Below are 141,850 nucleotides of genomic sequence, written 5' to 3' on the forward strand. Positions count from 1 at the left end.
AGCTAAAGATCTCACGTGCCGCAATGAAGAATGAAGACCCTGTGTGCTGCAGCTAAGACCTGGCACAGCCAAATAAATACATTTTAAAAAAATTTCCATTTTTTTTGGCAGGGGGGTGGGGGCGTGAAGTTTACAGGATCTTAGTTCCCCAACTAAGGACGGAACTCATGTCCCGATCAGTTGAAGAGTGGAATTCTAACCACTGGACTGCCAGGGAAGTCCCAATTTTTTTTAAAAACAAACTTTAAGTCATTACTAAGAGATGCTACTGTTCAGATTATATAGTCAATACAATTTATTAAAGCTCTATATTTACAGACATGAAAAGCTGTCCATGACATAATGTTTAGAGAAGTGGGCAGTTTAACAGTGGGACTTCAGCAGTTATGTAAAATTCAGGCATTTCTTTATACATAGAGGGAAGTTCATCAAAAGGCTGTGTATCTTTCAGAGCCCCTGATTTATGGAGTGTATTAGTTTTCTGGGGCTGCTGAGAAAAGTACCACCAAGTGGGTGGTTTAAAAATAGAGATTTGCTTTTTCACAGTTCTAGAGGTTACAATCCAAAAATTAAGATTATGGTGGGGTACTTTGGCCAGCTGATGTGAAGAACTGACTCATTTGAAAAGACCCTGATGCGGGGAATGATTGAAGGCAGGAGAAGGGGATGACAGAGGATGAGATGGTTAGATGGCATCGCTGACTCAATAGACATGAGTTTGCGTAAGCTCCGGGAGTTGGTGATAGACAGGGAAGCCTGGCGTACTGCAGTCCATGGGGTTGCAAAGAGTCAGACACGACTGAGCAACTGAACTGAACTGAATGTTCTCTTTGGAGAATCTAGGAAAGAATCTTTCTGTGCCTTTTCTAGCTTTGGGTAGTTGCCAGCAGTCCTTGAGTGTGTGTCTGTGTGTGTGTCTAAATTTCTCTTTTCCTATGGGGATACCAGTGACTGGATTAGGGCCCACCCAGTACAAAGTCATTTAAATTTGATTACATCTTCAAAGACCTTATATCCAAATAAGGTCACATTCACAGGTACGGGGAATTAGAACTTGAACATACATTTGGGGAATACACAATTCTGCTCACTATGTATGCTTAGTCGCTTAGTCATGTCCGAGTCTTTGCCACCCCATGGTCTGTAGTCCACCAGGCTTCTCTGTCCTTGGGGATTTTCCAGGCAAGAATACTGGAGTGGGTTGCCATGCCCTCCTCCAGGGGGCCTTTCCAATTCAGGGATCAAACCCAGGTCTCCCTCATTGAAAGCAGATTCTTTACCCTCTGAGCCACCAGGGAAGCCCAAGAATACTGAAGTGGGTAGCCTATCCGTTCTCCAGGGGATCTTCCCCACCCAGGAATTGAACCAGAGTCTCTTGCATTCATTGCAGGCAGATTCTTTACCATCTGAGCTACCATGGAAGCCCCTCTGCTCACTATATGATGTTCATTAGTTTCTTTTCACTCTTTAAAATTTTTTTTTTATTTATTTTTGGCTGCGCTGGGTCTTCGTTGCTACTCGGGCTTTCTCTAGTTGTAGCAAGCTGGAGCTACTCTAGTTGTGGTGAGCGAGCTTCTCATGGTGGAGTTTTCTCTTGTTGCGGAGCACAGGTTCTAGAGTGGGCGGGCTTTAGTAGCTGCAATACTTGGTCTCATGGGCTCTAGAATGCGGGTCGGTAGTTGTGGTGCACAGGCTTCGTTGCTCTCTTCACTCCTTAATGAAAGCATGCAAGAATATACATTTATCTTTTGAGTATGTGTATCCCCAAAGTTCTGAAAAGGATGTTTTCCTTTTCCTGGGTTCTAAACAGTGTGTTGTATTTTGACTTCCTCTTTGACTCAGTAATTATTTAAGAGAATAAGTTAAAAGTACTAAGAAGCCTGAGAGCCAACCCATTACTGCTATTTTGTTTGCTTGTTTTCTTTTTCTTTATTCTTTTAGTCTAAAAGTTAAAAGCTCAACAATACAGAGTAAATTCAAATGCAGAAGTCACTCCCTAACCACCAGTTTCTAAGTCCCACTCCAGCAGCTAATTGTTAATAACTTAGAGGGGCTTCCCTAATGGAAAGTGGCTAAAACTCTGTGCTCCCAATGCAGGGGGCCCAGTTTGATCCCTGGTCAGGGAACTAGATCCCACATTCCACAAGTAAAAGTTTGCATGCCGCAACTAAGACCCAGTGCAGCCAAATAAATATTTGAGTCAGTCTTTGACGGAAAATAAACTCATTAAAAAAAAACAAAACTTGAAGTATATATTTCCAGACCTTCCTTTCATGTATACAGAACTACAGGGTTTAATTATCTGCTTTAAACACTCCTGGAACAGGAGAAATTGAGATTCCCAGGGATAAGAGCAGTAAAATCAGGAAAATTCAAGAGAAGAACACCAACATTTAGTTTTCCTAAATCAAATTCACTGCTGAGGTTAGTACAAACGCAGAAAGAGCAGGAGCTTTTCTCCTCAAAGCTCTTTAGAATCAAAGTCCATCAAACTTTTCTCCAGATGTAGACACAAAATAGCTTTAAAAAAAATCTGAATCTCAGCTGCTTGAGTTACTTATTTAACTAGAGGCAGGACCCACCCCTCACGCTCAGACTTGGATAAACAAATCTGTATGACGTTAGACCTGCTAAGGGCTATAGTTCAAAACATTTATTTTCACTCATAACAGCATCCCACTGATCTTACAACAATTTTGTACTACCTTTGAGATAGAACAGAAAGAAGAATTATTTAATTTCTGACATATCTCAAGATGAAATCTATAAGATTTCAGACAGGTATAATAAATGATTGAATATGAAAGTCACTCAGTCGTGTCCAACTCTTTGTAACCTCATGGACTATAGCATGCTTGACTCCTCTGTCCATGGAATTCTCCAGGCCAGAATACTGGAGTGGGTAGCTGTTCCCTTCTCCAGGGTATCTTCCCAACCCAGGGGTCAAACCCAGGTATCCCACATTGCAGGCATATTCTTTATCATCTGAGCCACCAGGGAAGCCCTAAATTGGTGAATCTGAATTATAATTGATTTTTTAAAAACTTTTATTTTTTGGCCACATCATGCGGCTTGCAGGATCTTAGTTCCCCAACCCAGGGCCATGGCAGTGAAAAGTGCCAAGTCCTAACCACTGGATCACCAGAGAAGTGCCTGAATTATCTATTCCATTTCCCAATTTCTGATTACTTTTGATTCAGTGATTTTATCTTTGTGTTAAAAGTGGAAGGGATAGGTATATATATACTATATATAAAGCTTTATATATAGTGTGTGTGTGTGTATATATATATATATATATATATATATATATATATATATATAGCTTTATATATATAAAGCTACCAGTATACTCCTAACTTTTCACTCTTAAAACTACTTATTTAGAAGGATGTATATATGCCTGAATGGTTTCAGTAGAATCAGTACTAATGAACACAGCTTGAGGTAGGTTGGATAAAAACAACTAGTCTGCTATTATTACACAAACAGAATAAAATATATTGGAATTTAAAAACAGTGCATTTTTATCCAGAAAGCATATTTCTTCAGAGTTTTTCTCAAAGAAAGAGGTTAACTTTGAGAAAAATTCATGTTGTGGCTGCAGACTTTAAAGAATGAAGAGATAGTTCAGGGGTGTTTCATTGGTGAACAGAGTATAGAAACTGAATTTATGTTTGTCTCCCTTTTCCTATTTTACAACCAGTTCTCATTATTATATCTACTAAATGAAATGTTTTTCTTTTTCTGAAAAGCTTACATCTAGTGCTTACCCTCAGATAGATTAGTTTTCACTGACTTGTGTGTCAAGATGTAATATATTCAGTTAACAAACACCTAGATTGAAGGAAAACTTGATTCAGTCAAAGACCTTGTTCAGTTCAGTCACTCAGTCATGTCCGACTCTTTGTGACCCCACGGACTGCAGCACACCAGGCTTCTCTGTCCATCACCAACTCCTGGAGCTTGCTCAAACTCATGTCCATCGAGTCGATGATACTGTCCTACCATCTCATCCTCTGTCGTCCCCTTCTCCTCCTGCCTTTAATCTTTCCCAGCATCAGGGTCTTTTCAAATGAGTCACTTCTTCACATCAGGTGGCCAAAGTATTGGAGCTTCAGCTTCAGCATCAGTGCTTCCAATGAACACCCAGGACTGATCTACTTTAGGATGGACTGGTTGGATCTCCTTGCTGTCCAAGGGACTCTCAAGAGTCTTCTCCAGCACCACAGTTCAAAAGCATCAATTCTTCGGCGCTCAGCTTTTTTTATAGCTCAACTCTCACATCCGTACATGACTACTGGAAAAACCAGTAGCTTTGACTAGACAGACCTTTGTTGGCAAAGTAATGTCTCTGCTTTTTAATATGCTGTTTAGGTTGACCATAGACCTTACTAAGGGAAGAAAATGTAGGCTAATATCTTTGTAGAAAATGTCAGAAAGTAGCTTTGTGGCTTGAAGGTGCAGAAACACTTCTTAAACAAAATCAATATGGAGAAAAACTGACAGATTTTATTACATTCAAATTAAATTTTTCCAGCCCATAAAGGGCAAGCTGGACCAAGTTAGCAGATAAATGACATATTGGGAGAAGATAATTGCAATACCTAAGACCAATTGGAAACTTACATCTTGAAGTATAAGAAACTCCTGCAAATCCTTAAAATAAGACAAAAATTCCCAATTTGAAAAATGGGCAAAGGGAATAAGCAGGGGATTCACTGAATGGGAAATCCTAAATGGCTAGTGAGTGTATATGAAGAGAAGCTCAAATGCATCAATAATGAGAGAAATGCAAATTAAAGCAAGAACGAGAAACCACTCCTCACCTATTACACTGGCAAAATAAAAAAGGCTATAAATGCCAGGTACTATATATAGGATGGAGAAGTTCAGGTACCCTTGGGCATTCCAGGTGGGAGTGTTGACCAGTATAGCGATTCTGAGAAGTAATCCAGCACTCTGATCATACGAGTTAGGCACACATAGTATAAACCCTACTCTTGGATATTACCCACCCCCCCAAAAAAAAATTCCCTCCCAGAGGCCATAGAACCATGGATGAGGATGTTTCAACCTGTGCTACTTGCATCAGTGGGGAACTGGAGTCCACCCCAGTGTCCCTGAGGGGCAGCTTGCGCAGCAAAACCTGGGGTCAGTGCACTAATGAACACGATAGAGCTGTTTCAAGCAACCAAGTGGATCAGGGGTTCCCACACACTTTACGCTTCATGGCATCCTTCAGAATCTTAGTTTTGTCATGTGCTCCTTGGCCAAAAGAACAGGTTAATGGTTCTGTTTATTAAGTATCAACAGTTAGACCCAAATGGCTTCATATACACTTGTGTCCTAACAATTTAAAAGCTCTTTGAAGAAATTAGTGCACATAAGTAGGGAGAGAAAATAATTTCATTTCCTTCTTAAACAAGCATAATTACTCACTAAGGGGATGTGTGTGCCTGATGGGTGTTGCACAACTCTTCAAAGATTAGGATCAGACTGAAAACCACTGCCCTTATTTTTTCACTTTAATTTTCCTGCAGTACTTGTTTATCACCATGACTGCTTAATCATCGCGATTTGCTGATCACTGTGACACAGTTGTGCAAAGATATGATGCTTTATCCTAGAAAAGAATCTAGCAAATCCAGTGTTAGAACAGTTGACTGCCTAGCAGTCGACAGTCAACGACTTACCAGTGCCCTTGGAGACTGACAAAGGTTGAGATGAGTATCCCTGTGTTTCCCTCCAAAAGTAAAAATATCCCGCTGCACCCCTGTGGGTTCCCTGCACCTTCCCAGAGCACCTGGGTGCATGGTTTGGGAACCAGAGAATACATATGAGTCAACTGTAAAAACAGTGCTGAATTTTTAAAAGTACTTCAAATCTAACGCCTACGGAATTTCCTGGTGGTCCAGGGATTGGGACTCTTCGCTTTCAGCACAGATTCAGTCCCTGGGTCCATCTCCTTGTGTCCCCTAACTCAGCACCATGAGCGGACAGCTGCTCCAGCACCCGAGAGACGAACTTGGAGGTCCCAGACTCCGGGCTCTCAGAGTGACAGGTAGGAATAAGCCGGCCTAAGGATGAATCCTTTGGTCCAGGCGTCCTCCAAGAGAAGGCAGGCCGCGACAAGGCCGGGTCCGCGCAGGGAGCACATTTGGATGCGAGGCGGGGCGACGTGGGGTTGGAGGGAGCGGGCTGCGGGTCGATCGCCCAGGTGCGAAAAGCAGGCGATGCCGAGCTGCGGCGCGTCCTCACCTCGTTCACCAGCAGGTGGCGCCAGAGCGCAAGGCGGCGGGGGCCCCGGGTCCGGGAGGTGGGCCGGGCGGGGCGAGGGGCGGGCCCGGCGTGTCTGCGCGTTGGAGCGCGGCGACAGTCCGGCGGCGGGAAGGACTGACGGAGCCGTGCGCCGCCGGCTCCTCCGCGGCCATGGCCGAGCGCGCCGCTCGCCGCTGCTGCCTGGGCTGGGACTTCAGCACGCAGCAGGTATCGGCGCGGGTCCGAGCGCGGGCCCGGGTGGGCCGCTTCCTCCGCGACGCCGGGCGGGCTGGCGGGGACCCCGGCACCCGGAACCCTGGGCCGTGCTGCGAGCGCTTCCTTCTCGGGCTTCCCCGGGGACCCAGCACCTCCACCAGGCCTGTACCCCGGCTCTCCCAGAAAGGGGGCCCTCCACCCCCACTCCTTCAAGGGATCCGTGGGCACGTGGCAGGGAAATGCCCGGGGAACCGCAAAGGCTCGCGCGCCTCCTTGAGCACAGGTTGCCAGGGACCCGAAGGAACTCAGCTCCTTTAAACAGAGGGCCAGACAGACGGGCAGACACGCAGGCGGAGCCAGTGACCGGGAACCAGATCACCGCTTGAAGCTTTTTTTTAAGTGAAATGGGCACGATGTACACCTGAACTTTGTCCCGCCCGTGACAGCCCTTGGATGGCACCAGCGTGCCCAGGTCAGCCTGCCCGACTGTGCTGCTCCCAGAGTCAAGCACCCAGGCAGGCAGAGTCAAGATTTGCTTTCCAGTTTGGGGTATCAAGGAGCTCGTTCTCCTTAACTTAGGACATGGTCGCAGTTAAAGACAAACCCCTCTCCACAGATGGGTTAGGGGAGCAAGGCTGTGGTCAATCCCCGACCAGAAACTCCTGGGAGGACCTTAGATAAGTCAGGTTGTCTTGCTAGGCCTGTTTCCCCATCTGTCCAGTAAAGGAGTTGTACCCTTGAGTTTGGAGGTCTGCTCCGTTGGGACATGTATCTCTGGTCCTTGATCATGGCCTTTGGGAACAAACCGGGGACCTTGCCTGGTCTTTTAGATCCCTGCAGGCGTGGACACCCCAGAGACGTCTCCAAACCCTGCCTCCCATTCCTTTCCTCTAGGACTTTCTCAGACCTTCTTGCCTGGCACAGGAACCAGCTCATCTATGAACATCTACTTCTAGAGGATTTTGGCTTTGGCTGTTTGGGAGGGCAGAAATTCCCTGAGTGTTTCGGGGTGTTTCTGTTTAGCTTCCACTTCTTCATTTTACTAAGTCTTTGGATATGTTGTCAGATGAGGCCTCTTACCCAGATAATTGCAATGATGCACCTCAGCCTCAAGGAGGTCTCCAGACTGAACCACTACTAGGGGGCCGGGATTCACTTGGTGATGTTCATATCCCTGGACCAATATAGAAGCTGAGGAAAAGTCTATCCATTATTTTTAATATTTTACCTTCCAGGTAAAAGTTGTTGCTGTTGATGCAGAGCTGAGTGTCTTCTATGAAGACAGTGTGCATTTTGACAGAGACCTTGTAGAATTTGGGTATGTACCTAGGGTGCCTGTGTGTGTGTAGGGGGTGGTTTGGGGGTTCACCCCAAACCCTTTTTTTTTTTTTTTGCCCCACTGCATGCCACTTGTGGGATGGTTGTTCCTTGACCAGGGATCGAACCTGTGCTCCTTGCAGTGCAAGCATGGAGTCCTAACCACTGGACTGCCATGAATTCCAACTTTTTATATTTATAAACCACACTATTCTGGTTTCCTCAAATTGCAAGAAGGGTGATCTTGACACATCACTCAGCTTCTTTATTTTGTGCCTGGAATGCATTCTCCTGCATTCTTTCCGAATTCTGCACATGGCTTCATATATGTAGTAGGCATCAGCTGACACTTTGTACCAAGCACTGTGCTGCATGCTGGGATTTGATGGTGAAGCAAAAAGAGTCATGGTTCTTGCTCTCCCAGTTCTTCACATTTAGTGGGGAAGATTAATATCAAGCAAAGACTGATTGAATAAAAAAAAAAAAAAAAAAAGAATGTTTTTTTTTTTAATAAACTCAAAGAAGACCATTGATGGACAGGAACTCACTTCTTTAAGTACTTACTGTAAAGAAATGTGATCTAGAGTTGGAAGAGTAGGTTAGAGAATGTTTCTAAGGAGGTAGTGCTTAAGCCAAGATCTGAATGAGTGGGGTTAGCCAGGTGATAGATGGTAGAGAGCTTTCCAGGCAGAAAGAATAGCACATGCAAAGGCCCTGTGGCAAGGAGCACTGCTCATTCATGGAGCTGAAGAAGGCTGAATGACTAGGGAGCAGAGAGGGTGGGTTGGGCCATAGAGGTGGAGGCTGGGTTGGACCATATAGGCCATGGAATGGAGTTTATCTTTATCCTAAAAGCTATGGTCACCCACTGTAGGGCTGTAGGGATTGGGGGAGGGTACAGTGTGAGACGGTTGTTTTTGTTTTTTAAAAAGATCTTTCTGGGTGCAGTGGCAACGCAGATAGGATGTGGCCAAAGTACATGTTGGGAAACCACCGAGGAGGTTTCCAAAGATCATCTGGATGAGAAATGATATTGATTGGGTGAGAGAGAGCTGGGTGGTAAAATTGACAGGTCTTGGTGCAGAATTTTTTATGAGATATGAGGGTGAGGCTTCTGGCTGGCCTTCAGGGTGGATAGTAGACTGTGAAAGAGAATTGGTTTCTGGGAAAAAGATCATGATTTTAGATTTTTGTATTAGTTTAGTAGGGCTTCCAGAACAAAATCCCACAGACTGGGTGGTTTAAACAACAGACTTTTAAATTAATTAATATTTTGGCTGCGTTGAGTCTCTGTGGCTGCGAGAAGGCTTTCTCTAGTTGCGGGGAGTGGGGGTTGCTCTCTGGTTTCCGTGTGCGGGCTTCTTATTGGGGTGACTTCTCTTGTGGAGCACAGGCTCTAGAGGCTCAGTAGTTGTGACACGGGCTTAGTTGCCCCGAGGCGTGTGGAATCTTCCTGCACCAAGGGTTGAACCTGTGTCCCCTGCATTGGCACTGGATTCTTAATGACTGGACCACCAGGGCAATCCAAACAACAGACATTTAGTTCTTACTGTTCTGGAGTCTGGAAGTCCAAGTTCTAAGTGCTGGCAGGGTTGGTTTCCTCTGAGATCTCTCTCATGACTTTCCAGATGCTGCCTTCTTTGCTTCCTCTCACATGGTCATCCTTCTATGTGAGTGCACCCCTGGCATCTCCTGGTTATTTATATCCTTATCTTTTATAAGGACATCAACCATACTGGATTAGGGCCCACCCTGATGACTTCATTGTAACTTACTTACTTCTTTAAAGGTACCATCTCCAAACACAGTCACATTATATGGTACTGGGGCTTGGGACACGGTGAACTTCGAAGGATACAATTCAGTTCATAGCAGTTGTGGATTCATTGATTTTGAGGTGGCTTGGAGTGGTCCTGGTGGAAGTGTCCGTCCATGTCTGTTTTACATAGCACTTCCTCTTTGAAACCTTCCCTTCTGGCCTCTCTGTCTCACTGCCCATCACCTCGTGTTGCCATCTACTTCTTCCCCAGCTCATATGTCTCCTTTGAGCTAAGGTTGGAGGCTCTCTTGCTTTCATATTTTATATTACTACAGGCCACCCCTCTGAGAGTTTTGGTAGTTTGTATCTTTCAAGGAATTGGTCTGTTTCATCTAGCCTATCAAATTTGTGGCCATAGAATTGTTCATGCTGCTGCTGCTAAGTCACTTCAGTCATGTCTGACTCTGTGCAACCCCATAGACAGCAGCCCACCAGGCTCCCCCATCCCTGGGATTCTCCAGGCAAGAACACTGGAGTGGGTTGCCATTTCCTTCTCCAATGCATGAAAGTGAAAAGTGAAAGTGAAGTCGCTCAGTCGTGTCCGACTCTTCACGACCCCATGGACTGCAACCTACTAGGCTCCTCCGTCTATGGGATTTTCCAGGCAAGAGTGCTGGAGTGGGCTGCCATTGCCTTCTCTGACTCGTGCTCTAATTTTTATTAAATTTATTATTTCTTCTCTTCTGCTTGGATTATTGTCCATATTTGAGCTTTTGTTTTTATGTCATTGAATATCTCAGTCTCTCTTTCTGTTGCTTCTTGATTTTGAGTCATCATTTAAAAGGCCTCCTCACTCCAAAATTAGGAAGTGGACTTGGAAGGGCTTCTCATCCAACGCCAAACTTTCCCAACCCCTTTATGCCCACTGCTCCGAGTGACAGCCTTGCAGGGTGAACACCTTATATTTAGAAGGCTTGTTTTTGCTGGTGCTTTCGGAGAATTGCCACCTCTGAGCCACACTGGGCAATTTCCGTTCCTTCTCTCTCCACCTTGCCTGTCATCTTCTCTGTTCAATCTAGAGTTCCCCCACAAGGCTAGGGGTGGTGTGCTTTTCCTTCTGTGGGAGGGATCCAGGATCTGCCACTGCTGGGCCCCCACCTGAGGCTCTGTCCCACATTATCTCTTCTGCTTGTAGGACTCAGGGTGGAGTTCATGTTCACAAGGATGGCCTGACAGTGACCTCTCCGGTCCTGATGTGGGTCCAGGTAAGACACGGATTCCTGTCCCTCTTGTCCCAGCCCGTCTCACCAGCAGACTTGGAAATTTGCTTAGAAGCCTGAAGGTGGCAGCTCATGAGAGTGCTTGTTGAGACCAGGTCCTCCTGGGCAAGTGGAATCTGCACGGTCCAGGGCCAGCCTCGGTCTTCGCTGGTGTCAGGACTCCTGAGCTGAGGAGACACAGAGGGCTTCCAGGTGCTGAAACCAGAGCAGCTGAGAAGTCCTGCCACCTTTAAAATGCCACAGAGCAGACCTCTCCCAGACATTCTGCTTTCAGGCCCTGTGTCCTCCCTTGTACCCTGAGATCCAGACATGGCTCTTCACTCTTCGCTTAGTGCTCAGTCCCCAGACCCTTCCACTCCAGGGGCAGGGGCCCTCAGCATGGTGACTTGTGACCTGCCCAGTCAGGCTTAGATCCGTCCCAAGCCAGGCCTGCCCGCTCAGGACCAGTGAGGAAGCAAGATGCCTGTTGCCAGATCTGGGTTACCTGTGAGGCCACAGGACTAGGGTGTGGACAGCACAGGCCAGTGTGATAGGAGCCGAGGGCTCTCTCATTGAGCACAGGGGACCTGAGACCCTGGAACTGGGGGTCAGACAAAGGTAGCAACTGAATGTCCTCTGCCCACAGGTTTTTCAGTTCTCGGATGCTTAGCTGTGCTGCATGCCATGGGGGATCTAGTTCCGTGACTGGGATTGAACCCAGGGCCCCCTGCACTGGGAGCTCAGAGTCTTAGCCACTGGACCACCAGGAAAGTCTCTGAAGCCTTGTTCTGATGGGAGCTTCAACTTTGCTCTTTGCTTCTCCATTGCAGTGAAGTCATGTCAGTAATATGGTGCACTGAAAATGCAAAGAAGAGAAACAAAAATTTGAGCCATCTGGTTTTGGCTCTTCCCGAATATTTGTGTGCATGCGCAGTCCTGTCCGACTCTTTGCGATCCCGTGGACAGTAGCCCACCAGGCTCCCCTGTTCATGGAATTTCCCAGGCAAGAATACTGGAGTGGGTTGCCATTTCCTCCTCCAGGGGATCTTCCCAACCCAAGGGATTGAACTGGCATCTCCTGCATTGACAGGCGGATTCTTTACCGCTGAGCCACCTGAGAAGCCCTCCGGAATGTTTGGAAGTCACCAATTGGAGAGGCAAAATTTGAGGATTGCTGGTTTCTGGTTCCATTTATTTAAAAAATTTTTAGCATAGCTCACCCTTTTATTTGGTTGATGCCTACTCATTTAATTGAAGTACTCTAGTGCTTCCAAACCCTGAGTCCTCAGTTCCTTCTTTATCTCCACTGACAGGGCAGGCACTTAAAATCCAGGCTTGTGCGTTACCTGGTTCCGTGGTTCAGGACAGTCATGGTGGATTCTGTGTTTCTTCTCAGGCTCTGGATGTCATCTTGGAGAAGATGAAGGCTTCGGGCTTTGACTTCTCTCAAGTCCTCGCCTTGTCTGGGGCAGGCCAGGTTTGTTTGCTCAGCCTCTGTCCGCAACATTAGGGGCGTCTGTCTTGGGCGGCGGCGGTGCAGATGCTGAGGTGATGGCTCCCCTCAAAGGAAGGTGCACGTCTTTGAGGGTCACTGCACATGTTTCGAGGCAGTGCAAATCCCTATAGCTGTTTGACCTTGGAGGATGAAACAGAGGATCTGAGACAGTGCATACAGTTAAATGTTGTACAGAAGAGGACACCGGGTGAGGAGGAACTGGATCCAGGTCCTCCAGGGGATGGAGGAAGCTTTTGACATGAATTTATTATGACTGTTTGAGGGCACACAATGGCTTTTCTCTTTTCTGGAAGTAAAAATAAAGTCAGAAATCATGCTGATAACGATAGCAGTGTAATAATGACAAAGAACATTGAGCGCCAAGTGTATGCCAGGTGCGGTGCTGACCATTTTACCTGCGCTAACTCAGTCTTCCTAACAGTTGTACCAGGAGGTATCGTGCAGTGGTTAGCACAGGGGCTCCAGGTTTGATCCCTAGCTCTGCCATTTGCAAGCAGTGACCTGGGGCACGTTGTCCAGCTTTCTGGTGCCTCCATAGTCTAGTCTGCCATGAGCTCAATGTGAGTGTTAAATAGGTAGGACAGTGTGAAAAAAAACCCCAAGTTTTAGCTACTGTTTTTATTATCATTGCCATTTACATGGGGAAACGGAGGCACTGAGAGGTGATGTCACTTGTCCAAGGTCACGTAGCTGCTAGGAGGGGGAGTGAGGATTCCAGTCCATTGTTATCCTCTGAGTCACTCTGCCCCATGCTGGTTTAGCCCTCATTAGAGAGCGCTCACCAACTCTTCTGAAGGTGCCTCTTCTTCCCCTGACCTGACAGAAGCGTATTGACTGTGTCCTTGTTCCACTAAGCAGAGGCCCTGGTGGTCTTGGCTGCATCCCTCAGCTGAACCCCCAGCCTGGACACCCTCTCCCTCCCACACGTCCCGTCTGCCCCCTTGGCCAGGTATCCCAGGAACACCCCAAGCTTACCATTTCTCTGCCTGAGCGCTCCATCTTGCCCCAGCTGTCCTCCTTCTGTGCCCTTTCTCAGGGAGTTGTGTCTCTCCACCTGGGACCACAACCCAAGGGTCACCCTTGATTCCTCCATCCTCCTGCCCCCACATTCCAAGGGGTCCCCGAATCCTGCTCGTTTGTACCTGACTCCTGAATTTCCCACCTCTTCTCCAACTCCACCTCTGTGGCCCCAGGCCTGGTACCCACTGTTTCTCTGGGCCTCTGTTCCACCTCCCTGCCTCCAGCCTACCGTCTCCAGGACTCTCACAAGCCCTTTCATCCATTCTCTCTGGCCATCCAGAGTCCTCACCAGCCCAAGATAAAACCCAGCCTCCCGAGCATGGATGTCAAGGGGTAGGCTGCCACCTCCCCATCCAGTCCCTTCTTCCCCCACCCGAACCTCAGGTTCCTTCCCTGCACATGCCAGCCACTCTCAACCACAGTTACTCTCTTCATGGAGCACCCCTGCACCCAACTCTGGGATTCTTTCCTAGTCATCATATCCACGTCTACGCACATACACCCCCAGCTGGCTAGACTCCCCTGTGTTCCCGCGGCCCTGCCACTGCCCTTCACAGGGTTTTTTCGGCTGCGTCCGAGTTGTAGCATGCGGGATCTTATGTTGCAATGCAAACTATCTAGTTGTGGCCCATGGGCTTAGTTGCTCCGTGGTAAGTGGGATCTCGGTTCCCTGACCAGGGATCGAACCCATGTCCCCTGCATTGCAAGGTGGATTCTTACCCACTGGACCACCGGGGAAATCCCTTAATAGAGTTTTGTAATTGTCCACTGTGTCTTTTTCCCTGACTGAACTCTAGTATCCTTTAGAATAGGGACGGTACTACCCAGCCATCTGTCCTATCCTGGAGTGATCTAGGTGATAAGTCAGCGTTTGTTGACTGAGTAGTGCTAAATGAGTAAATGAGTGCGTGTCAGATGATATTCTAAGCAATATATTTAAATACAGTTTTACAAAGGCATCAACATCTAGACCCATAATTCTTTGTTCCTCCATGTTTTGAGGTGGACAGGGCAGAGTTCCTCCTCATATTATAGAAATGAAAACCAAGTCTCATAAAGGTGATGAGCTCTGTGACTTAGAAGTACCGGGGCGGACTCGGAGTCCAGTTCTTTGGCGTGTAGTCTGGGGTCTTCCCGGTCTCCAGGAGGCTGACACGGGCTTGGGTTTTCCCTTGGCAGCAACATGGAAGCGTGTACTGGAAGACGGGGGCCGGCCAGGTGCTGACAAGCCTGTCACCGGACCTTCAGCTGCGTGAGCAGCTACAGGTGACTATGGCTGGCTTGTGGGAGGCTGAGAAACTTCTGAGGGAGGTGGTAGGGAAGAAGGGTCCCGAGCTCCGTAGGTCCTGAAGCCTCAGGCTTTGGGGCATCGTCAGGGGTGTGGGAAGATGGCTGAGCAGCAGTCCTGTGAGCGTGGCCTGCCATGCACACCCCTGTGGTCGGGACAAAGGCTCGGGTGCTCACCGCCCTCATCACATGGGGCCCTTGCAGTCCAGCACGACTCTGGCAAGCCCCCTGCTCAGAAAACTCCCCCAGGGACCTAGTGTTTCCCCTGGTGCTGTTCAGGCAGGCTCTGGCTTCTCCTCTTCTCCCAAGCTCCACGTGCCCCGGCCAGCCTGCCCTTGGCTGCAGCTTGGGCCCCCTGCCACCCCCTTGCCGTCTCTCGTGTTGCCTGTGGTGCTCAAGTGTGCTCACCAGAACCTTCTACCTAGAGCTTTCTGGGGAAAGACCTCCCCTCCACCCAGGCCAGACCAAGGTTTGGACGTGAATGGCTTACCCACGGGTCTTCCAAGGTCACGTCCGGGGAAGAGACGTCTGCTTCATACCTGCTGTGCTGGGCAGGGTGGCCCCCAGGGTCAGCAGGCGGAGCTCACGCCCATGCTCCTTCTTTCCAGGCCTGTTTCTCCGTCAGCGACTGCCCGGTGTGGATGGACTCCAGCACCGCGGCCCAGTGCCGCCAGCTGGAGGCCGCCGTGGGCGGGGCCCGGGCCCTCAGCCGCCTCACCGGCTCCCGCGCCTACGAGGTGATCTGGGGACAGGGGCTGGGCTAGGAGGAAGACCTGATTGCCGGCCCTGGTCCCTTCTCCCTGGGGGTCTGGGAGGACACGCTGGTGACCGGCCCCTGTGGGCATCGTGGGAGGCCGTGTGGCTGCTGCCCCAGGGAGCCAGGCCCGGGCACTCTGGCCTGCGGTTCTGAGCTAGACCCTCTGCACTGCCCATCCAGCGAGGGCAGGCCTGCTAATGCTGCTCCCAGGTCAGAGCTGAGCTGTGTCTTTGGGTGGTAATGGCGCCTCGATCTCGGCCTCTCTGACTTGGAGATACAAGGAGCACTTACGTTTTGGGTAGTTTTGAAGCTGAAAGGAGTCAGTGCTTACAGGCACTTGGTGCAGTTCCTGGGAAAGTAAAAAAAAAAAAAAATTGAGTACCTCTTTCCTGTTGGCTTCAGCCGCAGTCCCACCCCCTCCCACAGGGTGGCTGCTGTTGGCTTAGCCAGGATCATGCCACCCTCCCTGGAGTAGAGGTTCTGGGGATAAGACCGGCCCTATTTGGGCCACCTGAGGTAGGAAGGGTGTGGGTTAGGAAAATACATGAGTCCCCTGCATGGGCGCCTTCGGTCAGAGAAGACATCCTGCCACGTGAGAAGCGAGATTATTACTAAGGGTGTTCAACAGACATCACACATTTCCAGATTTCAGAAACCTTCTTAAGCTCTTATTCAGAGCCTGCTGTGCTAACTCTGTACTTTATGGAGTTGATCATTCTCCATAGGACATGGGTTTTTAAGCACTTGCACTCTTTCTCCAGCGATTTACAGGAAACCAGATTGCAAAGATTTACCAGCAGAACCCCGAGGCCTACTCATGCACAGAGGTTGGTTAAACGTTCCTCTTTGATTACAAGTCAGGGTCGAATTCTTTCTGTAATTTTGCATAAATATACATCTCATGTACATGGGCTAAAAACATTGATGAGCGGACATTAAAAATGATATATATTCAATTTGCTTTTATTCTCATTGTCAGGCTTTTTCCAAAGAGGAAGGAAAGAACGGAATTGTAGGAAAGGAAAGTCAGAGACTCTCCTGACAAGAGGGTAGAGGTCAGGGTCAGAGTGGGAGCAGGGGGCCTGGTGTGTTCCGGGGACCACCTGAGTGGATCTGGGTGCCCTTCATCTCTGTCTCCTCAATTTCCTGGGCTTCCCTGGTGCATCAGGCAGTAAAGAATCTGCCTGCAGTGCAGGAGACCTGGGTTTGATACCTGAATCAGGAAGCTCCCCTGGAGAAGGAAATGACAACATACTCCAGTATTCTTGCCTGGAGAATCCCATGGACAGAGGAGCCTGGTGGGCTATAGTCTGTGGGGCTGCATAGGGTTGGACCCGACTAAGCGACCAACACTTTTACTTTTGGGCTCACTATCCTGTCGTTGATGCAGGTTGCCTAACAGGCGCTTGATAGGCTTGGAGTCTCTGTTTTCTTAGGAAATTTGTAAACCCGGACCAGTGTGTCTCTAGCTGTGGCCCTTCAACACCAGAACCTGTATCCCAGGAACCCAGGTTCCATTCCTTGAGCCACAGTTGCTGAAAGCCGGAACTTAATGCCACCCGAGGGGCAGCTCAGTGGCCTGGCGTCTCTAAGTAACTAGAAAATGATGGGCTTGTGTTAAACCATACTGCTTTTTTAATCTTAACATGCAGTTTACTATTTAGTGAGTCAAAGTTCCAGATTATTCTGCAGTGTTAGCCATTGATGAAGTGGACGGGATGATAAAAATTCTCCAGAGTCTGTGTGTAGAAGAGGTGGCTCGATTGTGAACAGGAGGGGATGGCATTCTCTGCGCTGGTCCACGTGCCTGTGATTCCTATGTGGGACAGACCCTCCGGGTGACATTTGAAATCAATTATCAGTTCCTGCCTTTCATGTTTGGGGTCTCTGGCTTTCAAAGGGGACGGCTTTCACTTCTACTCATTCTGAACTCCTGAGACGGTCTTGCTTGGCTCTGAATTCTGTGGCCATACATCTACTTCCTCTGTGAATAAAGGCCATAGAAATGGAGGAAGGAAATCAGGGCACCACACTCCCCGGCATATGGATTCCGGTGAAAACTGCCTTCCCTCAGGCTGGCTTCTTCATAGGGTTTTGTTTTCGTTGTTTGGCTGCGCTGCGAGGCTTGTGGGCTTCTTAGTTCCCTGACCAGGGATTGAACCCAGGACCCCAGCAGGGAAAGCCCGGAATCCTTACCTCTAGGCCACCAGGGAACTCATTTTTTCCCTCTGTCGTTGTGAACCTGGCCGTTTTATGACTTGTCAGAAACCGCGGAGCGAGGGGCTTTCCTAAGGAGTCACCGCATGGTGTTCCAGCCACTCAAAGTGCCCTGCGAGACGAGGGATCCTCCGTCCTCTCACTGCTGGGGCATCTCGCTCCAAGTTTCTACTTCCCTCCCCAACTTCAGGCTCTCGTCCTGTTGTGTGTGTGTCACAGGTAGTCAGTTGTTCATGAAGGTGAGTCATAAATCTCCCTGTACCTTTCTCTTTCGCAGAGGATTTCCTTGGTCAGCAGTTTTGCGGCTTCTCTCTTCCTTGGGTCTTACTCCCCTGTGGACCACAGTGATGGTAGGTCTTCAGAGTCCAGGGATGGGCCTGTCCAGCGGGTGCGCGGCAGCGTGAGCCTTGTCCAGTCTTCCATCCCTACTGTCTGTTGCCAAGAAGGGAGTGTGTTAGTTAGCTTTTGCGGGTGACAAATGACCCCAGTGCTTTGCAGCTGAGGGCCATCAATGCTTATTATCTCACAGAGTTTCTGAAGGTCAGGAATCAGGGAGTGGCTTGACTGGATGCTTCTGGCTCTGGGTCTCTGAGGAAGTGGCAGTCAATCTGGCCTGCAGCATTGCGGTCATCTAAAGGCTCGACTGGGGTTGGAGGATCCACTTCCAGGCCACACACATGGCTGTTGGCCGGAGGTCTCAGTTCCTTGTCCTAACCCCCCCAACACCACCATTTGGGAACTAGATTTCACCCCAAGGGAAGGGTAAGAGAGACAGCAGCCAAGCAGAAGCTGCTGAGTCTTTTACACGCTAATCTTGGGAGTGACGTAGGTCACTCTCCTCCTGTCCCTGGTCACGCAGACCTCTGGGTACCAGAAGAAGGGACCACAAATGGTGTGAACACGAGGACTGGGGGATGAACAGGCACCGTCTTGGAGCCTGGCTCCCTCAGGAGTTATATTTTGAAGTTCTGGTTCACATTTGGAGAACTCAGGAGAGTGATGAGCTTCTGGAATCAAAGCCCTGACAAAAATAAATGCAGGTGATGCCAGTGAGGAAGGAGAGCTGGGAGGAGCTTGCTGAAGGAGCTCTGGGTTGAGGCTAGAGCGGAAGGAGGGCCCAAGGAGGCAGAGCAAGAGCCCAGGCCCGCGAGAGTGACCTCAGGAAACCCTTGGGACACTCCGAGTCTCTGGGAGTTCAGCTGAAGTGTCTGAGTGCGTCGTGTGCCAGACACTAGTTTAGTTTGCAAGGAGAGAGAGTGAAGTGACTAAGGAGTGGTCCCCAAGCTTTGCTCACAATCTGGAGAAGAAAAGCTTCCTCCCGCACAGGAGCCCAGCTCCTTGGAGCTCAGGCCGGCAGAGTGCTACACGTGGAGCAGCCTGTTCCCACCAGTGTTCTCCACACTCAGCGGGGCTGCTGATTGCTGCCAGAGAAAGTTCCATCGCTGCTCTGGACATTACTGAGCTCCACCTGTTCCCCTCACTCGCCTTGGAAGTCACCTACTAATTTACCAGTTGTCTAACCGTCTCACACCCAGCCCACTGGTCTGCCTCCTCCTGGACCCCAGGAAGAGGGCCGTCCACCTGTGCTCTGGATTCTCCCCACTTTTCATCCTCAGGAGAAGTAGATTATTTTAGGGAAGAGTCAGCTGATCACCAGGGCTTCCCTGTTGGCTCAAAGGTAAGGAATCTGCCTGCAGTGCAGGAGACCGACCTGGGTTTGATCCCTGGGTCAGGAAGTTCCCCTGGAGAATGGTATGGCTCCCCACTCCAGTATTCTTGCCTGGAGAATTCTATGGACAGAGGAGCCTGGCAGGCTACAGTCCCTGGGATCGCAAAGAGTCAGAACGACAGAGTGACTTTCACACGCACATAGCTGATCTTAGTGATGAATATGAGGAAGTTTAGAGGCACATGAGAGCATCCCCCGAAAGGTTAGATGTCATTGAGAAATCCCACATCAGTGCCAGGGCTGCCTCAGAGCCTTGAACCCCAGGGGATACTCAGAGCCATCCCAGATGCTGCTCCTGGGAGCTGCCCTCCCCCGGCCAGGTCTTAGAGAACCAGAGGCCCCCTGCAGAGTGACCCAGAGCCATTGTATACATTCCATCAGGGAAGAGCTCCAGGTACAGGTTTGCCGGGAGAATGATCCACTCTTGGCTAGATTTGTGCATTTTTACAAAAGTTTTTTTAAAGATTTCTCTCGGAACTTCCCTGGCAGTCCAGTGGTTAAGACTCCACACCGCCAATAGAGGGAGCTCGGGTTTGCTCTTTAGCTGAAGAACTAAGACCCCTCATGCCACAAGCTGTGGCCCAGAAATTGGGAAAAAAATGAAGAAAGGACACATTAAAAAAAAAATTTGTGTTTTCCTTCTTGTATCCTTCCTTCCTTAGGTTCTGGAATGAATTTGCTGCAGATTCAGGACAAAGTCTGGTCACAGGCTTGCCTTGGAGCCTGCGCACCTCGCTTAGAGGAGAAGCTTGGCCGGCCGGTGCCATCCTGCTCCGTTGTGGTAGGTCCCCTGCCCGGCGGCAAGGCTCACCGGGGAGCTGGTTTGCTGCTGGGGAAGTGGTATAGTACACACACGCACCCCCCATCCCCCCACACATCCATCCGTTTACACAAGGGCACGCACACATGGGCCTTTGTCTAGCACAAGATAAGTAGTTGACATGAGTCAGAGAAATGTCTGGATCCCTGCCTTGCACTCGGGTGCTGAGGGCCACTTGCAGATTCCTGCCTCGTGGCAGGGGTGAGGGGGTGAGGGGGTTGGGGAGTGGACTTTGGAAAATTGCGCCCTGGAGAATAATTAGAATGGGAAAAGGACTAAAGGCATATGTTCTGGGTGATTGCATTCCTTAGGAAAAAATGCACAAGATGGAAATTTAAGGGATAGGGACCGCCACTGAAGCTTGGGGCAGGCAGTCTGGAGAAAATAAAAAGAAGTGCCAATGATCTGGGGAGAGCACGGGCCCCGGAGCCACACTGTCTGGGGTGGAATTGGGCTCTGCTGCTAACCGCCTTTGTGACCTTGTGCCTCAGTTTCCTAGTTGCTTCCACTGTTTCTGGAGCAGCAGGAATACTGCTACTTTCTGTCAGGCTGTTGTGCAGAATGAATGAGGTGATACATTTAATGTACTTAAGATGGTGCTTGGTCCCAGGGCTAATAGGAAGAGCACTTGGGACAGCCACATGCAGAAGAATGAGACCGGACCACTGTCTTACTCCAGATACAGAAATTAATCTATAATGGATTAAAGACTTGAATCTAAAATTTGAAACTGTAAAACTCTGGGAAGAAAACCGGTGGTTAGCTCCTTGATACCCATCTTGGCAGAGGTTTTTTTTTGCATTTGAAACTAAAAGCAGGGGGCTTCCCATCGTGGCCCCGTGGCTAAGATGGCACACTCCCAATGAAGGGGGCCCAGCTTCAAACCTGGTCAGGGAACCACATCCCACCTGCCACAGCTAAGAGTTTGCATGCCACCAAAACGAAGATTGAAGATCCAGCGTGCTACAACTAACACTTGGCGTAGACTAATAAATATTAAGAAAAAAACCCTAAAAGCAGAGGCAACTAAAGCGAACTCAACAAGTATAACTACCGCAAAATGAAAAGCTTCTGCACAGCAAAGGAAACCATTAACAAAGTGAAAAGGCAACCTACCAACTGGGAGAAAATATCTGCAAAATCTATATCTGCTTCCCTAGTGGCTCAGATGATACAGAATCCATCTGCAGTGTGGGAGAGCTGGGTCCAGTCCCTGGGTGGGGAAGATCCCCAGGAGGAGGGCATAGCAACCCACTGTAGTATTCTTGCCTGGAGAATCCCATGGACAGAGGAGCCTGGCAGGCTATAGTCCACAGGGTCTCAAAGAGTCGGACAGGACTGAGCGACTAAGCACACATATCTGATAAAGGGAACAAATCAGTGAAAGAACTTTGACCATCAGCACCCATATTCAGAATAGCCACTGGCTGTCCATGCTCTGGTTTCTCCTAGTTGGCCAGCTGAGTTCTCGGCTACGCCCTGCACTCGGCCATTTGGTGGGAAGCACCTGCCCCACCCCAGAACAAGTGGGAGCGCTGGGTGGGGCAGAGTGTTAGCTGTGAGGGAGACCAGGGCACGAGGAGAACCAGGCTACCACGAGTGCCTCCTGTTGGCAGTTCCAGCCACGGAAACACTTTTCTATCAACAGTGAGCAGCTGAAAACAGCCTTTGCCACCATGAGCGAAATGTCAGAGCCAGATCATCATCATCCCAAGGGTGGGGTTCCCAGGTGGCTCAGTGGTAGAGAACCCGCCTGCCGATGCAGGAGACCTGGGTTTGATCCCTGGGTCAAGATGATCCCCTGGAGGAGGAAATGGCAACCCCCTCCAGTATTCTTGCCTGGGATAGAATGACCATGGGATCATAAAGAGTCAGACGCGACCGAGCCCACACGTATCTCGCAGAGGGTGCCGTGAAGCCAGCGCGCAGAGCTAAGGGTGTCCTGCCCCATAGAAGCAGGAAGGAAAGAAGGAAGGGCGAAGAGAAAACAGCCCAGCCTCTGGGGCTGGTATTGCACTCGGCTCTTCGTTTCCAGTCGATGGAGAGCGGTGTTTTGTCCACAGCAGCCAGCTTTGTTTGCCTTCCACCAAGAACACATGCCTCCGAGAGGGGCCTCGCGCAGACACGAGCAGCTTGAGGAGCAGAAAAGAACTGATTTGGAAAAGTGTGTTTTCGTTTGAAACATATGTACCCACGTGATGGGGGGAAACAAGCAAAATTCATGTTTTCTGTCATCTCTTTTTCTGAAGGTGGTGCCCAGATGGCTTCCTCTCCTTGTCTGCAGGAAAATTTGTGGAGATGTCATGCAGCGACGCCTCCGCCTCGCAACCTCCCAGCCCCCCTTTTCCGCCAGCAGTCATGGCCTCCCGTGTCCCTTGGCGGCCGCCTGCCTAAGCTGGAGCTCATTTCCCTCTTCTGCCCTGGGGCCTTCTGGAATTCTGCACCTGTGCCCTGCCAGCCTGGAGGATCGGGGAGTTAACCCCCCACACACACCTTTTCTCCTGCGGGGAGCTGTGGCGAGCTGCTCCCTGTCCCACCCCGAAGAGGACAGCCTGCCTCAAATGCTGCCCACAGCCAGCTCTGGCTCCCCAGAGTACCCTTGGCTGGGCTTTCACCCCTTCCATTTCATTCTTTCAACCCCCACCCTCATTTCCTGGGGTCATTTCCCCAAATAAGCCACCTGTACAAGCCCTGACTCAGACTGTTCTCTGAGACAACCCAGGCCAAGACATTTATCTCCCAGGCTTTATTCGCATGGAAATCCGAAATTTTGTTGGATGGAGGAAAATGGTCTTCCCAGACACTGGGAAATCCTTTTTTAAAAAATTTTTTTGGCTGTGCCACTGGGCATGTGGAACCTTAGTTCCTCAACCGGGGATTGAACTCACGCTCCCTGCAGTGGAAGGGTAGAGTCTTAACCACCGGACCACTAAGGAAGTCCCAGGAAGTCTCATCATTTATTTTAAATTTTTGGAACTAAGAGAAAGACAGGGAAAGCTGAAGGTGGCAGGGGGAGGGGGAGCTTTCTTTTCATAACTATGCTTTCTAATGACTGTAAGTCTGTCTGGAAGGTATCCCTGCCCTCTGATCCCACAGGAAGTCTCGAAGGGGCCCTGAGAGCTTCGGTTCCTGATGGAGGCTCCTCCCCCACACCGCCTTTCCGTGGTTTATTTTCTTTAGAACGTTGACCTCTGTGCATGCATGTCTGATTGCTCATGATCTGATTGCTAGACTGGTAGAGCATGTGTGTAAGGCATTATGTACTTCCACGAGTTTGTTTAATGATTTTCTCCTCTCATTTATTTATATTTAACGCAACATCCAGAATTTGGAGCTTACAAAGCAAGCCCACGTTGGCGACTGTTTTGTTCTAGCTGCCTTGACTCAAAATCAAGCAAGTGTGCCTTGAGGCAGTGGGACAACTTCATGTTCATGGTCCCAGCCCCGCGCTGGGCTCTGCTGGTGTTCTGTGAACAGGACGTCCCGGCTGTGATGAGCCTCTTGGCCTCGCCCAGGCCTGTTGCTTTCCCGTGGCCTGAAGGGTGGGCAGCTGTGCCAAGCAGGTGGGATTTGCTTCTACAGAACGCACTTGCTTTCTCTCCTCAGGGAGCCATCTCTTCCTACTTCGTCCAGCGCTATGGGTTTCCTCCAGGATGCAAAGTGGTGGCCTTCACTGGGGACAACCCAGGTGAGTACCTCTTGGGACTTCACCCCCCAGAAGCCTGCCTTGGTCCTTGCTGGACACTGGCAAATGCCAACCAACCTCCTGGGGAAGCTGGTCTGGCAGGCCCTTTCTCCGTGGCCACCTACCCCGTTGCTGGCCTGGACTCTGACTCCTTGTCCCTGCCCCACCTTGGCCCTGGCTGTACCCATAAGAGCCACCCAGGGCTGCCCAGCGAGGTGAGAACTGATCAGTGGAGGAAGACAGTCAAGCCCACCCTCCCTGACCTGCCTTTTCTGTTCCAAAGTAAGCATCTCAATTCCTCCACCTCTGCCTCCAGTACCCAGCATTAAGACTCTGACCCCTTTTTTGACCTATTGTTGCTTAGCCGCTCATTCATGTCTGACTCTGTGACGCCATGGACTGCAGCACGCCAGGCTTCCCTGTCCTTCACCATCTCCCAGAGCTTGCTCAAACTCATGTCCATTGAGTCAGTGATGTAGGTGTGGCTTACTCCTCATCGAAGCCTCTTGTCTCCTCTTCCTCCTTCTCGTCTCTGGGGTTTCCCGACAGGTCTCTCAAGGAAGGCCAAGTGGCCACAGACTGCAGCCCGTCACCAACCCCTGCAGCTCTTTTCCTAATGAGCCACCAAATCAGGGTTGATGGATAGAGTAAACACAAATAGAATAAATGCAAATACAATACCAACGTGAATTCAGAGAAAGGTCAAATGATGAGGTAGGATAAGTGTGTCCCAGGCATTATTTGAACTTCAGAAAACAAATGCTTTCTCAGTGTGTGTCCCACGTATTATTTCTCTGAAATTGAAATGTGACTGAGTGCCCTGTATTTTATCTGGCAACTCTATGCCAAATCTCCACCCTATGCAGCCATTCTTGCTCTAAGAAAGCGCGCCTGAGGTGCATATGAAAGGATTTGGGCTGCTTTGCGGGTGGAGGCTGGGGTGTGGCTTCAGCCTGTCCCCTGGCTTTCACACCCACAGCCTCCCTGCACTTAACCTCCTACTGGTTATGCAGATGAGGATGTGGACGGCAAAAATAAAATAAAAAGATTCACTTGTGCTTGGGACTGGAGCTGTGTCCCTAAGAATGGAGCTGAAGGTCTTGTTAAAATGCACTCATCCTTACAGTGTGTTGTGTGTTAAGTCGTTTCAGTCGTCTCTGACTCTTTGTGACGCTCTGGACTGTAGCCCGCCAGGCTCTTCTGTCCATGGAATTCTCCAGGCATGAATACTGGAGTGGGTTGCCATTTCCTCTTACAGGGGCTCTTCCCAACACAGGGGCTGAACCCGTGTCTCATGTCTCCTGCATTGGCAGGTGGATTCTTTACCGCTAGCGCCACCTGGGAAGCCCTTCATCATAATGATGATATTAAATTCCATATTTCCTGCAGTATCTATGTGTACTTTTGTGACCAGGAGAAAAGAACAATGAAGTTGCCATTACTACTGTTTCTGTCCCCAATATAAATAACACTTGTGCTCCAAGGTCTTCTCTGGGCCCGTCTGCTTTGGAGCTGGGGGCGTGTGAGCATGTCCCTGCTACCGTGAGGTTGCGTTAGTGTCCTGGCTGTGTCCCCCCCTTCTAGGGTGACCACCACTGGCATCTGCAGGGAGCCCCCAGGAGCCAGCCGAGGGCCACTCTGTCCCTGAGCAGATTCCGTAGCCCTTCGCACGGAGCCCTGTTGTCAAGGCACAAACCCAGACACAGAGCAGGTTTTGGGGAGGGGCCCCCCGTGTTCCTTAGGGGCCTAAGATGAGGTGAGACGGAGGCTGGTGGACATTGACCCAGTTCCTGCAGCACCAAGGTGTGAAGCCCATCCTCCTGGCGCCTGATTTGAGAGGCAGCTCTGGGCTGCGATGGGCGTGTTCTGGTGCCCAGGCTTCCCGGGGGATGCCAGGCCCCCAGTTCCTACCTACCCTAAAAGTTGAGGGGCCCAGGCTCCCTCAGAAAAGGGCAGTCCTACACTTTGTGGGCCGGGTTTGTTTTCTTTTCAAAATGAAAATAACTCCAAGTCTCATTAGAAGAAAATATATCTATATGTATTTTCATATTGGGATATAGTTTATTTACAACGTTGTGTTACTTTCAGATGTCCAGCAAAGTGATTTAGTTATACATAGACATATATCTTTTTCAGAGTCTTTTCCCATATAGGTTATTACAGAGTGTTAAGTAGAGTTCCCTGTGCTTCCTTGTTGGTTGTCTATTTTGTGTATATTAATGTGTATATGTTAATTCCGACCTCCTAATTTATCCCCTCTCCCCTTTCCCGTTTGGTAACCGTGAGTCTTTCTAGAGAAATGTATATTCTTATGCCTACTCTATCAACTAGAAGAATGTCAGGGAAAATAATGGGCCTGCTTTTTTACCACTGAAGCGTGAGCTTCTGGGCATGTTTGAGAGGGAATGACAAAGCAGCAGCTTTTTAAACCTTCCTTTGGGGCTTTGCTTTCAGGTTGAATTTTGGAAGTATCAGGCAGGTAGCCCTCAGCCAGTCCCTCCCTAAGTCTGACCTTCACTTTCCTGCCGCCTTAAATAATGTGTTAGTCTTACGCTTTTTTCTTATATACAAGGGATACCTCTTAGTTGCAGAAACAAATTTTAAGTACTGACAGACCAAAGGAAGAATGTAAAAAAATCATCCATGATCGCTTAATCCAGAGATAACCACAGTTAAAATTTTGAGAACTAGTCCTTCTAACTTTCTTTTTCTGTACCCATAAATACACATTTTAATCAACCAAGGCAGGATTTTTGTGAACTTCATTCGTGGTTGTCTCGGGTTCCACTGTTCTGGCATTTACTTTGCCAGTCTCCCTCGGATGGAAGTGGGAAGTGAGATAGGAGTGGCTTCTAGCATTTAAGACAGTGCAGACGTTGTCCTGTCCCCTTTCCCTGAGGGATAAGCTCTTAGAGGTGGGATTCCTGGGTCCAGAGCTCTGACACGCTGGTGTATCAGTGAGCAAGGCAGATAAACAAGCTGTCATTGGCCTCATGTCAAAGGGAACAGTCTATATAATCTTGCCCTTTCCTTCCCAACTGAGGTGGGGGAAAGCCCCATACTCTGACCTCACCTTTGTCTTTCTTGGCCTCGTGTATCCTAACAGTGGGTGGGGAGTGTGGATCCCACTAGATGCAGCTTCTGAGCCCAAATCAGAGACCTGGAGCACAGAAACCCCAGCCTCTGGCCTTTGTTGTTGTCTTCAGTCCCTCAGTCTGACTTTTTGTGAGCCCATGAACTGCGGCACACCAGGCCTCCCCGTCCCTCCCTATCTCTTGGAGTTTGCCCATGTTCATGTCTGTTGAATTGGTGATGCCATCCAACCATCTCATTCTCTGTCGCCCTCTTCTCCTTCTGCCTTTAGTCTTTCCCAGCATCAGGGTCTTTTTCAGTGAGTCAGTTTTTTGCATCAGGTGACCTAAGTATTGGAGCTTCATCTTCAGCATCAGCCCTTCTAATGAATATTCAGGGTTGATTTCTTTTAGAGTTGACTGGTTTGATCTCCTTGCTCTCTAAGGGACTCTCAAGAGTCTTCTTCAACACCACAGTGCAAAAGCATCAGTTATTCGGTGCTCAGCCTTCTATATGGTCCAGCTCTCACCTCCTGGCCTTTGGGGCGTCCTTGGCCCTCATCTCACCCTGTTCCTGCCTCTCTCTCAGCTTGTAGGCTGGGGATGGAGGTGGGGGCCTCACTCCTATCTGAGGGAGGTGACTGGTTTGCTAAGTGGCTCCCTTGTGACCTCCAGCTAACCACAGGCTCCCCTCCCGTTCTCAGCATCGCTGGCAGGCATGAGGCTGGAGGAAGGTGACATTGCGGTAAGGTGACCTCTGCTTCCCAGAGGCAGGGTCAGCTCCTTCTGCCCCAGGGGACGAGGGTACTGGGTGTCAGCAGCATCCTCTCAGTGGGGCATCCAGGGTCAAAAGGCAGCCGAGGGAGGGGAGAGGGAGACCCAGGCCCCAGGACCTGCCCACAGCTCCTCTCTTAGAAGGTCAGTTGCCTGTGCTGAGTAGACAGGTCCCCTGCCTGCCTTAACAGTGAGCACAGTGGCAGAAGGCTCAGACCTCGGGCCAGAGGGCTGTGAGCCCTCCAGGCGATAAAGACATAACCCAGACCCTTCTGCTTCTAGTGGGAAACCAGTCATCATCCGATCCTTGACTTAGAGGTAGTTGTAGTAAGTTCTAGAAAAACAGCCCACGGAATTCGTGCTAGCTCGAATTCGGGGAGCTGACTTTGGATTTTGGTGTGGGAGGGTCAGCAGAGGTTTCTCTGAATAAATGGCGTTTAATCCAAGGATCTGCAGCCTGGACAGTGAAGCGAGGAGGGGGTTAGGGCGTCTCTGCTGGAGTGGCAGAGACAGAGCCGCCTCACTTCTGCCTGTCTCTCTCCAGGTCAGCCTGGGCACCAGCGACACGCTGTTCCTCTGGCTGCAGGAGCCCACGCCCGCCCTGGAAGGCCACATCTTCTGCAACCCGGTTGACCCCCAGCACTACATGGCGCTCCTGTGGTAGGCGGGGGGTGGGGGAGGAGGTGTGGGCAGGGCCGGCACCACATGGAGCCCTCGGGGCATCCCACTGAGCAGGCTCCGGGGGCACCTGAGACCCCAGGGACTCACTGGGTCTTGCTGAGAGCAGAATGGGTGCGAGGCTGGGGTGGGGGGAAGCACCCAGGACCTGAAGTCTCTCCCAAGCCCAGGTACAAACTCCATCCCCAACACCTGTATTGTGTGTGGCCTGAGGCAGACCCCAGAGCATATCTTAGCCACACTTTGCCCATCAGATGGGAGGAACAAGAGGTTTACTTCATAGTGATGTTATGATGTATCTGGCACATGGTGAACCTTCAGCCAATGGTAGTAAGGACCTCCTGCCTCCTGACAGTTCTCATGAAACAGGTCTGTTCTGCACCTTCCAAACAGGCATTTGGAGACCTGCTGGAAGCTACCAAGGGAAGGGTAGCCTTTAAGCTCCAGGAACCCCTGGAGAATATGTAGGTCTAGTAAGTCTGGCCAGTTCTGCCCATTGTCCAGAGGGTACAATGTGCTGAAACCCCAACTCTGTCTCTTCCTGGGACTCTTTCGTGGCAACCTCCTCTGTAAACAGAGCCCCTAGGACAAGTGCATTTTCTGGTGACTCCGGGGGAGGTGCCCTGGGCTTGCTACAGGAGGCGGAACCTCAGATCCCTGCTGGGCACTGGCTGGGGTGGGGTCCAGCCTGACCTGCGGCCCCTCTACCTGGGACTCTTCCCCAGAACCCGTGGGTCCACTCAGATCGCGCCTAGCCCTCCCTCAGGGTTGTGTGTGTACTTCTGCAGCTTTAAAAATGGCTCCCTGATGAGAGAGAAGATCCGGGATGAGTCTGCTTCAGGTTCCTGGAGCGAGTTCTCCAAGGCGCTGCAGTCCACGGAGATGGGGAACGGCGGAAACCTGGGTAGGCTGCTGAAGGGGCCTGTGAGGGGAACGGTTGCCTGGGAAGGGGCAGGGCCGGGGAGGAGCCAAGGGGACCCCTGACTGTCTCCACTTCTGCTCCAAGGGCCCTAAAACTCCTGTAGGAGCCCCCCGATCTGAGTGAGGGGGGAGCGGCAGACCAGGCCTGAGCTGCATCTTCTGTGCCCTGGAAGCTCCCAGCGACAGCATCAGAGGTGGCAGCCATCGTGTCTGCTCTGCTCCGGTGCATCCCCGCATGCAGCTTTCCACCCCAGACATGAGGTCCTGTTAGGAAAAGTGCCCCGCATTGGGGCAGGCCATCTGAGCAGGGAGGGAATGGGCCTCCCTGGGTCAAACCCGTGCTGGCATTTTAGGGTTAGTTGGACAGCTAGCTGCCTCCTGGCTTGGGCTGCTAGGTGAGTGTAGGAAGAAGTGTCTCCATGAAGAGCTAGCCTAGGCCTTTCCAGTTGCCCTCTGTCTTGCTGGAGAGAAGGACCTTAGAATATTCACGGGTCTCCTCCAGGGAATGGGAGGCCCAGGGAACAGGGACATAGGGTCATTTCACCCTGCTTTTTTTCCAAAGCTGTTGAGAAGCTGATCTTTTATTTTTGACCACTGATAGCTAATCTTATCCTGGTCTTGTTTCAGGTTTTTATTTTGATGTCATGGAAATCACCCCAGAAATTATCGGACGCCATAGGTTTAGTGCAGAAAACCATGAGGTATGTATGTTATCGGTCAGTTGGAGCTACGTTGACTCCATTTATGACTATTAAATTTTAAAAAATACCTATGAAATTATGCTAGCTTTAGGGACCTCATTCATTTACTCAGCCAGTGATAAAACAAATACTTGAAAAAAATTTTTGATTTGAGGTATGGTTGATTTGTAATATTGTGTGAGTTTCAGATGTGCAGCACAGCGATTCAGTTTTTCTTCAAATTATATTCTGAAAAAATATGTAACCTGTATATATGTTATAGGTTCTTACGTGATATTGAATATGATTCACTGTGCTCTACAGTAAATCCTTGTTACTTATCTATTTTATGTACAGTAGTTTGTATCTGCTAATCCCATAAGCCGGAGATTAATCCCACACAGACTGAGCCTGAGCTCTCCTGTGCTCTGACTCCCCACGGTGACACACGAGTGAGGCCGTGAGCGTGTGTGTGTGTGTGTGTGTGTGTGTGTGTGTGAGACAGGCAAAGTCAGTGGTTCAAGAGCACCACTATGGGTGAGCTCCAGTGGAGGCCTGTCATGAGCGCCAGATCTAGGCTTTTGTTTAAAAACACACCACACACACATACACACACAGAGACACATAGACACACAGATGCATACCACACACACATACACACACAGACACATACGCAGTGAGTGGACAATGAGAGCTCTTCACTCTGTCCACTTTCTCCTGGAGACAGGTCTCGGCATTCCCCCGGGATGTGGAGATTCGAGCACTGATCGAGGGACAGTTCCTGGCCAAGAAGATTCATGCTGAGGCGCTGGGCTATCGAGTCAGTAAGTGAGCTGCTGGTGGGCTGTGTCCTGGAGCGGGGTCCAGGGGTCCTGCTCACATACCGAGGTGCTTGAGACCCTTTCTGCCTTCAGATCAGGCCTCGTGGACACTCTTAAGGCTCCATCACGGGGGCCTTGTTTTTGCAGGGGGAAATAGAGCCTGGGACGAGGTGGACGGGCCCTGTGGGCAGGCTTAGACCAGGAGGTGGGTTGTTCCTGCCTCTCTGCTCTGTCACCAGTAGCCTCATCTCCTGGCCAGGAACTGTAGGACTTGAGAGATCTTTCTGTAACCCTCAGCTCCATCCTGCAGACGAAATGTCCTAAGCTCGGGATCCTGAGGATGCAGGCAGTGCAGGTGGCAAAGGTCTGGGCTGGGGCCATCACTGAACCTTCACCTTCTGGGCATGCCCTGTCTGCCTGTGGGGCACAGCTCTGGGCATTTCAGCTTGAACAGGGAAGAGAAGGGATGTAGAACCGCTGTCAGAACTGAGAGACCTGCGGTGGAGAGGACAGAGCCAGGGCCGGGGGAGACCCATGGGGAGGAAGGGACTCCAGGAACTGAGCGATGGAGTGGGCAGCTTTAGGAGGTCAGTGGGTTACCCCTACTGATGTTGCCGGCATGGTCTGGGGGAGTCTGAAGGATTTTGGACCAGCCCACCACAGAGTCCAGGTTTCCGAGATGTATTTATCCCTCTGGGCAGCAGCTGTGGTCAAGAGAAGGTCAAAACCCCTGGAATCCTCTCAGCTTGAGGGTCTCCTCATGATACTTCTACCAACAATCCAAGTCCTATGTGGTGTGTATTTTATGTCTTTGAACCTGTCAGGTGAAAAGGACACTTTGAAAGTAGGCGCTAGGTAAACCTTTTTAAAAACCTGCTAGGCAGCATCTGCTAAAGCTGCGTACACACCCACCTGGCAACCTCACTTCCCGGCGGATGCAAGACAGAGATGCGGACACGTGTCCACTAGAGCCGTGCGGAAGGCCCCTCCCCGTGGCCCTGTGCGCGACACCCTGTGCCGGAAACAACCCAGGCTCTGTCGATGGTGGGATCAGCGCCTCGTGGGGTGTTCAGATGACATGATCCTACGCAGAAATGAGGGTAAATCAGCCTCAACCAAGCCCAGCAAAATGGACGCGTCTCACAAATGAAAATGCCAAGGAGGAGAAACCAGCTCCAAAGTATGTGTGACAGACTCTGCGTACAGCAGGTTCAAAAGCAGACAAAAGTATCTGCTGTCGTTGGAAGCCTGGTTGATTGGTAGTTACCTTTCCGGGGGCCGTGGTGCCTCTGGGGTGCTGGTGAGGCTCTGTTTCACAGGTTATACAGGTGTCTTCCGTCGAAAACATGTCAGGCTGTCAGCTCATAGTGCATCTGTGCATTTGTTAGGATGTATACAGTTCAACATTTTTTTTTTAATATATTTTTTATTTGGCTGCATCATGTCTTAGTTGCAGCATGCAGGATCTTCATTTCAGCATGTGGGATCCTAGTTCCCTGACCAGGGAAGGAACCTGAGTGCCCTACATTGGAAGCATGGAGTCTTAGCCATGGGACCACTAGGGAAGTCCCTCAACAGCGTTTTAAAATAGGATGAACTTACTTTTATGAACCCCAATTCATGGCAAATAGATGGGGAAACAGTGGAAACAGTGATAGACTTTATTTTCTTGGGCTCCAAAGTCACTGCAGATGGTGATTGCAGCCTTGAAATTAAAAGACGCTTGCTCCTTGGAAGAAAAGTTATGACCTAAACCTAGACAGCATATTAAAAAGTAGAGACATTACTTTGTCAACAAAGCTCCGTCTAGTCAAAGCTACTGGTTTTTCCAGTAGTCATGTGTGGACGTGAGAGTTGAACTATAAAGAAAGCTGAGCGCCAGAGAATCAATGCTTTTGAACTGTGGTGTTGGAGAAGACTCTTGAGAGTCCCCTTGGACTGCAAGGAGATGCAACCAGTCCATCCTAAAGGGGATCAGTCCTGAATAGTCACTGGAAGGACTGATGCTGAAGCTGAAACTCCAATACTTTGGCCACCTGACGCGAAGAACTGACTCATTTGAAAAGACCCTGATGCTGGGAAAGATTAAAGGCAGGAGGAGAAGGGGACAACAGAGGATGAGATGGTTGGATGGCATCACGACTCAATGGACGCGAGTTTGAGTAAACGCCAGGATTTGGTGATGGACAGGGAGGCCTGGCGTGCTGCAGTCCATGGTGTCGCAAAGAGTTGGACAAAACTGCGCGACGGATCTGAACTGAACTTTTATAAACAGTCCCACTCCTCTCCATTCTTCCATCAAAAGTGTAAAAAGAAATTCCCCAAGGGTCTCCACAGGCCTCTAAGCTCCCTGAGAAGTGAGCACAGGTGAGCAGGACAGGGCCGGTGCTGCGGTGAACATGAGTGGCTGGCCAGAAGGGTTCTCTGGTCATCAGCAGAGGGAATTTTGAGGGGCTGTCCCCACTGGCCCTGTATGCAGGGAGAGGAAGTGAAGGCAGAGAGGCCTTCCTGGGCTCCAGGGGACTAGTGTGATCATGTTAGCATTCCCAGCCTCTGAAGCAATTCCTGTGCAAACAACGTAAAGTTACTTATCCTCTTAGCAAGCTTAAGGGGGCGAATCAAACCTGTCTTTCCAGCTCTGCTGAGTTCCTCTCAAAACAAGATCACATGAATGAACACGCTGGAACCTAAAAGGGCACAAGGGCTGCACGGACTGCAGGCATCATGTTCCCGGCTGAGCAGCTTGCAGGATCATAGTTCCCGGACCAGGAATTGAACCCAGGCCCTGGCAGTGAAAGTGCTGGGTCCTAACCACTGGACCGCCAGGGAGGTCCCCCTCATTTCTTTATTGAACAGTCATCATCTCGTTTTAATAACATCTAAGAAGAATAGAAAGACGTCTGAAGTAAGACTGGTGATCATGCTGATAGCAGGTGTCAGTATTTACCAGGGTAGGGGGCATGAGTTTGAAACTTGGTTGGGGAGCTAAGACCCCACATCTTGTGTGGTGCAGCCAAAAAACTTTTTTTTTAAAAAGCAGCCTTATAGTAGCAAGTTTTGAAAATAAAGGAGAGAAAAGTACCTATAATCCCATCTCTTCTCCCTAACCACTCGTGCAGTCTGGGAGCACTTTCAGTCCCCTTTATGAGCTTATTTTTATAAAGCCGGAGTCCTGTTCCCGTTTTACCTACGAAGGGTACATACAAACCCAAACTCTATCTAAGCCTTTGTGGTGCTTTACATCACACCCAGCTGACTCCTCTTGCAGTCGTGAATGGAGTATGTTTTGCTTTTCCAACATGGAATCACACAGGAACATGCATCCTGAATTGTTTCCGTAGCTGTTTGTCATCCCTTCCCCTCTTCCCAGCCGAGGTACTCTCTTTGTGGCCGGAGGGTGAAGATGGGGGAGGCTGAGAGGGGCTTATAACATTTGTTTTTAAATACCTACATAATAGATACATGCCTTTTTATGGTAAAAGAGTCCTGTGACACAGGAGATTAGGGATATAAGCACTATGAGATTACAGAGCTCTCTCTCTGTTTTCCCGCCGTGCCCCTGGCTTCCACATCACCACTTAGAGGCCCCTGGGGGGGATGAGGAGGACTGGCTCTGCCTTTGGGACACCTTTTTGGTACCAACACCACCTATTGATTGACGGGTTCTCTCTTCTGGCAGTTTAGATGCCTCTGGAGGGTCACTACACCACCTATCTTGTACTATGGTATGGCAAGTCAGCATTTAAGGGCTCATCTCATTCCATAATTTAATTTATTTACATTTCTTTCCATTTACAACTTTTTTGTGGGGGAGGGAGGCATGCCGCATGGCTTGTGGGATCTTAGTTCCCGACCAGGGATTGAACCCAGGTCCTTACCAGTGAAAGTGCCAAGTCCTGACCACTGGTCCACTGGAGAATTCCCTGCGTTTACCACTTTTTGTTAGCATTAAATATTTTTTTTTTTTTTTTTGGTTCAGCAGTCTCTCATTGTTACAGTATGAGGGATGTTCTGTCTTGACCATCTCCATTTTAACCTGAAGTGGAACTATATGTCTTTTACTAGATGGCAGTTTATTATTTTTTTATTGTGGAAAATATCTTGCATGCAGCAGAATACATGCTTCATAGAGCTAACTGCAAAGACAGATTGAAAAATCAAACACAGTTCATTGAGCACTCTGGTTAAGAAATACAACACCGGGGCTTCCCTGGGGCTCAGCGGTGAATGATCCACCTGGCAATGCCGGAGACATGGGTTCGATTCTGGGTCGACTGTGAGCCCGTGCGCCGCACCCACTGGAGCCTGCATGCCCTACAGCCCACGCTGCACGGCAGCTGAAGCCACCGCAGTGAGAAGCCCTAGCCCCACAACTAGAGAGGAACCCGCGCAGTAGCAAAGATCTAGCATAGCCAAACGTAAAGAAATAAATAATTTTGAAAAGGTAAAAAAAACAAAACCTCTGTCCTTGTATTACTCTGAAAAAAATGACATTAAAAAAAAAAAAGAAATGCAACATGGCCAGAACCTTAGAACCATCCTGTGTATCCTCTTCTCCCAAGAGGTGGGTGAGGCAGTGGCCTCACAAGCAGATTTTATATGACAAGCCTACGTGGACAGAACCAGCTTCAGATCTCCCCCCAAGCCCCGTGTGACAAGCAAGAGGCATTGACCTGACGCTCGCCTTTTGTGGCAGAAGAACTCTGAAAAACAGCCTTTTCTGCCGTGGGGGAATTGTCACGGCCATTTTTTGGTTTTGTTTTTTGTTTTTCCTTACAGTGCCCAAGACAAAGATTTTGGCCACCGGAGGAGCATCTCACAACAGAGACATCCTACAGGTGAGTGCTGCTAGCAAGCTCCGCACTAGGGCCTCTTCCATGTCTAATACTTCTAAGAGCAAGAGACTCAGCAGTAATACTGCCCCTGTTCCCACTCCTGCAGAGATGAGGAGCTTACAGCTCATTCTCTCCCAGGAAGCCAGCTCTTTACAGCTCACAAGGAGAACAGGTTCAATCTTACACTCAAATGAAATCCATTGCCCTGTCCAGCTCCACTCTCTGATCCCAGCATCGGCCTCTGGAGTCACACAGAAAGTGCCTGTCTTTCACGGCAGCTCTTCTGACATCTAAGGCCACTGTTCTTGTCTTCCTCAAGGTTTCCCCCTTCCAATTTAAACGTCTCTGATTCTCCCACCCATTCCTCTTGTTATACAGTCGCCAGACTTTGTCACTGTCTTTCTGGTCCTTCATTGTGTTGGAAATATATGACCCAAAGTGGAGTCAACCTGCAGATATCTGACAGTCAGGCCGTCACATCATGGAGCTGTCAGTGTCTTCCTGGGACACTGAGCAGTTTTAGATACAGCCTGAGGCTGTGTTTGAGCAAGTGTATTGACTGTTGACGTGTAACATACTTGCCTTAGGTAAGGTTCTCTAGAAGCAGCGCCTGAAATGGGAATTCTTCTAGAAGTGATTTGTTGGGAGAGTGCTCCCAGGAGAAAGGGAGTGAGGGAAACAGGCAGGGCAGGGGAAGAAGGATAAGCAAGGATGTGGTTCTGGCTAGAGTCAGCTTCAGCTCCACCCCAGGTGGGGATGAGGCACGTGAACTGTGCTGCAGACTTGGCTCCACCTTGGAGTAAAGGGGGCAACTAGCTACCATGGGAAGAGGTGAGAATAACCTCCTGTGAGAGGGAGCCTCTGTTCAGCCAAGAGCAATTTATAAAATTTTTATTTATTTTTTTGACTGTGCCCTGCGGCATGTGGGATCCTTGTTCCCTGACCAGGGATTAAACCTGCACTCCCTGCATTGGAAGGCACAGAGTCTTAACCACTGGACTGCCAGGGGCGTTCCAAGAGCAATTCTTTTTTTTTTTTTTCACTTTTACTTGCATTTATTTTTTGCAGCGTTTATTCCAGGGCCATAAGTTTTTGTTTCTTCCATTTCTTCTGGAATATCTTTTTCTTTTGTGCAACCTCCTCTTCTGGTTTAGGAGCAATCTGTTCTTTTTCAGTAAGGATTGCCTCAATGTGGCAAGGAGAGCTCATGTACGGGTTGATCTGACTGTGAGATCTGTAAGTCTTGTGCCCCATTTTGGGGACTTTGTTCACTTGGATGTGTTCAATGACCAGGGAATCTGTATCTAAGCCCTTCTGTTCAGCCTCACTCTCTGCATTTTTGAGCATGTGCAGTCCGAAGAGCAATTCTTTTGAGAGGCAGTCATGAACTGTTAGCCAATACTCATGACATGTGGGTGAGGGTGCATGCCAGCCCAGTAAGGGGATCTGGATGGGACATCAACAGTTCTGTCATTTAGTCGCCAAGTCGTGTCCAACCCTTTTGTGACCCCATGGACTGTAGGCTGCCAGGCTCTTCTGTCCATAGAATTTCCTATGGCAAGAATATTGGAGTGGGTTGCCATTTCCTTCTCCAGGAGATCTTCCTGACCCAGGTATCAAACCCGTGTCTCCTCCATTGCAGGCGGATTTTTTTTTTTTTTTTTTTTTTTTTACTGCTGAGCCACTAGGGAAGCACATCCCTAATATCTCTCATGAACTAAGAACCTCGAGTCTTTTCCACATGAGCTCCTCTTAGTACAGTTCCTCTATTCTAAACTAATACAGTTCATCTGGGGGACTTACGTGGAAAGCTTTATGTTTATCCATATAAGACCTGTTCTTGTTAGTTTGGGTTTGTCTGATTTTGTTAGTAATTGTCAGAGACCTAGCCATCTCCACCTTGGCTGTTTGCTAAGCATCCAGTCTGAAACTTCCTCCTTGTCTTTGATAAAACAGTGCAGGGACAACCTGGAGATCCTAGGCCCTCCAATGGAGACTTCTCCCAGGTCACCCTGACCCTGGGATCACCAGGGTGGCAGGCATGGTCAAATGTACTTCCTTTAAGGCGGTAGAGGTGGAATCGAAGGTATCAGAAGGCATGAGAAAAGAGAGCCTGGAAAATTCAAGTCTGTGTCCACAGCCCCTCTGAGTAATGACTCGCCACAGTCAGAACCTCTGTCCTTTCCAGGTACTTGCAGATGTGTTTGGTGCACCCGTGTACATCATAGACACCGCCAACTCTGCCTGTGTGGGCTCCGCTTACCGAGCTTTCCACGGTAGGTGGATGGATGGGGGCAGACACCTCTGGAAGCGGTTGGGGCACTAGCTGGGCTGAGGACAGTGGAATGGGGAGATTGGGATGTTCCCAGTCTTCAGGAACATGGCGGGTTTCACTTTTCTCCCCTCCCAAACCCTCTATGCCTTTATTCTTTACTTAAACTGGAAAAGAGAGGCACAGTCCTAACTAAATGAAGCCTGCTCAGACATTGGCTGAGGACACTCGGTCTGAGTCTGGACAGTGGGTAGTTAGGAGGGGTGGATGATGCCCAGAGCCGTCTTTTCAACGAGAGCAGGAAATGGACACAAAAGTGAACGCTTCAGAGCCAAGCAGTCCAGGACCCTGGACAGCTCCACGGGGGGCCCATGGCTCTGACAGAAGCATCGCAGAAACTAGGGGAGCAGCAAAGGCCCACAGGGATGTTGTTTCACCCGTGTGGTCCATTTGCCATAGCCTCTGCCTGCTCAGGTTGCCCACCCACGTACCTCAAGGGCTGTGTCCTTTCCCTCTGGCGGTTCCATTCTTCACACATGTATCCTTAACTTCTTAACACACTTATTTAACCTTGTATTTTTTTCTTTGAACATTGAGAATTAATCAGGGAGCATAGCCTCCTCTTAATAAACTGTTACTCTTTCATTCCCTTGCCTCCCCCCGTCTTCCTCATCCCACGTGGTGCCACGTCCGTATAGAGATCATTGGGCAATTCATCTCTAGACTCTTGTTTTTAATCAAACTTTACATCCTGTTGACTTTATCTACACTTTGAGTTTGTCTTTGTTTCCTTTTTTTTTTTGGTGACTCCCTTCAGTCTTTTTCCTTTTTCATTTCTATGCTAGTTTTGTTAGAATATACAGCCTGAATACATTTTTAAGAAAAAATCCGGTAGGTGATAGTTTTCTGAGGGCTTACACGTCCACCCCCCCAAAGAATGCTACCTGGGCTGGACAAAGGGCTCTAAAATGTTTTTCTCAGAACTTTGAAAACTCCATTCCATAAGCTTCCAGCCTTCAGCGGGGTTCACTTTATACTCCTTCTGCCAAAAGAGGAAAGGAACTACTCTTTGGGGCCTCCACTGCTATTCTGCACTGTTTTTCTTTCTTATTTTTCCGTGCCATTGTTTTTTTTTCCCCCTGCACTGCTTGGCTTGTGGGATCTTAGTTCCCTGACCAGGGATTGAATCAAGCCCTGGCAATGAGAGTGCTGAGTGCTAACCACTGGACAGCCAGGGAATTCCCTTCTGTGCCTGTTTAGTTGCCAGAGATTACCTGTGGATACTGCCCTGTACTGCCATGCAAAACTAAAACCTGAGCTAAGTCCTAGAACACCAGTTCCCACTTTATGTCCACACCCATTCTCTCCAGCTATGTCTAGGGACAAAAGCCAGTCACACAAAGCCAGGCCATAAGTGGAGCAGGACCAGAGTCTTTGGAGAAGTCTCTCTGGGGGCCACCCTGCCATCCACTGGCCCCTCATCCACACAGCTCTGGACTGGGATATTCCAGCATTCTGCACGAGAACCAGGCCTCCCATCTTTAGTGGGCCCTCCTTCCCTCTTGGTCTTGAGTTTCCCTTCAGTCTGATACTGCTGCTTAATTTGCTTGGAAATTCCTCTTTTTTCCTTGCCCACCTCCGGCCGCCTTCCCTCTTTCCAGCCCCGTCTCTCCTTTGCTTGGTGAGCCCTTACTGAGTGCCTCCTGGACGCAGGCAGTGTGCTAGACACCGGGGCTCCCGTGGAGACCAAGGCCTGGCCTCTCGGAGCTTCCGTTTCAGGCAGGGAGAGCCCTTAAATCTGTGGCAGTGTGTGACATGCCCTGAGGAAAGCGGACGGTGCTGCGGGGCGGCAGGGATGTTCTTAGGGGCAGCTTCTTTGAAGAGAGAGGGGGGAGCATTCTGCACAGTGAAAAGGCTCTGGGCAAAGGAATTGAGAGAATTGGGGTGACTGCAGTGCAGCGGGCGATGGGGAGAGTGGAGTCATGTGAGGGAGGGGGGGCAGGCAGACCTCCCCGCTGTCAGAGCTCAGAGGTTAGCTGCCTCCTAACATGCACTTCCGACAAACTAGGCCCTGCTGAGGACGAGGGCTGCTCTTGAAACTTGTCTTCACTTTCTCCCCCTTTTTAAGATGGTTTTATGGAGGTACAATTTATATGATGTAAAAAAATCACCCATACTTGACTATACAATTCAGCGTTTTTTAGTAACTTTACTAAGTTGTGGGACTTCCCTGGTGGTCCAGTGGTTAAGAATCCACCATCCATGGGTGAGACATGGGTTAACTAAGATCCCGCAGGCCTCAGAGCAACTGAGCCTGAACTCCTCTGCAACAAGAGACACCCGTGTGCCGCAACAAAGACTCGGCACAGCCAATATAGAGGGGGAAAAAAAGAGCAAACATTTTATTAAGTCGTACAACTGTCACCATAATCCAGTTTTAGAACATATTCTCACTCCAGAGATAAAATGCTATTTCCGGGTAACGCCTTCATTTGCAATATGCACTGATACAAAACGAGCTGTCCCTTCTAGGCCTTGCAGCTGGAACAGACGTGCCCTTCGCAGAGATAGTGAAGTTAGCCCCGAATCCCAGATTAGTTGCAACCCCAACGTCAGGAGCGTCTCAGGTAAGAGACCATCCAAATGTATTTGTGGCACTTGCATTGTGAAAAACCAACTAGGTTCTTATTTCCAAAAGGTAAGTATTTTCTTTGTCACCTACGTTACAGTTGATGTGCTCAACTGAAGAGGAAATCTACTTTTTTTTTTTTTTCAATTGTCAAAAAAATAGAGCAAAGGAAGCAGGTTGTCTCTGAGATTCAGAGATACCTCTAATCTTGTAGCCCCAGGGATCAGATGGCCCACTGGGTGCATTGTCCTTGCTCTGATGCCTTGGAGTGGGTGCTTGCTTCTAATTCACAGGGTTACAGAAGCCGCTGAAAGACTCTGTCGCTTAAGCATAAGACATGCTGGGTTTCTACCGTTCAGATATGAAGTCTGGATCCAAGACAATGGTGTGGTTCCTCAGTCGGGGAACACAGACCCCGCTTGCTACAAGTTACTACCCTGGAAAGCAGACCCTGAGTTGTTGATGATGCAAGAGATTTATGGGCTTCCCTGGTTGGCGCAGATGGTAAACAATCTGCCTGCAATGCAGGAGACCCGAGTTCGATCCCTGGGTAGGGAAGATCCCCTGGAGAAGGGAATGGCTAACCAATCCAGTATTCTTGCCTGGAGAATCCCATGAAAGAGGAGCCTGGCGGGCTACAGATGGGGTCTCGAAGAGTCGGACATGAGTGAGCAACTAACACTTGCGCATATAGGAGGTTTATGAGGGGCACTCTTGGAATCTGCATCTGTGGAAGGGCAGTGGAAGAGGCAGGGCTGGGCCGAGGTGGGAGAGGAGCTGCTGCGGTGCCATCTCAGTGGAGCCCTCGGCCAGTCCTGCAGGAAGTTCTGAAGCTGGGATGACTCTTTCGAGTTTTACCCAGTTGTAGCAAGGGGCAGTCTGGACGGTTTGCACCACCTTTCCAGTTTGCAGAAGGTTCTTGCAGCCCAGGAGCAGGGGCGACCCAAACAGAGGGCTTTATTACTCACAGTACCGCAGGCCGTTTAGGCTCCATGTTTGTATCAGTGTTCCTTGGCCTTGGAGAGCCATGCGGCAGTGTGGAGTGGACCCACGTGATGGCGTGCCCTCACGGTGTCTGTGACCCAACTGAGGGGACCCCAAGCTTAGGAATCCCCCAGCATCATAAAGGAGCTGCCAACAAACCCGTCCAGCCTTGACCCTCAAAGGAGTCCTTATCTTTCTGATCCTGATCAGCACACCAGTTTCCCCTCTGTCCATCTTCCGAGGCTGTTTGCTATACAAACACCCCTGAAGAGATAGTCAGGAACAAAAGCTATCACAAGGTGTGTAGAAACACCCTGGAGAACTGTCTCCCCGCCTGTCTTGGAAGCAGAAGCTCCTCCTTTCCAGGTGATTAGATAACCCGCCCACATGGGTCTGCCCAGGCTGCCATTACTTTCTGTGGTGTGTGCTGTTTAAAAGGCAGCTCAATGCGGTGGAAAGAGCCTGCCTTGAGATAAAGGGCCTTTGGGTTCTGATTCTTATCATGCCTCTCCCTCTCCATGTGACCTTCCGCAGCTGCTTCTAACGTCCTGTCTGCCCACAGCTGCATTCACAGGCAGGAATCAGAGCATGGCATTGGGCAGAGAGTGTCTCCTCACACACTCTTGCTTGTCAGGGAGAAACATACTACTCTGTTCCCCTCAACTCCCCCAGCGGATGACCACTTGGTTATACAGTCAGCCTGGGGTAGAGTCTGGCTGCTCTTTTATCCTCTCTAGAAGGAGGCCAGAAAGGAAGAAGGGAGCTGGGGAAAGCTTTAGGGTAACAAACAGCTGCGCCTGCCTCATGACAGGTGGCAAACACTTAGACTGTGTCCTGCCACTCTCCCTGGCTTGCTTATGACCGGTCGCTAATAGCTCATGGAACTCTTTACTGTTAAACCCAAGTGTAACCTCAGAATCCTTCTCAGCACTAGCTGGCAAGCAGTGACAGCCTGTGATTGTTGGCACAAGTGACTTATTTGAGGACCGGATTGTAAACAGCCGGGCAGCATCCTCTATTTGCCTTCTATGGCGCACCTGTGCTCAAGTGGAAACTCAAGACAGGAACTGTATTTTCCCTATAGGCTCAGCTGAATGTTCCAATTTCCTCCTTGGGGAGGAGATCAAAGGCCCCCTTACTTCCCCAGTGAGTTCACGGGCAGAGGCCCTGTTGCATAATCAGTTGCTCAAGTCCTTGCTTTAGGGGCCGGTTAAGCCAAATTGAGATTGGCATGACCTCCTAGTGGTATATGTGAGTCCCACGGAAATATGGATCCCTGGTCTTCAGTGTTGCTGGTCTATGATGTCTTATCTGTAACACACACTGACCTGAACTGCAAGGCTTACACTTGTGCAAGCTACAGGCGAAAAGAGCTTTAAACGAAAGGCATGAGGAGGAAGAATGTGGGGTTGTGTTTCTTTCTGGCCCTTTTTCCCTTGTTGGCTTTTTGGTTTGGGTTTTATTTTATAGCACATTATATACATAATTTTGTAGTCCATTTTAGTTTTTTTTTTTCTTTTAGCTCCTTTAGCCACAGACTTTATTGTTTGAATATTTGCAACTATTACTCTATTGACAGATTTTAATTTTACAAATCTCTACATTCCATATTGCAAGCTCTCTTCACTCTCCATTTTATGCCTCATTTTCATCAAGAGATATTTCCCCAAATCACAGTTTGCCTGACTGTGTGTTAAAGCATTCTTTCAGATGTATCCCACTTTTAAAATTCTACATTACAACCAAATATTTATATTCTTAAAAATGTGCCTACATGTTATTTTTAATGACTGCATAATATTCTGACTGGCTGATGAATCACATTTCTCAAGCATTTTCCATGTCTTAAGAGCAGTTGCTTCTAGTTTTTTGATTATTATAATTAATCCTATGTGGGTAAAGGATTAACAAAACCTCTGCCTGTTCTGCATGAGAATTTGGCCTTTGGTTAATGTTCTAGCTCTGCTTCCTTCGAGACTTAATAAAAAATGGAATGTCAACAGTGTTACTAGGCAACATTGCTTATGGCCATATGGCCTTGAATGAGGAAACTGCATCTTAAGTGGGAAAAAGCAAATACCTAAGGGTAAGTCAGACTTAGGGCTCCCTGAGTGCTGTGACCTCTCACAGGCACATCTCTTGCCCACAGAGTTGTTGGGAGAGATACTTCTGTGGGAAATGAGGCTACTGCACCTGTAAGATGTGGATTTCATCTCCTTGCATCTGAGCTGTGACCTGGGGGGTAGGGAGGGAAGAAGGCAGGGAGGCAGAGAGACCCTTCCCTGGACACCTGTACAAACTGTTCATGGGCCCTTTCAGCCACTGTGCCAGCACTCTTGTTTCTCCAGTATATTCTGTTGAGGGTCAAGGTGTAACCCGTGGTAGTCTTATGAGTCTGAATGTTTAGTGGTGTCTGAGAAGACCTTTGGTATACCTAGCACTCTACGTTTAGGATTATTTCCTTAGGAGAGCTTTGCGGAGTAGAATAACCAGGTCGAAAGCTATGGGCATTTTCAAGCCCCTTTATCCAAATGTAAAGTTGAGGTGATTTCCAAAAGTGTTGCACCACCAACTTCTACCAACTGTGCAAAGAGACAGTCATTTCCAGGCACCTTCACCAGAATTTTTAAATGTTTTGTAGATTTAAGAACCAAAATTGGTTTCTTGTCTTAGTTCCCATTTTTTAAAGATCTGAAAACTACAGGTTGGGGAACTACTACCATTTCCTCTTTGTGAATTGATACTTCTCTTTTCTCTGCCCAGCAAAAAAATTAAATTGCAAGTGAGCGGGATGGAAAAGTTTTTAAACTGTAATTTGCAAAGAGATGTAAGAGGCACCTTCCCTTCCCCATCCTAAACTGCTCTTTCCACTCCTCCAGGTCTATGAGGCCCTCCTCCAGCGGTATGCTATGCTTGAGCAGAGAATCCTGAGCCAGACCCGGGGGCCTCCAGAGTGAATTCTGCAGGCCCAGGCCCCCTGACCCCACCTGGAGATGTGGCCTTGGACAGCTGGGATCCTCTTCCCTATTCTGGGCAGCTCTGCCCTCCTCACTTCCCCACCTGATTTCTTGCAGTGCTCCAGCCCTGCCTAGGACCACCTTAAAGCCCATCTTAGCACATCCTCCTGAGTCCAGATGGGCTGCTTGCGTCCCCATGCCGTTGTGCTCAGGGCAGGAAGGCATCTCTCTTTTCCTGTCTTTATCCCAGGAGGCAAGATAACACTGAGCTTGGGATATAGCCAAGAAAAGTTGTCTCCCCTTTCAGGACCTAAATCAGCAGATTGGGAAAGACAAAGCGAAATAAATAGATTCTTTCCTCTTTATTCACCAGTTTTCAGGATGATAAGTTGATCCCCAAACATGCTCTGAAAGCAGTTAGGTTTTTAGTATCAGTATGATACATTTAACATACTTTGTATGTCTTAATCCATTGCAGTGATGATTCTTCTTTTTGTCTTCTTTATGACAACCATTCTCTCCAACTTTTCTCCTGCTTTCCTTGTGTGCATGTGTACGCAGTCATGTTCAACTCTGGATGCCATGGACTGTAGCCACCTGGCTCCTCTGTCCATGGGATTTCCCAGGCAAGAATGCTGGAGTGGGTTACCATTTTCTTCCCCACCTGCTTTCCTTATTTATCATTCATTCTTTCTTCTTTACTGAGACTTCTGCCCTGTCTACTCTTCTATTATTGATGGGCCCCAAATCTCTGTTCCCATTCCTCCTTCTCTCCAATTCTGTCCCCTCTTGTTGGATGATTTCATCTAGCCTTGGACCTCAGCTGCTCCTTAAATGCTAGTTACACCCAGCTTGGTGTTTGCAGCCAGAACTCTGTCTGGAGTTGGTCAGCATTCTCACAGAGGTACTTCAGATGCAACTCATCTTCCCATGCCCTTCCCCAAACCTCCTCCTCCAGACTTCGTGTTTCAGTGAATTGGTACCACCATCTACCCATTATTCATTCGTGAACCCAAACTCAGAACTCAGATATCTGCTTTCCCACCTCAGATCCGTCACCAAGTAACTTTGGTTATTCCTTCAGTAATCCCTTAAAAGTAGTTCCTTTCTCTCCACCCCTCCCTGTTTTACTTTAGACCCTTTTATTCCTTGCTGAAATTATTGCAAAAGCCTCCATAGAAAGTCCTCTGTGACCTGCCTCCTGCAAAATCCTCCAGATTTTTCTGTTGCTACAGGCCTGCACCTAAGTTGGACTTGGGTTAAACCTAACTACTTGCCGTCTCATCCAGAGGACACAAATGCTGCAACAGGTTTGAGACCTAGAGGATCAGAGCAGAGACTGGTGGGAAGTCAAGGGAAGGAGTTTAGAGGTTTAAGTAGGATAAGAGATACCACATCTGAAAAAGATGAAGTCATCTTGAAAGGGAGTGATACCCTTCTAAGCTTGATGGATGAAGGCAAAAAAGGAAGCAAAAAGCTGAAGACCACAGCCCATCAACAGCAGGTCAAAGATTCAGAAGAAAATTAGACAACTCTCCCCCCACCTCACCACCACTTGGACTTACTTATTAAAGAAATTCCATTACTGACCAACAAACAAGAAGTCTCCTACCAAAAAACAGAGAAAGTTGCTCAATCCACTCCTCATTTTACCCCTGCCCCCATAGAGTTGCCCATTATTACAGGGATATCAACATAAACAGAAAAAGGAGCTGATTATTTATACAAATATGAGAAGAAAACAAAGTGAGAATGATAACTTTTAAAGCTAATGAAATACTTCACGTAAAAAGGAACAAAGGATAAATTGTAACAACCCTCTAACATGAACTTCAAAAAATTAGAAATAATTGTGGCTATGAAAGAATACCACAGATCAGATATCTAAAAACTCAGAATAAAAATGAAAATGTGAACAATGGATAACGTGAAGAGAATGGACCAAACTTGGGAAATAATTTGAACAGAAAGATAAAATCACCCTAGATGATGAAGACTAAATTACAACATATCCAAATGAAAATAAGAATGACCACAAGTACTATAAATCATATAGAAGATAAGAATGAAAAAAGCTAAGGCAGCAAAAACAACATGAAGAGCTGGAAAGGCCCAGAAAGAAAATGACAGACAAAGTCTCTGAAAAGATCAGGTTGGCATCAAAAAGCAAGGTAGCAGTGGAGCAAATGTTCAAGAAACTCAGAGAAAAGTTATGAACCGAGTGTTTTGTGTCTAGTTAAACTGCCCTTTACGTATCAAGGATTTTTTTTTTTTTAAGTTTTAATCATACAAGAGCTCAGTAAATATTGTACTCAACTCCTCAGTATTCTACTAAAACAAGCCTCATCCAATTAGGAGATGATTGGGGAAACTTCAGCAAAAGGATTGCTAGTGAGCACTGAATCGTTTTAGATCTAAGACCAAAGTGAAAGTGGGGATTAGGGTGGAAGAAGAGTATCAAATGGTACATGTTTCGACAAGGTAGAAGTAACAACTAAATTAAAAAAAAGAAGAGGACAGTATAAAGAGCTGTCATGAGAATTCCCTAGTAGTCCAGTGGCTAAGACTCTGTTCTCCCAATGCAGAAGGCCTGGGTTTGATCCGTTGTCAGGGAACTAAATCCCACTAAGACCTGGTGTAACCAAATAAGTAAATAAATAGATAAATGTTTAAAATATATATATATATATATAACCTCAAAGAGCTCTGTTGCAAAGGCAAAATGTACTCCTGGGGCAAAGGGAAAACATAAAGCAAAATTTCAGAGTGTCCAATGAAGTGATTGAGGGAATGCCCTGATGGTACAGTGGTTAGGACTCAGCATTTTCACTGTCTCTGTTTGATCCCTGGTAGGGGAAATGAGATCTTGCAAGTTGTACCGCGGGGCAAAAAAAAAATAAAAATGTTCAAGATCTAGGTGTAAAATACTTATAAAACTTATAGAAATGTGTTAAAAAGAAAAAATTAATGGACAGAAAAAAGATTGATAATGAAATCTATAGGCTATAATTAAAACAGTGACAGGTGAAGTATAGCTTTATAATACTGTAACATTGATAAAAATAAAACAGTTAAATGAATTAAAAATATAGGAAAAAGTAAAATGTCAATTCTACCCAATTAAAAAAAAAGACACTTTCTTTTTTGTTTGTTTTTTAATGGAAAGATAAATGCTTTACAGAATTGTGTTGGTTTCTGCCAAGCATCAACATGAATCAGCCATAGGTACACATATGTCCCCTGACACTGTATTTCTTTTATCTCCTGAAAGTCCATTTCTGAAGTATTTCATTCTCTCTTCATGATGTTCCTGTTTCCAAATGTCTTTCAGCATGTTTAAAATAGCTTTTTAAAAATTCCTTGACTGATAATAACATCATTTCTGCCATTTCTGTCTGTTTCTAATGACTGATTTTCCTCCTGATGGGTTACATTTTCCTGCTTCTTCTCATATTCAGTTATTTTAAAAATTAAATGTTGGGCATTGGAAATTCTTTTATGGTACAGTGCCAGATGTGTTGAATTCTTTTAAAAAGGTGTTGACCTGTTGTCTGGTAGGTATTTAAGTTACTTATAGACCAGCTTGATCACGGCAAGGCTTGGCAGTGTGCCTTGACTCCAGGGCTAGTTCATCTCCACTGCCCTTGGAGTGACCCTCTGAGTCTTTACTCCCAGTGTCCTGGGTGTTGAGTAAGGACTTGTCCGCTTTGACCAGTTAGAAATAAAAAGTGTTCTGTGCCAGTCTTGGAGCTATTCAGCTTGCTTGCTTCCCTCATGGAGTTTGATTCTAAGTATGTGAAACCCTGAATTCAGCAAAAGCCCCAAGGAGACTTGTCTGCAGACCTCCAGCTTTCTCAGTGCCGTGCCCTCCTCTCTCTACGCTGCTCCTTCAGTTTTCTCATCTCCAACCTCTGTCTCCGATCCCAACTCTGCAAGGTGGCCAGGTTCTGCTTGTTTTACACTCTTGCTGCACTGTGGACTGGAATGTGTCTCCAGGCAGAAAGCGGGGGCAATCATAAGCCTCACTTCAACTATTTCTCTTTTCACAGAGGTTTCAAGATGGTGCAAAATCCAAAGATAGTTGACTCCTATCTTTTGTCCAGTTTCCTTGTCATGGCTCTGAAGGGCAAATAACTGTTCCAGCTACTGCATGATGACTGGAAGTAAAACATCTTATCCAGCACTTCCAGAGGTTTCTCCACCTTGTAGGAGCCTGACCTAAAAAGGAGGCTTGGCCTGTCAGTTTTAAGAGTTCACAAGGATGGACCATTCTAGCTTTTTTCTATTCTTACCAGTCTCTTTGATTCACTCACTATTGAATTGAAGGAAAAAACCCCTCCTAGTTTCACCAACTGTTCTTGTTACTGAATCAGTGCTTTCCAGTGACTATCTCTTAGCTATTTTGGGATTCTGTATTTCCCAGGTACCTCTTCCACCCCATTCCTCAGCTTCCCCTTGCACAGACTAGTCCATGAAGCTTTTTTTGCGGTTGGTGGTTGTCTCGACTCATTTGTATTTGGTGTTTTGGGGGAAACCTTGTCACCTGGTTTTATTGTAAATGTACATGGATTTTCTGTTGTTTTTTTTTTTTTTTCTTCTTCCATGTAGTTACTCTGTGAGAATTTTGGAAGATTCAAAAGGTATGCAGCCACTAACCTAGCCTCCATCTTCTCAGAATCTGGTAGAAGTTTTAAGAGCTTGAATGTACTTTACCAGGCTCTTGTCCCCCTCTCTCTGCAATAGTAGAAGCATGTATCAAAGTGTAGCCTCCACCAGCCTGTGTCACTAAGTTACTATAATGAGTATAGCTTGCTTCCGGACCCCCAGCAGACTTACAGTATGAGTGAGAAATAAATTTTGTTGTTTTGAGCCACTGGGGTTTGGGGATTTTCCATTAGCACAGCATAATCTAATCTGTTATAAGAGCTATGGAGAGTTACCTTTTTACCTAATTACCATCTAAGCCAACTGATTTAGTTGACCTCAAGGTAACCACCACTAAGTTAAGACAGGGTGGGAAGAACTGTGGGGACAAGAAAGAAAACAGTTTTGAAATGTCTGGGAAATAACTTTTGAAGTTGATGGCATGTGGGACAGGTTGGAAGTAAATGGATACGTTTAGGGAGAATTGTATTGCCAAAAAAGCCATGCACCCATCCAATTAACATACCCCCTGAAATTGTTTAATGTACTGGTAATTTAATGTACCTAAATTACCCACTAATATATATTCATGTATGTTTCCCATAGTTCTCATAATTACCCGCTATGGTATATCTCTATAATCAGGGCCTTTCATGAGCTGAAACAGGCTGGGGCTACTTCTGTATGTTTAAGTAAAAAGGTCTCTAAATAAAATGACAAAAATTGTGCTTCCTTTAAGAGTTTATCTTGCCAGTTAAATGTACTTAAGCTTCACATTAGAACGTGTTATAACTATACAGATACCAAGTAGTACAACGCTCTAGTCTTCTGTCATTAACTTGATATGGAAGGCTGCCATGCTCAGCTGTTTCTTCCTGATCCCTTGGTTTCCCACTTGATCACTGAGGAAGGAAGAAGATGGGAAGAGTGGTTCGAACACACAGAATTCCTGAATGGCAGAATTCCCTGCCATAAATTTTAGAGTGGACATTTGCTGGGTTTTTGCCTTTCAACTTCCCATCATCTCATGCCTGATATTTCAGATACTCATCATCACCTTCCCATCATCTCATACCTGATATTTCAGCATCTCATACCTGATACCCAGCATCACCTTCCCAAACAGCCTGTGAGCACATGAGCAAATGGTGGTCGAGACAGAGGCTAATCCTATGAGCCTAACAACATGGATTTCAGCTCTGCAAGAGAATCATGGGAACTCCCCATGCCAGTGAGGAGTTCAACTCCAGCCTTGCCAGTGGGGAGTTTCCGGTGGGGGGCTCTAAGGCAGAAACCACCTTAATGTGTCTTGGGAACAGAAAGTAGGTCAGTGTGTCTGGCTGATGATGGTGAGATGGTGGAGGAAGTAGGGCTGTTCATATACCAATTTGTTAGCCATCATGATAGGAAGCCATGGGAGGATTTGAAGCAAGGGAGAAATGTGAAGTGAGTCCCATTTTGAAAAGATCATTTCAACTGCTATCGAGAACATATAGCCAGGCAAGAATGAAAGAAGGTGACAAGACATGATTTTAGCTCACTGCTCTTGCAGTGGTCCACAAGTTAAGATACTGGGTGGTGATAGTCTATTTGGAAGAGAAGTGGATTGATGGTGGATGTGTTTCTGAAACTAGATTGTTGATGGACTGAATATGGGAGGAATCAAGAATTACATAAAATTTCAACTTGAACTATTGGCTGGTTATGCCATTGATTCAGACATGTACAACTGGAGGAGTAGATTTATTGGGGAATGAGGACCTCTGCTTTAGTTAGATACCTGATAGGCTGCCCAATAGAGATGTCAGGTAGGCATTTGGTTATATGAATTTGAAGTTCCCAGAGATGCCAGGGTGGAAGATGCAGATGTGTTGGCTGTTTGGACCACCCTGAGCCTTTATTGTGATACCCTACCTGGTGTGGAGTAGCAGAGAAGCAGCAACCAGTCTAATTGTTGGCACGCGGATTATGGTCGCTACCTTCCAGTAGCAAGGAAGTGACAGTTGCTTTTCTTGTCATGTGTCCATCAGTATAGCATCCTATAATCTGTAAGTGACTCCAAAGTGTGGTCACTGAGGTGTTCCTAGTACTGTGGAAACTAGGGGTGGTGGACCCTCATTTCAACTTCATTGATACACTTTCTACAAAGTGGACTTTTATGTAAGATTTCGTTTGAATGAGGTTTCTGCTATTTAAAAAATGTAGAGCATGGAAGGAATCTAGCCTACTCACATTTCCCCCTTATTTATTTAGCCTCCTCGCTTTCTGTAAAAGGAAACTGAGGCTCAGAAAAGTAAAACAACTCAGACTTCCAGGCTCCACCTCGAGCCTGGCTCCTCTCGTCCTGCTCCAAGAAAGGCTGTGGCAAATCAGGGGCAACCAGAGGACCATTTCTGTAACGAAGGATTCCACCCCGGATCCCTGAGATGTGAGGGGGCTTTCCCTCTTTAGCTGGGAGCCTCATCTGCTGCTGCTGCTGCTGCTAAGTCGCTTCAGTCGCGTCCGACTCTTTGCGACCCTATGGACAGCAGCCCACCAGGCTCCTCTGTCCCTGGGGTTCTCTAGGCAAGAATAGTGGAGTGGGTTGCCATTTCCTTCTCCATCATGACCCTCCCAAGCCCTGATTGTAGTAAGGATGGTGGAAACCAACCCAGAAAACAAGGGGATCTCAAGAAGGCATCTGGGGAGTGAAGAGGGTAGCAGAGACACCCGCTGGACAAGCTCAACTACGGGAACAATTGAGAACAGTTTTGAAGGTGCATATTAAAGCGGGGGTGGGGTGGGGTGGGGTGGAGTGGGGTGAGGGTGGGCGGGCGGAGGCTAGTTGGGTGCAGTGCTGAGAGACCATTCAGGGTTAAGGGTAGAGAGGCAAGTTGCTAGAGGCCCTTTTCCATCTGCTGCTGCTCTGCGGGGGCGGGGCTCCCACTCTCCCTCCCTGGGATGTGTCCAATTTCAAGATCCCCAGCTGTGCCTTTGTGTGTGTTTGGGGTTGGGTTGCAGACGTAAGAGACCACTTGTCATTTTAGGGAAATCAGCCTTTTTTTCTGCAGATTAGTTCGCCCATCAATACAGACACGTCTCCTGTGGTTCACTGTGACCCCCATCTCAGGTGGGGAGACGGAGGCGCAGAGGGGAATCCAGGCCAGAGTCCGGGGCGACCCAGCCTCTCCGCGGTCGCAAAGCAGCATGCATTCGGGAGCGTGGGCTCTAGAGTGCAAAGCAGGAATCACGGTGCCGCGGCCACGAGGTCCCGGGGTCCCGGGGCTAAGTGGTCCAGGACCCAATCCTGCCAGCTCGCCCTGCCACGCCCTCGGGTCGTGCAGTTTGCGCACGCCTTCCGGACCACGCCGGCCGGGGGGCGGGGCCTTCGTTTGTTGTTTATCTGGGGCCCCGCCCCCGAGGGGGGCGCGGACCACGCGGCCGGAGGGCCCGCCTCCCCTCCCCCTCCCCGCCCAGCTCGCCCGCCTCTTTGTATCCAACATCCGGGTTTCCCCGCTGGCTCGGCTCCGCGGCCGCGGCTCAGGAGCCATTTTGGACTCGGTTCAGCTCCCCTCCCCCCCACCCCTCCCCCCGTTCATGGCCCCTCCGGACTCGGCCCCTGTGCCCGGGGCCCGGGCCCAGCCCCGCCGCGCGATGCCTGAGTCGGGCGCGCCCCGGCCCGCGCCCCGCCGCCGCCCCCCGGCCCCCGCGTCGTCCCGGAGCCCGGGCCGAAGCCTGCGCCGCCCGCAGCGGCCCTGAGCCCGGCCCCGCCGTCCGGCCCTTGGAGCCTGCACGCTGCCGGGGACGAAGGCGCAGGAATCGCGCGGGGAACGAGGCCGAAGGAAGGAGCGGGAACGAGAGCGCAGCCGCCGCCGGGCCCTGCGCGCCCCGGGAGCGCCGCGCGGCCCTGCCCGCGGGCTCCGGGTGTCCGCGGGGCGGCGCCGCGGAACATGACGGCGCCCTGGGCGGCCCTCGCCCTCCTCTGGGGATCTCTGTGCGCCGGTAAGAACGGGGCGCGGCGTGGGGGGGCGCAGAAAGGGCACGCGGGGCGGCTTCGGGCGCCGCGCGGTGTTTACCAACAAAGGGCGGGCCCGCGGCCTCTTGGCCGCGCCACCTGCACCCAGCTTGCACCTCCCGGGGCGGGGACAGGGGGCGCGCAGGGCGCCCCGCTCGCTGATCTTGGTGGGGGGATGATCTTGCCTGTGCGGCGGCCTGCGGGGCTTGCGTTCGCGGAGGCGACCCCAGGGTCGGGGTTCAGGCTATATGGGCGCGTGGAACCCAGAGAGAGGGAGATGAAAATCGGAGCATGGGGAAGGTGGCCAAGGGGGGCGGGCAGATCTTATACGGACGTAGCGGGATTGTAGGTGTAGCCTCGGCTGGGGGCAGGATTGCGCGACCCTCAGAGCCACTTAGGTGTAGCGGAGCGAAGCGGGCCGCTTCACACAGCCCAGAGGAGTCTCTTGCACTCCACCCCACCACGTCTGCGTGGTGTTCCTCGGGAGGCGCGCCGTTGGCGCCAGCTCCCACCTGCGCCCGCTCTCCTTGCGGCGCCCCGGTACGCGAGGTGCGGTCACCCTGAGGAGCTGCTTTGTTTTGGGGCACCTGGAAGGAGAAGTGGGGCGAGAAGAAAAACCAACAGGTCTCTGTTCGTCCTGACCTCTGGGAAAGCACGTGGCGGGGGTGGGTGACCCTGCTAGCGTTCGGCTTGCGTGCTGGCGGCTGAGGGTGGGTGGGTGCGGGTGTATACACGCGGAGTTGCGCTGGGAGATCGCTTTTCCCCCTGGCCGGCGCACAGATTTTCCTCTTTTAGCGGTACTGGGACGCGCCCTACTCTAGTGTGCGCGCGCGGACAGGCTCCGCACTCGGCTTCGGATGACTCTGGGCAGCCCTGGGAAGCCGCGCGTCAAAGCTTCGGGGAGAAGCTCGGGACGGTCTCTTAGGCTGGTGCGCGGCAGCCGGGGAGCTGGTCCTGCGCGTCTTTGTTCCCAGCCCCCATTACACATGCAGCGCGGGTCCCCTGCCGCCCGCGGTGGCTGCAGCTTAGAGTCTGGGAAACCCGCGAAGGGCGGGGCCGGGAGTGCAGGGGCGGGGCTGGGATCCCCAGGCTGCTGCGGGGGTGGGGATCCCGGATCTCCTTATCCCCACTCCCACTCTACCGGCCTCCTTTCCGGTGTATCGTGGCTTAGCCGTCTGCACCGAAGGCAAGTAAGTTCTCCTTGTGGGGCTTGGAGCTGCGTAACTTGAATGCAGCGACTGGAAGACAGAGACCCCTTATTGGTGGATGCATGCGTGCTCAGTCATGTCCGACTCTGCGACCCGTGAACTGTAGCCCGCCAAGCTCCTCTGTGTCCATGGGATTGTCCAGGCAAGAATACTGGAGTGGGTTGCCATTTCCTCCTCCAGGGGATCTTCCCAACCTAGGGAGCCAACCTGGATCGCTTGCATTGGCAGGCGCATTCTTTACCACTAGCCACCTGGGAAGTGCCCCCTTATTGGTACTTAGGCACAATATGGAAGGGGGTCATGGATCTTTTGGAATCATTTCATGTGTCACAGAAGCAAAGTGTCGGTGGTGTTGAACCTGTTCCCTTGTCTGCCTTCGAAGTTTTGCTTTGAGATGCTTTACTCCCAAGTGGGATCTCTGAAGTGAAGAAAGACATTGGCCTCTAGAGGGAAGGGCTGCAGCTAGCCTACTTATAGGCAAACAGCGGCTCATGTGGCTGTCTCTGGATCCCTCCTGGAGGTTCTGGGCTCTTCCAAGACCAGGCCTTCAGAGGTGGCCTCTTCCCTAATTAACTCTTCTGTCCTGACCAGGCTCAGGTCCCCGCCTGATTAGGTGAGGCAGGATGGGATTGGGTCCCTGGGATTTCCATTCTCTTCCCTGGTTGAGCAGTGCTTGTACGTGTGTGCTTAGTCGCACAGTCATGTCCGACTCTTTGTGATCCCATGGACTGTAGCCTGCCAAGCTCCTCTGTCCATGGCGATTCTCTAAGCAAGAATACTAGAGTGGGTTGCCATGCCCTCCTCCAGGGGATCTTCCCAACCCAGGGATCGAACCCAGGTCTCCCTCATTGCAGATGGATTCTTTACTGTAGGAAGGTGGGAGTCACTGTGTGTTTCTTATGGTCACATCAGCTAGTCCTCTGGTGGCCACTGCCTGACCTGTGAGGAACTATGGGAGGAGCCTCCACAGACCAGGGTGGGGGCTGAGCTGGTCCTCCTGTTCCTCCATCCTCCTGGATATGCTGCCTTCAAACCCTGGGCTTGCTGTTTAGAAGTACCCTCACACCCTTGTAGAAGGAAGATCTAGGACAGCACTGTCAAACAGAGATGCAGAGGGAACCACACGGAAGACTTTAAACTTTTCTGGTAGTTTTGAAAAAGAAACAGGTGTGTCTTAGCCTCCTCAGGCCGCTGTAAGAAAATACCACAGACTGTGTGACTTACCTCTTTTCTCACAGTCTGGAGGCTGGAAGTATGAGGTCAGTATGCCAGCATGGTCAGGTTTTGGGGAGGGCTGTCTTGCTGGCTTACAGATGGCTGTATTTCACTGCATCCTCACATGGCCTTACCTGGTGCTTCTGGTGGGCGCTGTTTGTTTTTTTTTCCCTCTTCCACTAATCCCATCAAGGGGTTTTGCAAAGACACACACATCACATGCCCATCACATTGGGCATTAGAGTTTCAAGTAAGAATTTTGAGGGGACACATTCAGCCCATAACAAGGGCAAATTAGTGGTATATTTTATTTAACCTAATGTATACGCTGAAGCTGAAACTCCAATACTTTGGCCACCTCATGCGAAGAGTTGACTCATTGGAAAAGACCCTGATGCTGGGAGGGATTGGGGGCAGGAGGAGAAGGGGACGACAGAGGATGAGATGGCTGGATGGCATCACCGACTCGATGGACATGAGTTTGAGTAAACTCCGGGAGTTGGTGATGGACAGGGAGGCCTGGCGTGCTGCGATTCATGGGGTCGCAAAGAGTCGGACACGACTGAGCAGCTGAACTGAACTGAACTGAATGTATATAACACAGTCATTTCAACTTGTAGTCAGTATTAAAACAGACATTTTACATTCTTTACTGTCGTCAAAATCCACAGCATGTTTTATACTTACAGAATGTCTCAGTTCAGACTTGGTACATTTTAGATGCTCAGCAGCCTCATTTGGCTAGTGGCTACCATATTAGATGATGAAGGCCTATTCGAAAAGGCAGAATGGATGCTGCGGTCATGGTACACAGTGTTTGATATAAGATCAATGTTAGTGAGTTTTGCAAGTCTTCTGTGATCCGTGCCTGGCCAAGTGTCCTTTGGAAACAAGTCATTTGGCTCTTTCCTTGCAGCGGATATCCCAGACACACATCTGTGTATCCCCCGAGAACTCCTGACCTCTGTCTGTGTACTTGGGCTTTAGATCAGGGCCTGTGGCTTGGAGAGTATGCTGAGTGAAATGTCAGGGGCCCCTGGCTGGGGCGGAGGACCAGATTCCTGTCTGTCCCGTCAGAAAGTGCAAGCCCTGACTGCTCCATGCTGTCCTTGTGGGCAACTACTCTCCCACCCAAAGATGTGCTCCATTTCCTCGGAGGGACATGTGTATGCAGTGAGTGCAGTGATTCTCTGGCCCAGTGTGGTGGTAGCTCTCAAGGACACAGAACAGAGAGTCACGGGCCACCATACCCTTTCCCGGGGAAGCATGTCCGTGGCTTTGTACCTGCTAAGCACTCCAGGCTCTGCCCTCGCTGGCTGGCCGGGCTGCCCCTTGGGGAGGAGCGGGCACTCTCCTCAGCTCTTAGAGACGCTTCCAAGGTAGATGATGTGAGACACTCACCCAGCCTCCCAGGCTGTCCACCTGGGTGAAAACACAGGAGAGAGAACCTGATGGCCACCCACTACTCTGCAGGGTCTTCCTGGGCATCCCGATTCGCCCGGATAGCACCTGGACTTCTGGCACTTCGGCGAGGAACTTCTTTTCCAGGGAGCCGAGTGAAGCGTGCCCATGGTACACGCTGAGGATCTGATGAGTGCGTGTGAGAGTGAGTGCATACTTAGTGCACACTCACTGTTTGCACCGATGTCAGGTAACTGGCCCCCTGGATGGGGTTTTGTGAAGGCCGGACTCCCAGCCTGCCCTGCCCATTGTTTCGGGGCAGCATTGTTCTGAGGGACAGCCTGCTGTCCTTGGCGGATATGCTGCACCCGGCGGGTCCCACCTACCTGTTGTAGCCACTGCGTGAGACTTCTCCTTCACTTCTGCCTCTTGTGACCCTGCCAACTGTTCACAACCAGCCCCGGTCTCCTCCCCGCACCCTCCACCCCACCCTTTTCCTTCAGGAAGCCCTCCCTGATTGCCTGTGCCTTCAGCCTCCCACCTGGGAACTTAGGGTAGTGCCAATGAGGACCAGAGTACCCTAGATCTACTTGTAAATACTGGCCTTTTACCAGGGACTGGGGGACCTAGGTAGGCGGTAACTGAGCCAGATTCTTCTTTTGAAAATGACCCTGGACAGACAGCCCTCCGGCAGGGTCCTGGCTGGCTAGACCTCATTCTAGAGCAGAGTTTCTCAACCTTGACACTGTTGACAGTTTGGATCCCGCGATTCTTTGGTGTTTGTATAGGTGGGAAGGGGGGTGTCTTGTTCATTGTAGGGTGGTTTGCAGTATCCCTTGGCCTCTACCCTCAAAATGCAAATAGTGCTGGTAATCTGGAAAGCCAAAAATGCTTGGCCTGGAGAGGGCATAAATCACCTGATTGAGAACCTGATCTAGAATGTTCCAGATTTTAAAGGGACAGAGAGTTGTGGGAGATGGGGTTAATGGCTAATACCACCCCCCTTCCTCCCTTCCCCCAGCGGCGCGCACACACACTCACATTCACACTCTCCTCATAAGATTCAGGGCGGCAGGTTGGGTTCTAAAAGTCTGAGAGATTCCTGCTTCCGCGTCAGGGTTTGGTTCAAATTTGTGGTTCAGGAGTGCCGCTGGCCACCGTGGAGAGAATCCTGGCGTCCTTGAGTTTTCCCAGAAGTGGTTCAGGTTTCAGGGAGGCGGCGATTGCGGGTGGCCGGACCGCCTGCCCGCCGCCCCCGCCCACCTCTGAGTGCAGCGCCAGGTTCGCATCTCGCCTCGCCCGCCGGCCGGGGCCTCTGCGCCGCTCCGTGTCCGCGCGTGCACCTGGCAGCCGAAGCGGGCCCAGCGGAGCACCGGGCATGCCCTCCCCCGCGAGCCCTGCGAGCGGGCCGGCCGCCGAGCACCCTGGGGAGCCGCCGCCGCCGCCCTGGGCCTGGGGCTCCCAGGCCGTGGACACCGGGGCGGGGGCGCCGCCTCTCCCCAAAGGTATGGGGCATCTGCGCAGCTCCACCCGGGCCTGGGGAGGTGTGGTGGGCAGCGCGGCTGGAAGCCGGAGACCAGATGGGCGCTGGCCCCACGGCCCCGACCCGGGGGTTGATCTCTTCCGGCGCCTGTTGGCTGTTCTTGGCAGACTGGCAGCTCCCTGTTCCTCCTCCACTCCTCCCCCAGTGTACTCGCGGCCGGAGTCAGGAGCCTTCTGCGGGGGGGATCGCCTCTCTGATCTTGAGATCAGCAAAATACACCTTGCTGAACTGAGTACGATTACAGAGTAGGAGGAAGCAGTCCCCAAAGCTTCAGTTTCCAGTTCTCCCTGTCGCCGCTGTGTGGTGTGTGAAGTGCTTAAAGGTTTTTATTTTGTTTGTATTTATTTGTTTATATTGTTGGTGTTGAGACTTTCTGCTTCCATCTTTTGGGGTCTTCCCAAAGGGGACTTTGTTGCCATCTCAGGATTCTTTATCTTTTTTCTCTTCCCTTCCATTCTGTCACCTGTTCTTTGCTCCAGAACAGACTGCCCCTTCTTGGGCCTTTCTCCACCAAACTGTGGCCTGCCATCCCAACCCCAGAGGCACCTGGTCTTTGCGGTCCTGCCCCTGGATGCCTCGGTTGTTGGGTGGGGATGGGGGAGAAGGGAGGCCCCTGGCCTTTTCTGAGTCTGACGGTGAAATTTCTCAGTGCTCTCTCTGTCTGAGACTGTGGTAGGTGCTGGAAGCCGACTGCTAACGCAGGCTGATTGTTCTGGAGTTCCTCGGGCCTCCCCGGCCCACGATCAGTCTTGGCTTTGTGCGTTTGGACAGCTCAATGCCTTGCCCTGGTTCTCCCTGTCTAGCTGTGTGCATACATGTGCCTTTTTCAAACTCTCACAGGGACTGGCGGCCCTAAGGGAGTGTTTTCAGTCACCGCACGTGATCGCTGAGAGTGGGTGTGGGAAAGGAAGGTTGCTGCCCCAGTGGGCGGATGTGAGCCCTCCTCCTCCCGGGGTGGGGTCTGGCCTGCCACTCACTGGGATGACTGCTCTCTGGCCGGTTTCTGGGGTGGAGCTGAGGCGTTTTGTGAGGTGAGTGCATATTCTTGTTTGCAAACGTTCCTCTGCCGACTATTTCAGTTCCACTCTGACAACCAAGGAGGCTAAAATTAGTTCTGGGGAAGGAAAAGGAAGGCTGCTTGGAAACCCAAGCACTTGGCTGGAGGACGGAGGAGGCTGCTTCCTGGGGCTGGTGGCCCAGCGTTTCGGGGAAGATGTGACCAGACCAGCTGTTGTCTGTCCATCCGAGGAGAGGGAGGGGTCCCTGCTTGCCTAGGCAAGCACCAATGAAAATGGGAGGCTGACTTGGAAGCTGCTGCTCCTGAGTGTTGATGCCAGGATGTTTTCTTCTCCTGGCTGGTATAGTGGAGCACAGTGTTTGCAGGTATGAGGACAATGCCTTTTAACGTCCAGTATCACTGACAACCCTCCTTCCCCCTTTCCCCTCATTGACTCAGAAAGCACTCGTGAGTTCTCAGAGTCTTGGACTGGCAACCCTGGGTTAAGAAACCATTACTGTATTCTGTTTGAGAATTACCCTCCTGGCCAAGTTTGACATTCCCTTCAGGGCCTCAGAGGCCAGGCAGACCAGAGCCTCCCTTGAAACCGCTGACTTGGGTGGGAGTGAGTGCGTGCCTGCCTGCTGCCAGAGAGTCACGTCTGACTCTCTGTGACCCTCCAGACTGGAACCTGCCGGGCTCTTCCGTGCATGGAATTCTCCAGGTGTGTGGGTTGCCGTGCCCTCTTCCAGGGGGTCTCCTGACCCAGGGATTGAACTCAGGTCTCTTACGTCTCCTGCCTTGGCAGACAGTTCTATACCACTGGAGGGTAGGGGTTAGAGGAGAGCCGTAGGTGCTCTGAGGGCAGAAGGGAATCAGGGTTCATGCGCTCTGGAGCTTAGCAAATAGAGGGGCAGAGGACTCAGGTGAGTTCTGGTTTCCCTTCCCGCCTGGCTGGTGCCTCCTGTGCAGCCCCCGCCCCGACCTGAGAGTGAGTCCTGCAGGGCTCCGTGGGGGAGGCGAGCCGGCCCAGTGCGGTCCTGCCTCCCCTCCCGGAAAAGCCCCTCCCAAACCTCCACTCATCCTCAGGTCCCCTGGTGGGCCACCTGGGGTGTAGTTGATAGTAATAGTCACTTTGGCTGTAATTTCTTGGCCCATTTAAAATTTTTGTTAATTTTTAGTTTTATAAGTAACACATATGGATTCAGTTGCAGAAATTTAGATATTACATGGGAAACCATGGTCTCTCTTGCCAGCTTTGTCTGCCCTCTGAATCTTCCTCCAGAAATGAGCCTTCTCAGGTTGGTGGAGTTGGACCTGTATATCTATAGAAGTATTAGACTTAGAGAAAGACAGAAAGCTGTTTTTTCTTTTCTTTTTAACCTAAAATGGTATTACTCTTTTTCAAACATTTAACTGAAGTATAAATTATGTGTAGGATAGTGTAATTATCATAAGTGACAACTTGAGGAATTTTCACAAACTGAATATGCTGAGGTCATCAGCCGCCAGATGGAGATGCTTGCCCCTTCCCCACCGAGCCCTTTCTCCATTCCAGTCTTGACCCCTAAATCCTGGAGGGTAACCACTGCCCTTTTTTAATAGCATATGTTAGTTTGGCCTGTCATTGTGCTTTGAAGTGAAGGGAAGTGAAAATCGCTCAGTCGTGTACAACTCTTTGCCACCCCATGGACTATATACAGTCCATGGAATTCTCCTGGCCAGAATACTGGAGTGGGTAGCCTTTCCCTTCTCCAGGGGATCTTCCCCACCAAAGGATCGAACCCAGGTCTCCCTCATTGTGGACGTATTCTTATCAGCTGAGCCACAAGGGAAGCTGTTTTTGTGCTTTAAACGGATGTGATCTTGCAGGGTGAGCTGTTTTGTGTCCCCATCTTTTGCTCACCGTGTTTCGTAACTTGCATCCACATTGTCACATCTCATGGTTTTGGTGGTATTTTTTTTTTTTTTCCCCCACCGCACGGTGTGCAGGATCTTAGTTCCCCTGGCCAGGGATTGAATCTGTGTCCCCTGCAGTCTTAACCACTGGACCACCAGGGGAGTCCCTGTGATGGCTTCTTAAGCTCAGAGACTTGTTCTGGCAGTCTTTTTCAGTGTATATGGATCTACCTCAGTCTTTTTAATAGTGTGAAGTTTCAGAGTTCAGAGATAAGCTGTGTTTTGTCTGGTCTCCTATTGATGGACTTTCTGATTGCTCGCAGTTTATGCAGGTTGTTTGCTAAGGGTTGATGATAAGAAGAGAGAGTTCGGAGTCCCAGGGCATGTATGTTGTGAATTTTAATACAGATACTGAGAAATGATTACACGTGGTTATACTGTGTGGTGGTGGTGTGTATGTGTGTTTGTGTCCCTGTGTAATGGTAGGTTATAGAGCTTGGAAATCGCCCACCTCATGACGGGTGCCCGGACAGGAAGGATGCCCACTTCCTCTGACCTGATGTCTGAGGAGATCCAGAGAGGCCGCTCCCCACGTCTGAGTTACTGTGCCGACAGCGGGGTGGCAGTGGACTAACCAGGAGACAGTTCGGGTTTGGGGTGGATGTGCACGTGTGTGTGTGTGTGTGTGTGTGTGTGCGCGCGCTCATCAGTCAGGCTGCATGCTGCCTCCACCCCCAGAGAGACAGAGGCTCTCGCTGAAGGTTGTGGGGGGCAGGCTCTCCTGGTGCACCCCATGCGTTTGACAAGCTCTGGGCGTGGCAGGATCCTGGTGTCACGTGTGGAGATAATGGAGGTAGGGGTGATGGGAGAAGCTTGTAGAAGAATGGTTCCGGGGTCTGGTGAGAGGCTTTTCGCAGCAGAAGGGGCCGCGGTGAGCTTCAGCTCCTGGATGAGTGTGCTCCTTGTTGCCTTGCTCCCTCTTCCGCCCTGACTGAAGAATTCAGGAGGGCAGGTTGAGATGGCGTGTTCTCCAGAGCCCCTGCTTTCCCACTTCCTTGCCCACCATGCGCTTGTTCTCTCACTGCAGTTTCCCTGGGATTCCTTTTCTGAGCCCACTTGTCAGGCCCAGTTTGTGGAGCTGGGTGGCAGTGGGTTAAGGGTACGGTTTCTAGCGTGAGTGGCGTCCCAGCCAGCTTTTCCACGTTGCACAGGTGATGGGCGCTGTCTGGGTCGTAATCTGCTTGGGCTGCTGTACCACAGAATGCCACCGACTCGGGGGCTTCAGTAACAGAAATTAATTTTCACAGCTCTGGAGGCTTGAAGTGAAAGACCAAGGTTTTGTCAGGATTGGTTCCTGGTGAGCCCTGGCTCCTTGGCATACAGAGCGCTACCTTCTTGCTTGTCCTCACACAGCCTTCTCTCTGGGTGTGTCTCTTCCTCCTCTTATAAGGACAGCAGTCCTATTAGAGCCCCACCCATGTGGCCTTGACTGACCTTAATTACCTCTTCAGAGACCTTATTTCCTAGTATAGTCATCTTGCCGGTTATGAATTTGAGGGCAAGGAGATGCAGTTCAATTCGCAAGAGTCTAAGATAATGAAGTTGGTTGAAAGGGGATTGTTTTCCCTTGACTTACCCTTTGGAAGCAAGTTAACTTTCTTCAGGACTCTGCTTTGGGGTCAGTGTTCTTGATGAACACTTCTATGGGCAGTCTTATTCACACTGGTGATCTCAGTTGCTGTGAATGTGTGGAGGTGTCCCCTTGAGGTATTATATATAGTCCTGAAAATATATTTAAAAACTGGGTCAAAGTAGATATGGAGGTTCCCCTCTTTTGATGATCAGGATCAACCCTCTTTCTGAAGGCACCTGGACAAGATGAACAAACAGAAAATGCCTCCCGTTGAAAGCTTTGCACAGCTAAGAAGATAGGGAATACCCACCGGCCAGGATCTGTGTGCCAGCAGAGGCCCTGGGTAGTGACTGTTACATCTGAGTCTGTTTTCAGTTCCACATGGGCAACTGAGAGGCCGAGCCTTGCACTTGACAGCCTTGTGGGGTGAGGAAGACAAGAATTGGAATTTTAAACAGAGGGTGAGTATAGTGAGTCCTTCTTTTTGGCTTGGGACCCCAAGATATAGAGTTGAGGGGGGAGCCAAAAGAAGACAAACTCTAAAGTGGGTTGAAGATGTTAGGTGGTAGAAATCATGTTGCTTCTCAGCTTTCTCTGCAGCCAGTTTAGGAGTCTGTGTGGCCATTGGCCACTCGTGTATTTGCTTTCCAGCTTCAGAAATTTACTTCTGTGGTTCTTTGCTGTTCCTTTTGTCTTTATGGGTTTATGCCTTAAAACCCTTTTCTTTGCTGTGGTTTTAGTGGGATTACAGGAGGGAGCAAAAATAACATTTGTGTATAATCCTTGACCTTTTATCTACAAGCTCTCTTGCCAGTGTCCTTCAGGAATGATGGACTCTGGAGAAAGGCAAGTGTTTTGGGGAATGGTCCTGGACCCTTGTTTTTTTTTTAATTGCTCATTTTAGTTTTGGCTGGGCTGCGTCTCCGTTGCTGCTCGGGCTTTTCTCTAGCTGCGGAGCACAGGGGCTGCTCTCCAGTTGCGCTGCTCGGGCTTCTCACTGCGGTGGCTTCTCTTGTGGAGCAGGGGCTCCAGGGTGCACGGGCTACAGTAGTTGTGGCTTCCAGGCTCCAGAGCGCAGGCTGAGTGGTTGTGTTGTACCAGCTTACTTGCTCCGTGGCATGTGAGCTGTTTCCTGATCAGGGACTGAACCCTTGTCTCCTGCACTGGCAGGCGGATTCTTTACCACTGAGCCACCAGGGAAACCCGCCACCCCACCCCACCTTGTTCTGTGGGTGGTGTTAGGGAATCGTTTACAAAGTCGAAGTTGAATGTGACTCGAGGTGACCTAGCTTCATTTCTTGTTCCGCTGGCACTAGTAAAGAGCCTGCCTGTCAGTGCAGGGAACGTAAGAGATTTGGGTTCCATCTCTGGGTGGGGAAGATCCCGTGGAGGAGGGCATGGCAGCACACTCCAGTGTTCTTGCCTGGAGAATTTTGTGGACAGAGGAGCCTGGTAGGCTGTAGTCCATAGGGTCTCAAAGAGTTGGATATGACTGAAGCGACTCAACTTGCAGGCTGGTAGAGCTCCTCTTGTCACCCTTGAAAATTGCTCCTGAACTTCCATTTCTGGCGATAATAGTGAAGAGAACAGCCAAAAAACCTCGTTATACAAGACACATGGAAATCCTGGATAATGTATGGCGAATATCCTTTTAAAATGTATATGCATAATTGCATGTATAAAAAAAGGGAGAAGCAAGAGTGGGCTGGAAACTAGAGCTGTACCCTTTCACTGGCTAAAGCTGCTTTTTCCTGAGGGACTTTGCCTCTCTACATATTTTAAAGATGTGGGTTTAGAAGCAGAGTGTGAGGCACAGGAGATAAGATGTGGAACTGAGACTGAGGCTCTCACATGATAAGACTTCTGCAGGGTTATTCTTCAGTGAAAGTATGGACCAGAGGGAACATTCTTTTGCTGATAAAGGGAATAGATAAATTGTTGATTTCTGGGGAGGTGGGTAGTTTCACTTGAGAATTTGTAACCATAGATCTGTGTGCTTCCATGAGCTTGGAGTTGAAGTTTATACCATCTGTGTTTCCTGGGAACCTGAAGTTGAATAATTACAGTGATTCCAGATTGGTAATGTCCTAGAGAATTTGGCAGAAGCAAAAATATGAATTATTTCTGGAAGTTTGCCCCCTCAAACTTGGCTTCACTTTTTATTCCCACAGAAAAGGCCGCCACTGAACATAAGTTCTGTATCCAAAAACAGAATCCAAAATTCCAAAACACACAGGGAAACAAGATTCCATGAGTGAAATCATCAAAAGTAACAAGTGGGATAAATAGATGTTCAGGAAGTTAAGTTATGGAGTTTATATAAGCTAGAAATTTGGAAGTATGACAAGGAATGGAAGTATCAAAATTGACCAAGAAGTTTTTTTTTTTTAAAGAGAACTTGTCGAAATAAAAAAATAGATTAATTGAATTTATAAATTAATTAGAACTGAGTAGCAAATTAGACCCAGCTAAAGAGAGAATTAATTAATTGGAAGTTAGATCTGTGGAATTATCTATAATGGTGTTTAGACACAGATTTGAAAAATATGAAAGCAGAGTTAAGAGACTGATCTGATGGTCTGATGCTTGTAACAGGAATGTCAGAACATAGAACAGGGAGATATAAATAGATGCGGGAGAAGTGGAAACAGTGACAGATTTTATTTTCTTGGGCTCCAAAATCACTACAGACGGTGATTGCAGCCACAAAATTAAAAGACTCTTGCTTGTTGGAAGAAAAACTGTGACACACCTTGACAGCATATTAAAAAGCAGAGACATCACTTTGCTGACAAAGGTCCATACAGTCTAAGCTGTGGTGTTTCAGTACTCATGGATGTGAGAGTTGGACCATAAAGAATGCTGAGCGCTGAAGAATTGATGCGTTCGAACTGTGGTGTTGGAGAACATTCTTGAGAGTCCCTTGGACAGCAAGGAGATTCAACCAGTCCATCCTAAAGGAAATCAACCCTAAATATTCATTGGAAGGACTGATGTTGAAGCTCCAATACTTTGGCCACCTGATAGGAAGAGCCAACTCTTTGGAAAAGACCCTGATGCTGGGAATGATTGAGGGCAGGAGGAAAAGGGGGCAACAGAGGGTGAGCTGGTTGGATGGCATCACTGACTCGATGGACATGCATTTGAGCAAACTCTGGGAGATAGAGAAGGACGGGGAAGCCTTGTGTGCTGCAGTTCATGGGGTCACAGAGTTGGACACGACTTAGCGGCTGAGCAACAACAGCAAAGAATTTTTCAGAGTCAGTGAAAGATGTGAATCATCAGATTAAATGCACATTCCCCTGAGCAGTATGGCAACTCACTGCAGTATTCTTGCCTGGAGAATCCCACAGACAGAGGAGCCTGGCAGGCTGCAGTCCATGGGGACACAACTGAAGCGACTTAGCACATAACTGCATAAGCCCATGCCTCTGAGCAGTACAAATAAATTTAAATGTATGGCTCTTTAGTGAAATTGCAAGAAGCAGATCTAAGAAAGCAACCAGAGGGAAAAGACAGAATATCTACAAAGTTAAACTAATCATAGACTTTTCTGCAGTAATGGTGAAAGCCAGAAGACAGTGGAATAACACCTTCAAGATGGTGAGAGGAAATAACTCAACCTAAAAGTTTATGTTCTTCTAAACTGTCAGTTAGGAAAAAGAACAAAATCAGTTAGGAAAAAGAACAAAATGACATTTTCGGAGAGATAAATCAAGGCTTCTTTATCCAAAGATCTGTACTGAAGGAAGGTGTTCTGTGGGAAGGACAGTGGTCCTGGAAGGACGAGTGGAGTTCCAGAATGAATGGGCGTGCAGACAGACAGAGGAATGTATGGACTGAGAAGGAGATGCTGACTGTGTAAAACCCGAATATCATCTGCTTTGGGAGGCAGATAAGAAGATGAACAATCAATTACATGTGGAACACAAATATTATGTTAAACTAAGTTAATGTAGGTTGGACAGAGGTAATTAGAACAGCGAAGTTCCAATAAGGGATAGGAGAGATGTTGATTAACTTTCGGCTTTTAGCATAAATGTACATGTTAAAACTTAAAGGTTTGCCTATAATGGAATGTGCATTACTTCCACACCAGAAGTGGCTGAAATAATGGAATTTAAAGCATACATCTATTTGGCTGGGCCAGGTGTTAGTTGCAGCACTTGGGATTTTTAATTGCGGCATGTAGGATCTAATTCCCTGACCAGGGATCAGACCTAGTCCCCCTGCATTGGGAGCAAGTAGTCTTGGCCACTGGACCACCAGGGAAGTCCCTGAAATAATGGGATCTAAAAAAGATAATCTAAAGGTGGTAACAGTAGAGAGAAAACAAATTCAAGCGTTGCTGTTCAGTCGCCAAGCTGTGTCCAACTCTTTGCAGCCCCGTGGACTGCAGCATGCTAGGCTTCCCTGTCCTTCACTATCTCTCGGAATTTGCCCAAACTCATGTCCATTGAGTTGGTAGTGCCATCCAGCTATCTAATCCTTTGTTGCTCCCTTCTCCTCCTGCCCTTAATCATTCCCAGCATGAGGATCTTTTCCTGTGAGGCGGCTCTTCACATCAGGTGGCCAAAGTGTTGGAGCCTCAGCGTTAGGATCAGTCTTTCCAATGGATATTCAGGGTTGATTTCCTTTAGGATTGGCTGGTTTGATCTCCTTGCAATCAAAGGGACTTCTCCAGCACCACAGTTCGAAAGCATCAGTTCTCTGGCACTTAGCCTTCTTTATGGTCCTGCTCTCACATCTGTACCATGACTGTGGGAGAAACCATAGTTTGGACTATACAGACCTTTGTCAGCAAAGTGATATCTCTGCTTTTTAATACGTTGTCTTGGTTTGTCGTAGCTTTCCTTCCAAGGAGCAAGCATCTTTTAATTTTATGGCTGCAGTCACTGTCTGTAGTGATTTGGAGCCCAAGAAAATAAAAATCTGTCACTGATTCTACTTTTTCACCTTCTATTTGCCATGAAGTGATGGAAACGGAGTCTATGATCTTCATTTCTTGAATGTTGAGTTTTAAGCCAGCTTTTCCACTCCTCTTTCACCTTCATCAAGAGGCTGCTTAGTTCTTCTTCACTTTCTGCCATTAGAGTGGTATATCATCTGCATAGCTGAGGTTGTTGATACTTCTGCCAGCAATCTTGATTCCAGCTTGAGATTCATCCAGCCCAGCATTTCACATGATGTACTCTGCATATAAGTTAAATAAGCAGGGTGACAATATACAGGTGTTGTACTCCTTTCCCAGTTTTGAACCAGTCTGTTGTTCCACGTCTGGTTCTAACTGTTGCTTCTTGATTTGCATATAGGTTTCTCAGGAGACAGATAAGGTGGTCTGTTATTCCCATCTCTTTTAAGAATTTTCCACAGTTTGTTGTGATTCAAAGACTTTAGCATAGTCAATGAAGCAGATGTTTTTCTGGAATTCTCTTTGGAATTCTCTTGCTTTCTCTATGATCCAACAGATGTTGACAGTTTGATTTCTAGTTCTTCTGCCTTTTCTAAATTCAACTTGCACATCTGGAAGTTCTCAGGTGACATACTGCTGAAGCCTAGTTCGAAGGATTTTGAGCAGGACCTTGCTAGCATGTGAAACAAGCGCAGTTGTGCGGTAGATTGGACGTTGTTTGGCACTGCCCTTTGGAAATGGAGTGTCCTGTGGCCACTGCTGAGTTTTCCAATTTTGCTGACATAGTAAGTGCAGCACTTCAACAGCATCATCTTTTAGGATTTGAAATAGCTCAGCTAGAATTTCCTCACCTCCACCAGCTTTGTTCGTACTAGCATTTCCTGAGGCCCACTTGAGGCTGTCCGGCTCTAGGTGAGTGATCACACCATCGTGGTTGTCTGTGTCATTAGACCTTTTTTTGTTTTATTCTTCTGGGTATTCTTGCCACCTCTTCTTAATCTCTTCTGCTTCTGTTAGGTCCTTACCATTTCTGTCCTTCAATTGTGCCCATCCTTGCATGAAATGTTCCCTTGATATTTCCAGTTTCTTGAACATAGTGGCTCTTGTAATGGGCCTGGATTCTGGGGCTTCTTTTGGCCGTGCTGGGTCTTCGTTGCTGGGCACAGGCTTTCTCTAGTTGCGGCAGGTGGGGTCTACTCCAGTTGCAGTGTGCGGACCTCTCATTGCGGTGGCTTCTCTTGTCATGAAACACAGGCTCTAGAGCGTGTAGCTTCAGTAGTTCTGGTGTACGGGCTTAGTTGCTCCGCAGCATATGGAATCTTCCTGGACCCAGGATTCAATTTTAGATCAAAGACAGTATTAGATTGAGTTTGGATAAAAAAAGGTACAGAAAGATTTGAAGTGCGAGTTGGATAAAGATAAATTGGGAAAATACTAACTACAAGAAATGTCATATAGCTGTGTCAGTGTCACATTAAAGTAGGCTTTCTGGCAAGGAGCAAGCAAACAAATGAACGGGGTTATTTTGTAGTAAGAAAAGTTTTATTGGAATATATAAAAAATTTCTATAACCCAAAGGAGAAGCAGCCCAGCGGAAAAATGGGAAAGGATGTGAACAGGCAGTTTTCAGAAGGGGCTGACAAACACACACACGACCATTCTCACAAGCAGTTAGGAGATGGGGATCACAACCATGACGTCCGGTTTCACCCTGACCGGGTTAGCACATCGCAGGGGCTGAGGGTGTGGCTCAGTGGGGCTGGAGTCTCTTGGGCACGTACAGTGGTACATCCACGTGGGGGAACAGTGTGACTGTGTCCAGGAGTTGGAGATGCTCATCCCTGTGTCCCCCCATCTCTGACCTCTAACCTGTGGGGCATCCCCTAGAGGAACACCCGCTCATGAGAAAACGCACAGGAGAGGGCCCCGGGAGGGGTCCACGGCGGCAGGGCTTATATCAGCAAATGTTGGAAATGACCTAAAGGTCCGACAGGAGGATGGACCGGAGGCTGTGGTCAGGCCGTACAGTGAGCTGTTCTCTAACCCTGAGCGTAGAGGGGTCGCAGAGCAGGTGAAGAGGGTACGTACTCCACAGTGAGGCGGCCCTGGGCTCAAAACCTGGTTTTGACACTTAGTAAATATCTTGGGTAGAGTTATTCTCTTGAGTGGGAGAAGTTCAGAGACAGACGTAGTCCAGTTCGGGACTCTCTTCTGCCTCTTGTGTGTGTGTGTGTCATTGCACAGAGCGTGCACACATGTGTGCGCGTGTCTGATGCTCCAGCCCTCCTCCTCACCTCCACTTAGGTTCCCTTTATCCCTCACACACCAGCCATCCTACTCTGGTCATGGGGAAGATGGTGAAGAGCATCCTGTGTGGACCGGGGGAGGCGGAGTCACAAACTCAGATCTGGACATTGTCGCTGGGCGCCCCCACCTTCAGGGCCCTCCTTGGCTGCTCTGGAGGAGCCTGCGGTGACAGCGGGCGCTCAGCTAAGGGCAGGTCCCTCCGACGGGGCAGGGTGAGGGGAGCCCAGAGCACGGCCTTCAGGGAAGGGAGCCTGACCCCTGTGCGCTTGTGTGGTGGTGGGAGGGGTGCCTCTCGTCTCTGCGCAGACCTGGAGGCTGGACGATGCGGGAGATGGCTGGGCTTGCCTCACCTGGCCGCCTCTCTGGTGGCTCCTTCAGGGAGCCGGGGGTGGTGAGCTGGTGCAGGGGGCCTGAGGTGGGTGGGTGCTGGCTGGCATCCCATTCTCACCCCTCTACAGTGTAGGGGGACTGCGCCCACAGGGAGGCGGGGCTGTTGAGGGAGCCTCAGGAACCATGGGCAGAGTGCAGCGGCCGGCTGGCTCCTGGGGTCTGTGGTACCACTGAGAGCTGCTGGCTGAGCTGAATGTTCCCCAGACCCAGAGCCCGGGGGACTCCAGGGGAGGCGTGGCTGCTCCGGCTGCACCCCCTACCTCCAAGGTCTACCTCAGGCCTCCAGCCCGCGCTATCCCCATTGGATTTCCCCCTTGTTTCCCCAGGTGCAAGTTGGGTGCATCCAAGGCCAGCTGGCCTGGGAAACAGACCTTGCGTGTCAGAGCCCCTCCGTTCAGGTTCATCCTGCTCTCAGCTCGTGGGTTCTGAGTGGAATCTGCGTGTACTCTTTCTTTAGGTGGTTCTGTGTGTCCAGGATTGGGCTTTCCATGTCTCGCCCGGACTGGGAGCTTGGGGAGCAGCAGGGGTGGCTTCCCACCGGGGTTTAGACCCCTTGGAGCATAAGGACCGCCTCGTGCTTGTATGCCTGTTTCCTTGAGAGGCTAGTGCTTGGGTTGGCTGGTGCTCGGGGTAAAACGAACCCCTTACCCTCATGTCTTCGGGGGAGGTGCCCCTCTGGGCTCTGAGGCAGCAAGTGGGGGCACAGCTGCTTCTCCTGCCGGGATGGGTGAGTGGGCGGGGGCCGGGGGAGCCTCCTGTGTAGGGGCCCCGGCTGTGTGAGTGTGGGCAGGAGCCCTGTGTCTATTAAAAGGCGGAGGCGGCCTTGCGGTTGGAGTGTTGCCAGAGGCTATAAATAGCTGAGTGTGTGCAGGAGGAGTGCCAGGGAGGAGGGAGGAGGGGGATTCCTCTCCAGCTGGCAGCAGAGTCTGGGAGTGGGGGGGCCTGGAGCCTCCCGGTCTCCCCGAGTCCCCCGGGGGCTCTGAGTACAAAGCTCTTGCAGGTGTCGGTGTGCACCCCTCAGCCTGACGGGGCGGGGGGATTGTGCTGTGACGAAATGGCGTTGGTCGTGGGGAGGGGTCTGACTCTAATATAACAGTGATGGGGCCAGGCATTGTTCTCACTTAAAATGCAATAACTCAAGTCATTCTTGGGACAGCCAAGGAAGTGGGTTCGTTAGCATCCCCTTCACACGAGTGGGGAAACAGAGGCACGAGGTGGGTGGGGCGCTTGCCGGGAGGCGTCTGAACCAGTACCTGAGTGGGGTCGAGGCCCCTTTTTTTCAGTTGGTGTGTGGGGTTCCCCGGGTGGCGCTAGTAGTAAGGGACCGCCTGCCAGTGCGGGAGGCGCTGGAGACGTGAGTTCCATCCCTGGGTCAGGAAGATCCCCTAGAGGAGGGCATGGCAACCCACTCCAGTGTTCTTGGGACAGAGGAGCCTGGCAGGCTGCAGTCCATGGGGTCACAAAGAATCAAACACACTGAGCGACTTAGCACGCATGCACGTGTAGGAGGCTCTTGTCAGGTGCGGGTCCGTGGACATCCTGAGCCCCAGGCCTTACCTGCAGCCTTGAGATTCGGAGTTCCCAGCCCTGCTGGCATGGGCCTGCTCACAGTAGTGGCCAGAGGGGTCCCGGCCTGGTCAGCAGCCTGGAGAGAGGAGCTGGGCCAAGGGACGCTCTTGCTGTCTGGTGACTTCTCTTGTTCGGGCTCCCAGCTTTGTACGGGGTGTGGAGGCTTGTTGTCTGAGCGGAGGTGGACCCTAGGGCTGGGGCTGCAGGCTGCGGCCATCCCTCGTTTTCCCCTACTTTGACAATCCAGCTCCAGCCTAGAGAGGACTATGTCCTTCTGTCTGATTATTGGTCCGTCCTTCCTTCGGCACCTCTGCCCATCTCTCCAGCCTGTGTCTGGACCTGGTTTTAGCACTCAAGACAGTTCAAGGTTTCTGCTGTCAAAGCATCAGCTTTGCAGTCCTGTGTGGGAAGCCTGACATTTAAGAAGCAATCATCAAGCGCATTTGTCATGTTTTGTTTCTTATATGAGTGTTTATTATGTTATTGTCTCTGGGGGGATTATCTTTGGTTGCATTATTTTTATACTTTTTGAATGTCTGGAATAACCCTTTAAACAGCAAGAGGCAATTAGTCACGGGGGATAAATGAGGTGATGGAAGAAGTGCAAAGGCCTGTGGAAGTGGAGAGTAATTGGCCTGGCCTCCAGGGAGAGAGAAGTGCCAACATTTAAAGGAGAAAGTGGGGAACGTCTTGCGGCCAGAGGTAGTAACTTGTGTGATGCCTGGAAGCCGAGCATATTCAAGAGCCTGGCAATGTTGTGTGCTGCAGTCTGGGGAAGGAAGGTGGGGTTGTGCCCAGCACCCTGTCTGTAGCCCGGCTTGCAGGTCTGGCCCATAGGTCACCAGTCTCTGAGGACTCCCACTAGATTTGCTGCCATGGATGCAGTGGGTCCCGTGTGCCCTCTGGATCGGGGGCTTTGCAGAGTATGCAGCCACCGATGCTGCTGCAGGTGGGCAGGGGGAGGGGGGGTGTGTAGGCATCGTTGGTACCAGCCTGGGCCCTGCCGCAGCGTTTGGTCTCCTAGGTCCACCCCATTCCCTCAGCCCCGCCTCCCACTGGCAGAGATGCTCTGAGACAAGACAGAGACATGGACAGGAAGCTGCGTGCCTAGTTTCTCTGTAGTGGTCCCCGAGTTTTGCACAGAACCACCTGGGACAAAGAGGGAGGTTAAAAACACAGATCGGGCACCCGCTCCAGTTGGAGGGGTCTGGGCTGGGCCCAGGAGTAGACATGTCTAGCATCACCCTCCCGCCCCACTCCAACACACACGGCGATTCTGACATGCCTGGGGTCGAGGGCCCCTGCTGCGGTGCAGGGCGGCATCCCGGAGCCCCCGTGTTGGCCGAGCCCTCCCTGTGCCCCCGGCTGCCAGTCTGAGCCCGCCCCTCCTCCTCCACCCCACGGCCCAGGGCGGCTCAGCAGCAGCTCCCTCCCCCGGGCGCAGGTTCTGGGCGCGGGGAGGCCGAGACGCGGGAGTGCATCTACTACAACGCCAACTGGGAGCTGGAGCGCACCAACCAGAGCGGCCTGGAGCGCTGCGAGGGCGAGCAGGACAAGCGGCTGCACTGCTACGCCTCCTGGCGCAACAGCTCGGGCACCATCGAGCTCGTCAAGAAAGGCTGCTGGCTGGACGACTTCAACTGCTACGACAGGTGCCGGAGCCCCCGAGGCCGGGTGTCGAGTCCACACGGGCTCTCGCCGGGTCCCAGCCCTCCCAGGTTTTGAGGTCCCCAGTGATGCTGGAGGAGGGCGTCCACCCTTGGATCCCCCTCCTGACCCTGGGTCCCGCTTCCGGGGAGCCCAGCCTCCACAGTTCCCCATAGGGATCTCTGTCTGTGGGGAGGGGTTTGCTGGGCCGCCCTGGGGAGTCTGTCCCTCAGCCGAGTTGTGGATGGGAAACCGTGCCTCCAGGCAGGAGTGCGTGGCCACTGAGGAGAACCCCCAGGTGTACTTCTGCTGCTGCGAAGGCAACTTCTGCAACGAGCGCTTCACCCACCTGCCCGAGGCGGGCGGCCCAGAAGGTGAGGGCGTGGGGGGAGCAGATGTGGGCTGGCTTTGGCCCCCCGATGCTCGGCTTCTGCGTGGGGTGGGGAGTGGCTGCAGGGGTCTCTGGTCTGGCCCTGGAGGTGTGCAGGCAGGCAGACTGTGTGACGCTGGGCTCCGTGTGTCCCCCAGTCACGTACGAGCCACCGCCGCCAGCCCCCACCCTGCTCACTGTGCTGGCCTACTCGCTGCTGCCCATCGGGGGCCTCTCTCTCATTGTCCTGCTGGCCTTCTGGATGTACCGACATCGCAAGCCCCCCTATGGCCACGTGGACATCCATGAGGTGAGACGGGGCTGGCTCGGGGTGGGGCGGGGTAGATCCTATTCAAGGCCAGATCCTGTTAAGCCCTCTATCTCCCCAGGACCCTGGACCTCCACCCCCGTCGCCTCTGGTGGGCCTGAAGCCGCTGCAACTGCTGGAGATCAAGGCTCGGGGGCGCTTTGGTTGTGTCTGGAAGGCGCAGCTCATGAACGACTTTGTGGCTGTCAAGATCTTCCCACTCCAGGTGCGTGTCTGCCTGTGGGGGGTCTGGTCGTCTGGCTGGGGCCTGAGCCCTCCTGCCCAAGAGCAGTCCGTATCCTGTGCAAGCGGGGTGCGAGAGGAATGGGCCGCATTGCAGTGTCAGCGTTTACCGTGGGCCTAGGGTAGGGCTTTGCGAAGCCTTGATTTGCAGAACTTCGGTCCACCCTGGTTTTGAGGGTTTTGTTTTGACATCAGGTTCTGCTTAGAGGCCCTGGACACCAGGCTAATGGAGCCATTGTACAGGACACTTGGCACAAGCAGGCCTGTTCTGCTTCTCGTTGGCTGGGTGGTCCTGGGCCACTCATTTCTGTCACTCTGGACCTCAGTCCCCCCCTGCCGTAAATCCGGTGCTGGCCGCGGTGATCTCAGGGCTCACCGCTGGCCTGTGGTCCTTGGCCTGGCTCAGTCCTGCTCTGCCCCCTGACAGGCTGAGGTTGGGAGCGGGTGGGAAGCCGCCAGGAGGTGTGGCTACGGTGGGGTTCAGCCGCGCCCCCCTGCTTCAGGACAAGCAGTCGTGGCAGAGTGAACGGGAGATCTTCAGCACGCCTGGCATGAAGCATGAGAACCTGCTGCAGTTCATTGCCGCGGAGAAGCGCGGCTCCAACCTGGAGGTGGAGCTGTGGCTCATCACGGCCTTCCACGACAAGGTGAGCCTCGCCCCGTGGACCCTGCTCCCCCGCGGGGTGACCGTGGGCCCCACGTGGGTGGTGTGGACACGAGGGTCTGCAGGAAGAACCCCTCTCCCTGGGATCAGCTTTTGCAAACAGGAGTAGTGACTTCATGATTATCCCTGTCTGACACCACCCGCTTCCCAAGCCCTCCTGACCTCGTCGGTGCCAGCCTCCCGGGGGGGAGCTCAGCCACCTGGCCCAGGGTATGGCCCTCTGGGGGTTACGGCCCTCCGGGGCAGGGCGGGGTCCTGCCCACGTGCGGAGCCTGCGCTGTCTCCTTAGGGCTCCCTCACGGATTACCTCAAGGGGAACATCGTCACGTGGAGTGAGCTGTGTCACGTGGCGGAGACCATGTCCAGAGGCCTCTCGTACCTGCATGAGGACGTGCCCTGGTGCCGGGGCGAGGGCCACAAGCCGTCTATCGCCCACAGGTACTGGCTAGCAGTCGCCCTCTCTTCTCGGCCCGGAGCCGCAGAGAGGGCTGGAGGGTGAGGGCGGGGCCCGGGGGGGTCTCAGCCTCATAAACACGCCTGGCTGCTCTGTGGTGTGTCAGAGGCAGCCACACAAAACCCGGCCCACCAGGCCCTTCCCCCGTCTTCCCCCCTTGTCCGCTCAGGCTGTGGTCCTGCAAGCTGGTTCTCTGGTGCCCTCCAGTGGCCACAGAAGGAAGTGCTGACTCTGTCCCTGGTTGGAGTTCTGTGTGTTGATCCTTGCTGTATTAGAGCATACATATCCTGTTAATTCACTCAGAGCCTCTGGAAAACTCTGTAGTCCTGGGAGAATGAGCTTTAAGAAGGGCAAATAACAGATTATTATGAAAGGAGTGTTAACCTTGCAGATCCCCTGAAACAGTCTCGGGGATTCTCTGGCGTCCTTGGATGGTGCTTTGAGAGCCGGTCTGTCTGGTTACCTTCTCATCACAGTGGCACTCCTCTAAACACTCCGAAATGCCAAGTCATTTAAGCCTCGTAACTGCTCTGTGAGAAAGTACTGTTTTTCCCAGCCCTGCTTACAGGTGAAGGAACAGCAGCACAGAAAAGAGGACTTAGTTTAGTGTGGTTCCCTGACTGTGAGGGAGTCTCAGATTCTGGGGTTCAAAGCTGAAGGGCCCAATGGGAATAACATTAATGACATAGGGTGTGGACTGTATGAAATTACCATTTTCGTAGGTCAAACACAGTTGAATGTTGACTCTTCCATAGGGTCCAGCCTGACACTCGTGCATAGTAAGTGTGCCAGGGATGGCCCTAAGCATTTGTCCATCAGTTTAGTCCTCACAGTAAGGCTGAGACAGGCATGAGGAAGTTGAGGACCGGCTAGGGAAAGGCAGGGCTGAGTGCAACCCCAGCACCCACTCCGCCACCTCCAGAGCTGCCCAACCTTTCTGGCAGCAGGGACCAGTTTTGTGGAAGACAGTTTTTCTACGGACTGGGGTGAGGGTGGTTTGAAAGGTGGATTTAAACATGTTATTTACGGTGTACTTTATTTTTGTTGTTACTATATTGGCTCCACCCCAGATCATCGGGTGTTAGATCGTGGAGGTTGGGGACCTCTGCCCTGCAGCCTGCTCAGAATCAGGCACATTCGTTGAAACTTCTCTTCTCACATCCCAGACGGTGTAAATTCTGGCCAGGAAACTCACATCCCCAGCTGCAGTGCCCCTCCGCAAACCCTCTGAGAACGTGAGGGCCGGCCTTTGATGCTGGGGACTGGACGGGGGTTGGCATTGCTTTGACAGCTCTGGTGGAAGTGCAGTCAGGGATTCTCACGCCGATGGAGGGGAGTGTCCTCAAGCTGCCCGCCCGTGTGGCTTCGTGGAACTCTACCTGGTGCAGACCCCGCTCCCCACAGAGTGGGATGGGCCCTGGCTTAGGGCTCTGGAAGTCCAGGTGGGAAGGCAGGAGCACAGGTTCAGCTCCGTCTCAGTCCACTGTCTCCACAGGGACTTTAAGAGCAAGAATGTGTTGCTGAAGAGTGATCTCACTGCTGTGCTGGCTGACTTTGGCCTGGCTGTTCGGTTTGAGCCAGGGAAACCTCCGGGGGACACTCACGGGCAGGTGACGAGCCTCGGGGTAGAAGGTGGGGTTGGACGCTGCCGCTCTGGTGTCAGCTGGCCGGGGACAGGGGTCACCCCGTGGGCCCAGAGTTTCCCGAGAGCCCCAGGGGCGGCGCTCTCGCTTTACCAGTAGGGAGGTGAGGCCTGGAGGGGGCATGGCTTCCTGCGCCGGTCAGCAAGAAACAGATCTCCCTCCCCTCTTTCAGTTGTAATTATTAAACAAGGTGAAAATAATATAATAAGTATATATTAAGAATCCAAATCAAAAACCTAGAGATAAAGTAACCTAAAGTTAAACCTGAGCGGATCATCCTAAAACAACTGCTGTTAATATTTGGAGCTATTCTCCCCCTTCTGATTTTGGTGTCAGTCTCAGTAAAATATGCGTTATCTGTGGAGCCCCTTGTGGTGTTGAGGGAGTAAAGAGGCAGCAGTTCTGTGGTCGATTACTACTGTCCGGAGTGGTACTTCAGTCATTGCATCGTGCCCCTTGGAGGCCCCCATGACCACCGGGGACAGTGGTCATTGTCGATGGCCCTGCTGTGCACACGGGATGTAGCTCCCATGTCCTGTGAGTGCAGCCGTGCATGCTCAGTGACCATAGCCCCTCCCCTGTCCTCACGCAGGTGGGCACGCGGCGGTACATGGCCCCTGAGGTGCTCGAGGGAGCCATCAACTTCCAGAGAGACGCCTTTCTGCGCATCGACATGTACGCCATGGGGCTGGTGCTGTGGGAGCTCGTGTCCCGCTGCAAAGCTGCCGACGGTGAGCAGGGCAGGCGCCCCGAGCGTGCTGGGCGTGCTGGGGGAGGAGTGGGGCACTCGGGTGACCCCCGGGACTCACCTTCTCCTCCAGGACCTGTGGATGAGTACATGCTGCCTTTTGAGGAGGAGATCGGCCAGCACCCGTCACTGGAGGAGCTGCAGGAGGTGGTGGTGCACAAGAAGATGCGGCCCGCCATCAAGGATCACTGGCTTACACACCCGGTGAGGGGTCGGTGGGGGGCAGGGACAGCCTCCTCGGGGCTGCGGGGGAGGCTGTGGGCGCGGGAAGCTGACGGCCAGGAGAGGAGCTTCACCCAGCCGTGCGGTGCGGCAGGGCCAGAGCGCAGGGCTCAGGCTGCAGGACCGTCCCCGCCTCCCCCCCGCTGCATTCCCTCCCTTCCACCAGCGGGGTGTCTGCGGGTTAGTGCTCTCCAAGGTGGCGGCTCTGGTTTTGACCCCAGAGAGTGATGGGAGCTGACACATGGGACGGAAATCCTGGATCTGTCATCAGTAGCTGGGTGACATCAAGCAAATTGCTTGATTTCTCTGAGCTCTTGTCTCCTCAGGGTAGTATTAGATTTAAGGAGTTGCTGTACCTCGCTGGGCAGGGCACCGATCATTTAAGTGTTTCATACGGCTTAGCGCTGATGAAGTAATCGCTTTCCCCTGCCGTCATCAATTTCTTGGGTCTGGGCTAAGCTCCGTGGTATCTGGGCCCCTCCAGTCTGGGGACGTGTACAAAAGACCCCAGCTGTGTAAACTGTTCCCATTTCTTGGAAGGACATTTGCCTTGAGCGCCATTGAATCCTTCTCCCTGGTACCCTAGGGTTGATTCAGAAGGACATCACTGAATGTGGGAAGACAACCTCTTCCCACACGGTCAGGGGTTGAGCCGTGGAGGCCAGGTTCTGCTGCCATGCTGCTTGCTCCGTGAAACCCAGGACTGCAAACAGAGAAAATTTAGGCACAGGGAGAGGGAAGTTGGGCCTTACCTTCTGCCTCAGACTTTCAGTCTCTCAGGGCAGAGATGCTGCAGTTGCCAGTCCAGTTCCCTGACGTGAGCAGGTCCAGAGAGGTCTGAGCGTGGCCTAGTGCCGAGCAGGCTGGATTGTTCCCAGATGTGGGTGGGCTCTTTGGTCATCTTGCGGCCTTTCCCGGCTGCACGCAGTTGGTTCCAGCCCAGGGTGTCAGGCCAGGTTCCCTGGACTCGGGAGGTTCTGGGAGCCATGGGGAAAGCGTGGGATGAAGCCCCCTCTGTCTGCACTGTAACTGCACACTGGACCCCTATGTGACTTGGGCTTTGCCCAAGATTTTGTTGCAGTGTCACTACTCCAAGGCAGGCAGCCCCGTGGGGCCCTGGATTCCCTTGTTGAGTATTGAGGTTCAGTGGCCCTTTCCTGGGGGCTGTGGGGGAGGCCATGGGCTCAGGATGCTGACCGCTGGCAGGGGAGCTTCCCCCGGACCCCTGTGGACGGGCCTGTGGGCTCTGTCCTCAGGAACGCCGTCTGGTTTGCCTGTCCTCGCTGAGGGCCCCCAGCAAAGGCATGTGTTTCCTCTCCCGCCGGCGTGCAGGGCCTGGCCCAGCTCTGCGTGACCATCGAGGAGTGCTGGGACCACGACGCGGAGGCGCGCCTGTCCGCGGGCTGCGTGGAGGAGCGCGTGTCCCTGATCCGGAGGTCGGTCAACGGCACTACCTCGGACTGTCTTGTCTCCCTGGTGACCTCTGTCACCAACGTGGACCTGCCCCCGAAGGAGTCGAGCATCTAAGCCCAGGACGCGAGTGGATCTCCAGACTCAGTAGATCTGAAGAGGAAAGGAAAAAAAAAACAAAAAAAAAGTTGTGTTTTGTTTTGGAAATCCCATAATACCAACAAACACATAAAATGCAGCTGCTATTTTACCTTGACTTTTTATTATTATTATAATTATTATAATTATTATTATTAATATTATTTTTTGGATTGGATCAGTTTTTACCAGCACATTGCTCTACTGTATCGCAAACAGCGGACACGTCAGCAGGCGTTGAGGTGCTGAGCTGTGAATGCAGAACCAGCGCCATGCTGAAGAGCCTCAGCCGCCTCCCGCCCTCCGGGGTCCATTTTTCCCCGCTTTCTCTTTGTTTGTTGTCTCAGAACCTGTGACACAAAGAAACCCATCCTGTCTTAGGAAACTTAATGCTGCAAACTCTACCTAGAGGAACCTTTGAAGACTGTTACATAAGAACACATCTTCCTCATACGAGGAGTTTCCCTCTGCCCTCGTCCCCCTCCCGCCTCACCTTTTCTGTGTTTTTCTCCCTTTTTAGACAGTGAGTTTAAGAAACAGCAGGCGTGTCTTTTCACGGATTAACGGGTGTTGTCCTGACCGAGGAAAAACTGGGCTGAGGATGAGGATGGTTTGGACTGGAGGGGAGGACGGAGCTGGGGGTGGGTTCTGGAGCAGAGCTACACTGGACTCGGGCACATTTGGAGCAACATCCTTTGCTATGAGACTACTTCTCAGGTAACCCGGAATTGAGGGGAAGGAGCGCCTGGAGGCCGAGCATGAACGGCAAGAGCGGGGTTTGGAGAAAGTCTGAAATCAGGTGTGGCTGTGGCCCATCTGTTTGCCCTGTCCAGTTTTTTTTTTCACTCTCTTGGGCTTGGGCATAGGACACAACATTTTTTTCTGCCCTGATTTTAAGGTTTGGCAAGGGTAGAAATCATCACGGTTTAGTGAGTACAGTCTTCATGAGACATTGTACTGTAAATATCTATAATGGGGGAAAAGTTGAAATACAGTTTCCTCCTGGAGCAGTTCAGGGAAATGGCCACAAGGGGGCGCCCTGCACAGCCGGGGCGAGAGGATTTCCTGGGTCCGGCCTGGCCAAGGCCTGACTCTCTGGAGAGCCCGAGTCCTGCGGCGCTGGCTCTGCCCTGGGCGGTGACATTACTGTCCCTTAATGTAGCTCGTGGACACAGCTTTCTCCAGACCCCCTTACAAGAGGTGCATATTCGAAAAAACCGTTTCTCTGTTTTGCCATAACCTTGCTCTCGTCAGTCAAATGTTCCTAATGCTGCTGTTTCAACCTTTGAGTTTTTTTTTTAATTTATGAAACATGCAAATTAAAACAAAACAAAACACACACATCCACACAAACACTTTGCTATGTGGCTTCCGAGGTTTAAATTTTGAAAAGTAAAAGAATTAAAACTTCACGACCACAGACCACCTCAAACCAGAAATACCTCAGAATTTTCTACTTGTGTAAGTTTTATTATATATTTTATTAGTTGTGTTGTCTCGTAGTAAGTATATTTTAATGTAAGTTGGCTTTTATGACAAGAAAGTTTAAAAGAAATAGAGAAAAAGAAAAAAAGTTGTGAGTCTTCTAGGGAGTGCTCCCGTTTTTCGTTGATAACGTCCCCTTGTAAATAACTGTCATCCACTGTAGGTTGGCTGTCTGGGCCGAGTCTGGGCATTCATCACTCTTATTTGTGAAGGCGTTTCCTTCCCATTGCTTTAGACCATTTTATTTGGAAAACTGGATCTCTTCACCTTGAGGGTAGGCGAGTTGGTGGGCGATGGGGAGAGGTTGACTGGGGTGAGAAGGGGGGCGCCTGCTCCTGAGTTTTTTGGAGGTCCCGCTGTTTCCCTTGACTTGAGAGGTCATTGTTCAGAATGACAGGCGACCCCACTTTAACCTGGGAAAACTGTGGCCTTTAGACCCCCATGAGGTAATTTTACTTGAGACTTAATTTCTTAAGCAAATCCGCAGTGGCGAGAGGGGAACTGACTGGCAGGCCTCTGGAGCCTCGCTGCGCGGGCCGCCCTGTGACGGCCGGGCCGGGTGGCGGGGGCTCTGGGCCCCCCAGGCTGCGTCCTGCTCCGCATGTTTGGACACGGAGTGCAGTGGGAGGCGAGCTTTGCTTCATGGGTCAAAATGTGAGCTGGCCAGGGTGGCTCCAGGGGCAGGTTTTTGTATTTTTTAGTAAGTTATTTGTCTATTCCTTCTTCCTTTTCTTTTTTAAACTATTTTGTGCTGTGGTATTTTTCTTCCCTCGGAATGATTTTTAACAGCAAAACAGGCCTTACAGCAGTTGCTTTTCTTTTCCACTTATTTCTTTCAGAAGCTTTAAAATATTTATTGAAAAGTGCCATATCTGGTTTCTCCAGCTTTGTCCTTACTTAGGCAGTGCTGGGCATCTCGACTTTTCTACCCTCAGAAGAAACAAATAAACCCCTAAGAAACGTAGCTGATTTCCGACAGGAATGATCGAATCCCTGATCCTATCCCGCGGGGAACACTAAGCCCCAGCCTCTGTTTGGTTTTAGATTTCCTCTGGGCAGCGTTTCTTTTGTGTGCTGGCTTGATTCTCATGAGAGCAGTTTTGCCTGCTGTGGGACCTTCAGGGCGGGCCTTGAGGCCAAGGCAGGGATGGGGCCCCTTTGCCGACCCTGTGCCCGGCCACTGTTGCTTCCTTGGGGCCGTGGCACCAGAGTGAGGTGTCGGGAATTGGCCCCCGTGGTGTGTGTCTTGGCAGAGGGCTTCTGGTGGCACACGTGTGCTGTGCCGAGGGTCCCTGACCGTGCTCGTGGCCAGGAGAAGGTGGGCATCTCTCTCCCCACATGCCGCTGGGGCCTGGGGGCGCCTTCTGCCTCTGGTAAAGTCATGTTTGCCCTCACGTGTCCTCCGGGGCGTCAGCCGCCCGGGTCTCCGGCTTGTGCCGATGGGGTTGTGGGGCTCAGCCTGGGCTCATCTCCACAAATGTTTCACGCGCTCTCCATTTCCAGGGAGCTCATGTCATGCCTACCTTTTTTCTCTCTCCCTCCAAGCTCTGTGGGAGACTGGGCGCCGTGGAGCCTGGTCTCATTGTCCCTGCCCCGTTCAGGATAGGAGGGTGGCCAAGTCAGAGGACAGAAGTGGCCCAGGATCCCTGCCCCTTCCCCCTGAGTGTGTCGTCGTCCAGGCAGGCTCCTGGCTGTGGAGAGAGTGTTCTCCTTGATCACTCGTGGGGAGGTCTCCTGAGCCAGAGAGACCCAGGAGTGAGCAGGGGAGGGAGCAGACACGCGGGGACAGAGGCCGCTGGGTCCCAGTGTCCCGCAGAGGATGCTTCATCACAGGCCACGGGAGGGCGTGGGCATGGTCGTTAGCATATCCTGGGGCCGTTGGTCCCTCCCAGGAGTCCTCTGGTTGAATTACTTGGGGTGTGAGGGCCATGGACAGCACCTGAGGAGGAAGGGAGACTCGGCCCTGTGGCAGTGGGGTACGCGCCGTCAGCCTGGTGTTCAGATGGCCTCCTTGTCCTCTTGGCTCAGCAGGGGCCCCAAGGGGTCAGCCCTGCTGGGGAGGCTTCCTTACGCGTGCTAGCTGCTTCTGACGCAGACTGCATCCTGCCTGGATGGGGCGGCATGTGTCCAGAAGAGGGACCTTGTGTAGCCTCGATCAGCCTCAGGATGCTTGAGCCGCCCACTCTTGCCTTCTCAGCCAAGGGAAAATTTGTCATCTCCAGGCCCCCAAGGTGGTTCTCCCCCTGCCCCGAGGGACCAGGCCGACCCTCCTGTCGTGGCTGGTCCTGTCGCGCCTTAGGGAGCTGAGCAGGGGATCCTGCGGTTCTTCTCTGTCTCCTTTCTCTCCTGCTGGCCGCCTTCTGCTCCTCTTTGGGTGCTGGGGCTGCGTGTGTGATGTTTCCTTCGTGGCGGGCCGAGCCGTGTATCGAGGGTCCACCATATGTTGTGTGTGGCTCAGAGCGCCCCAGCCCGTGGCCTCGGTACTCCGAACCACGAGGCCAGGGAGGGGGCTGTTCCATTGGGGTGGGAGGACTAGACGGCCCTCTTGCAAATGGAATTCTGCGTCTTCGAGAATACAATGTGAAGTTCCCAGCATCTGTTGGCAGTACAAGGATTTCATGTTTTTTTAAAGTAATATAGTGAGCATGCGTACATAAGTTTTTAGAATTGGTACTAGAAGTTAAGGGGCTTCCCAGGTGGCCCGGTGGTAAAGAATCTGCCTGCAGTGCAAGAGACGTGGGTTCAGTCCCTGGGTTGGGGAATCTCCTGGAGGTCAGGAAATGGCAACCCACTCCAGGATTCTTGCCTGGAAAATTCCATGGACACAGGAGCCCAGTGGGCTGTAGTCTGTGGGGTCACAAAGAGCGGCATGTGACCGAGAACACATACTAGAAGTTGAACAGCCAGGCATTATTCTGGAGAACTTGGCTTACTAGAAAAACACCTAAATTGGAAAGCGTTTTCCAGGACTTAACTCAGTTTATCTGTCCCAGCTCTTTCTGAATCTTTGGAGAGACGGCCAGGCCTGCCTCAGACCACACTCTTCAAGAAGCACAGAGAACTGACTCACGGCCCCCCACCTCCCACCCCATCCCACTGCCTACCCTTTCGGTTCAGGGCAAGCGGCCAAAAAAGAAAAGGAGATGAGGCGGCCTTTCTGGTTACTGGCTGTTTACAAAAGCTGAACTAGTGAAACATGCAGCAGCTAATGTGCTCAGCCTATTAATGATGAGTTTAGGTCTCAAGCAGGAGTTAGGTTTTAGGCAAAGAAACTGGCCCAGTAATTCAGTTGATGAACTATTTGTTTTTCTTCTTAGTCTAGATTTGTAAACAATGAATTCAGGGTTATAGGCATGTTCTTTAAGTAAGATTCCTGACAGTTAATTTGCAACCGGCAATCCACCTATGAATGTATCCCAGACCTTTAGGAGGCTTGGGGAAGTTTTTTTTTTTTTAAGAGGATTTAGTTTTGTAGCAGAAATAAATGGAAGTTTAAAATGCACCCTTCCCTTGGAAATTAATTCATGTGACTCAGCTACACTTGAAAAACAATTAGTCGGCCCTCCGCATCCATGGGTTCCTCATTCTTGGGTTCATCCAACCTCGAATCAAAAATATTTGGGGGAAAAGAATTACAGAAAGTTCCAAAAATCAAAACTTGAATTTGCCACTTACTGGCAGCTCTTTACATAGTACTTATATTGTCTTTACAATTCTTTACATAGTATTTTATTGTATTAGGTATTATAAGTAATCTGGAGGTGATTTCAAATGTGCGCCATTTTATACAAGAGGTTTCTGCATCAGTGGATTTTGGATCTCCACCCCCCACCCCTCCACATAGAGGGACGACTGCAGTGGGTCCAGGAGAACTACAAATTGCCATCAAGTAGAAATCCAGATTATCTAGTGGGATATTTTGAATATTCTTGTTTTAAACTCATTTTGCGTTCACTGTAAGCTTTGGTTTGGACAGAATTTTGAATTGAAAGGATTTACCACTACTGAAAATTTTTACCAAGCTTTTACATTGTTGTGACGGTATCTTCAGGTGTGAATGAAGCAGGACTTTGTGATGGTCATCCTCATGTATCCCTGTAGTGCCAAAACCAGTGAGATTTTTATTTGCTCCTATGGCAGCTCGTAGCGATAAGACAAGTGTTTTTTCCTCATGAATTAAAACGCATATTCTCTAAATGCCAGCATGTGGAGATGGGCTTTGCACTGCCCTTTCCAAGAGTGTCTTTGGATTGTCTGGGGCCTAGGCAATTCTGAGAACTGCTGCAAGCCAACTACAGGACACTAGAGAAATACACACACAGACGTGTGTATATGCAGTGGATTCTACAAACGTGGGCTTTTCTGAACATCCACAGAAAAGCGTTTCCTTCGCTTGCAAAGTTTACATTTTGAAGCTCACAGTTACAAAAAGTAGGACCCATTAGCTCATGTTTTTCAGGCAGATGTGGATGGGTCTTTTTTTTTTGGCAAATGGAGGAGTCCTGTCTTGAGCCCTGGGAATTTCTGCTGTGGGTTGGGTGCGGGCTCATTCCTGGATTCTCCCAATCACGTTTGCATTGGAATGTTGTTAGGTAGCATTGTAAATAAAAGAATAGGTTATATAATAGAGATAACGACACTTGAAATTTTACTTTAAGAAATCTATAGCACTACATATATATTTAGTTATATCACCCAACAGATTTCTTCTGCACAGTGTGGAGATTGTTTTATACCACAGATTATTTTTATAAAGTCTAGTGAGTTTGAGTAAGAATGATTTTTTAATCAGAGTCGTGAGCTTTACCTTTCAAGATAAATGTACACTGGAGTGTGAGTGGTGTGGGGCTGTCACGGAGTGCTCCTGCGACTTCTCGTTGATACACTGGCAGATTGCAGTCCACCGATGGGTCTTGTTTGGCCCGAAACTCCACCTGCAGCTGTCTGCATGGGGCAGTCTGCCGGGGTGAGGGGCTGGGAGAGGCCAGAGGATCCTGCAGTGTGCTTTATATACGTGCTTCCTCCTGAGGTTTCTTTTGAACAAAGGGTTCTGAGGTGAATAATTCCCTTGTAAGTTACTCTCATGGGTGTAGTGGTGTGAAGGGGTTTCGGGGAACAGAAATGGTACCGCGGTGCAGATTGGGGTGGTTTGGGACTCGAATAAGATTCAGGCAACAAATGTGTAAAACAAGGATTCGGTGATTGGGGAAATCTACCAAACCGAATGATCTCGGACCAAATCATCCAGTTTTCAGGAGAGAAGTTTCCATTTGGGAAGGCAGGGGTGTGGTGTGTGGACCCTGCGATCGGATTAAATGGAGGGCTGCCCGGCTCGCCGTGTTCTCTGTTAAGGCTGCTGGGAGGCGAGAGGGGCCGGGCTGGCTCGCCGCTGGAGTCTAGCGAGCAACCCTGGAGCCCGCGGAGGAGGCTCAGAACCATGTACCAGCAGGGCCTCTTCCCCACATCTACAAGGTTTTCCTGCTCTTCCTACAAAGGTCAGCATCACTGCCGCGATGTGGACGGCGGTCTTTGTGGTAGCCTTTTGGGTTTTGGGTGGAGAATGGATGGTTATTGGGGTGAGCCTTACTGATGTGGATGTTTAAGAGGTCAGTCGTGTAGCTAATACTCTGGATCCACAGTTACTGAAGGCCCTCTGGCTTCAGCTGCTGGGTTCCAAGGTGCGCTGGTTGGGACGGTGTTGTCAGGAAAGTCTCTGATGTGTCCTGTTAAGCCTGCTGTGCTTCTCTTCCGTCTGGCTGAGAGGACCGTTTTACGCCACCCCTTTTATACTTGAATGAATTGAGTTTCGGCAGATCCAGGAGCACTCTGGGAATCGACCCTGCTCCCCATCAGAGAACACCTGTCTGCCCTCCAGCCACACGTCTTGGAATGTAATTCTGTTGTGCCTTTGTTTTTGTCACCTGCCTCCCTCCAAAAGCAACTGCTGTAAGCTTTTTTCTACTTGTCTTTTCTACCGGAAGTCCCACCTTTTTCCTTTTTCCCAGCTGTATTGTCTGGATGCAGTTCTGTGCTCCAGGTGCGTTAGAATCAGTTACCTCAGACCTCGTGTTGAACAGTGTCACCATCTGGGTCCTCTCGAAACTGCAGGCTTGCGACACGCACACTCACGCATACGCACACGCACGCACGCACACACGCAGGAACCCTGCCGAGTATGGGTACTCGTTTGTTTTAAAGTAAAACCCTTCCCAAGGATTGAAAAACAGGGGCTTCTGGCAAGCTCTTCACGGCCCTGTGGTGGGATGGGTCTTGAGTGTCATCTGAACGGTGCTTCCCGTGTTCCACTCTGAATTCTGCCATTTTCAGTATTCTCGTGTCTGAATAGGCAAAATGATTCAGTTGGTTGGCCTTGTTCACAAATGAATTCTGAAAATGAGCTCTTTGTGACACTCGTCCAGTAGCTAAAGCTCAAGTGTAGAACATTCCCTTAAATGGCAGGATCGAACCCCCACCATCCACCACAGTGCATTTTGGGAAGATGTCTATAGCATACGTTGCTGTGAAATTAGGCCTTGCGGGTTATGGCTGTTTGTCATTTGGATGTATTTTAAATAAATATATATATATTTTTAAAGAGCGTTTTTTTTTTTTTTTTTTTTTAAACCAGTTCAGAAAGTTTAATTAACCAGCAGTCACCACATCTGAATTTGCGTCTCCGGGGCGTAGATGGCAGACCAAGATTAAAGTGGTAACTCAGCCCTATGAGCGTGGGCTGCCTGCCTGGCTGGTCCTGCTGACCGAGGGACAGCAGGGTCAGCATGTCCCCACTGGGTCCCAGCTCAGCCCTCAGAGTGTTCAGTCTCTACTCTCTGCAGGGGCCGCTGACTTCAGTCCCTGCAAGGACTTCAGTCTAGCTGAGGTTTTCTCAGAGCACTGCCACAAGTTAAGTGTATGTTTCGCCAAATAATTTTTCCACAAGGGAAAAATGCACTCATCGAAATTTTACCAGCAATGATATAGATGAGAGTGGGAAGGATGAGGCAACAGCTGGGGTTTGATTTGGAAAGTGTCCAAGTCATTTTCGAGAGGCCGTCTGAGAGCCAGTGACCATGCAGAGATTCTTAGGAGACCTCATCTGAGAGCCTGACGACCTCCTGGGAGGGGAAGACTTGTTAAGATGCCAGCGTCTTTTTCCTTCCCCCCTCCATTTTTTTTTTTTAAGAATTCTGTAAAAATGCAAAAGCAAATTGGGTGGTAAACTTGAGAATTGGGGGGGTGAGGGTTACCGCAGATGAGAAACATACTTGGAGATTTCAGTTCCATACCACAAATCCACACGATGCCATTTTTCAACTGTACAAAAAGAATCTGCTTATGAATTTGACATATTTATGGTAGCATCAAAGGCCAAATTTTCCATGTGTTAACATTTTTCCACATTTGTCCTTGAATCTGAATAACTTCATACAGTACTGTAAATTCAACTTATATTGAGTTTGATGTCAGTTCTCGTGAAAAGAGCTTCTGCATGCAACAGACACAGTTAAAGAACACAGCAGAGTACATTTGCAGGACCAATTTTGGAACCAATAGATGTCACCTCTCATTTGCCATCGTAATATATCAGTTTTACCAGCTCCTTCTAAATGTGTGTATTATTTGTAAGGAAAAGATGGAAAACCCTAAGACTTATCTAATAACTTAGTGGAGAATGTGTGTGTTGGGTTTAGGATGGATAGCAAAGTCTTCTTGAGCTGTGTTATCTAACGTGTATATAAAACTGTAATTAAAAGTTTGGATTCACCTGTTTCTTGTCGTTTACAATGATGAATAATTTGCAAACTCTGGAAATGTGACTAGGATATGATTTCAGACAGTAGAAGTTGAGGAAGCTCTTCAAGTGCTAAAACTAAAGACTTCTTGTTTTTGGCTCAAATTCAATAAGTACTGTGTACCAGGATATGTGAGATGTAAATGTAATAGGTCACTTTTCACCCTTGTAGCTATACAATAAAAATTTTGTAGAACAGAAATAGATTGTACTACTGAATTAACAAAAGTTATACTAAAGTATCATGTTTAAAATATATATATATATACACACACACAGAGCTAAGCTTGTTGCTGTTACCCTGTCTGGATTTGAAAAGTGTGCTGATTTATATATATATAATATATATTATATATATATAAAATACACCTATATATATATTAAATACCTGCACACATCTAAAATGGCCTAAAGCAGACATCCATGTAATTACAGTTGCAAAATGAAGACATTTTGGAAAGAACATTGTATCATAGTTCATTCATTTGCAGTGGATCTTTGTTCCTTTTTACTGTGGTAATTTTAGAAATGAGTGTCAAGTTTGAAATGAGATCTGCTAAGTTGGGGTTTTGCTGCTTAAACTCTGCACTGGGTCCTCAAATAAACCGATGTGAATGTAGTTCCCCCTCCCCCCCGTGTGAAGAAGCAGCCACACCCCAACAGAATAGGAGGAAAAATCTAGAACTATTTCAAGTTTTATCTTTTTGTATATGAAAATAAAATAATAATAATAATAATAAAACCCTGTGGTCTCTCTTAATCACATGGCAGGGGGGTTCTGTTCTCCCACTTACATACAGGGCCAACCTGAGCACCTCTGTGAGTTCCTCTTGGGGACACGTGCACTTGTTAATGGCTGGTACCAGATTGCCAGGGGTCTATGGCTGACTAAGCACAGGTCCAGTTCTGCCCTTCAGAAGCTCAGAACTTAGTTGGAGATACAGCGGGCATCTCCTTCATGGACCATCTTCTGAATATGTTCCTGCAGAGCAGGGGTGTGTTTTGCAAATTCCCAAGACCTCCTCACGCAACGCTACCCCACAGTCCTATGTGCTTGGCAGACAGCCCTGAGCACTATTTTTGTAAGTGAAGCAGAGAAACCCAGAAAAAACGTTATACTCAGGACTGCTGCAGAATACAAGTGCTGCCATTTCCAAACATGGTTGAGTACCCAGGTCACTTGCTGAGCTTTTAAAAAAAAATAAAAAATAAAGTGATGGAACACCTCGCCAGATGTGAACCAGCAAGTCAGGTCTTTTGTTTTGGAGTTAACCTCACTAGATGCAAACATGGTTCCCTGCTAATAAAATAATTATAGTCTCTTCTACCTAATAAAACAGGAAACACTCAGAAATCACCTCACTGCTTTCTGCAGTAAGATAAATTTTTTTTTTGGCCTGTGACTAGTACTTGCTAAGTGTGGAGAAACAACTGCTTTGAATCCTTCTGGTGGGGTCAGTGCATTTTTATTCACTTTATTCTGAAGATTAAATAACTTGCTTGGAACACTTGGGAACAATTTTTGATGAAGGGAGGGGCCCTTTATTTAGGAACCACCTGTTCAGTTTTGGGTCCATTTTGTCCTTTTAAGTGTTAGGAAGTTCACCTTTTATCAGTGAGTGTCCTTAATCATGAGAAGGAGAAGAAGACGAAAGGCTAATAAGGTTTTTGAATAAAGACCTTGGTGCTAACAACATTGGAAGTTTGGACTGCAGGGGCCATCTGGTTGCTTTCTCTTCAGCAAAGGAATTTTTTTCAGTTAAAAAAAGAAATGGAAATACAAGCCAGTTCATAAAAGCAGGCTTGCCCATATGAACAAGTAGAAGAAGGCTCAGGGGCCATTCAGCCTGCCTGCCCCTCCTTCCCTTACTTCTCAAGCACCCCTATGGAATACTAGAGTTCCCCTGATGACAGTTTTAAAACTACTAGTCCTTCATTTTAAAGGTAGGCCAACAGGCCCAGAGGAGGCACCCTACCCAGAGTCAGGCAATCTTTACTTCTAATTCTTGACTCTTGGAACCCAGTATGGGGTCCACCATTGTTTCCAAGTGCAGGATGTGGAAGAGAAGTCACCCACCATTCCCCTCTAGTGCTTAGCTCTGCATGGCATTCCGGAGGGCCTTGAGAAATACCTCTTAAGTGAATGTGTATATGTATTAAATTCTGGTGGAAGCAGCTTTGAAACCTACAGATAACTAGTGCTGCCTGGTTGTATTTGTCTGGACTCTTGACTGCAAATGCCAGACACCACTAAACAAACAGGAGGCTTTGCTGGAAGGATCCTGGGACAAGTGGCCAGCCCAGCTCTGGGTAAAGGCAGGATGTGTCTGGGCTTCTTCGGGGGCCTTGGAAACAGGGGGTCAGCATTACAGACCTTCACCTATGTCTCAGCATCTGATCCCCTTGTGTTCTGTGCAAAACTAGATGCACCTGCTCCTTGACTACTTAGCAGGAAAAAAGGCCTTATTAGGTGCCAGAGTTCCACTTGTCACAGCTTTGCTACCTGGAGAAAGTTCCAGATTCAAAATCTTTAGGAAGGTTCTGGTTGACCTAGCTAAACCAGTTAGTGTCAGAGGCCCAGGGGATGATACAAAATGACTTCATGACAGGTACTTCTGGGAGGAGGCATGGAGTCATGAAACTGTCAAAACAAGGTCTACATTGAAGTTAGCAATGGCTTCCTGCTTGGTGAACTAAGGCCACACGGAATGCTAGAGATTATGCTGTAAAGTGAAGACCTATTTGTGAGTGGGAGTGCATATAATATATCCTTTCTTAGCAAGCATTCAGCAATCTGGATTTTATATAGAAAGTAGAGCTAAAAAATTGCGAATATTAACAGCATTTAACATGCCTCAGGTTCTCAAGACACTTTACATGCTTAATCTCCTTTAATCCTCACAAGAACCCTAGGGTCTAAGAAGTATTACTATTATTAATCTTGTTTCAAAAGAGGAAGCAGGTGGAAAGTGGTTGAGTGGGAATCCAAAACCTTGTTCTGTGATTCAGGGTCCTAAACTACCATCGAGTACTGTCTTGTCCAGAAACTCCTTAGGCGATGCAAAGCTGCCTTCGGAAGTTATGATTTGTGTACTATGCGACTTCAAAGCCACGTGTCATGAACACACCTAATGTGGCGCTGGTTTTAGAATCAGATCTGAGTTGGAATCTCGGTTCTTAGGACCCAACTGTAAGCATGTGCAAGTGGTGTACTCACCTGTTAAGTGGGTCTAAAAGGATTTGATGTGCACATACTGAGCCCTCGCGGGGTCAAGCCTTCCCGCGTCACCCGGCCTAAGTGGACTGGAGGTGGAGCCTGCGTGCACCTGGGCTTCCAGGTTTGCCGCCAGAGGGCGCGCGCTTGCGCTCCGGCCTCCGGCGTCCGGGAGAGCCTCCGCGCCCGGCGGCTCGAGGTGGCGCATGCGTGTCTCGGCCCCGTGGTTGCGATTGGCTTTAAAGCGGCCGACCTGGCGCGTGCACGCGCTGCGGCAAGAGGCTAGCGTCTCGGGCAAGATGGCTGCTAAAAGTTTTGCTTCCCGTCTCGGAGGGTCCCGGCGCTTTTTCAGAGGCTTCGTGGCCGGAGCTGTCGCGGGCGCTGCAAGCACTGGCCTCGTGGTGGTGCAGTTCCTCCGGAGTCGGGACGCGGAGCCTGCGGTGGTGGTGAGGGAGCCGGACGGTGAGTGTGTGGGCCCCCGGATCTCGAGTCCAGGCTGGTGCCTCGGACGGGAGCGGTAACCACGGATGCCGCTGTCGCCGCTCGCCCAGCCCTTGGTCGTCGGCTGTCCGGTCTCTTGGTTCTGCCTCCTCTCCGCACGTCGCGTCTCACCTGCCCGCTCCGTGTACTTACTTCCCGCCGGGGTCTACTGTCCCCCAAGTACTGATCCCCACACGTGTTTTCCACTGTCTTCTGTCCTCCCCTTGATTGTTAGCTCCATAGGCGCTTGGACCGTGTTGTTTTAAGTTTTGTTCTCCACCGTATACACGGCCCGGTACCTGGTACATAATTGGCGTCTAGTAAGTATAGATGAATGAACGAAGGACCCCATAGTTTTAGCACAAGGATTCCAAAGATCCGGGATCTAATGGCTGATGATCTGAGGTGGAGCTCATGTAATAATAATAGAAATAAAGTGCACAGTAAATGTAATGAGCTTGAATCATCCTGAAACCGTAGGCCCACCCCCGGGTCCTTGCGAAGACTGTCTTTCAGGAAACCAGTCCCTGATGCCAAAAAGGTTGGGGAGCGCTGTTCTGGCAGATCCCTGAGCTGTCCTCCTTTGATCATTGTTTAAATGAAGAACACCTGCTAGCCTTCTTCGACGCCAGTAAATCTGCAAGTTGCCAGGTGTGCCTTATGTTTGGCAAAGTAAATGAGCTCATGCTCATTTCTGCCTCCAACACGCCCATTTCATTTGCTCCTTCTGACACTTGGCATTTCGCGAGAGAGCTACTCTGGTGAGTTGAAACCTGGAGAGGGCATCCAGAGAGGGTTATTCGGAAACTGATTCCCTGTTCAGTAGGTGTTCAGTTTCTCCCACTAGGAAAAGCTGTGCCAGTTTTACCACTGTCTTGCTGCAGCATATATCTCTGCCTCAGCACCAGAACAGTGAGGAAGAGTGTCAGTGAGGTGATCTTGTTGTTGTTTGGGTTTTTTTTTGTTTTTTTTTTTTTTTTGCTGCGAGGCCTGTGGGATGTTAGTTCCCTGACCCTAGATTGAACCAGCACCTCCTGCATTGGATGCCTGGGGTCTTAACCACTGGACTGCCAGGGCAGTCCCTGAATGAGGGTCTTAAAAAAAAATTAAAAGTCTGTGCTTTTGTCCCCACATTAACTCTTAAAGCATGGTGAATAGGTAGGCTGCCTCGCATTCAGTTATATCGACGACAGGAGTTTTTCTTGAGTACACTGCATTGTGTGGTGCAGAGATTCGAAAATTCAATGTGAAAGACCAGTAAAATCGGGTTCTTATTTAACAGTTAATGAAATAGCTACAGTTTACTTGGATAGGATTATGCAGTTGATTTTAGGCCAAACTAGTATTTTGCTTACTCTCTTCTTTGCCTTGTAAGTAATTGCAAAAATGAGATCACCTGGTTAATGTGATGGTCAACCCAGTCCTTTGTCTTACCCCCTTCGTTATTATTTTTTGTTCCTAATAAAAGTCACTAACTGTTATTTTTGCACCCTTTCTCATTTTTAGGTTCTTCGGAAAGGGCTGTCTTGGAACAATTTGGATTCCCTTTAACTGGAACAGAGACAAGGTGTTACACTAACCATGCCTTGTCTTATGATCAATCAAAGCGGGTGCCTAGATGGGTTCTTGAACACATATCCAAGAGCAAGATAATGGGTAGGTGGTTAGAAGCAAAGTTGTTGATGAAAGATGTTTCCAAATTGAGAACAAGGAGGGTTATTAATAATTTCAACCCTTTCTACATTATAGCGCTTGTAGAAAATGTTTGTATGGCTCACTAGATAAATGGACCCTGCCTGGCTGTCTCAGGTGTTGAGAGGATCTGTATCTTGACACATGAATTGGAGGCTTTGTCACAAATATGGCTGCCGTGAGCACCACTCATTCATAACCTCCACGCATATTCTTTAAATGCCTGGCACTGTGCTGGGCCTTGGGGTTCTCTGAGTGACCAGAGTAGATGGTCTCTACTCCCAGGACACTTTGGTTGACCTATCAAATACTCATGAACGTGTAGTTACACTTGGCAATAACTGTTTTGGAGGAAAAGTGATTGCAAGTTGAGTTTGTGTAATTAAGGAGCAATAAAGAATATGATGAGAGATTATAACAGGAGAACCTGATACTGCTTAGCGAGGCTTCTCTGAGAAAGTGGCCTGAAGAGTGGATGGCAGTTACCCAGGCAGAGGAGCTGGGTGGGTAGCGGGATACGGAGAAGAGCATTCCAGACAGGGACAGACATTCCAGACGGGAAAGCTGCCTCTTCAGAGGCCTCCATGTGAAGAGTGTTGTTCCATTGGGGAACTAAAAGAAGGCCAGCCTGGCTGTAGGGAGGGAGGAAGTGATTTGAGATTAGAGAGGCAGGCAGGTGCATGCGTCTGTTCACATGTCCTCGTGTCTCGATGCATTCCTGTGATCAAGATGACCAGGTTTTGCTATTTACTGTTAGATTGATTTCTAGGTAGCCTTTCTAGTTTACACTCCCACTATCACTGTCCTATTTGTTGTTACACTCCCACCATTACTGTTTGTTGGTTACCAGGGCTAATTAACCCTCACTTTGAGGGTTAATATTTTGTGATTTATTCTTTCTTTGTGAATTTTTCTTTACCGTTTTCAATGGGCATATTCTTTTTTGAATTTTGTAGGAAATTTTTGTATGAAGACTATTACTTTGTCAGAGTTGTTTTATTTCCATTCTGTTATTTGCCGTTTAATTTCCTATTAATTACAAATTAATTTACAAATTATTTCTCCATTGCTTTATAGTGCATACAGTGTTTAAATATATTAAAATGAGTGTGTGTCTTCATAAAGTACACATTAACCTGCAGAATAGCAGGAGGATTGGAATATGTTTGGCCTCCCTGCTAGCTTAGCTGGTAAAAAATCTGCCTGCAATGCAGGAGACCCTGGTTTGATTCCTAGGTTGGGAAGATCCCCTGGAGAAGGGATAGGCTACCAACCCCAGTATTCTTGGGCTTCCCTTGTGGCTCAGCTGGTAAAAAAATCTGCCTGCAATGTGGGAGACCTGGGTTCGATCCCTGGGTTGAAAGATCCCCTAGAGAAGGGAAAGGCTACCCACTCCAGTATTCTGGCCTGGAGAATTCCATGGACTGTATTGTATAGTCCATGGGGCCACAAAGAGTCGGACATGACTGAGCAACTTTCACTCTCACTTTGGAATATGCGTACTGCTAGAAGGGAACTGATGTTAAGTGTAAACTTCATCATAGCAAGTGAAATTGATTATAAATTTAAAAAGTTATTTATTTGGCTGCCCCGGGCCTTAGCTGCAGCACACGAGATCTTTTAGCTGTGGCATGTGTCATCTAGTTCCATGACCAGGGATTGAACCTGGGGCTCCCTGCTTCGGGAGCATGGAGTCTTGGCCACTGGACCACCAGGGAAGTCCCTGATTATAAATTGACATCAAGAGAGACTCACTTGATTTAGTCTCAAGCCTGATAAATTTCCTTTAAATACAACAATTTACCCATGATGGGATTTCAGCTTTACTAATTTTATCTTGCGCTTAAGTTATTATTTTCCGAGGTATCTAAGAAAAAGCACTGTGTTTCATAATGTAAATCATGTGAGCTGTATAGTTTTGAGGAGGTGAAATAGAGCTAATTAGTATTATTTGAAAACAAGAAGCAATATACCTGTGATTTCCTTGATTTTAGTGTGAAGCATTTGTTATACAGTTTTAGTAATGACAGGCTAAGTTATTTAGGTTAACTCTCCTGCCAAAAACAAGAAATGTTATTAGCAGTATGTAGAAAACAATCACTTAAAAAAAAATACATGAAGAGCCTATATGATGATAGAGCTTTGCCAGGCCAATATCTGGGGGAATGCCAGAATCCAGGGAGGGTCAGAGCGGTCCTGGTAAACTAAAGCCATATTGCTTTTGTTTCTGTAGCCTTATGGGGTGAGGGGGACTGAAGGCAAGACTTAGTTCTTGCTAAACTCAAATGAAGTATCTGAACTATCCCAGGAACTTCAGACGTGCATGCCATCAGTAAGGATTGATACTATCTGCTAGCTGCTCAAAGAGATGCCAGCTGGCAGCTTGCCTTGCTTAGCGAATCTTGGGAGACATTTGTCCACTGAGCATGGTATGTCTTTTTTCTTCAGGTGGTGCAGACAGAAAACATTGTAAATTCAAGCCGGATCCCAACATCCCTCCAGCCTTCAGTGCCTTCAACGAGGACTATGTTGGCAGTGGGTGGTCCCGAGGCCACATGGCTCCAGCAGGAGATAACAAATTCTCAACTGTAGGCATATTTTTCGGGAAGGATGGGAACACAGGGCTGGTATTATGCGTTCCATGGGACTTGGAAATTAACCCAAGACCCTAACCCTTGAGAATTTTCATACTCAACTTGGTAGTTTTCTTCCTGATTATACTTCTTTTCTTTGCTCAGATGCTCAAGCGTTTTTAAAGGGGTTGAGTGAGGAAAACTAAAAGCTATGCAAAAGCCAATATGAGCTTAAACGACTCACTCATTTTTATTTTGAAAAATTTCAGACCTGTAGAAAAGTTGAGAGCACAGCAAAAATATTTTGACTTGGAGAAAAGTTGAGGATAGGACAGAAAATGCATCTTGATACCTTTCTCTATAAATTTTCTTAAATCATGGACAGTAAATTGCAGACATGGTAACACTTCATGCCTAGGTAGATTGTTTGGGAGATTATATTATCTAAGGATGAGGATATTTGAATGTATATCAAGTTGTATCATTATACTAAGAAATTGTGCAAATGTGTTTTTGTATAATAATATATAGTATACAGTTCACGTTCAGATTTGCCAAATTGTCCCAATTAAGTCATTTACAACTTAAAAAAAAAAAATTCAGTATCTATTCATGAGTCACATATTACATTTAGTTGTCATGTCTCTCTAGCCTCCTTAAGTTCAGGATACTTTTTCTGCCAAAAAAGGAGAGAAATAACTTTTCTAACGTTGAGATTTATTACATGAACTGTTGGTGATTATTGTCTTTAAGACAGTGATTCTCAACCTTGGATACTCATTATAAGAAGCAGGGAAGTCTTAAAAAATCCTGGTACCCAGACTGTAACCAGAGCAGCTAAATGAGGAGTCCTAGGGCGTGGGACCCAAGCATCCACATGTTTGAAGCTCTGTAGGTTATGTCAGTGTGCATGCAAGCCTGAGAGCCACTTTTTGAAGAGTATTTGGTGACCTTGGCAGTTAGCGTAGGTCACGGAAACCTGATGACAGAGCCTTGGGCATGCAGGTCAGAAGCGTGAGGGGAATGAACACTGAAAAATGTGTTGCTCATTCGTGTCTGACTCTCTGCAACCCCATGGGCCCGCCAGGCTCCTCTGTCCATGAAATTCTTCAGGCCAGAATATTGGAGTGGGTAGCCATTCCCTTCTCCAGGGGATCGTCCCGACCCAGGGATCCAACCCGGGTCTCCTGCGTTGCAGACGGATTCTTTAGTGTCTGAACCACCAGGGAAGCCTGAATGAACACACAGTGGGCAGAAATTCAAAAGAACAGGACTTTTTTGTACCACTTCTGAACTAATGTGTTTGTACTATACTACTTAAATACTGCTGTGTTCCTGAAAGCTGACCTTTGTTGAGAAACTCTTTGCCAGAGACTTAACACTAGAATTCACCTTTTAGCTATATAGTGGAAATTTTTTGTTCATATAGTCTACATTAAATGTATGAATTTAATAAATTGTGAAGAAAGCTAGCACGCCAAACTACTTCTTTTGTTAGTCCTTATTCTGATGATAATCCTTATTGAGCCTTCTGTTGGGCAGTAGTTGTGGCTTTCTTGTATCTAAGCAAATAGCAGCTGTAATTGCCTGGGGCCAAGGTTTGACTAAGGAACTGGTTCCCTCTCTCAAAGGGGAAGGCATTTCAGTGCGTGTTACTGTTTTTGTTTCTTTTCACAGAAAGCCATGGCTGAAACCTTTTACCTCTCTAACATTGTGCCTCAGAATTTTGATAATAATGCTGGATATTGGAACAGGTGAGCAGGGAGAGTTTTTAAAATGTGATTCTGTGGGAGATGAGTGATATGACAGGAGAATGTATGCCTGAGCTGTTCCTTCTGTTTTTTGTTTTTCAAATGCTAACAGTACGGAAGATAAATGCTTTGGACTAGTGTTCTTTGCTGGATTTTGGGATAGTTTTCTATGGAAGTATAGACTTCATAGCCGGCCATTTTGGTCTTGTTTCCACTGGTCACAAGTCAAGTTCTGGAAGAAACGACTGGAAACATTACTGAGACAATGGAACACTGTGCATTAGGCACAGGGCTCTGTATTTTTCTCTGGTTGTATATAAAGAGCTGCTGAGCCTTTTGAGAACATACCATTGAACATAACCACGACCAGTGTTTGATAGAAGCTGTCTACAGTAGTCCCTTCTTATCTGTGGTTTTGCTTTCTGCTGTTTCAGTTATTCACCATCAGCCGCAGTCCAAAAATATTAAGTGGAAAATTCCAGAAATATGATTTATTTATTTGAAATTAATTTTCATAAGTTTTAAATTGGTGCCTCGCCCAGTGACCTGATAAAACCCAGTGCTTCCCGGGTTTCCCCGGTGATCAGTGGTTGGGAGCCTGCCTGTCAGTACGGGGAACTTGGGTTTGGTCCCTGCTTAGGAATGGTTCCACGTGCCGTGGGGAGCTCAGCCCATGGGCCACAGCTATTGAGTCTGAGCTCTAGAGCCCATTTGCTGCAACTAGAGAAAGCCCATGCATAGCAATGAAGACCCAGCGCAGCTAAATAACTTAATTAAACTTTTTTTTTAAAGATAAAGATTTTTTCAAAAAAAAATATAGTACCTCCTGCCTTGTCCTGCCCAGGATGTGAATTCTCCCTTTGTCCAGTGTATCCCCCCTGTCAGTCAGCAACCATCTCACTTTCATCGTGCTTGTATTCACATTACTTACTAATGGCCCCAAAATGCGAGAGTCGTGATGGTGGCAACTTGGATTGGCTGAAGAGAGGCTATAAAGTGCTTCCCTTAAGTGAAAAGGTAACAGTTGTTGAGTTAAGAAAGAAAAAAAAAATTGTATGCTGAAATTGCTGTGATGTAAGAAGGAATCTTTTTATCTATGAAATTGTGAAGAAAAAACTCGTGCTAGTTTTGCTGTTGCATTTCAAGCTGCATAAATTACAGCCACTAAGTATGATAAGGGCTTCGTTTAGATGGATGAATTTGTACAGTAAGATATTTTGAGAGGGACTATACCCATGTAACTTTTATTATAGCATATTGTTATAATTGTTCTATTTTATTATTATTGGATCTTACCATGTTTAGTTTATAAATTAAACTTTATCATGGATATATGTGTATAGGAAAAAACAGTATAAGTAGGATTTGGTACTGTCTGCAATTTCAGGAATTCACTGAGGGTCTTGGAATGTATTCTCTGTGGCTGAGGAACTATTGTATAAAATCATCTAGGCATTCTCTATTTTTCAGATGCTTTCGTTCAGTTATGTCAGGGGGTCTTTTAATTATTTAAAACTAATAGTAATATTTCATTTTACACTAATATTTCATTTCACGCTACTAATATTTCATTGCTATTAATACAGTGTGACAGTATTTAAGAAATGCTAGGATAAACCTGATTGTCCTACAATGGATGTAATTACATAAAAAATATCAACTTGTTGAAATGATACATAATTCTTGTGAATAAAGTTTGAGAACTACTGGTATAGAAAAATAAGGGAGGAAGCAAAACAAAATTGTAGTCATAAACTTTACGTTGAATGGACACACAGGAAAATGTAGATAGTTGTATAAATGCATGAGTTTTTTTAAGTTTTTTCATACAGCAAACTGGGAAGAATGTTGCTTATTTGCTTCTTAGTGTTTTATGCCATATTCACCTGTTTACATTGATTTCTGTAATTCAGTATTCTTGTAACCGCTCCTAAGGACTTGATAGGGTTTGCTGCTTTTCTACATTTGGGTTTGAGACTATCACGTATCTTTTTGCTTTCTGTTTTTCAGAATAGAAATGTACTGTCGAGAACTGACAGAGAGGTTTGAGGATGTTTGGATCGTGTCTGGACCGCTGACCTTACCTCAGACTGGAAGTGATGGAAAGAAAACAGTTAGTTACCAGGTAGAAACATGTTTTAACATTCAGGCTTCTGTGCATGAGATTATAATCTCATTCTGTATTGTACTTTTTAGAATTATTATTTTTAAAAATATTGATTTATTTATTTGACTGCACGGAACCTTGGTTGCTACATGCAGGATATTTAGTTGCAGCAGGCAGGATCTAGTTCCCTGACCAGGGATTGAACCCAGGCTCCCTGCCTCAGGAGCTCAGAGTCTTAGCCACTGGACCACCAGGGAAGTCTCTGTATTCAACTTTTTAGTTTCATTTATTCACAAGGATTTATTGAGCAGTTGGAATGACAGGCATAGAGGATATAACGATGGGTTAAAAAGCAACCATTGACTTCAAGGAGTGCACAGTTTAGAAAAGGAGGCAGACTTGTTATCAGCTGATTATGTTACAGTGTGAGCTGATGTATACATGCATAGATGGAGTGGTATCAAAAAGAAGTGACCAGCCGTATTTGCAAGGGTCAGGAAGACTTCACAAAGGAGGGGATTGATTTATTTTTCTTTGGCCTGTGGGATCTTAGTTCCCTGCCCAGGGATTGAACTCTAGCTCCTTCATTGGAAGCACAGTCTTAACCACTGGACCGCCAAGGAAGTCCCCCGAGGAGGCGATTTTTGAGCTAGATCTTGATGGAGGAATAAGAGTGAACAGAGGCAGGAGGGGAGCATGGGAACTCCAGAAGATGGAGCGGTGTGAGCTCAGAACTTAGGATCAACAGCAGAGTTGTGGGATTTAGGTATCGTTATAGATACGGGCTGGACTCAAGCAGGTGGAGTGAGGAGAAATAGAGAACTACAGTAAAGACTAATCACGAATTCAGTTTTTGGGGTGAAGAAGAGGGAAACATTGAGGAAGACCTCCAGCTTGCAGTTATTAATAGTTGAATATGTGCTCAGGCACTCAGTCATTTGTGTCTCTTTGTGACCCCGTGGACTGCAGCCCACCAGGCTCCTCTGTCCGTGGGATTTCCCAGGCAAGAATACTGGCATGGGCTGCCGTTTCCTTCTTCAGGGGATCGTCTCAACCCAGGGATGGAACTCAAGGTCTCCTGCGCCTCCTGCTCTGTAGGCAGATTCTTTACCACTGAGCCAACCTGGGAAGCCCAGTTAGTTGAATAAATGGGAGGAAAAGCTTTTCTTTTAGATGCTTGGATTTTTTTTTTTTTTTAAAGATGAAAAAAAATTTTTTTTAAACATGCATGATATTTGAGAACTTTATGGATTAAAGGAAAGGGAGAATGAAGATATATGCCAGTGTGATCAGTGGTGTGAGAGAGGTAGACCGCTTCTGCTGATGGGTAAGATGAAGGATTCTGCCAAGAGGGTGGCTGAGTCGATGTACTGTGAGATGTACCGCGTGCCCAGGAACGAAGTGGGGTAAGGAGGAATAAGAGAAATGGTCGAGTCAGTAAACCGAGATTGAAGGACTTCCTGGAAAGTCAAAGAGTGGGTGTGTTTGGAGGGAGCAGATGTTTGGTAGATGCCACCTGTTAGGTTACATAGTTACTTAAGGGGGTCTCTGATAAAACTGAATGACCTGAGAAACAGGAAAATAAAAACAACTTTAGGGTATATGCTGTCCCCCGTGACTGGCTTTTGATCAGCCTGTCTGGCTCTGGGGAGCAGAGATGTGTGGGTCTGTAAGGTGTCCACAGAAGTGCTCACACCCTCAGAGTGTTCCAGAAGTACTTGTGGGAGTGAAGGAGTGGCAACAGAGACTTCCTGATAAACTGTACCTGTGGTGCGTCACGCTGAGAGGGACACAGTATCACCTCTGGTATTTCTGCCCAAGATGCATACTGTTGAGTGTCCCCATGCGGAAGTATCAGGCAAACCCCAACTGAGGGGCATGCGTGAAATAGCTGACTCACATTCTTCAAAAATGTTAGTGTCCTCCAAGACAGAGGCATGTCCTCAAAGACAGAGGCTTGAGATAGTAACCGTTCAAGATGAATGGAGACTAAAGACTAAAATACATGAAATAAAATGCATTGTGTTATCTTAGATCAGATCCTAGATCAGAAAAACAAAAGTTGCTGAATAAGACTTTATTCGGACGACTGGTAACATTTAAGGTCTGTAGGTTAGATAATTATATTTTATCAGTGTTAAATTTCCTGACTTTGATTATTGTACTTTGATTATGTAAGTGAATGTCTTTGCTCTTAAGAAATACAAAAGGTTTAGGGGAAAAAAACATAGAAAAAGGTTGAGTGATAAACGGAATTGGGCAAAATGTTCAGAGTTGATGAATCCAGGTGAAGGGTGTACAAGTGTTTCATATGCCATCCTTACACATTTTAAATTTGCAATTCAGAATGAAGCAAATGTATATACCTCTTTAGTATATCTTTTGTATACCAGAATCCTATTACACTGGGTTATACAAAGTTAACCACTAGAAAGACTTAACCTTGCTTTTTCTACTAAATAGTAGATCAGTGAATGCCATACAGGCGTGTATAGGTATTCTCAAAGAGTTTTAGAAGAGACCCATCAGCTCTTCGGGCCCTAATTGGTGTCATGGTGATGAATGTGTGAGGGCAGTCACGGTGAGCTTCTTGAGGAGTGTACTCTGAGTAACAGTCTTGTTTTTTTGTTTTAAAGCATTATCAGTCTTAGGCCTTTTCTTTCAGATTCTGGGCCTCTGAACCTGTAACATTAGTTTTCCATGTCTGTAGTAATTGATAGGACCTATTCATGTTCACCCTGGCAAATCTTTTAATTCAGCAAATCTTTAAGTACTTGTCACGTGGGAGGAATGTACGTGGAATTATAAATGACATGCTTCAGACTGTGTTCTTGGATACTTTTCCCCTTCTTTCCTCTCTTTCACATCATGGAAGTCATCTCGCTCTCTCTCAATGTCTTTGAGGCAACAACTTTTATCCATTCTTTTACTTAATAACTTGCACTCAGATTTTGCTGAAGCTCTGAACACCCGCAGTGTTGTGGAGGCCTCGCACAACATTACAGGGCACGGCAGGTGTATTCTTAACCGCTGGACTGCCAGGGAAGCCCAGCATCATTTTTGAGATCAAACTTGACTTCAGGTGGAATTTTACATTTAAAAATCTTGAGTGTATTTATTAGCATGAAAGGAAAATATGATCCGTTAGTAAATTAAATTAGAAAAATTGTCTCAGAGCTCCCCATTTTAAGAATTGCGTTGGGCTAAAAATATATGTATTCATACAAATCTATACACGTATAAGCTTGGGTGAATTTGGCTAAGGAAAACAGACATGGGAGGCAAAGCGAGGCAAGTGGAAGAGGCAGGAGAGAGTAGGGTGTATGCTCAGAAACAGGAAGTCCCTCAGACAGTTGGATTAGAGCACTTGTGTAGGGAAGAAGACAAAAGGAAAGGATAAATAACAAGGCCCTGCTGGATGGCACAGAGAACTGTGTTAAATATCTTGTTATGACTGTAATGAAGAGGAATCTGAAAAAGAATATTTATGTGTGTGTACACCTGAAACAAATACATTATAAATCAACTACACTTCAAAAAAAAGTTAAAAAAAAAAAAAAAGAGTAAGATTTGTATCAGGTGCAAATGCTCACCCTGAATGCCCAACTGAAAATTCAGGTGATTTTCCGGCAATTTGTAATAAAACCATTATGGGTAAAACCATGTCCTTAAGAGATGCTAAGAAAGGGGACATGGCATCGCCCAGCCCTTGAAGTGGGTCTGTTCCTCTCAAGGAATAAATACGTATTTGAATCATGGATCCTGTTTCCCAGGGAATGCTTTGCACCTATATATGGCAGTTCATGTTTTGTTTTCTTAAATCTGTCCATTTAGTATTTCCTTCTTGTTTACAACTAGACTCTGAACTTATTTTAGTAGAACATAGCTAATAAAAATAATGTATTTGTTTACTTTTCTATCTAGTGACGAAGCTTTATGTGTATCTAGTGTGTGCACTTTGGAGGCAGTGGAGCAGATGACCTGGGATTTAAGGGCCTTGTATACCTCCCGGTATGTATGTAGCTTTGTTCATGCCTCACAAACAGCTCTTACAAACAGGTAGGGATTACCTTCTTTTATTGGAGGAAATTGAGGTTTCAAGAGGTCACGTCCAAGTGACATTGCTAGTAATTGTCAAGGGGGAAATCCAAATGTGGGTCTCTCTCCTTGTATGAGAATTGCTCATCATTCACAGCGTTGTTCTTTAAGCTCTCATAAATCTCCAGTGAAGAGTTGGCTGTGCTCTTCATATGTAGAAACTTAAAGACCAGGAAGTAAAACATGGTGTGGACGGAGAGGTTACAAGTGATAGTTGCTGGCGTGCAAAAATAAGAGCAGAAAATGGGCCAAAAGGAGGATTCCTTCTAGCCAGGCAGAAATGTCTGCTGGAATATGTAGGAAAGAACTGCAGCGTCATAGGACTGGAGTGAACGTGAGCCCGCGGGAAGATGAGAGGCAGTGATTTTATCAGAAGTGAGTCATCTGACAGCTCTAATCACAATCACCCCCTTTGTTATAGCTTAGGTCAGCCATGTGCCTATTTCAAGAAGAGATAGAATCCGGGCAAATGAAACATACCTGAATATTCCAGCCTGAACATTGTAATTGTCCTGGCAAGAAAGTGAGCTTTAGATTTGACGGCTCAGCAGTGGTGGTGTCCTGTGAGAAGTGCTTAACAGCCTTTTTTTCTTCTACAGCATTATCCAAACTTCCCCTAATTCCACTGCGAGGGGGGAGGAAATTGAAGATAACGCCTTCAGAGATTTCGAGGCATCAGCTGATGTGATCAGCAATTATTTTTTTAAATCTATTTTAGCTTTATGCAGTCTTAATTTCTATATCTATTTAATTGAAATCAGCTCTTTTATTGGATAAATATTTCCTTATGGAACTCCCCTGGGTGGATCCAGTGGTTAAGAGTCCCATGTTTCCAATGCAGGGGGCACGGGTTCAATCCCTGATCGGGGAACTAGGATCCTGCACGCCATGTGATGAGGCCAAAATAAATAAATAAAATAATAATAATAAAGTCTTGGGAACTTCCTGGTGGTCTAGTAGTTAGGGCTCAGCGCTCTCAGTGCCACAGGCTGGGGTCAAAAAGTAAATAAAAATAAAAGTCTTATTTAAAAAGCAGGCAAATCTATAAATATATATATTTCCTTACCCCCATCCTAAATCACTCAGCAGAGGTGACCGTCTGGGAAGATGTGCTTGTTCCACTGGCTTGGCATCTCCCGCCCCCTCGCAGGGCGGGTGCCCAGTGTGAGAAGGACGGCCTCCCGGGGTTTGAGCGTCCGAAGTGGCTTCACAGGGGCGGCCACACCCGTTGACTCCCCACCCCGTGACTCTCTTGCTTCTTGTCCCTCTGTCCGCTCAGGTCAGGATTCCCTGTTTATCACACCATCATGGTCTCTTTCTTTCACTTGATTAGTCTGACTTTGTTTTAAGGGCTTCATCTCTTGATGTGTCTGACAGTTTTATTTTTGGAATGTCTTTTTATTGTCTTACCAAGGGAATGTAACCAGATACATTACATCTGTCTGAGTCTCGCGGGTGCACGTTTTTTCCCTGTGATGCTGTGTGTATGACATGAGAGAGCAGGTTTAGCCTGGGTGGTGTTTGTGGCCAGTCTCTCTGGCACAGAGTCAGCGTGAAGGCCCAGCTTTGTGTGTGTGGAGTTAGTTGGGGGTGAGACCGGGGAGCAAATTGTCATCTCCAGCTCTTGGGTGGGAAGAAACAAGCTCAGGCCGGCAGGTATGGAAACGTATCTCAGGTCATGAGTGAGTGCCAGCTTTCTGATTATATAGTATTTTCTTGTCACTCCCGGTTGATTTCCAGTTTTCATTACAGCCTTGACACGAGTTCAGTGCTTTTTGGTAATTTAACAGCACCAAAAATTTCCTTTGTAAAGTATTTTTATACCTAAATATTATATGAAAAGGACTTCTGCTAATTGACTGATAAATCGGTTAAGCCCTTGGGTGGGTTGTTTAGGGCCTCATTTGTGTCCAGCCTGCTTTCTTCTCCTGAAACCCTTTTGTTCACGTTGAACTGGTCTCATCTTGCTTAATCCCACGTTTCCCCTGTCCTGGTGCAGAACCATCTTTTGTGCCAAATGCGGTTGCATTTCTGTCTCTTGAATGTTGTCTACTACAAAAATATCTTTTTACATAGGCCTTGCTGATTTCAAAATCATTTTTTCTAGTTTTTTAAATTAATGTGTCTTTGTGTCTACAGAACTATTCAGAGACGGACTGCTTGGGGATTGTTACTAGCCATTTAATGAATGAAAAAAAGAAGATGCTGTGACTTGCAACTTAGTGCAGGGCCTTAGGTCTCTGGGGTTTCAATTTGCTGAACTGTTCTGATTTGGTGCCCTATTTTCTAGAAACATTTTCTGAAGGTCTTCCGATTTTCCTGAAAGTGGGAAGAATTTATGTTGTAGGTTGAGTTGTCTACAAAGAAGTTTAAAATATTTTAGGGTTTTTATTTTTTTAAGTTTTAAATTCAATGAAGAAGCAATGAGTTTTCTGAATTTCCAAATAATACTGGTTCCTGTATTAGACAAGTTAAACATGTTTACTTTCTGAGAACAAAGCAGACTGAATCAGAGCAGATAGTGGCTAAGTTTCTATTTTTCTCTTCATTTCTGGGAAGAATATTTTACCCCCCTTTTGTTGAAATATTGTGAGAAGATCATGGGTGGAAGAGTCACACTTTGTGGTTCTTATTAGGAATTCCTGTGTCCATGCAGGTTCTCAAAAGCAGTATTGGAGGCCCCCTAGCTGGGTAGAGTTTTTAAAAATCTAATAGAAATGATAGATTTCCATGAGTTTAAACATAATGAATCTTAAAATGTCAAGCTTCTTTACTTTTGCCTAGAATTTAATGAACCAGGCTGATTAGAAACCCTGGTTGGCAGCACACGGGCATGACCTCTTAATTATTTTTGAGCGTTGTCATTTGTGTGTGTAAACAAAGTGTCCATGAGGAGAGAAAATAATTAAGTGACTGGTCTTGAAGGCTCATCATAGTGGCCACCTGAGGTCTGTGCTGCAGTGATGGAGGCTGTCCACCAGGCGGCACCAAGGATTTGCTTAACTCTTGGCTCCCCAGCTTGAAGGCCATTTAGACTCCCCTCCTTGTAAACCTTGGCGCTGCTGCTGCCGCGCCCTCCGTTCTGGTTCCTGGCTTCCTCTGCACCCACCCCCCAGCGCAGGCACTGATGCTCTGTACTGACATCTCACCACATCCCACCTGCAGTGGGAACTGTGGCTGTTGACGTCTCCCCCCATGGGACGCTTCTTGAGAGCAGCAGGAGCTGTGTTTACTTTCAGCTCCTGTTACCTATTCCTTTAGTATTTCCAGCAGTGCCAGGCACAGCTCCTCTGAGTTGCATTCTTGAGTGAGCATCTCTGGTGATCCGTGGGCTGGTTGTGTCCTCCATCGGGTTCACTGCGGTGTGTGTGTTGGTCTGTGAGGAACACGCACCAGTGACTTGTTGGAGGGGGTCATGTAGGTTGTGCAGTTCCGTAAACCTTACTCTAAGCCGCACCCTGACCAACCGCCTGTACTGATTCCAGGACAGCTCGTTACAGAGCTCGCTGCTTCGGGCGGGTCTTCCCCGCGCCCTGTGGTGGGTCATGGCGGGGCCTCCCTGCGTGTAAGCAGAGGCCTCAGGGCTGTGGGGCTGTGCGTGTGGGTAGGAGCTGGGGGAGGCAGAAGCGGATCCTCCCCAGCTCTCGTCCCTCTGTCTTAGCTGGGCTCCCGGCGGGGCCTGCCCGAGTTGGAGGTTTTGGTCAGGAAGGGAGGCCTCTTACCGAGGAAGGGCGGGCCTGGGAGGACCAGGAGCTCCACGATCGTGTTGTGGGGTTGTGTCATTTTATTGGAGGCTATTAAGGAAACGGATGTTCACTTTTTCTTCTTCAGAAAACAGATAATGGCTCTTAGGCCAATTGGAAGGAAATTTGAACAGGTTTCATAACAGTGTTATTTCATTATTACAGCCAGCCTACACAGGCCCGACCCTGGCCCTGGCTGCTTCGTTGTGTGGACACCTTTCCAAAGTGTTAGATTTGATGACACATTCAGGAGTTGTGTGTTTGATGGCAGACCCGAGTGTGCAGAGCTCTGAGCAGACGGCGTTTACATTACCTAATATAATTTAAAAAATATTTTTTTAAGATTTTTGTTTTTTGCAGGGACCATTTGAGAGTCTTCATTGAATTTGTTTCATGACTGTGTCTGTTTTCTGTTCTGGATTTTTGATTGAGAGGCATATGGCTCTTAGCTCCCTGGTCAGAGATTGAGCCCACACCCCCTCCATTGGAAGGCTGAGTCTTAACCACTGGACCACCAGGGAAGTCCCTGTCTAATGTAATTTTAAACATAAGCCATAGTCTAGGCGATACTGAAGATATTAATAACTGATGTGGTGTGTCTGGCTGCTTCTTGAAAGCCTATGTGTTTAGCTCCCTAGTGAATTTGATAAACTGAGGCCATATTTTTATTTCCAGAGTTGGGAGTTCCTAAGCTGGCAGTTTTGACTATTGAATGTTGGCACCGAAAGTTCTGATTATGAGACAAAGAGGAGGCGACGGCTTTTCTTGTCCATTGAAACACCCAGGACTCACTCCTGGCATTGCTTTGTCCTACAAAGAGAGCAGAGACTGGGAGCCCTGGTCTTTGGGGTGACCTTACTTTAAAGATGATCAGAATCTACCTGTTAAATGCTCCTCTTCTTTGAGAATCTGTCTCAGTTTATTATTACCTTTGGCAGTTGAATTTAAATCCCTTGGGGTGGGGTGGAGTAGCTTGTTAAGTGCATTTTTGGAAATGCACCTAGAAGTCTTTTCAGGAAATATTTGGGACTTGCTTCCCTGGTGTCTCAGATGGTAAAGAATCCACCTGTAATGTGGGAGACTTGGGTTTGATCCCTGGGTTGGGAAGATCCCCTGGAGGAGGGCATGGCAACCCACTTCATTGTTCTTGCCTGGAGAATACCATAGACAGAGGAGCCTGGTGGGCTACAGTCCATGGGGTCTCAAGGAGTCGGACACGACTGAGGGACTCGGCACAGCACAGTGCAAATTGGGCTTCCCAGCTGCTGTTAGTGGTAAAGAACCCGCCTGCCAGTGCAGGAGACATGAGAGACATGGGTTCGATCACTCACTCGGTAAGATCCCCTGGAGGAGGGCATGGCAACCCACTCCAGTATTCTTGCCTGGAGAATCCATGGACAGAGGAGCCTGGCGGGCTGCAGTCTGTGGGGTTGCAAAGAGTCAGACACGACCGCAGTGCCTTAGCATGCACGCGCAGCGCACATTAGCATCGCTAACACGAGTGCCTTGTTCACAGGTGATCGGCGAGGACAACGTGGCGGTCCCCTCCCACCTGTTCAAGGTGATCCTGGCACGCAGAAGCGCGGGGTCTGCTGAGCCCCTGGCCCTCGGGGCCTTCGTGGTGCCCAACAAGGCCATTGGCTTCCAGCCCCAGTTAAGTGAGTTCCAGGTGAGCCTGCCGGATCTGGAGAAGCTGTCGGGACTGGTGTTTTTCCCGCAGCTGGATAGAACCAGTGACGTCAGGGACATCTGCTCGGTGGACACCTGTAAGCTCCTGGACTTGCGGGAGTTCACCCTGTATCTGAGCACAAGAAAGGTTGAGGGGGCCCGATCGGTAGTCAGACTGGAAAAGGTCATGGAAAATCTTCGCAACGCGGGCATCGAGCCCGACGAGTACTTCATGACTCGCTACGAGAAGAAACTGGAGGAACTCCGAGCTCAGGAGCGGTCAAGCGTCCTGGGGGAGAAGCCGTCGGGCGTCCCGGAGGCGAAGCCCTCATAGTTCTCGTCTCAGGAGCGTGTCGTGGTCTCTAAGGAAGCGGGGGTGGCCTCTTCGGGATACTGTGTTTTAGCGACTCTTGTTCTTAAAATGATGGAATCCTAAATTTCAGACCAGATTTCTCCCCAAAAGGTGAACGATGTCAGATTTTTCGGCTGGCATAGTATTTGACACGGGAAGTGATTATATAAGGAAGCTGTTAGCACCTGCAGATCATGGGCTGGCGTCTGGTTAACAGGAGGGCTGTGTCTGCTGGATGGGTCCCTTCAGAGGTGTTGGATGTGAAGGTGTGACATTTTCTGTCTCCAAATCGTACCGTGTCTGTATCTGCTCAGCCTTCTTGGAGCCCAGTATTATTTACATGTTTTCGTTAACTAAGACATGAGTTGGTCTTATGCCTCTTGAGTTGGTCTGATGCCTCTATGCATTATCCTGACCACATGTGTTGTATATTTCTCTCTTGTTCCTCCTCTCGTGGACCCGCTGTTTCTCCTCTTCTGTCATGTAGACGCCCCCAGCACCTACGTTTTCTGCTCACCTAGTGGGTCGTGTATACAAAGCTCAGTGCTTTCCATGTATTATCCTGATACTACCCTCCGAGGGAGATGGCGCTTCCTCGTTTTACCCACGAGGAAGCTGAGACTTGGAGAGCTTAAGTGTTTTGCCCAAAGTTCATCTTCCCAAAGAAGTAATCCACGAGGAAAGAGGCACCTAACATGGGGTATGTTAAAGTCTTCTCTGACACAGAGGCTTTTGACTTAGAAAAATGTTCTTCCATGGGTGTCTATGACCCTGGGGCCTGTTTGGTAAGACGGTCTGGTTTCTTGTCTGCCATCCAGCCAAAGAGACTTGAATGTCCTCTGATTTGAACCCTCCTTAGTTCTTTGGGAAGAAATAATCACAGGTGATTGTGAGAGGTCAGTGCTTTCTGGGGTTGATCAGAGTCCCTACTTGCCTTCAGAAATGCAGTTCTTCTAGTGACTGGCTGGTGCCAAATCCATGTGTTTGTTGCTTTCCAGATGGGCCTTTTGTTCTTGAGATTGAGGGACCTACGAAGGGTCTGTGCCCGCAGAGTCACCAACTTGTGGCCTGAGCACCTTTGTGCTTGCTTGTCTCCGTGGATGGCAGAGGGCAGGTGGTTGGGCCAACGACCCAAAGACAGCTAGCTCTAGGGGAAGCAGTAGCTGTGTTTCTGAGCCAGGCCTCTAGTTTGGGATTTATGTGGGATCCTTTCATGGGCTGTCATCAGCGTAGGCAGTAAAATATCTTAAAGTAGCATACAGGCACTTGTCTGACTGTGTCCCATCACTGCTGTCTTTCCAAGCGGTGCTACCAGAACAGTTTTGGTGGTGTTGATGTGTGTATCTCCAGCAGAAATGCCAAGACATTAAGATAAAGGCCCGAGGGATTTCCCTGGTGGTTGAGCGGTTGAGGATCTGCCTGCCAGTGCAGGGGACATGAATTCAGTCCCTGGTCTTGGAAGATGCCACGTGCCATGGAGCAGCGAAGCCCGTGCGCACATCGCGAGCCTGAGCGCCTCGACCCCGTGCTCTGCGGGGAGAGGCCTCCGCAACGAGGAGCCCGCACACGGCAACGAGGGGTAGCCCCCTCTCACCGCAGCAAAGACTCAGCACAGCCAAGAATAAATAAAATTATGTTAAAGGAAAAGATAAAGGTAAGATGATGATGGTAGATCTTGTTCTGCTTTATTTGGGTAAAAAAGAAAGAAGTTGGGAGGGTCAGAATACCCCAGCCTGATTAATACCGGCCTCTCTTAACACACTGTTGCCCATTAGCTTGTGCCTCTTTTTCTTCTCAGGGAGAAAGAGCCAAAATGTCACTGTGAAACCAAAAAAACGTCTGTTACTTTCTCTCCTCATCAGAGAGGTGAAAGGATCTGGGTGTTTCTCCAGGAGCCCGAGGGCGGCTCTGGGGGAGAGGTCCTGCTGCCCGTCTTCAGGGGTGAGCCCCCATCCGATGTCCCCTGGGCCCATCACCGTGCTGTCCTCCCACGGGAATTTCCATCAGACGTGGGGTTATTTCCATGCCATTCTCACTCCTTTGTCTTCACCTGGAGTGGTAGAGAATCTTGATTTTTAGATCCGTCCAGTGTTCTAACATGTTTTAGAATGTAATGAGAAAATGCTAAAAATTTTCTAATTAGAAAATTAGTCATTAGAAAACATGTTAGAAGATGCTACCTGGTTGTTGTGGAATATAGAGATAGCTCCTCATACTAAATGCATGTAAATATATAAAATGTGTTGTCTCCCAGCCCTCATTTTGGTATGTAAGAGTTGTGTTGGTATACCACAAGTGATGCCTGAATGTTTTCTCCACACTTCCATTAAGAGTCTCTCCAAGACAAACTTTGAAACGTAAGCGCTGGGTAGAGCTCAGGACTTGCCTCTGAATCAGATCACTTCTGCCTGCCCCGTGGGACAGCTGAGAACTGGGGCTCAGACGCAGCAGGGCCCCAGGCCAGGCGTGTCCACCTCACCACTGCCCCAAACCGATCACCATCCAGCCCTCCTCGGCTCCTGTGAGTTTTTGGGCTCCTGTACCTGGGACTCTGCCTTCCGCCCCGATACACCCAGGGAGCCCCTGGTGCTGCTGGGGAAGAAGGACCAGGCTGGGGTCTCTGCTGCTGAGGGCCCCCCCCGAGGGTGACGGACTCACTCCCTAATCTCTCTCCACTCAGAGTGACATCTTTATTTCGAGGCTTCAGTCTCTTTGGTCTGTGGATTGAGACTGTTTCACCAGAATCATGTGTGACAAGGGGGACCTTACGAAAGTGGCCAAGGTAGGATGGGCGTGCGAGCCCCTTAAATACCTGCCAGCGCCTCTGGCCTCGGGCCGCGATCTTCACACTGAAAACCTCCGTCCCTCCTTCAGGACTTAGACTGGAGCCCAGCAGGAGAGGCAGAGTCTGATCTTGAGGGAGTGGCTTCCTACAGGGCCAGGCTCAGCCTGGAGCCCTGCTCTAGGAGTGACCGTGAGTATCCCGCGTGCTCCCTGCCCTCATCCTCGTGAGCCCATGTCTGTCGCTGGTGTCAGCGTGGTGAATCTCGATTTCCCCTCAGCAGCCTGGCCCGACCGGGGCCTGCTGTGTGTTTCCTGCTCATCCCACGTCCACCGTGTCTGCCCTTCCCCTTTATGGGCCCTCAGTCTCCTCCTTGATGGGTTCTCTGATTCATTCTGGGGGAGCTGGTGAGGGCTGGCCTCATCGGCTGTGGAGTTCATGCTCTTGCCTGCCTTCATGCCCAGCCTCTCCATCCAGCCCGCTGTGCTGGACGTTGTCATGGAGACGACCTATCACAGGGTAGCATAGGCCCCCCCACCTCTAGGGACCGACCCTTAGGTCAGAGCGCTGACCGGATGCCCTGCACTCTGTATAATTTGGGGCAGGGGAGATTGGATGGTTGGTTGGTGGTTGATTGGTGGTTGGATGGGCTTTTTTCATGTTCCTGAACTTGACAGTTTGGCCAAGGACTGGTTTGCTCTGAGACCACAGCACCTTTAGGGATCACTGTGACCTAATGCATTTGAGTTAATTTCAAGCCTTCAGAGAAGTTACAAGTACAGTGAATGTCCTCTCCCTTGATACTGTGTCTCATTTGCATTCTTTTCTTGAACCATTTAAAATTGTATTAAAAAAAAAGTTGTAGGCACAGGACTCTCTCTTTTTTAATTGAAGCATAGTTGATTTACAGTGTTGCATTAATTTGTACTATACAGCTGAGTAATTCAGCTACATACACACATATTTTTTATATTCTTTTCTATTATAGTTTATCATAGATACTTAATTTAGTTCTCTGTGCTATGCGGTAGGACGTTGTTTATCCATTCAGTATATAATAGCTTACATCTGCTAACCCCAAGCTCCCACTTTATCCTTCCCCCAACGTCCTCCCCACTGGCAACCACAGGTCTGTTCTCTGTGTCTGTGAGTCTGTTTCTGCCTCATAGGCTTTTTTGCGTTGTCTTTTAGCTTCCACATAGAAATGATATCATGTGGTGGTGGTTTTCCCATTCTGATTTATTTCACTTAGTATGATAATCTCTAGTTGCATCCACGTTGCTGCTGATGGCATTACCTTGTTCTTTTTTATGACTGAGCAGTGTTCTGTCGTACATGCACCACATCTTTATCCGTTTCTCTGCTAAGGGACATTTGGGTTGTTTCTGTGTCTTGGCTGTTCTGAGTAGTGCTGAATGGAATATTGGGGTGCGTGTATTGTTTCAAATTTTGGTTTTCTCTGCATATGGTGTGCCTTTGGTTTTGCCAGCAAGTGTTTGACACAATGGCAAGCGCTTCTTCATTTTGATTCCATCAAATAGCCTCCTAGGGAAAATTCTGGGAGACTGGTCAATCTGTAAACCTGCAAATAAGGAAAAGATAACTAACATCATGTGGTCACAGTATTTAGGTGGAGAAAATTGGTTGAAACCGTTTTTAAATTCCAAAACTGATCCTTTCTGCAAGTACAATTAGAGAAAACTCACTTGATTAAACAGAACACTGACCCCTGAGAGAACAAAAATATTCTTAGCAGAAAACTTGAAGTAAACTCTTGCCATGTCCTTGAAGTACAAACACAGCCCACTGCCTGGGACTTCAGCCTTGAGTTTAATTGTTAGAACTTCAAGTCAAAGGGGGGAAAAGGAGGGAAGAAAAAGGATCCTTTTAAAATCAAATGTGCAAATTTGACTATTGTGACTATTATTCATAAACTTATAAATTTAAGTGCAGTGACTGAGTCAAGGAATACAAAAATATTTTTAAAAAATGAGATCTCTGGATGTATTTATGTCAGTATGTGTCTGAATAATGTTGCTGAAGTTAATTTGTACATGAGCTCTATTTAATTGGCTTAAAGAAAAGTGTTTACAAATGAAATCTGCAATTACCTACTTTTGCAAGAGGGAAACTAAGGATAGTTGTGTTCATTAGACTCATGTCTTGTACCACTTTGAGAAAAGAAATTATAGTTTGAAAAAAATGCCTGTTTTTAGAGGTTACAGAATATGCTCTTAAGTTTGCTGATGCCAATATGACAGATAATTCATAGTTGCTTTCTTCTTTGTTCTCACTAGAGAGTAAGGTTATTTTTTTTTCTTAGGGGTTGAAAATTATGATATTAAAGCTACTAAAATGGGAAGGGAACCGTAATAAGTGTGTAAAGCATGTACGAGATGCATTACCAGCAAAAGAAGGTATAAGGACTGGAGATATTTTTGTTGAGGGAAAAATATGATAATTTTGTCCTACAAGTTGGTGGTTGTTTCTGGATGGAAAAAAGAAGGGAAGACTACGAATCCAGACAGTGATAAAAAGGGTTGTGAAAAAGGTACTTCAAGAAAAGAGTTTTCTGTGTTGTTAAGGATGATCCCCTCATTGTCAGGCTTCTGCCATTCAGATGACCCTTATAGCATGGAAATGATTTACTCCTAAGGCAGGGTATTTAACATTAATAAACAATAGCTGTGAATTAAAAAACCAGGGCTGTGGGAAACCCAAGAGGGCCACTTGGCTTTTCCTGGCTCCCCGACAAACCTCATCTTCATCTGATGGATTATAGCTTTCCATCATGCAGGGATGATCCTGTCACAGTGAAAAGGAAAAGGTTAGAAAATGTGTTTCGCACTTGGAGTATAGTTTCTGGAAGTTCCAGTGACCAAGACACTCACTTCACAGGACAGGTCATACAGTCCTTAAAAATGCCACAAACTTTTTGAAATTATCACTGTCAGTAGCATCCTCAGTCATCAGGCAAGGTCAACAAAACTAATGGGAAAACTGGACTCAAACAGAACAAAGATTAATTATATGAGATTAAGTGAACTGCTCAATATGATTGTGATCTTTACGATTTGTTTGACATACTTCTGGTTACTAATATTTGTTTTTCAAATACAGAAAAGCTCCTTTTCTCAAACTATTTGTGATTTACAACAATACGGTAATTTACACCTATGGGTAAAATTAAAATATTTTGGTTTTGTCTCTACCTGCTTCCTCCAGAAACTGGAGGAACTCTTAGCAACCTTATCAGGTGAATGAAAAAGACTCCCTTGTCATCTGTAGGAATCTAGATATTATTGGGACCTGGAAAAAAGACAGATGTACTGTCTATAGATATCATAGGCAGAATCTGAAGGCAAGCCATTGGCATGGCTTTCCTGGCCTTGAGAGGCCTTCAGAAGTTCAGTGTGAGATTCCTACTGAGAAGTTCCAGTGCAACCAATTGTAAAGAGCCTGGGGACTTACCTGGTGGTCCAGTGGTTAAGACTGTGTGCTTCCCCTGCAGGAAGCATGGGTTTAGTCCCTGGTCAGGGGACTAAGATGTCACAAGCCACACAGTGCAGCATAATAAAAGCCTATAAGCAATTAAATTTATATAAGTAACCAGGCCAAGTGTATTGAAACCAAACTTACTTTGAACAAATCAGCCTTAATTAGTCTGGGTTTAGTAAAAATGAAGATAATCTAGAGAGAAAAATTATATTTCAGTTGTATACACGTGTTGATATTGTAGTTCTGTATTTACTGCGGCTTTGTATTTATTATCTATGTCCAAAATGGCTCTTTATTGCTATGTTATATTATATACAGTTTATCTAAACTAGTAAAAGAGTGTTTTAAGCTTGTTTCCAAAGCCAGTCATAGTCATCTCTCTTTGGATGGAGATCAGATGCCATGTGACCTACAACTAAGGGGTTATGCGCACTGGAAAAGACCTGATTGAAAGGACGAATTAAAGGACCCTTACCAGGTACCCTTCACTAGCGTATGTACAACAGAAGTGAATGAAATTGACTTTTGAAAAGATTGCTGACCCCAAATGACACCCATGCCAAAGTGAAAGGAAGACAATACCGTGGAAAAACAGCTGACCTTAAACTTTTATCTGGATCAGGCCTGTAAGAACCATCCAACTAACCCAATCACACTGTTTACCAAATGTTTGCCTCCCTATCAAAAGGGAAAGTTACTGTTTTACTTCTGACCCCAATATTCAGGGTGAAAAAAGAAATCTCTGGTGAAGATGCCACAGAGTCTAACTGTTCATGATGTATCAGTGCTTGTTTTCTGTGTCTTGCCAAAAGCGTATGTATGCACAGTGCTGGTGTGACAGTTGGTACAAGTGATGAACGGTACAGCCTACAAAGCATTTCCCCAGTAGCAGAGCTCTGAGCTTGTTGGTGATATCTGATTACTTTTCCCCAAAAGTGGAGAACTAGGCAAAAAAGAAGAAAAGAGGCCTAGCACCACGGGACATAAATGGACCCCGAGCAGGCAACTGAGCCTCCCCGGCAGCGCTGGAGAAACGTATTGACTCATCAGCGGTGTTTATGGAAACAGCTGCAGTCGAACGGGGAACATGGTGAAAGACGCTTTCACATGTTGAGGTATGGGGAAATCATTCTGGCTTGCACAGGATTGAATTTGAACTTTGGGCTGATGAAAACAGGCTGTTTGTGGCCTGTTAAACATGCGTTGTACATCTCCTTCAGCTATTTAAAAAATTTACATTAAAAAATAACTGTGGTTCAGATATCTGAAATGGGAACTAGGTGGCCATTAGGGACATGGGTTCAGACGCGTCTCTATACTCCTGGAAACGTGAGTACTTAAGGATACCGTCAGCCATTTTCAAAATACCTGATAGCCACTCCCAGATAAGCCTTATGGTCTCAAGGTCTTACAGTCAGGAAACCTTCCTCCTACCTTAGAAACCGGAATAACAAACGAGAAAGCTCAAGCTACCGTGTGTGCGGAGTCGCTCAGCTGTGTCCCACTCTTTCCGACCCCGTGGATGGTAGCTCGCCAGGCTCCTCTGTCCGTGGAATTTTCCAGGCCAGAATGCTGCAGTGGGTTGCCATCTCCTTCTGCAGGAGATCTTCGAACCTGCAGCTCCTGCATTAGCAGGGAGATTCTTTACTGCTGCGCCACCTGGGAAGCCCCAGCTCAAGCTATAGCCTCCCAGGAAAAGGCTACTTGGTTACTAAACATAGGTAAAAAGGAAACACTTCAAAAATTACTTTCTTGTTTGACAACTAAAACAGGAGGGCTCTTTTGAAAAACACTACAGAGGTGTGTTTTAACCATTATCTTCATTGTATTGTTGACATCCAGTTGCTAAGTCACGTCCGAATCTTTGTGACCCCATCAACAGCAGCATGCCAGACTCCTCTTTCACTGTCTCTTGGAGTTTGCTCCAATTCACGTCCATTGAATCAGTGATACTTTCTAACCATCTAATTTTCTGTTGACCTCTTCTTTTGCCTTCAGTCTTTGCCAGCATCAGGGTCTTTTCCAGTGAGTCGGCTCTACGCATCAGGTGGGCTGAAGTATTGGCCCGTCCGCCCTTGCAATGAATACTCAGGGTTGATTTCTTGTAGGACTGACTGGTTTGATCACCTTGCATTTCAAGGAACTCGCAAGAGCTCCAGCACCACAGTTCGAAAGCATCAGTTCTTCGGTGCTCCGCCTTCTTTATGGTCTCACTCTCATATCGTACATGACTACTGGAAAAATCATAGCTTTGACTATATGGACCTCTGTCAGCAAAGTGATGTCTCTTCTTGTTTAGTATGCTATCTAGGTTTGTCATAGCTTACCTTCCAAGGAGCAAACATCTTTTAATTTCATGGCTTCAGTCACTGCAGTGATCTTCATTGTAATACATCCAATACTTTCCAAATGTTTGTCTAGGTGCTATGGCAAAGCAATTTAAAACAGAGGTAATATTTTCTTAACACAAAATATTGATGCTGAGCTTGGAAATTAGGATTATTTTAACTCTGTGTCCATTCCCTAAATTAGGCAGGATTATTCCCCTCTTCCAACAACACAAGAGAAGACTCTACACATGGACATCACCAGATGGTCAACACCGAAATCAGATTGATTATATTCTTTGCAGCCAAAGATGGAGAAGCTCTATACAGTCAGCAAAAACAAGACCAAGAGCTGACTGTGGCTCAGATCATGAACTCCTGATTGCCAAATTCAGACTTAAATTGAAGAATGTAGGGAAAACCACTTGACCATTCAGGTATGACCTAAATCACATCCCTTACGATTATACAGTGAAAGTGACACATAGACTCAAGGGATTACATCTGACAGACAGACTGACTGAAGAACTATGGACAGAGGTTCGTGACATTGTACAGGAGACAGTGATCAAGACCATACCCAAGAAAAAGAAATGCAAAAAGGCAAAATGGTTGCCTGAGGAGGCCTTACAAATAGCTGAGAAGAGAAGTGAAAGGCAAAGGAGAAAAGGAAAGATATTCCCATTTGAATGCAGAGTTCCAAAGAATAGCCAGGAGAGATAAGAAAGCCTTCTTCAGGGATCAGTGCAAAGAAATAGAGGAAAACAACAGAATGGGAAAGAATAGAGATCTCTTCAAGAAAATTAGAGAGATCAAGGGAACATTTCATGCAAAGATGGGCTCAATAAAGGACAGAAATGGGATGGACCTAACAGAAGCAGAAGATATTCAGAAGAGGTGGCAAGAATACACAGAAGAACTATACAAAAAAGATCTTTACGACCCAGATAATCGTGATGGTGTGATCACTCACCTAGAGCCAGGCATCCTGGAATGTGAAGTCAAGTGGGCCTTAGGAAGCATCACTACAAACAAAGCTAGTGGAGGTGATGGAATTCCAGCTGAGCTATTTCAAATCCTGAAAGATGATGCTGTGAAAGTGCTGCACTCAATACGACAGCAAATTTGGAAAATTCAGCAGTGGTCACAGGACTGGAAAAGGTCAGTTTTCATTCCAATCCCTAAGAAAGGCAATGCCAAAGAATGCTCAAACTACGGCACAATTGCACTCATCTCACATGCTAGCAAAGTAATGCTCAAAATTCTCCAAGCCAGGCTTCAGCAATACGTGAACCGTCAACTTCCAGATTTTCAAGCTGGTTTTAGAAAAGGCAGAGAAACCAGAGATCAAGTTGCCAACATCCGCTGGATCATCGAAAAAGCTAGAGAGTTCCAGAAAAACATCTATTTCTGCTTTATTGTCTATGCCAAAGCCTCTGACTGTGTGGATCACAATAAACTGTGGAAAATTCTGAAAGAGATGGGAAAACCAGACCACCTGACCTGCCTCTTGAGAAACCTGTCTGCAGGTCAGGAAGCAACAGAACTGGATATGGAACAGCAGACTGGTTCCAAATAGGAAAAGGAGTATGTCAAGGCTGTATATTGTCACCCTGCTTATTTAACTTGTATGCAGAGTACATCTCCCAAGTTTATGGTTAACCTCTCAATCTAAAACTTTTGCTCCCTTTCGTATTCTGCATCTCTTCCTCCTCAAGCCTGAGGAATGTCAAAGAAAAGGGAAACCTGAAACTGTGTGCAAGGCCCTGTGTCTTGAAGTAAAATGCTGGCCCAGGAGTTAATGCTTGGTCCTCTTTCTGCCATCTTTCCCTGCCACCAGAATGGTGCGCATGAATGTCCTGGCTGATGCTCTTGAGTATCAACAATGCCGTAAAGAGAGGCAAATGCCAGGTCCTTATTAAGCCATGCTCCAAAGTCATCGTCAGGTTTCTAACTGTGATGATGAAGCACAGTTACATTGGCAAATTTGAGATCACTGATGATAACAGGGTTGGGCAAATTGTTGTGAACCTCACAGGCAGGCTAAGTAAGTGTGGAGTGATCAGCCCCAGGGTTGATGTGCAACTAACTCAAAGATCTAAAAAAAAATGGCAGAATAACCTGCTCCCATCCCGTCAGTTTGGTTTCCTTGTACTGACCACTTCAGCTGGCATCATGGACCATGGAGAAGCAAGACGAAAACACAGGAGGGAAAACCCTTGGATTCTTTTTCTAGGGATGTAATACATACAAATAAAATGCCTCAGAGGACAAAAAAAAAAAGGAGTTAATGATTGGGAAATGTGAAGATGTTGAAACGAAGAATAGCTGTCGCACTGGGTAACTGGAAACGACTTAGACTATAGTTCAGTCACGTGGCAGAATCACTTGACTCACAGTTCCGTGAAGATACACAGAAAGGTCTGACACTCATTCCTGAGTTGTTTTTATAGGAATGAGACCCCTTCCAGGTGAAAACTGGTGACCACAAGAACAGACTTTAGACAGAAGGTTGATGAAGCTTGAAATCTCACCTTGATGCTAACTAATCCGAGATTTGCCTGTAAGCTGTTCACGCCTGCTCCTTGGACAGTATAAAACTCCCTACCCCCTCCAGCGTGGATCTTACAGTCTTGAGGACGTGAGCCTGCTGTGGCCCCCTCTGCCTGGCAGAGCAATAAAAGCTGCTCTTTTGTGCCTCACCCAATACTCTTGTCTCCACCTTTCCATCCCATATGAGTGAATGGATGCTACGTTTCAACAAGAGTATGATTCACTTGGAAATCGTCTAAGTTGCTGCAAAAGCATGATTTCACTCTCTCTTATGGTTGAGTAATAGTCCATACATATATGCAGTTATTGTTTTCTATCAAAGGGTAGTTCATTTACGTTGTTGTTTCTTTGAGTGGAATCAACTTGATTCAGCTATGTATATACATGTATCTTTTTTAGATTGTACTCCCATGTGGCTTAGGACAGTGTTGAGTAGAAGTTCCTGTCCTATCCAGTGATGCCTGGTTCATTATCCATTCTGTCATATATACATACATTCACGTATATGCATTATGGTTATATATAATATGTATAGTGTATACATGACACTAATATGTGTTTTAATCCCAACCTACTAAGTTTTCTCTATCCAGATATGTATTGATCTATCTAATCTGTATCTCTCTAGGTAGCTGTCTATAGATTAACCTATATATCTGTATTTATATATATATATCAGTATCTATATCTGTCTATCCAATTATGTTTCCAACTGTCCAGCTATCTGTTTATATCTTTCTATATATATATCTGTAGATCTATGTCTATATCTCTATATTCAGTTATCAGTTTTTCTATATTTGTATCTCTGTCAGTCTCTCCAGCTATCCACAGATCTGTGTATTTATGTTTTTGTTTAGTTGCTAAGTTATGTCCGACTCTTTTGTGACCCTGTGGACTGTAGCCTGCCAGGCTCCTCTGTCCTTCAGATTTCCGTGGCAAGAATACTGGAGTGGGTTGCCATTTCCTTCTCCCTATATTTATATCCTTCTATCCAGCTATCTTTGTTTCTAGCTATCTCCACTCTATATCTACCTATCTATGTTTATATATATATACACACATATATATAAAATACACACATATATGTACACCCAGATATCTATGTGTCAATCTATATGTTTATATCTATCTACTAAATACATCTCTATTAATTTACATTATAAAAGGGCTTTGGGACGTCACCGTGTCTCTACATCTCCTGGTGCTGGGCGTACCAGTTCTAGCCGCCTGCTTTCCAGTCACCTCACCATCCTCCCATGAGCGCTCCAACCGAGTCCTTTGGCAGGACCTGGCATGGTGTGGGGGGTGAAGGGTCCCAGTGAAGAGATGACAGCTCCCACCCCTGGCCCTCTGTGTTCTGTCTCTCTGCACTCTACTTCACCACTCAGGATCCCAGCTTTGCCTGGGGCTCAGCGTGCCCCACTGCCCAGGAGGAGGCATCAAGAAATGTCGCCATCTTTGGTAGCCTCAGGGGATCTCCTGGGCCAAGACCTGCGGGGTTCTAAATGATGCCAGCCCTAGGGCCCTAGATAAACCACCGAGGTTGCTAAGACAAAAAGAAGAACAACAGGACTGAACTGCACAAGCCAAGTGCCATCAAGAGGGAAATTTTCCTCACACTTAAAAATCAGCAGGAAAGAAGAAATCAGTGGAGATTTGTCAGCGTCATTACCCCTTAGAAAAATGGAAACCAAACCTGCAGTGAGGTCTCCTCTAGCACTGGTCAGCAGGCAATCTCGAAACGGTAAGGGGTTGAGGCGGGGGAGGACAGGCGGGAATCCCCATTTCCAAGTAGACGGAAGGCAGATGGCTAAATGGACTCGAGCAATGCCTCAGGTGTGCGAACAGCCGTGACTCGGCAAAGAGAGAAGAAAACCACGAGGTCGGGAGTGGATGGACTTGCGGAGGATCACAGGGACCCACGGAAGCCACACTGAGTTGAATTCCATATGCGACCATTCTAGGTGGAATCTCAAATAAATACAAATGGACTAGTCTCCCAGACTTGGAAAATATACCTAGGGTAACCTGCAGGAAAGCTGGGGCGGCAGGGGAGGAAATAACCAAAGTGGCAGGGATTTGAGTACATAAAGTTACAGTGACATAGGTAGACCAAGAAAGACATGGCTGGATACATACAGAGCTGGAGAGATGGTGCGATGGACTGCAGCCCACCAGGCTCCTCCACCCACGGGATTCTCCAGGGAGGAGTACTGGAGCGGGTTGCCATTCCCTTCTCCAGGGGACCTTCCCGACCCAGGGATTGAACCCAGGTCTCCTGCATTGCAGGCAGATGCTTTACCCTCAGCCACCAATGAAGCCCTAAATTTTATTTTTTGGCCTGTGCCAACCAGGGATTGAACCCACACCCCCTGCATTGGAAACCAAAGTCTTAACCACTGGGCCACCAGGGGAGTCCAGATAGTGAATGCATTGATGTATACATTAATACTTCCTAGCAGGATATAGGGATACCAGGATAGAGTGACACAGACATAAATATGAATACAGAGGCAAAGGTATCTAGCTGCATGGGCAGAGAGAGACTTTTACCCAGAGAGAGTGAGTCATGCATTCACAGCTGGTAGAGGTCATAGATATGAATCCAGAGTGATCCATAGAGAGAGAACTGCATCTACAGAGCACATAGGCCAATAAATACATGGGAAGAGATAATGTATAGAAATAGATATCAATATAGATTGACAGGTATATTGACATGTAGCTAGCTGGAAAGATAGAGGTACAGTGGAGATAAACACATAAACATATGGATAGATAGGTGGATACCTGGAAAGAGATAGTTTGATCAAATATGTAGGTGTAGCTATAGAACAGAGAGCTGGGCCTAGAAATAGCCAGATAGATACAAATATAAATATCGATTGAGATATATATTGACACAGATCTATGGAGAGCTCGAAGAGATCAGAGCCACAATCAGAGAGAGAGCTGTGTCTATTAAAAGCAAGAGAGGACTAGTTAGAACTAAAGATGGAAAGTTAGAGCTGGAACATTGGGGAGCTGAAAAAAGAGACATACACACGAATAAATACATATATCAAGAGCTGTTTCGAGAGTTCATAAGAGATTAACCAGGTATATAGACAGATATAGAGCTGGCCAGGTGAATGTGGCTATCATTGTACAGAGACATCAACACAAAGATGGATGAAAAGGTCCATACACACTGGGTAGTACAGGTAGGTACACAGATCTGGAGACAGCTGCGGAGAAACAGCTAGAAACACAGAGGGGTAGATAGCGCCATACGTGGGAAGCTGGATAGCAAGAGGGCTGCGTGATAATTTGTAAAGAGGAATCTGGGGATACAGGAGAGAGAGAGGTACAAGGGCAGCATAATGAACCGGGGCATACCCCAAACAGAGAACTCGACTCAACACTCAAGCTGCAGGAAGGATGTTCAGAAACATAGACTGATGTACGTGGAGAAGGGAATCCAGTGGCTGTGCCCCTCAAATGAGCACAGTGGTACAGAAGACTACTCCAGTCACCAATAAACAGGCCGTGAGCAGCAGAGAATGAATACAGCCGTCTGCTCTGTAGCCCTCATCAGACAGGTTGAGCTGGGGCGGGGGTCCATCCCGGGCCCGAGCAGGCGTGGATCTCGAGGGCGGACAGTGCAGTGGCGAGTCAGCTGGGCAGGAGGCGTGTGCCAAGGAGCCCTCCCTTGGATCTCGCGGTCCTGGGCCCTCTGCACGGGACAACAATGCGGGGATCCCAGGAGCCCTCCGTGCCTACACCACCAGGCCTGTGGCCCTCAACACACGGTGCACACTCTGGGCTGGAAGGGCTTTGGGTCGTCACCCTGTCTCCACGTCTCCCGTCGCCAGGCGTACCAATTCTGGCCGCCTCCTTTCCAGTCACCTCCGCATCCTCCCATGACCGCTTCAGCAGAGCCCTTTGGCAGGACCTGGAATGTGTGTGTGTGTGTGCCGGGCGGGGGCGGGGGGGGGGGTGGTGGTGGGGTGGGGTGGGGGTGGGTGAAGGGTAATGTTGAAGAGATAGTGACTCTCAACCCTTGGCCCTCCGTGGTTTCTCTCTCTGCACCACCTCCCAGGACCCCAGCTGTGACTAGGGCTCAGCGTGCCCCAGTTCCCAGGAGGAGGCATCAAGAAATGTCGCCGTCTTGTGGCCAGCTTGGGAACTACAGTTGGAAAGCCTGTGCCTCAGGGTATCTCCTGGGCAAAGGCCTGCTGAGTTCTACATGCTCCCAGAGCTAGGTAACAGCCTGAGTTGTAAGACAAAATGCAGGATGAACAGGGCCAAATTTTAGAAGCTGTTTTCCACCAAGAGCATAATATGTTCACACTAAAAAGCAAGAACAAACAAAAACACCCCTGGATATTTTTTTCAACATCATCATCTCTTAGAGAAATGGAAACCCAAAGGAATAGTGAGGTATCATCTAACACTGGTCAACAGGCAGTCTAGGAGAAATAAATGATCCAGGGGGATGGAGAAAACGGAACTGTCATTTTTTTTCATAAAGGGAATGCAGATGGCTAAAAGCCACTCAAAAAAGCAATAAGCAGCTTCCTTTCAAAACTGAAAACATAGCAACCAGGAGATACTGAAATACACTTCTTGGGCTCTATCTGGAGAAAACCATCCTTCCAAATGGCACGTGCACCCCAACGTTCCATGCTCTGCTGTTTACAAGAAGCAGGGCATGAAACCTACGAAAAAGTCCTTGGACACATGCATATACTTTGACAGTGAGGACTGGGTATACATATGCAGTGGATATTACTCAGCTAAAAGATAAGAGTGAAGTCTCCCAGTAGTAGCAACACTGATAAACTGCAGAAGATCACACTGATCCCCGTATTCACAGAAAGACTAATGATATATGGCACAGCTCTGAGACAGAATCCAACATGAATACAAATGATCTACTTTATCAAACAGCAACCTACTCCCAGACAGGTAACAAACTTAGAGTTACCTAAGGGAAGTATACAGTCAGCAAAAACAAGGCCGGGAGCTGACTGTGGCTCAGATCATGGACTCCTGATTGCCAAATTCAGACTTAAATGGAAGAAAGTAGGGAAAACCACTAGACCACTCAGGTATGACCTAAATCAAATCCCTTATGACTATACAGTGGAAGTGAGAAATAGATTGAAGGGACTAGATCTGACAGACAGAGTGCCTGATGAACTATGGACGGAGGTTCATGACATTGTACAGGAGACAGGGATCAAGACTATCCCCAAGAGAAAGAAATGCAAAAAGGCAAAATGGTTGTCTGAGGAGGCCTTACAAATAGCTGTGAAAAGAAGAAAAGCGAAAAGCAAAGGAGAAAAGGAAAGATGTTCCCATTTGAATGCAGAGTTCCAAAGAATAGCCAGGAGAGATAAGAAAGCCTTCCTCAGTGATCAATGCAAAGAAATAGAGGAAAACAACAGAATGGGAAAGACTAGAGATCTCTTCAAGAAAATTAGAGACATCAAGGGAACATTCCATGCAAAGATGGGCTCAATAAAGGACAGAAATGGGATGGACCTAACAGAAGCAGAAGATATTCAGAAGAGGTGGCAAGAATACACAGAAGAACTATACAAAAAAGATCTTCACGACCCAGATAGTCGTGATGGTGTGATCACTCACCTAGAGCCAGACATCCTGGAATGTGAAGTCAAGTGGGCCTTAGGAAGCATCACTACAAACAAAGCTAGTGGAGGTGATGGAATTCCAGCTGAGCTATTTCAAATCCTGAAAGATGATGCTGTGAAAGTGCTGCAGTCAATATGTCAGCAAAATTGGAAAACTCAGCAGTGGCCACAGGACTGGAGAAGGTCAGTTTTCATTCCAATCCCAAAGAAAGGCAATGCCAAAGAGTGCTCAAACTACGGCACAATTGCACTCATCTTACACGCTAGTAAAGTAATGCTCAAAATTCTCCAAGCCAGGCTTCAGCAATATGTGAACCATGAACTTCCAGATGTTCAAGCTGGTTTTAGAAAAGGCAGAGGAACCAGAGATCAAATTGCCAACATCCGCTGGATCATCGTAAAAGCAAGAGAGTTCCAGAAAAACATCTCTTTCTGTTTTACTGACTATGCCAAAGCCTCTGACTGTGTGGATCACAATAAACTGTGGAAAATTCTGAAAGAGATGGGAATACCAGACCACCTGACCTGCCTCTTGAGAAACCTGTATGCAGGTCAGGAAGCAACAGTTAGAGCTGGATATGGAACAGCAGACTGGTTCCAGTTAGGAAAAGGAGTACGCCAAGGCTGTATATTGTCACCCTGCTTATTTAACTTATATGCAGAGTACATCATGAGAAACGCTGGGCTGGAAGAAGCAAAAGCTTGAATCAAGATTGCCGGGAGAAATATCAATAACCTCAGATATGCAGATGACACCACCCTCATGGCAAAAAGTGAAGAAGAACTAAAAAGCCTCTTGATGAAAGTGAAAGAGGAGAGTGAAGAAGTTGACTTAAAGCTTAACATTCAGAAAACGAAGATATGGCATCTGGCCCCATCACTTCATGGGAAATAGATGGGGAAAGTGTCAGACTTTATTTTTTGGGGCTCCAAAATCACTGCAGATGGTGACTGCAGCCATGAAATTAAAAGACGTTTATTCCTTGGAAGGAAAGTTATGAGCAATCTAGACAGCATATTAAAAAGCAGAGACATTACATTGCCAACCAAGGTCCATCTAGTCAAGGCTATGGTTTTTCCAGTGGTCATGTATGAATGTGAGAGTTGGACTGTGAAGAAAGCTGAGCGCCGAAGAACTGATGCTTTTGAACTGTGGTGTTGGAGAAGACTCTTGAGCATCCCTTGGACAGCAAGATCAAACCAGTCCATCCTAAAGGAGATCAGTCCTGGGTATTCATTGGAAGGATTGATGTTGAAGCTGAAACTGCAATACTTTGGCCACCTCATGCAAAGAGTTGACTCATTGGAAGAGATCCTGATGCTGGGAGGGATTGGGGGCAGGAGGAGAAGGGGACGACAGAGGACGAGATGGCTAGATGGCATCACCGACTCGATGGACATGAGTTTGAGTAAACTCCGGGAGTTGGTGATGGACAGGGAGGCCTGGTGTGCTGCGATTCATGGGGTCGCAAAGAGTCAGAAACGACTGAGCGACTGAACTGAACTGAACTGAAGGGAAGTTTCGGGCTCAGGGGTTAGGTAATCAAAGTGGTAGGAATTAAAACATACACAAATATAGTTACATAAATAAAGAGACACCTGAATAGCTGGGTAATACATAGCTGGAAAGATAGTTATAAATATAGACACAGAAGAGGATATATAGCTAGCTATGTCTGTAGTTACTGATATACATATAAAGATAGATGAGTATATCTGCATATAGATGTATACAGAGACAGATATAAACATAATTATATAGCTTAATGTATTAATTGCAGCAGATAGTAATTATAGTAGATACATCTATACATAGCTTGACAGATATTAAGAGGGATAGATAGATAAAGAGATAGCTGGATATATAGAGTTCGGATAGACAGACATATATGTTGTTATTCAGCCCCCAGGTATGGCTGACTCTGTGACCCTGTGGACTGCAGCATACCAGGCCTCCCTGTCCATCACCATCTCCTGAAGTTTGCCCAAGCTCATGTCTGTTGCATCAGTAATTCCAATCAGCCATCTCATCCTCTGATGCTGTCTTCTCCTTCTGCCCTCAATCTTTCTCAGCATCATGGACTTTTCGAATGAGTTGGCTGTTCCCATCAGATGCCCAAAATACTGGAGTTTCAGCTTTAGCATCAGTCCTTCTAATGAGTATTCAGGGTTGATTTCCCTTAAGATTGATATATGTGTGTGTGTGTGTGTGTGTGTGTGTATAATAATATATATATACCCATATATAAAATATGTATATGTCATATATACAAGACATATATATATATATACACACACACACACACATAAAGAGGTAGTGGGTAGACATATATTTATAGATAGATCTATAGATAACTGGATAGAGAGACAGAAACATAACCAGAAATAAGTAAGTAGATAAATTGACAGTTTGATAGCTGTAAACAGTTGGATCCAAAGATATAAATATAGATAGATAGCTGAGTATATAGATAGATGGATAGATACAAATATGCGTGTGTGCTCATTTGGTCAGTTGTGTCTGACTCTTTGTGACCCTATAGACTGTAGCCCACCAGGCTTCTCTGCTCATGGGATTTCCCAGGCAAGTATACTGGAGTGGATTCCCATTTCTCCCGCTTGGGAACTCTGCAACACAGGGATTAAATCTGCACCTTCTGCGGCCCTTGCCCTGGCAGGCGGCTGCTTTACTGCTGAGCTACCTGGGAAGCCCAGAGACGTAAATACACATATAGAAATATAGACAGATGAAGAGATAGCATATTGGCCTTCCCTAGTGGCTCAGTGGTAAAGAATGTGGCTGCCAGTGGAGGAGATGTGGGTTCAATCTCTGGATCGGGAATATCTCCTGGAGAAGGAAATGACAACCCACTCCAGCATTCTTGTCTGGGAAACCTCAGGGACAGAGTAGCTTGGCTGACTACAGTTTATGGGATGGCAAGGAGTGGGACACAAGCTTTGTGACTGAACAAGATCAAATAAATAGCTTGAGTTATAGATATAAATATAGAAAGACAGACACCTGGATGTACAGAAAGTTGGATAATAAAAATAGGGAGAAAGATAGCTAGATAGTTGGATAAATTGATACTTAGATAAATATAGGTATAAATTATTGTTGTTTAGCCGCTAAGTCTGACTCTTTGTGACCCCATGGAATATAGTCTGCCTGACTCTTCTTTCCATGGGATTTCCCAGGCAAGAATACTGCAGTGGGTTGTCATTTCCTTCTCCAGGGGATATTCCCAACCCAGAGATCTAACCTGCATCTCTACTGTATTGCAGTTGGATTCTTTACCACTGAGTTACCCAGGAAGCCCCCTAGGTATAAATATACATGAAAAATACATAGATAGCTGGATAGATATAGTATATAGATATAGATATAGATATATAGATACCTAGGTAGAGAGCTGGATATAGATATAAATATAGACAGCTGTATACTGAAATGGTTGGATATTAATAGTGAGAAATATAGAAAAATAGACAGTGGTGAGTGTGTGTGTTAGTCACTCAGTCATGTGATTCTTTGTGACTCCATTGACTGTAGCCTGCCAGGCTCCTCTGTCCTTGGAATTCAATATAGATAGATATATTGATAGATCTATAGACAGCTAGATTGAGAGATATAAATACAAATAGGTAGACACAACTAGATAGCTATACAGTTGGATAGCTGGATACTTAGATAGCCTGGATAAAAAGATATAAATATATAGGTAGATAGCAAGACTCAGAGATATAACAAAAGTATAATGAACCAGGACTTCCTGAAATCAACAGGAACGCCTCAACAATCTGTCTTAAGCTACACTGAAAAAGAATCATAAAAGAATAGACAAATGTATATATGAATCAAGTTGCTATAGACCTCAAACAAACATAACACTGCTAATAGAAAATAAAAGTTATATGAGAAGAAAATGAATACAAATGCCTACTCTAGAGCCCTCAGGCCTGGCAATCTGAGGGTGTCACACCCCTGGGGCTTGAGCAGGCACGGATCCCAAGGTGGACCGTCATGTTGCTTAAGGTGGTGAGCATGTGTAAGCAAATGAGCCTTCCCCTGTTGAATCTAGAGTGCCTGGTTCGCTCTGCATGGGACAGTCATCTTCAGATCCCGCAGGGCTCTCCTGCAGTTACACCGAGCCTATTTTTCCCAAAAAATGGTGCGTACTCTGGGTCGGAAGAGCTCTGAAAAGTCATCCTGTCTCCACGTCTCCTGGTGGTGGCCTTCCTACTTCTAGCCTCCTACTTAATCATTTCACCATCCTACCACAACAGTCTCAGCCTAGCACTCTGGTAGGACTTGGGATATGTCTGGAGGGTGAAGAGTAATGAGTAAGAAGTAAGGACCTTCTACCCTTGGCTGTTTGTTTTTCCTGTTTATCACTGTGCACTCTACTTTACAACCCAGGGATAGGACTTTGGCTGTGACAAGGCTTGTCCTTGTTACCAGAAGGGGGCATGAAGAAATGCTGCCCTCTTGAGGCCATTTCCCAGAACAACAAATTTAAAAGTGGTTTTTATGGACATTTCAAGGGCTTGGGCTTTCCTGGTGGCTCAAATGGTAAATATATGCAAATAATACCACTTTAATGGCAGAAAGTGAAGAGAATCTAAAGAGCCTCTAGATGAAGGTGAAAGAGGAGAATGAAAAAGCTGGCTTAAAACTCAACATTCAAAAAACGAAGATCATGACATCCGGTCTCATCACTTCATGGCAAACAGATGGGGAAAAGTGGAAACAGTGTCAGATTTCATTTTCTTGGGCTCCCAAATCAATGTGGATGGTGACCTCAGCCATGAAATTAAAAGACACTTGCTCCTTGGAAGAAAAGCTATGACAAACCTAGACAGCATGTTAAAAAGCAGAGACATCACTTTGCTGACAAAGGTCTGTCTAGTCAAAGCTACGGTTTTTCTAATAGTCATGTATGGATGTGATAGTTGGACCACAAAGAAGGCTGAGCGCCGAAGAACTGATGCTTTCAAGCTGTGGTGCTGAAGAAGACTCTTCACAGTCCCTTGGACAGCAAGGAGATCAAACAAGTCAATCCTAAAGGAAATTAACTCTGAATATTCACTGGAAGGACTGGTGCTGAAGCTGAGACTCCAATACTTTGCCCACCTGATGCAAAGAGCCTACTTATTGGAAAAGACCCTGATGCTGGGAAAGATTTAGGCAAGAGGAGAAAGGGGCAACAGAGGATAAGATGGTTGGATGGCATCACCAACTTAATGGACATGAGTTTGACCTAACCCAGGGAGATAGTGACCCAGGGAGATAGTGAAGGACAGGGAAGCCTGGTGTGCTGTAGTTTGTGGGGCTACAAAGAGTCAGACATAGAGACTGAACAACAACAAATGGTAAAGAATCTGCCTGCAATGCAAGAGACCTGGGTTCAATCCCTGGGTTGGAAAGATCCCCTGGAGAAGAGAATGGCTAACCACTCCAGTATTCTTGCCTGGAGAATCCCATGGACAGAGGAGCCTGGCAGGCCACATTCCATGGGGTTGCAAGGAGTCGGACACGACTGAGTCATGAACACTTTTACAGGCTCTACATGACCTTGGCCATCAAGAAACATCATGTGATATGTAACAGAAAAATAATTAAAAACTGGGCCAAATTTCTGTTGCTCATTTCAAGAGGTAAATTAATAAAAACATGGGGGGGAAAAAGCAGCTGAAAAGATCGTCAACATAGGTAATTCCTAGAAATGCAAACCAAAATTGTAAGGAGGGACTTCCCTGGTGGTACAGTGGTTGAGAATCTGCCCATGCAAAAAAAAAAAGAATCTGCCCATGCAAAGCAATGAAGACCCAGCGCAGTCAAAAAGAGAAATAAGTAAATATAAATAATTTTAAAAAATCAAATTCTGCCACCTGTAACAATGTGGACTGGCCTAGAATGTATTATACCTAGTGAAATAAGTTAGACAGAGAAATACTCTATATTCTCACATGTAGAATCTAAAAAAATGGAAGAAAAAAATGTATATAACAAAACAACAATAGACTTACAGAGGACAAAGTAATGGTTTCTACGGGGGAGAATGAAGCAGGGAGGGAAAGACAATCAGTACCCTATGCAGAAAATCCTCTTCATGTATCACAGCCTTGTCGAGGTGGGGTGGCTTGTGAAACTCAATGAAGCTATATGAGCCATGCTGTGTGGGGCCATCCAAGACGAACAGGTCATAATGAAGAGTTCTGACAAAATATGGTCCATTGGAGGAGGACATGGCAACTTACCTTGGACTGCAAGGAGATCAAACCAGTCAATCCTAAAGTAAATCAACCCTGACTATTCACTGGAAGGACTGGTGCTCCAATACTCTGGCCACCTGATTTGAACAACTGACTCACTGGAAAAGACACTGATGCTAGGAAAGATTGAATGCAAAAGGAGAAGGCAGTGACAGAAGATGAGATGGTTGGATGGCATCACTGGCTCAATGGACATGAATTTGAGCAAACTCTGGGAAATAGTGAAGGACAGGGAAGCTTGGCATGCTGCAGTCCATGGGGTTGCCAAGAGCCAGACATGATTTAGTGACTAAACAACAACAAATGTAGAAAATAAACACACATGGAATTTAGCAAAGTTGCAGGATTCAAAATCAATACACAGAAATCACTTGCATTTCTATATTCTAACAATGAAAAATCAGAAAGAGAAATTAAGTAATCAATCATATTCACCATTGCAACAAAAAGAATTAGATATCTAGGAATAAACTTACCTAAGGAGATAAAAGAACTGTACACAGAAAATTATAAGACACTGATGAAAGAAATCAAAGATGACATAAACAGATGGAGAGATATTCCATGGTCCTGGGTAGGAAGAATCAATATTGTGAAAATGACTATACTACCAAATGCAATCTACAGATTCAATGTGATCCCTATCAAATTACCAGTGGCATTTTTCACAGAACTAGAACAAAAAATTTCACAATTCATATGGAAATAACAAAAGATCCCGAATAACCAAAGCAGTCTTGAGAAAGAAGAATGGAGCTGGAGGAATCGACCTTCCTGACTTCAGATTATACTACAAAGATACAGTCATCGAGACAGTATGGTGCTGGCACAAAAACAGAAACACAGACCAATGAAACAAGATAGAAAGCCCAGAAATAAACCCATGCACCTATGGGTACCTTATTTTCGCAAAGGAGGCAAGAATATACAATGGGGCAAAGACAGCCTCTTCAATAAATGGTGTTGGGAAAACTGGACAGCTACATGTAAAAGAATGAAATTATAACACTTCCTAACACCATACACAAAGATAAACTCAAAATGGATTAAAGACCTAAATGTAGGACCAGAAACTATAAAATTCTTAGAAGAAAACACAAGCAGAACACTCTATGACATAAATCAAAGCAAGATCCTCTACGTAGAAGATCAGAAATAAAGTAACAGAAATAAAAACAAAAGGAAACAAGTGGGACCTGATTAAACTTAAAAGCTTTTGCACAGCAAAGGAAACTATAAGTGAGGTGAAAAGACAACCCTCAGAATGGGAGAAAATAATAGCAAATGAAACAACTGACAAAGGATGAATTTCCAAAATATACAAGCAGCTCATACAACTCAAGGCCAGAAAAACAAACAACCCAATCAAAAAGTGGGAAAAAGACCTAAACACACATTTCTCCAAAGAAGACATACAGATGGCTAACAAACACATGAAAAGATGCTCAACATCACTCATTATTAGAGAAATGCAAATCAAAACTACAATGAGATATCACCTCACACTGGTCAGAATGGCCATCATCAAGAAGCCTACAAACAATAAATGCTGGAGAGGGTGTGGAGAAAAGGAACACTCTTGCAGTGTTGGTGAGCATGTAAATTGATACAGCCATTAAGGAAGATGGTATGGAGATTCCTTAAACAGCTAGGAATAAAAACCACCATATGACCCAGCAATCCTACTCCGAGGCATATACCCTGAAGAAACCAAAATTGAAAAAGACACATGTATCCCACTGCTCATTGCAGCACTATTTACAATAGCTAGAACATGGAAGCTAGATGTCCATCGACAGATGAATGGATAAAGAAGTTGTGGTACATATACACAATGGAATATCACTCAGCCATAAAAAGGCACACATTTGAGTCAGTTCTGATGAGGTGGATGAACTCAGAACCTATTATACAGAGTGAAGTGAGTCTGAAAGAGAAAGATAAATATCATATTCTAACGCACATATATGGAATCTAGAAAAATGGTACTGAAGAATTTATTTACAGGGCAACAATGGAGCAACAGGCATAGAGAATAGACTTGTAGACATGAGGAGAGGGTGAGATGTAGGGAAAGAGTAACAAGGAAACTTACATTACCACATGTAAAACAGATAACCAACAGGAATTTGCTCTATGGCTCAGGAAACTCAAATAGGGGCTCTGTGTCAACCTAGAGGGGTGGGATGGGGCAGGAGATGGGGGGGAGGTTCAAAAGGGAAGGGATATATGTATTCCTATGGCTGATTCATGTTGAGGTTTGAGAGAAAGCAAAATTCTGTAAAGCAATTATCCTTCAATAAAAAGATAAATTAAAAAAAAAGAAAATAAACACATGGATATATTATACAACACAGAAATATAACCATTATTTTGTAATAACTAAGTGGGGCATAATGTATAAAAAATACTAAAATTTCGTACCATTGAGACTAATGTAATATTATAAATGACATATACTTCAATTTAAATAACCCATAGGGTGCCTGAATGGATTCAGAAAAATCAATTACATACTATGTACAGGAGATCTGTGTAAATTTTAAGGCCATGTATAGGATAAAATTGAATAACTGGAAAAAAGATATTCCACGCAAATGATACTTGCCTCACTATTATAAGGCAAAGAAGACTTAAACCTCTCAAAGAAATGAAGGTTATTATATAATCATAAAGGGGCTAATTCATCAAGAGATTATGTATGTAACCAACATACATATATTGTATCCTACATAAATATGTACGTATCCAACATTGGAGCATCTCAGCATATAAAGGAAATATGAACACTTGTGAAAGGGAAAACATGAAGAAATAAAATAATGGTAAGAAATGTCAGTACCCAACTTTCAACACTGTATAGATCACCCAGACAGAATACCCACCCAGAAGCACTGAACTTGAATACACACGTGATATCAAGTGACCGTAACAGACATTTACAGTACATTGCACTCAGTGGCAGCAAAATTTTCATCCTTCTCAAGTATTCATAGAGCATTTCCCAGGATAGATTAAACGTTATACCACAAAAGAAATCTTCAAAAATCTAAGAAGACTGAAATCACGTCAGGCATCATTTCCTAACACAATGGTTTGAAACTGAAACTCAAGAAGAATAATTAAAAATTCAAGAACACTTAGCAATGTGAACAAGAAGCTCCCGAACAGCCACTGCACACAAGAATCAATCAGTAGAGGTCGTCCCTGGTGGTCCAGTGGCCACGACTCCGTGCTCCCAATGCAGAAGGCCCGGGTTAGATCCCACACACCGCAACTAAAAGTCCCGTGTGCCGCCGTCAAGACCTGGCACAGTCAGGTAAATAAATAATAAATATTTTAAAAGAATAAAGCAATAGAGAAATAAAAAATACATATCTTAAAGCAGACAAAATTGGAAATGCAAGTATCTAAGCTCATGGTGTGCAGGTAAAACAATTCAAAGAGTTATGTTTACAGTGTTAAGTGCATATATTAAAAAAAAAAAAAAAGCTCTTGAGAGGGGATCAAGAAGATGAGTGTAGGAAGATACTGAGGTCACCTCCTCCCGCAGGCACATCAAAATCACAATTCACCCAGAAATCATCTCTGAAATGACCTGAAGAACAGTAGAGAAATTTTTGTGCAACTGAAAGTATAAGGAAGGAGAAAGCACAGGTGGAGAGGAGGGTTGGAATCACAGTCTAACACACCCACACCTCCGGCACAGTGATTCGCGACTGGAAGGTGTCTCAACTGCACAGGGTCTGGGTCTGGGCCAGGGTCTGAGGCCTCCGTCGGGCTGCTCAGCCCAGGGTTCCTCCCCCGGGCGGGTGGGGAGGAAACAGCGCAGCAGGTCCGGCTCTGAGAACCTGCGGGGCTTACGTTCAGGAGGGCCGGAGGCTGGGGGAAGCGGAGACTCTGCTCTCAGAGGCCACCACACAAACTCTCCCCTGTCCTCAGGCCCCGCTCAGAGCCGGCAGTTCCCAAGACACCTGGGTCAGACCTACTTGCTCAACTCAAGAGAGCTTCCTGGGGAGGGGAGAGGCAGCTGGGACTCCCGCTAGGAACTGAGACGTTGGCAGGCAACTTTTCCGTCTTCCCTCGACCTGGTGCGTGTCCTGGCGTGCCCCAGCTGCCACCAAGCCTGCGGCGCTTCTGCTCCACAAGGCCTCACCCCCAGATGCACTGGGGGCCCCGCTGACCCCTCCACACCTGGAGTGCTGCACGCCGCCACCCATGATGCGGGTGCTGCCTTGCCTACCAGCATGCCCAGGGCAATCACAAAATGCAGGACCTCATGTCAGTTTAGGCCAGGGCCTAACACCGCCTACCAGCCGGTCCACAATAGCAGGCCCGCCACGCAGCCCACAGAGGGGTCGCCCGCCTGTGCTGGCCAGGGAACATGCTGCTGGGCCCTCCAGGCATCCCCTGGGTAAGGCCACTTCTCCAAGACCGGGAAGTGGAATGAACCGGACCTAATGAAGAGAAATGAAGAGAATTAGGACACCTGAGGAAACAGAGGAATTTGTTACAAATGGGGTAACAAGATACAACATCAGAAAAAGAACTAGATAAAACAGAGATAAGCATTGTATCAAAAAAAAAAAAATGTTCAAGGTAATGATTATAGAGATGCTCATCCAAGTCAGGAGAAGAATAGATGGACAGAGTGAGAACTTCAGAGAGTAATAAAATATAATAAAGAACCTAACAGCTGAAAAATACAATAACTGAGATTAACACATACACGAGGGAAGCAACATTAGATGATGTGATATAGGAGAACAAATCAGTGATCTGGAGGACGGAGAAGTGAAAATCACCCAAGCTCAATAGCAAGAAGAAAAAAGAATGAACAAATAGAAAGTGGGACCTCTGAGACAACATCAGGAAACAGTAACATGAGCATTATAGGGATCCCAGAAAGAAGAGGAGAGAGAAAGGGGCAGAGAAATTATTAGAGGGTATAACAACTGATAACTCTCCAAATCCGGGGAAGGAAGCACAGAATCCCCAACAAGGTGAAGACAGACAGGTCCACACCAAAACATGTTAAAGGGTCAAAAATTAAAGAGGGATCATAGATGCAGTGAAATAAAAGCACTAGTTATGTGCAAGGTATTCCCCTAAGACTGTCAGCTGACTTATCAGCGGACTTTGCAGACCAGGAGGGAATGATAGGATATATTCAATGTTCTAAAAAGAAAAAGCCTACAATAAGAACACTACCAGCAAGATTATGATTCACAATTGAAGGAGAGATTAGGAGTTTCCCAGACTAGCAAAAGCTAAATGAGTTCATCACTAATAAAGCAGACTTATACGAAATGTTGAAGCAATTTACTTAAGCTTAAAAGAAGTGTCACTAATTAGTAACAAAAAACATACAAAAGTAAAAAATCTCCCTGGAAAAGGTATACATATAGTAAGGGTAGTAGATCAAACACTTAAGCTTTTGTAAAGAATAAAAGACAAAAATAGTATTTTTTTTTTTTAAAAAAGGAAGGGCCCAAGTAAACCAGAAATGAAAGAGATGAAGTTATAAGACACCACAGAAATACGAAATACCAGAAGAGATTGCTACAAACAGTTATATACCAACAAACTGGACAACCCAGAAGAAGTGAATAAATTCCTAGGAACATAAATCTAAGATTGAATCAGGAATAAATAAAAATAGAAACAGAGCAATTACTAGAAATGAAATTGAATGAGTAATAAAAAAAATTCCCAATAAACAGAAGTCCAGGACTGGGTGACTTCACTGATAAATTTCTATCAAACATTTAAAGGAAAGTTAACATCTATCCTTCTCAAACTATTCCCCCCAAGCTGAAGAAAGAGTGTTTTCACACTCTTATCAGCAGACTTTGCAGACCAAGAGGGAATGATAGGATATATTCAATGTTCAATATTCAATTCTGAGGCCAGCATCACCCATAGATGAAAACCAAAGGACACTACCAAAAAAAAGTAAATCACAGGTCAATATCAGTCATGAATATAGATGCAAAACCCCTTAACAAAAGAGCAGTTAACTGAACTCAACAATACATTAAAAGAACCACATACCATGATCAAATGGGATTTAGCTCACCAATGCAGGAATGATTCAATGTATGCAAATCAATGAGTGAGGCACTAAATTAGCAGAACAAAGGATAAAAATCACATGATGATCCTCACACCTCCAGCTAAAGTATTTGGCAAACTTTTGTATCAACAAAATTCAAAATATGATTTATGATAAAACTTTCAGTGTGGATTTAAAGGCAACACAGCTTTTATACTAAAGGGCATTTATGACAAATCAGAGCTACTGTCACACTCAGTGGTGAAAAGCTGAAAGAAATTCCTCTAAGAACAGGAGCAAGACAAGGATGCCTACGCTCAGCACTTTTATTCAACACAGTATTAACAGTGCTAGTGACAGTGAAAAAATAAAATTAAAAACTTGGATCTAATTTCTAAGGGAAGTAAAACTGTCACCGTATGCAGATGATATGATAACATGTCGAGAAAACCCTGAAGTTTTCACCAACAAATTAGCATAAATAAATTCAGTAAGTTGGAAATACACACAATGAATACATAGAAATAAGTTATCTTTCTCTGTACTAATAACAAACTATCAGAGAATTTAAGGGAAAAAAATGTGATTGTATCAAAAGTAATACAATACCTCAGAATAAATTTAACCACAGAGGTGAAAGATTTATATACTGAAAGTATAAGACATTGATAAAGGAAATTAAAGGTGACATAAATAAATAAAAAGATATCATATCCTATGCTCTTGGATTGGAAAAATTAGTCTTTTTAAAATAGCCTTATTACTCAAACCAATGTACAGATTTAAAGCAATCCCAATTAAAATACCCATGACATTTTTCACAGAACTAGGACAAATGATCCTAAAATAAATACAGAGTGGCAAAATACCCACACTGCCAAAGCAATCCTGAGGAAGAAGACCCAAGCTGGGGACAGCACGCCCCCAACTGTGTGAATGCAGCAAAACAGGCCTCTTGCTTTCTTGGCCATGAATTATGAGTTAGTTTCATGACTGGGGGCTGGGAAGAAGACTCATAGGATTCTCCTAAGACACTAATGTGGCACAGATGCTACTAACTGTATCACGGACTCCATGAAGAAGCCCATCCATGAGTCAACAGGGACGCTTCACTCAAACAGCCTCCAAACTGGGCAGAGGGCGCCCTTGGTGCTCCGGACAGCCCACCACCACAAATCCTCACAGTTTTGTGGTCAGTTCCCATGTGCTCTCCCCACCAAGGCCCTGAGAGCAAGCTCTGGGCAACAGCTTGAGAACACACCGAGAAAGCTGGGTCACATCTGCAGGACAGAAACAGACCATAAGTTTCTGTAGTAGCACCATCCTTAGGAGAAGAAAGAGGGGCTGTCGGCACCCAGCCTATTGTGTTGCAAGATCAAAAGATGGTATATAAGCTCAAGAATTCTGCCCAAAGATGTGATAAGAAATGTGAAACAGGTTTATCCATAAAGGCCTGAGATAGCCTAGAAAGCCCTCTCTAATTCTAGAGGGCTGACAGAGGGTGTTTGCTTCCTGAAGACAATTAGTAAACCCTGGAGCAGGTGGCTGCTACTTCGGAAGTGAATATAGTAGCACAAACCCCACAGGAACATTTTTAAAAAAATGTAATCTAACAATAATAAATGATTTCACAAGTCTTCCAGTTATCAACCCCAAAGACTTATAAATCATCAATCTACCTAATTAATAACTTTAAAAAGCTGTTATAAGAGATCTCAGTAAGCTACAAGGAAAGACAG

The 141,850-nt window shown here is 47.6% G+C and overlaps 3 protein-coding genes and 1 pseudogene across 9 annotated transcripts; all 4 read left to right on the top strand.

Annotated features, from left to right (window-relative positions):
* The first annotated feature begins 6,375 nt into the window (after positions 1 to 6,375).
* Positions 6,376 to 49,847, top strand: XYLB (xylulokinase). Of its 2 annotated transcripts, XM_061127804.1 has the most exons (19): positions 6,376 to 6,489; positions 7,713 to 7,795; positions 10,749 to 10,818; positions 12,209 to 12,289; positions 14,528 to 14,614; positions 15,244 to 15,372; positions 16,154 to 16,219; positions 17,887 to 17,959; positions 20,001 to 20,119; positions 23,765 to 23,846; positions 27,619 to 27,659; positions 28,233 to 28,348; positions 29,155 to 29,270; positions 29,915 to 29,988; positions 30,695 to 30,791; positions 35,568 to 35,626; positions 37,812 to 37,899; positions 40,428 to 40,522; positions 44,388 to 49,847. In XM_061127804.1, the coding sequence occupies exons 1-19, from the start codon at positions 6,433 to 6,435 to the stop codon at positions 44,463 to 44,465; spliced, it is 1,611 nt and encodes a 536-aa protein (XP_060983787.1). In that variant the 5' UTR covers positions 6,376 to 6,432; the 3' UTR covers positions 44,466 to 49,847. The 2 variants fall into 2 exon arrangements, with proteins under 2 accessions (XP_060983787.1, XP_060983788.1); XM_061127805.1 differs by lacking the exons at positions 15,244 to 15,372; positions 16,154 to 16,219.
* Positions 49,848 to 53,004: 3,157 nt separating this feature from the next.
* Positions 53,005 to 88,127, top strand: ACVR2B (activin A receptor type 2B). Of its 3 annotated transcripts, none has more exons than XM_061127808.1 (11): positions 53,005 to 53,090; positions 73,622 to 73,829; positions 74,089 to 74,198; positions 74,353 to 74,504; positions 74,584 to 74,727; positions 75,248 to 75,391; positions 75,698 to 75,846; positions 77,358 to 77,472; positions 78,098 to 78,236; positions 78,327 to 78,457; positions 79,808 to 88,127. In XM_061127808.1, the coding sequence occupies exons 1-11, from the start codon at positions 53,039 to 53,041 to the stop codon at positions 80,000 to 80,002; spliced, it is 1,539 nt and encodes a 512-aa protein (XP_060983791.1). In that variant the 5' UTR covers positions 53,005 to 53,038; the 3' UTR covers positions 80,003 to 88,127. The 3 variants fall into 3 exon arrangements, with proteins under 3 accessions (XP_060983791.1, XP_060983790.1, XP_060983792.1); XM_061127807.1 differs by lacking the exon at positions 53,005 to 53,090 and adding an exon at positions 57,156 to 57,177; XM_061127809.1 differs by lacking the exon at positions 53,005 to 53,090 and adding an exon at positions 59,339 to 59,501 and having other exon boundaries at positions 74,093 to 74,198.
* Positions 88,128 to 92,765: 4,638 nt separating this feature from the next.
* EXOG (exo/endonuclease G) lies at positions 92,766 to 118,030 on the top strand. 4 transcript variants are annotated; one of them, XR_009690287.1, is made up of 9 exons: positions 92,766 to 92,976; positions 94,501 to 94,650; positions 97,135 to 97,274; positions 98,937 to 99,013; positions 101,021 to 101,135; positions 110,475 to 112,919; positions 113,310 to 113,499; positions 113,659 to 113,760; positions 113,853 to 118,030. XR_009690287.1 is itself a non-coding variant. In XM_061127810.1 (6 exons), the coding sequence occupies exons 1-6, from the start codon at positions 92,814 to 92,816 to the stop codon at positions 110,958 to 110,960; spliced, it is 1,131 nt and encodes a 376-aa protein (XP_060983793.1). In that variant the 5' UTR covers positions 92,766 to 92,813; the 3' UTR covers positions 110,961 to 118,030. The 4 variants fall into 4 exon arrangements, 1 of the variants encoding a protein (XP_060983793.1); XR_009690286.1 differs by having other exon boundaries at positions 110,475 to 112,632; positions 112,777 to 113,499; XR_009690285.1 differs by having other exon boundaries at positions 110,475 to 113,499.
* A 652-nt stretch (positions 118,031 to 118,682) lies between these two features.
* LOC133046189 (small ribosomal subunit protein uS8-like) lies at positions 118,683 to 122,216 on the top strand (annotated as a pseudogene).
* Positions 122,217 to 141,850: the final 19,634 nt, after the last annotated feature.

This window comes from Dama dama, chromosome 24 (genome assembly GCF_033118175.1).
Source record: "Dama dama isolate Ldn47 chromosome 24, ASM3311817v1, whole genome shotgun sequence".
In the NCBI taxonomy this organism is placed as follows: Eukaryota; Metazoa; Chordata; class Mammalia; order Artiodactyla; family Cervidae; genus Dama; species Dama dama.

Excerpts from the sequence above, each read along its gene's own strand:
- ACVR2B (XM_061127808.1), top strand. The coding sequence starts at position 53,039 with ATGACGGCGCCCTGGGCGGCCCTCGCCCTCCTCTGGGGATCTCTGTGC. Across the intron at positions 53,091-73,621 it reads CTGGGGATCTCTGTGCGCCG|GTTCTGGGCGCGGGGAGGCC; the intron begins GTAAGAACGGGG and ends CCCCGGGCGCAG. Across the intron at positions 73,830-74,088 it reads GACTTCAACTGCTACGACAG|GCAGGAGTGCGTGGCCACTG; the intron begins GTGCCGGAGCCC and ends CCGTGCCTCCAG.
- XYLB (XM_061127804.1), top strand. The coding sequence starts at position 6,433 with ATGGCCGAGCGCGCCGCTCGCCGCTGCTGCCTGGGCTGGGACTTCAGC. Across the intron at positions 17,960-20,000 it reads CCCTGTGGACCACAGTGATG|GTTCTGGAATGAATTTGCTG; the intron begins GTAGGTCTTCAG and ends TTCCTTCCTTAG. Across the intron at positions 29,271-29,914 it reads GGGGAACGGCGGAAACCTGG|GTTTTTATTTTGATGTCATG; the intron begins GTAGGCTGCTGA and ends GTCTTGTTTCAG.
- EXOG (XM_061127810.1), top strand. The coding sequence starts at position 92,814 with ATGGCTGCTAAAAGTTTTGCTTCCCGTCTCGGAGGGTCCCGGCGCTTT. Across the intron at positions 94,651-97,134 it reads ATCCAAGAGCAAGATAATGG|GTGGTGCAGACAGAAAACAT; the intron begins GTAGGTGGTTAG and ends TTTTTTCTTCAG. Across the intron at positions 99,014-101,020 it reads AATGCTGGATATTGGAACAG|AATAGAAATGTACTGTCGAG; the intron begins GTGAGCAGGGAG and ends TCTGTTTTTCAG.